This window comes from Sceloporus occidentalis, unplaced genomic scaffold, assembly GCF_023333645.1.
Source record: "Sceloporus occidentalis isolate IW3139 unplaced genomic scaffold, rSceOcc1.0.p SCAF_17, whole genome shotgun sequence".
Taxonomy (NCBI): domain Eukaryota; kingdom Metazoa; phylum Chordata; class Lepidosauria; order Squamata; family Phrynosomatidae; genus Sceloporus; species Sceloporus occidentalis.
The window spans coordinates 5,143,953-5,264,723 of record NW_028316997.1 but is presented as its reverse complement, the minus strand read 5'-3'; the positions used below and the strand labels follow the sequence as shown (position 1 = coordinate 5,264,723).

Genomic DNA, 120,771 nt, shown 5'->3' with positions numbered 1-120,771 from the left:
GGAAATTGAAATTTGTTTACATTGCCCAGACAGTATGAACAGAAAGCCCCTGGTGTATTATAATTATGCTCATTAGAGCAAATGAATGATGTTTTAAGAACGTGTTTACCTTTGGGCGATTCTTATGAAGCGCTGTTTCTTTGTGTACTAGAAATAAAGTCTGTTAGTTAAGTTGGATGAACCATCTTTTTGATAATATTTTAGCTACATTGGTCATTTTTGCTTTGCCCCATACTACATAATGGAATCATTTTCATGATAATTCCTTAGATTGCGTGAATGCCATGGTATACATTTTATAAAACAGATGTGAAACCTCTGTTACGATTGATAAAGCATCCTGAGGTTGGTAGTTCTATTGAGATGTATATCTCTATCTAAGGAATCATTGTCAATAAGTATGCTAAAAGGATTCGTCATCAAAGTGCTCTCATCTTTTCTCTTCCCATCCCATAGTTATGGCTGCATTAAAATTGTTTATTAAATTTGTACACTAAAAGAACACAGTGTGTCAAATGACTCTCACGGAAAACATTTTTGGGCATACGGTTTTTCCCTATGACTTTTTCACCGGGCATTAATTAGCCTTAGGCCAGATCGGCATGGATCTGTCCAGGGCTGGAAACGTTAATACACAGAATGCCATTTACATAGAGTATTAAACGATTTTTCTTGCGTTCAGCAGTGGAGCTCCAAAACTTCAATCAATCTCTCTGTCTGCTGATTGATGGTCACCAATGTAATTAGTATGGCAAAGTGCACAGTCACATAAGCACATTTGTTTAGAGGCTTAGAGTAGGTGAAATTGCATTTTCCAGGCAGTGTTGTCAGTTTCTTTCCGAGAGAGAGGGAGAGAACAAAATGCATTAGTCACATGGATGCAAAGTAAGCTGCCCGTAATTTGATGGCATTGCACCGGCACTAAAACACAGTAAGTGGGCTGCTAATACAATATTTGCTTTGTATAATAGATTTTATGGTTTAAGATACAAAGGTGTAGATCTAGAGACAGAATGCTACTGTGTGCTATCATATCTGATTATATTGCTGGACTAGAAGCCGTTCTAAAACCAAGTAGTTGTTTTTTATTCCTGTATAGGGTTATGAAATGAATGTGTTATTGATGCTCATTTAAAAAAAAGAAATGACAACCTTTATAGGATCTCCAGATGAAACAGAACATATTCCTGCAACAAGTATTAAAGTCCCATAAACGAGTGCTACAAATACACGTTCTGTGTTACAACTGCAACAATTATTTAGTATTTCAAATACACAGACAACTTTAGGTTAGGTTTCATTTCTTTCAATATATCTTCAATTATGGATAAAGCCTTGAATGAGTAAGAAACAAAAACAGCGTGTCTCTTTTGTTATTCAAACATCGTTCTGCAAAGACATGGACAAATGTGGAGTGATATTTTGGTCTGGCTCAACACAATGACTGCTAAGCAAAATAAATCCTGTTGATTTTTCCCCCCAGCTTATAGCAAGTTTTTAAACATACTGGTTATATCAAATAAGGCAAGAACCTTTATAATATCCTACTAATAATTAAAATATTTAAAACTTTAATGCCACTATTATGCCATTAAATGTATTAATTATACCATGCTTTACTGCATAATACGAAAGATAGACAATAATGTAGAACAGATTTCTCTAGCTTCCAATGTGTTGAGGGCAAGAATAATGGACAATTGCAGATAAAACATGAGTGGCGTTGCAATACATCATGATTAAAATGTGTGATGTAGTGTATTATAGGTAGTATGTCTCTACAATGCGGTTTTAAAACCCATTTTCTTTTCCGCATATACGGTATTTGTTTGTATGCTATCATAATTGTAACAATTGTAATGGTTACAAGGCTTGTTATTAATCCCTTCTGCTACGATGTCTTACAATGTGACTCTTAATTTGTATATGCGGTGTGAAACTACTGTATGTATATTAAAATCATACATTATCAGACACCCTTCTTTAAATATATCTAGTACATTTCATTCATCTACCAATTCATTACATCTACTTCTTATTATGATATGCACCCTGGGGTACAAAAGTTCCATGCTAAACTCTAAGGAGTTTTAAATATGAATTTATTATAAAGAAGACAATGTTCTGTTCTCTAGTCATTAATATAATGGAAATATTTATTTGGTGACAAAAACATTTGGAGCACAAATTGAAAAGTGATTACAAAGTCAAGCCACTGTGTATGCTGCGTATGTTTTGTTGTATTTGCAACTTTTCAGTATTGAGACCTCCGTCCCTCTAGAAGGGTCTGATTATGTGAATACAAGTATATGAATAGCATATACAGTTAAATGGAGATCTGGATAAAGCTACACATTGTAAACTTATTCCATACTAAGCAAAATACATCTGTCATCCGCAAACATTCTTTCTGTTCATTTTTTTCCTGTAGGCAGCTGTTGAAACTTTACATAAAGAAACCAACAATGCCGTAGTTTTTGCCACTCTGTACAGTATTTTGACAGATTATTGATGCGCACATAATTGTTATTACTAAGGCATCATGCTGCATCTTAAAGGAACTGAATCTGGAAATATAGTATAAACTCTTTGCTATGGTATGGCACTGTAGTTAAATATTCAGGTGATCCATCTTGCAGATGTTACATATCACGCTGTCGAATGCTACCACACACTGTGTAAGCTTACCTCCCTCTCAATGTTCGGTGTTGAAAGGGGACCAGAGATTGGTGCCCCCCCCCCCCCATCGATTTCTGTTATGATTCACTGCTATGTTTGAAGAAGTGGATATCTCTATTCACTCGTTCACGGCAGTCCCAGGTGAAATAATGAGGAATAAGAACTCAGCAGTAATGCCTCAAACGCTGCATCTAATATATACAATTCCCAGACTGTAACTATGGAAATGATAACCAGACTATGTAAATAATTGTCTATACTTATGTATAGGTTTGTGTGTGTATATACAGTACTGTGCAACCGTTTTATTCAGGTGTGGAGAAAATGCTGTAAAGTAAGAATGCTTTCAAAAATAGACATGAAAATAGTTTATTTTTTTTGTCATTCAACAAAATGCAAAGTGAAATTAATGTTTGGTGTGACCTCCTTTTGCCTTCAAAACAGCATCATTTCTTTTAGGTGCACGTGCACATAGTCAGATATTTTGCAGGCATATAGGGAGGTGTATAATTAAACAATTAGACCAACTAGGTGTTAATTTAGTAAGTAGGTTGAAACACAATTATTAACTGAAACAAATATAGCTGAAACAAGGTAAGATTGCTAAAGACAATTTAATGTCAAAAGTCATACAGCATGCCAAGCACAGCAACAAGGGACAGGTTATTTATACTGCATCAGCAAGATCTCTCCCAGGCAGACAGGTGTTACTAGATGTTCTCTCCAGGCTCTTTTGAAGACACGCAAAGAAACAGGCAAAGCTTAGGACCATAGACACAGTGGTTAGCCAAGGAAATTTACCGCGGTAGATGAAAGATACGTCATGCTTACTTCCCTTCACAATCAAACAGTGGGACCCTGGTACACCTATCTACTGTGGTCAGAAGGTGGTCTTCATGCAAGACTTGCGGCCAAAAAGCCTTACTTTCAACATGGAAACAAGGCCAAGAGACTCAACTACTAATGAAAACACAGGTGAAAAATGACCTGATGAGTCTAAACACTGAACAGTGAAGCATGGTTGAGGTTCCTTGTAGGTTTAGGGATGCATTTCTGCAAATGGAGTTGGGGGTTTGGTCAGAATTAATGGTCTCCTCAATGCTGAAATGTTCCATTATGCAATACCTTCAGGGAGGTATCTGAATTACTCAGACTTATTCTGCAGCATGACAAAGACATTTTCATTAAAACTATGTTCAGTGTAAGTAAGATAAAGGAGTACTAGACATAATGTGGGGGCTCCCACGGAGCCCTAAACTCAACGTCATCGAGACTGTCTTGGAGTACATGGAGAGAGAGAAGCAACTGAGACTGCCTAAATCCACAGAAGAACTTCAAGATGTTTGTCAAAAAAACTACCTGGCAAGTTTCTTAAAAACTGTGCAAGTGTACCTAGAAGAACTGATACTGTTTTGAAGTCAAATCACGCCAAATATTCATTTCAATTAGATTTTTATTCTGTTCACTCACTTTGCATTTGGTTAAATGATTAGAAATAAACTATTAATATGTATTTCTGAAAGCATTCTTAGTTTACAACATTTTTTTCACTTCCACCTCAAACTTTTGCACAGTACTGTATATATAAAATATGTATGGTACAGAGCTTTGAAATGTACCATTCATATGATATACCAATCAACATTACATTCAACATTAACTCATTTACAAACCTGTGAGAATACAGTTGTAGAAATCTGTCACTTTTTCAAATCCTACATTATAAAGGTCAAGCACACTAAAGATATCCATGTAATATATAATTATAATTACCTGTTGACATTTCCTCCTCCTTAAACAGGGACATCATGAATATACTATAATTGACACATCATGCTGCAGAATATTAGATTTAATGATGTAAAATGAAAGCTTCTGATTTTAATGTAATTAGTTTTATTGTGCTAAAAGTTGTCAGTTATTCATCCTCCTAAATATATTGGAAAACATTAAAATATTTGTTGAAATAGGGTTTACTATACCTTTTAACCTATCTTTCAAATTTTTAAAATTATATTACCAACTAAACCCAAAGCACTTCAGCTATAACGTTTGGTAGCTAATCCACTATAGGACTTGTGTGGTGAGCATTAGGATTTCACACCACATCTGCAGTCACTTGCTAGTTATGGGAGGACAAGGAGTATGACATCCTATGGTTACTTGGGCATCACATTATGTGACTCTTATTTACTCAGAGCACCAGGTAACGCATATTCCATAACATGGTTATGCAAAGAATATCTCAATAGCGCAGAACCTTAGTACTGTTCTCAAAGAGCTCTGTCGTTAAATGCACATTTCTCTTTGTGTTATTGCAATTTTGATTGCTTAGGATGAGAACGAGAATGTTAGACATGTGAGTTATGTGTACGTGACAAATTCACCTTAGGTTTAAGGATAACCGTCTGCGTTTTTCTCCAGTATAAATAATCAGCTTAGTTGATTTTTCTATTTCCATGTAATTGAATAATAATAATCTCTTTTGTTTCAGCTTCTAGCTTTTTGAACCTCGGTTTCGTCTTGTGACAGAATCTGTTATACCAAGAAGTAAGGCTTCTGTATCTCAGCAGGAGAAGGCTAAGGCAGCTTAAAATAATGCAGGAGAAGAAAAGCTTATTCCATGGCAGAGCTTCTTTCATTCTCTTTCTGTGCCAAGTAATTACAGCACTGGAAGTACCACTTGACCGTAAGTATCACTCTTTCTTTTACTTTGGTTCTAGCATTGGAGATCTGTTATTTCGGAACCCTGGTGGTTACATCTCTGCAGGAATCCGGATGCCTCTAGTTGTTCCATGGTTCTCCATTTGTTAGACTTTTGGCTACTGATAATCTTGTTATGACATATAGAGTAAAACATCTCTTATGTATGCATTTAAACTGCAGGGCGCTCTTAATTATTTTTATTGCATGAGACACAACAGGCAATCACCTATTTTTCTGTTAAAAGGGACATCTCACAAAAAAAAGAGTCTTAGAAATGTAGTGCGGCACTGAAGAAAAGTAGCGTTTGATTAGACGCTGTTCCAATAAATGTTTATCTGCAAATCTAGAGGCCACCAATGTTGACATTCAATATGGTAGGTCATTCCAAACTTGGCTATCACACTGAGCTGATTCTGTATGCTAATGAAGTCCATCTTATGCAACTAAAGTCCCTTTGCCCATAAACCTCAATAAGTCAGATGGTCCATCTGAGCAATTAAGCCAAATATAGAATCATGTAACCCAGGTGTAAAAATATTGAAGTACATCTGAGAAATGTCCTGCATGCCATGGGCAATAACCAAGGCAAGACTGTAGAACTTTTAAATCAGATTATTGTATTGATTTTAAGACATGTGTGACTTAGACGGTATCCAAAAAATTGGGGTGTCTCAGCAAGCACTGGAAAGGCCATGGATTTTTGAAGACATTTATAGAAATTCAAACCCTTCATAACAGTAAATGTAGCCACAGGGGGTTTTCTTTGTTGCCGATTTTATGTAAGCATTGGTTTTCTCTACTCCTTTTAGTTCCTAATATTGCACCCTTGTCTGTCTATACCGTTCTTCCTTATCACCTTCCTTGCATTCTTTGTGGTTTCTTGTCACTAACAGAAAGTTTCTTACATTTTTGTTTACCTTTTACAACTGCGGATTCTCTTGTTGGGGGAAAAAGCCAAACTCCTAGAGCAGTGTAAGTTTCTGTGCCTTGTGAGGCAGTCTGCAGCCAGTGCAACCGAAGCCGTTTGATTCATATTGCTTTTTACTACCATCTGGGCTTGTTTTGCTGTGTTTGCTGTGGTTGTTCACTTTTTTTTACATCTAATTCTTGTTTTTTTTATTGTTTTAGAAAAACACACCCTTGTGTATATTGTTTAAAGTTAATTTACTTGATTCATTTTTTAAGTGCCTTTGTGTACATTTTTTTTTTATCAAACTTCCTTTTATGGTCACATTTAAGGAGATAGTTTTATGTAAACAATAAAGTAAACTTCTATATAGTAATATTAACTTTTAATATTCAATACATCATTTTGTATATTATGTTTATAGTCAATGTAAATACATTACTACCCTTTTGGAGTCAAAAGGTTACAACGTTCATAATGGCCAACAAAATAATGATGTCTTGAACTTCCAGAATTGTCTCCTGGCAATTTGAACGGAAAACCAGGGGGTGTTTATAGAACAGAAAGTGGGTTTAGAAACTTAAGACGTGTCAAGCTCCTTAAATGTTAAAATTGGAATTTTGTTTGATATCTTGTATTGTAGTCTCCCAAGCCATATTGCAAAGTGAACTGGATCTTTTCCATGAACATAGCCTTCAGATTGTAAAACCCAAAATTTAAGTCACTATACTACCACCCCATCATCATACTTTCCACACGCTGATGTTCCTTACTGCACCTATTATTTTCTTAACTTTGATTATCCTAATTTTTTTACTATCTGTAATAGAGGCATTAAGCTGGCTTTATCGTGCTTAATGAATTTTGCCTTATCGTTGCTCACGAACATTTTAATTGTTATATGTTACACAAACTGGTAAATTCTATAATATAAATAGCCCAAATCATGTTTTTTTTATATTAATCACATTTTATTTACAAAGAAAACCAGAAATCGTTTTCTCATAACACAAGCTAATTATGGTGTGAGACATTTTTGATTTTTTCTGAGTGCTTATGTGTTTGGGTATACAGTATAATAGCAGTAGATATTGTGGATAAATGGCATTGATTTGCATCCGTGTTTCATACATTTTAATGTTTTATACTGACATTAATTATGTTTTCTATTATGTTTCTGGACATTTTATGCTGTTCGTAAATCATAATTCTCTTGAATGTATTTAAATGTATATTTCTTATGAAATGTGATGTGTCAAGCAGGCTTTTTTTTTTTCTTCTTTTGTCTTTTGCTAAGCTTCAGTCACATTATTGAATTGCTTGCCCGTTAATTTATATTGCAGGTTCTGCATTCAGTGGATCGCTTGTTTTCTGCATGCTTTATTATATATCGTATGTCAGGAGGTATTTAAATCATTAACACATTTATATTCATGAAAACTAGAATACTAATGTTTTTTTCCTTTTAATTTCTGAACCTAATTTACTACAGTACCACAGCCTCCAACTATTACCCATCAGTCACCGAAAAATTATATCGTGGATCCAAGGGAGAATATTGTGATTCAGTGTGAAGCAAAAGGGAAACCTCCCCCCACGTAAGTGTCTTATTCTTATATTCGAGTCTTTAGAAGACAGCAGATCTGTTTCCTATCGTTAGCGCCAGATACAAGTCTCTGCTTCACTCAAATTTCAATTGCCTTAATTGTTGTGAGTTTCCGGTTCAGGGATGCTGCAGTGTTGATTGAAAATATGTCAAAGTAATGATATACAGTTGACTTGATTTAATGAGAAAACATATTGATCAGGAAGCCATTTTAAAGTGTTGAGTGATTTTTGGCTTATAGCAATATGTGCAGGCCCTCCTATGGGTCTTAGCAAGAAGTAACTGTATGAATAAGTACCTGCATCAACCTCATGCTGTTATCTGACTCATACTGTTTTCCGACTTTCTGCATTGGTAGAAAGTTAGGTGGGAAGAAAAGTCACATTAATCACTCTTTGGTGAGTTTAGCTGTATAATTATGCACTTGCTATGAAGTTGTAATATGCACACACTTTTTAAAATGTCCTAAAGCAGGTAAAAATTTATATTATCTTCAATTATAGCAAACGATATAGTAGTACCTAAACATAAAATGTTCTACTTTGTAATCTGGGAATTAATTTGAAAATATTGCAAATTATAAAATCTATTGAACACTAGGTAGCTCCTTTATTCATATGAAGATATGAATATTTGTAATCATTATTTTTATTACGACAGCTTTTCTTGGACACGCAATGGAACTCATTTTGACATAGATAAGGACCCACTGGTAACAATGAAACCAAATTCAGGGACCCTGGAGATCAATATCATGAATGGTGGAAGGGCAGAGGCATATGAAGGGGAGTATCAATGCACAACTAGCAATGATCGTGGAACTGCCGTATCCAACAACATTGTCATCCGCCAGTCCAGTAAGTGCACCGTGAAATCAACAACCTTAACTGGGAACACTTTCATCACGTGAAATATTTTTTATAATTCACTTTTAAATGTTTTTAATGTTTATTTTTTGCACTAATTATAACTATGAAGAACAAAACTAAAATACACAAATTTTAATGTTTCTAGATGATCATTATTTTAAGCACTAAAATTTTCTGTTTAATTCTCTTATTTTTTGTTTCTTTTCTTTGATTAAAGACATCTATAAAATCATCCAAACCATCTTGCTAGAAGGTAACAGCAAACCATGTAATGCTCTGGCATGATATTTCTTACGTCCCTCTGAACATTCCTCATTGTTGAACCCTAACACACCCGAGCACTTGAATGTTCTGTCCAATCTCTCTGATGAGATTGTTGACCACTTTTCCTTGTAAACCTGGGTAATGCGCATCCAATATCAGCAAGGACCTCATAGCTTCACATCAGAACAGTCTAAAAGTTAAAATGAGGTCATTATGGCTCATTCAGCCTGAAATTAGGCTAATGTTAATAGGATAAAGATTAAAATGAACAGTGACAATTTCATGTGTCCTCACACAGAGCTACATGTGTTCATTGTAGATATAATGCCAGAGGTGAAAAATAACCTTCATTTTTTTTTTTTTTATATGGTCATTAGTGAAACAGCTCATTTGCTTACATTTATTTTATATGTATACTGTATATTTATATATATTTTTTTTTTTTATTAACACAACGCTTTTTCTACATTACCCAGTGTTTATTTTAAATATTATTGTCAATTGCACATTCACCCTCTTTGTCATAAGTACAGACCCTTTGTTTTCCTTTTCTCAAACCAGATTTTTCCTGAATGTGTTTTTCTGAAGAAAAAAAGTTTGGTTTTTTTATATGGTTCATAATGTAGTTCTGGATATTTGTAGCAATGTAAATTTTCTTTTTACATTTTTTTCACAGTCATTTTAACCACCGAATAGAAAGTGATATAAAATAAGAACCTGGCCTTTTATACTAAGAGATACATTTCCTCGCTTTGTGGAATTCATGTACAATATCTGTTGATTTTTTAAATTAGATGACTGATGAATGCATACCTCACAACGTGGCTGAAAAGGGATGCTCTTATTTTAGGAGGTGTAGTTAGAGCCATACCTAGGAACTTCCCAGTGTTGGCTACCTGGAGTGGTGTGTGGCCGAGATCAGGGAAAGGGCTAGTCTCAGTTAAGCGTAAAAGTGATAAGAAGAAGAGTCAAAGCAGAGAGTAGGTGGAAGCCGGATAGCATGTGGGCATTATTCCTGGCTGGAGACCAAACATATTATCCTAAACCACCGGGAAAGCAGCCCTTTACTTGGAGACTCCAAGTTCCCATGTATGGGTTAGAGACATGGCAAGGCGGTGGAACTTTAAATACAAAAAAAGCAAAACCCCACCCTAATAACCATACAAAGACACATTTTGAAAATGACCAATATATACATACAACAGTCAAGGAATCAGCGCACATCCAGTAAATACTACTTAAATGCACATTTCTGAAGCAGAAATATAAGAAGCAGAACTGTGCTAAAATTTTTAGGTAACTTTGCCACCATTGTAGATATGTGTATATATATATATATATATATATATATATATATATATATATGAAGAATACATATTTTATGTTTAAAGTTAAATGTATACATTTTCTGCTGTTCGTATACATATTATTGTGCTTTTTAAAGTGTCATACCCAACAAGTATTCTGAGTTCCTAGAAAAGAGTTAGGGGTGGAAAGAGGGACAGATGTATTTGGAAATGTCCCTTATAAGTAGTGACACTTAGCAGGTATGGAAATGCAACAGCTGTTGATTATTACCTAAACTTCATCTTCTAAAGCTAGCTTGTACATAGGAGTATTGAGGAGGCACAACATCCTGAATAAGGAATGGATGGTGATATTTTATGGCATACTTTTAACGCAGGTAGACCTTACTCCTTACTTAGTTAATTGCGTCAGCCAGTTTACCATTGTTCACCAGGAGTGGCTGGTACTGAAATAGTTATGGTAAGCCCTAGAAAGGCTTGAGCATTAGTGATTAACTTAAGTCAATCAAGTGGAGCCATGGTGAGAATTCACAGTAGGGCAGCTACTTTAGAGATGTCTATAAGTTCAAAACCATTTAGATTGTATTTTCCACACACTCCCATGACATTTAAATGGAAAATCTCAGTTTGAGCTATTTGCTTTTCTGCTGTGAGAATTGTACGCGGTACAGAAATAAGGAATTCTTTAAAGTACAAATTGTGAAGATTCCTGAGATTAGATGAAAGTTTAGGAATTGAAGTTGTCATCTTAAATTTGCATTGGTATACAAAACCATATTGTTAAAAATAAAAACTCTTGAAAACAATGGTAACCTTGTTTGCTGCTCCTGAAGAGACTCCACAAGCACCTCAATGTCAAGTCAAGATACTGATGCTTATATATTGGGCCTTGTATTTCCAGTCTCATTGCCCTTATCGGTGGATCAGTCTCATATGCTGATGGAGATTTTTCTTCTAGAATGATACAATACATTCTTGAGTGATGACTTACCATAGGGCAAGGTTCTCTGTTCTGAAGTAAGCATAGGTTCACCCTTCTCGAATAAGCTGGCCTCGGACATATTTACCGTATGCTTTATCTAAGAATTTTCTTTTAGGTATTACCATTTAAAACCAACACAAACCAACACAAAACATTTATCTTTACTTAAGATGCTATACCATGAGTTGAGCGGAAATTTATCACTGTAATTTTATCTAACTTACTGTTCTTTGTAACAGGATCTCCCCTCTGGACAAAGGAAAAGATTGAACCAATAGTAATACAGCATGGTTTACCATTGGTTCTACCATGCAGACCTCCAAAAGGATTACCTCCTCCTATTGTATTCTGGATGGATAACTGTAAGTTGTTTTTGTTCATATAATTAGAGTATGTAAAATTGCGTCTTCCGCTAAGTATTGCAAAAACCTTCCCAATCAAAAAACCTTCTCTGTTATATGTGAATGTTTGAAAGTATATGATTTTCAGAATACTGTAGTCATAAATGTTTTCAAATAAATTGAAACATTTTGAAAAGAGCATGTCGGACAAGAGGGACATTGCGCTATGGCGGCGTAGGCTGTATTACATGACATGCAGTTTTGACTGGCGTGGTGCATTAAAATAGGAATCAGAGGACACGTGACTTACAGCAGATAATGTATGTTGTGTTTTCATGCACAGAGACTTATCCCCACATACCAGAACATTGATACATTGATCAGCTATTACTATATCCCAGTATTCTTTCTGCCAAAAAAAAGCCCAAAACAGAATATGTTAACATAGTACTTTGCTACTTGATTAATAAAATTACACAATAGCTCCAAATGGTAATACAATAATCAAGGTGATATTGGCAACTTATTGTATTGTTCCCTTTTTCTGTAGCCTTCCAGCGGCTGCCTCAGAATGAGAGAGTCTCTCAAGGTTTAAATGGAGATCTTTTTTTTTCCAATGTTCAGCCAGAGGATAGCCGTGATTTCTACATCTGCTATGCAAGATTCAATCTTACTCAGACAATACATCAGAAGCAGCCAATTTCTTTAAAAGTTTTATCAAGTAAGTCACAGGCATTGCACTTCATATCCATTTATATGTTTACTCGGTATCTTTTTCTTGTAATAAATCATGCATTTTCAATGTCAGACCTTAATTCATCTTTTTAGTCTTACCAGCTTTTTAGAAACTCCATCATACACAATTTACTATGACAGCAGATTCACTTCTAAGGCTGTCTCCGCGTGGTATGTCAGTATGGCTGATACACCTGTGCACATCCCCTGCGCTTGGGTTTTTGTGGAAATATCATCTTAGCCAAACTTTGTCATAATTGGACATTTCCAGATATTGTTGAACTCATACCAATATTGTGCTTGATATGTATGCATGCTAGGAAGTACTTTTTTAGTTCCAGTAAGTATACAGTAAACAATAGAGGGAATGGCCTAATTACATAGTAAAATGCCGTGCAAGTCCAGCAATAGCTTGAAAACCCTTTAAAATATTAAGTGAATATTTTTTCTTTGACAAAGCCTGATTTCTGGCACCAATTGAGATTATACACATGTAACCTAAATATTGCACACAGCAATGATGTTTAACAAGTTATTTGGAGATTAGTTCTGAAATTTCACAGACTGCTTTAGCTTTTTTCAGCGACCGTTGGAGCAGGTAAAAAGACAGCAGGATTGTGTCACCTTCTTCACTTAGTTAAAGATCACGTTAACTTATTTGGGGAGGTTGTCTAAGTTGTCAGAGCTGCTGCTTCCACTGATACATCTGAAACCCAACTTCAGAATTGTAAGCGTTAGTATTTAAACTATAATTCAGAATAGTGAAATGGTCCTGATTTGACTCCTGCTTAAGTTGGTATAAGCATGAAAACATCTGATCGGTTTTAACCAGGTTGAAGGACTAAATATCTTCTGGAAATCCTACACCTCCTATTGTGCTCAGTAGACTTTTCAGGTGTTGGATTGAGAGATGGTGGAGCAAAGGATCTGCAATCTTACTTTGCTGTCTTCCAGTGGGACCACACAATTAACACTGCATTTTAGGCTTAGGCTTGAATGTTTAATGTCTCATTCTGTTTATTTCAGTGGATTCAATGAATGAAACTATTGCAGCTAATTTAAGTGACACTGAGTTGTATGGTGGTGAGTTTTGGGAAACAATATTCAAACAGTATTCCATTTAATACTAGAATTTAGGACTAACTTTACCTCCATGGTCACCTAACATGTACTCTCACTAATTTGTTCTTCTTAATCAAACTTCTATCTGTATTTTACAGATTATGTTCTGATATTTTCTTTACATTATTGTCAGTATCGACGCTGTTTCACATAAACAAGATCTATTTCACTAAACAAGCAAAGCATTACACACATTTCATAGCACAAAAAACTTGGATTTTCTTTTAATTATTGCATATTTGCAAAATTATGATATATGTGTAGCTTCTTAGCAATTCCATTCATTTCAGAGTAAACAGTCCATTTTTAAACAGCTGAGAGGCACATGGTACCTGAAAATGTCACTTGTAATGTTTTACACTTCTCAGCCAATGCAAATGTAAATGTAAAAGGTACGAATTACAGAAAATTCCTGTACAGAAAAACAGCTTCTTCTGAAACCTCTTCACATTAGACATACCGTGTTTGCTCGATTATAAGACAAGGTTTTTTTCGTCTTATAATCAGACCTCAACTAGGTCTGACTATGAGACTAAGATCCAGATCCCCCCGCAGAGATGCAGGGGACCTGGATCCTCCTGTCTCCCCCCTCCACCACCCCCTAACTTACCGGTGCTTCTGAGTCCCCGGTGCTTAGTTCCCCGTGATCTCTGACAGCCCGGGAAGGTCTGCACGATGGACGCAGACAACCCTCGCTGCTAACCGCACCTCTTCCCGGCTGCAGCGGAAGTTGTGTACGCGAGTCCCGTAGAGCTCTACACGCTGCCCGGACTACGCACTGGGAACTCGGAAGCTCCGGTAAGTTTGGAGGAGGGAGTGTTAAATGGGGGGCATAAGGCATTTCTGGAGGCAGAGTGCTCTATGAAATGCCTTTTAACCCCCTTAATGCCACTCTGCCTCCAGAAATGCTTTTTAACCCTCTATACGCCACTCTGCCTCCTGAAATGCCTTATACCTCCCTATATGCCACTCTGCCCCATAATATGCCTTTTAACCCATAAGGCAATTCTGGAGGCAGAGTGGCACATAGGGGGTCAAAAGGCATATCATGGGGCACAGTGGCATATAGGGGGTATAAGGCATTTCTTGGGCAGAGTGGCAAGCCAGGGGGCAGATGTGCATAACTGGGGGGGGCAGGTTGGAACAAAAAGGAAATAAAAACAAAATATTTTTCTCAATCATAGCTTTTATTTAAAAAAATAGTTCACATAGTTTACATGAATTAACATTTACTGGTAAAACTTTTTCCCTATAGGGTCGTCTTATATTCAGGCTTTTTCTTTTTTTTTCATAAATTTATATTCAGATTTTGGTGGGTCGTCTTATAATCAGGGTCGTCTTCTAAGCGAGCAAATACGGTACTTTAGTTCACATACAAGCTACACAAATAGGTAATCTGCATAGAAATGTGTAATTTATTAAACTCTGAACAACTCTGAAACACAAAATACTATAATTAAAATTATATCTACAGAGTAACCACATTACCACACCAGAAAAGCACACAAGACAGCAAGCAGGTTCCTTAATTTGAAGGAATGTATTGTCATATTTAGTACTTTGAATGAACCATTAGTTTATTAGAGTGTTGGGATACGCACATGACTTTCAAAGAGGTTGATAAACTATATAAACCATAATAAACCATGATAAACCATATCTGATTATGTGCATACAACTCACATTATCAATGAGAATTATGGGGCTATGCAGGCCAAGTTTAGCTCAAGAGTCAAATGTTATCTTCATTCTATCAGGAAACATATTTCTTCTTGGGGGAAATGTGTGAATCTTGAAAAGGCAATGCTTTTTTTTTGTATAATGTAGTCACATCCAGTTCTTATTTTCCCTTTAGGATCACAATGTAGGTGCTTTTCGCTGCTAGTGAAATTTAATAAATAGGCAGCAATTCTCTTGAAGCTTCTCTACATGTCGTGAGATCAAAAGCATTATATATTCAGAAAATGTCATTTTTGAAAACTTTAATTTTTGAACTGCTAAGATGAATTCCATGAGGGTCAATTTAAGTGTTCAAAGTTAGATGTAAAATCCCCTAGCATTTGCATAATCAAGCAAAAAAAACTATTTTCTATTCCCTTTTCAAAGATTCACAGTAAAATCGCTATAAATAAGACATAGGTATCCACAGGATATCGCTTTTAAATCATCACATGGTTTCATTTACATTCAGTAAGTTCATTAAAAGAGACAACTATTTCTGTTTTCTTCTTTTGCTTTTGAAACTTAAAATATGCAAATATCTCACATAATGAATGTCAGTAATAATGTTGCATGCCTTGAATAATAGTTGGTCTGTATACTATCCTAGAATCCATTATTCATATTTCTAATTTAAAGTCTATGTCTTTACATCCCTGTCAAATAACCATATCTCAGCTCCAAAAACAATGCACTATTTTTAGCTTAAAAGAAATCAAACTAAAAAAGCTTTAAAAGATTCTGTTTTTCTTTCCAGATAGTCCAGCCGGTGAAAGACGCCCAAGCCTTTTGGTTCCTAAAGGGGCCACAAGTAATAAAACTGTGCTCAGGGGAGATGTGCTTTTGCTGGAATGTATAGCAGAAGGACTGTAAGTAACGAGCTATCATTTTCCATGTAACTCCCTGAGTTTATTGGTTAGTCCTTAAAGGCCAGTGACTGATAAATCACTTTCTTACATCGGCCGCTTACACATTTACAGCGTGAATTGCGTGTATCCAGCAGGGGACGTACCCTAAATAAATAACTTGGAAAGAGTTGTGAGCAAGAATCACTATTGAGCACCAATGGCCAAGTGCACATCTGATCCGGCTACAAATGTTTGGTCCTAGTAGTACTTAAACCTGAACTTAAAGATGTAACCTGAAAATTTTCTTTTCTATTATAAAGGCATCTTAGTAAGAATTTTGTTTAAAGGGGTAAAATAAGCACTTAATAGGCTACGATGAATCTTTGTAATGTGACCGTGGGGGCAACTAGAAGCCATCGGCCTTTTCAAGACAGGCTTAACCTTACTTTGCAGTCGTCTTTCAAATAGTACCCATGTCACAAATAAAGAAGCAAAGAAAACCATGCCAAAAAGGCCAATATATTATATGTAGTATATTACTAGCAACTGACCTTTTTAAAGTAATAATAACTTTATAAGGTCATATCATTTAATGGGAAGATTGCAGAAATTGTAAATGAAAAGAACAGCAATTTTACATATATATATTGTGGTAAAGTGTATGGGAGAGTGGTTGATGGGATATATGTCTCACCTGGTTACCTCAGCCAGGCCTGGTAGCAAACCCAGGTGCTCTCAGGTGAGGCTTCCTAAGCTCGTTACTGGGGAGGAGGCCTTAAAAGAAAGGGCTGTTAGGTTTTCAGAGGGAGGGAGACACTGAATGAAGGAGCAGCTACAGCCAGCGCTGCAGCCCACCAGGTATGAAGCTTTACCCCATACAAAACTGGTTACTTTGCTTTGCGTCAGACCTTAGGCTGCTAGAGAGGTATCCTGCTGTTTAGTTAGAGCCGGACAGGCTTATAGTTTGTTTTGTTTACAAGGTGCTCTGTGATTACAACATCTAAATAAACACGCTTTTACGTTGGAAACCTGTGTGAAACTGTCATTGCCGCCCCATGCGTGAGCTGTCCCCTACAATATATATATCTTCTACCAGATTTTATTTTGCACTGCCTAATTTTCACATAAAATATATGAATCATTTTAATGTGTCTTTAGTGTTTATTTCGTAACTTTAAGCACCAAATGAAATAGTCTGATTTACACAGTGTATAAATGTATTTCATTCCACGGAGACAGAAGTCAATGTTTCACTCCATTGATTTAAAGCCTGTAGGTTGTGGTAGCTTGCAGATAAATCATTTTTCAGCGACACCTTAATGGGTCATTTTTACATAGCATACAATCGCTGTAGCCGTCTTTTCACAAAGCTGTAGGGATTTTCCTCCGTCCATCATTTCTCTTATATTAAATGCTGGTGCACACAATATTTAAATCAATTGTTTAATAAATATAACATAATACCTTTTTATTTTGTTGTTTAAAGTTAAATTTATTTATTGCATGGACAAGCTTCTCTTGTACAGTATTCGAGCGCATTTTTATGTTTTGGGTTAAATGCTTACAAGTCAGATTTATTAGGTGCAACTCGATGAATAGAAATCTAAATAGCGCAAACAGCAGAATCATCATATCTGCTGCTCCAAAACCAAGCATTGAGGTTTCCAAGACCTGTTTCATGTGGGATCAGTTTTCTTCTCTTAGACCAAAAATTCCCCTTTTCAAGGCATGTTCCTTGAGAGAGAAGTGTTTTGCCTATTTTGTTTCTGAAAAGCAATACAATACTCAGTTTAGTTTAGCAGAGTGCCGGTGGTTCTTTTTTGTGTGTGTCCTCTGTTTAACCATTCCTGATATTTTACAGGCCCACACCAGACATCCGCTGGAGTAAAGAGGGGGCAGAGCTGCCTAGTGACAGACTTTTCTATGAAAACTATAATAAGACGCTGAAGATAATTGATGTATCAGAAGCCGACTCTGGAAAATACAAATGCACGGCCAAAAATATCTTGGGGTCAACTCACCACATCATAACAGTCATTGTGAAAGGTATGCACATGGCCCAAGCTTAGTAAACAAAGCCAAAAAGGTTCAGTTGCTCAGTGGCTTTGGCCAACAGTCTTCCTTTATGCAGAAGTGAATGAGTTTATAGAAGTAATCCCGAATCACTGTATTCAAGATAATCAGAGGGATGCCTGTGTAGCAATCCCAACACAGAAATGCAATCGCATACGAGCCAATATCCTCCTAAATTTCCAACTTTTTTTTCATATCAATCTCTGTGCAGATTTATTAAGCTCTATAAATGGAGCATGGCTTAGAGACCCATATTTTTTTTTCAGCATTTTATTATCGTTTCTTTCCCCCCCCGAGAAGCGGAGAAGAAGCTGGTTACCATGGTGATCATCCGTAATGCTTTCTGTTCTTGTCCAAGTGATTTACGCTATATATATATATCTAAAGAAGGAGAAGCAAACAGACTCACTACAATATAGCACATGTTGGCTTGTATAGAGATAATGGATTTGCAGGGTGTGCATTGAAGCAATGGCTTAAAGAAGAAATACTGTACATACTGTACATAGAGCGTAATGAGACTTCACTTTTTATTACCGACCAACATGATCGCTGCTGCAATGCTACACCAGATCATGCATTTTAAATCATTTTTAATACAGTTAGCCGTGTTGGGAACCGTGGCTAATGAATATTATTTTGCGTGACCGTGAATGCATATACCAAAAGTGTCACAAACAATCCTTATTAATAATAATAGAATATATAATATGTATTTTATTATAAGCTACAAAGATCATGAATGTGGGATCTCGCAACAGGACTTCGCACTGTTAAAAATGCACTAAAATATGTTAGGAGAGTCGTATTGCACGAATTGCACATTTTATATATATTTAATCTGACCTCTGAAGTTCCGAACGCTTATGGAACTTTACATTTTCTCATGAGATATTTAAGCAATATAGTTATTCTTACTAGGATCCTTATACAGGGATACCATTTACAGGGCATGGGCAAGCATCTTCCCAATTTATAGCATGGATGATAAAATAAAGAGATGAAGTGACACGAAAAAGTTCTGATCCAGGGGTTAATTTATGTACAAATAGGATTTGTAGGTGGGCGTTAATATGGGTTATGGAGTACCCCCTTAAGCTTGTTCCCTGTTGTTTTATGAGAAGGCCCGTTGACATATCCCTTACAGACCTGGTGGAACATTCCTACACTAACCCTGAATGATTCCTCAGCTTCTTGTTCATATACGCTCTCAGATGACACTTCATTTGAGTATTGAGCACAGTTACATATTCACCTTGCTATCTAAAACTTACTGCATCATATTCTGCATTGATAATCATGTTCATTCCATGTGTAAATATTTTTAGCTGCACCTTATTGGATAACTGCACCTCGAAATCTGGTGCTGTCTCCAGGAGAGGATGGAACCCTGATCTGCAGAGCTAACGGAAACCCTACTCCAACAACCACATGGCTTATCAATGGAGTGCCCATTGAATGTACGTGTCATTACCTTAAACTGGCTTTATTGAACTTGAGTAAAAATCTGGAGACACTTTTGCTATGTAAATCGTATCTCCAGTACATCTTTATTTGGTTAATTTACTTTTTCTTTAATCTTAAGTGAAGAATGTAATATTAATTGTATTATTTGGTACCAAACAATTATGCAGTAATAGACAGAGCAGCTGCAAACATATTTATTATTGTTGTGTTTTTTTTTTTTTTTTTATTTTTCTTTTAAATTGACAGCGGCTCCTCCAGACCCAAGCAGAAGAGTCGATGGTGACACAGTGATATTTACTAAGGTGCCAGAAAGAGCCAGTGCTGTTTTTCAGTGCAACTCCTCTAACCAGTATGGCTACCTGCTCGCAAATGCCTTCGTCAATGTACTCGGTGAGATCAGATATATTCTTGATTCTCCTTCTAATTTTAAGCTAAATAAATGTCAGGGGCAGAATTTTCTAAACAAGACACCTATTTTCAGGGCCGGCCGAAGACTTAACGCCGCCTGGGGCGAAGTTTAAAATGCCGCCCCCTGGTACTTACCCTTAAACAGTCCTGCGGCGAGTCTCCCTGTGCTGCCACGGTGCCGGCTTGTAATGCTGAGCGCCGGAAATTCACGTCACTTCCGGCGCTCTGCATTACAAGCCGGCACAGAGACCGAACAGGGAAACTCGCCGCAGAGGAGAGAGAGAGGGGCGCCGAGCGGGTAAGCGAAAACCACTCGGTGCCCCTCTCTCTCTCCTCCGCTTCAAAAAAAACAAAAAAAAAACTGCTTGGGGCGGCAAAGTGCCACCCCTTCTGAAGTGCCGCCTGGGGCAATTGCCCCAGTCGGCTCCATTGTAGGGCCGGCCCTGCCTATTTTGTATGTAATGAGAATGTATACATTTATTGTACCACTTGTATCAAAAGACAGGTTCTCCCATTCCATTTGTGTGTATTTCTACGTCTCCCGTATTAACCATAGACACTTAAAACACTTTGTTGATGCTTTATAAGTACATAAGAATAAATAAGCCTAGTAATATTTTTTTTCTGTTTATAACAATAGAGTAATTGATATTCACTTCCCATTTATTACAAAGAGGTAAATATTTTGCGGCGTGTATGTATGAATACCATTTGAAATAACTTGGTTTCTAGAAAGTCTTATTTACTTTTAATAGTCCTATATTCTAATGCATTTGGGAATTAGTATACATTTTATGAGCTTAACTTATGCAGACGACTTCATCAAACTTGTACGTGTTGTGTGTTTTAGCGGAGCGCCCCCGAATTCTGTCTTCGAAGAAGGTTTATAAAGTTATAGCCAATAGAGCGGCTTTGTTACACTGCCCCTTTTTTGGCTCACCAATTCCTCAAATTGAATGGTAAGTGAGTATTGTTTACGGTCATTGGTTTTATTGGCCAAAAATTAGTTTTCAAGATAGATCTGCTTTTTGCCACTATATAACAACCTTTTTAACCTTTTTTTGCCAATACCCAAATCTATGGTTCTTTTGGGTGTTTTGGGTTCATTTATATTAGCTGTTGATTGGATTACTATTTTTTTAGTGTTTAAATTTGTTTGTTTCATTGCCATGAAATTTCAGAAACCACCAAAACATTACTATGGCTCAAACAGTATACAAAATGAAAACTCTTTAAGTGTGTTGCTTATTGGATGCCAGCTGTATAAATGGTTGTTGTTATTATTTTTAAGGTTTAAGGGCACGCAGGCAAGTATTTTGCGTGGGAACGGATATGTGTTTCATGATAACGGGACATTAGAAGTGCCCGTGGCACAAAAAGATAGCAGCGGAACATACACATGCGTAGCAAGAAATAAATTGGGGACAGATCAGAGGACAATTGAGCTTGAAGTCAAAGGTAAACATTAGCTGACTTATACATCCTTAAGACTTGTTTAATCTGTATTAAAGCTATCGATTAAACAATGAGTTTTTTTTATTTTAGATCCAACTATGATCATGACACCACCAGAATACAAGGTGCTTCAGAGACACGGTAATGCATCTTTTGAGTGCAAAGTGAAGCATGATCCAACGTTAGTTCCAGTGATATCATGGCTGAAAGACAGTGGGGATCTGCCTATCGATGAAAGGTATTGTATCATTAGCGTGAGCAGTTGTATAAAATATTATTTTGTAATGATATATATAGTAACTATCATTCTGGGTAAAAGAGGTACAAAGGCAAAATAACCCCTATGTAGCATCATAGTTAACAGAACTGTAACTTCCAGCTGATGCAAAATAGGGGGCAGCTTCGGACTGGTGGTGTCCCTGGCATTTTAAGGCCAGCGGCAACAATATGACATAATACTGAATCCACGCAGCCGCACATTCGTTTTTAGGCTAACTTTATACTTACATTTTATTTAATACTGTTAATACTGTTAAAAAAAAGTCCCTTTCCCTTTACCAAAGCATAATGTGTTTCACTGTTACCCATTTAGGAACCCTGTTACAATCTACTGCTTAACTTTAGGTATAGTATTGTTCTTTGATTTTCTTGGATCTTTCCTATTGCCATATTGGAAAGCAGGCTGGAGGGTTTATCTGCACGGCTGCTCTCAGAGTTTGAAAGCTTACATGCCATCAATGTATTTACACTGCAGTAACAAATGAAAAAAGTAAATGTACCTAATAAAACTAAACAAAGTGACGTCTCGTGTCGCGTCATAACCAAATGTTGCATACACAATACATATAGGAATCATACGTTTGTGTGTCTTTTCACTATGGAGTCAGATATGTGTTTGCAGGGATAGCATGTTATTTCCACCTTTACTGTGGGATCGCCAGTCTCTTCCCTGTTAGCCTGTGTTTTACCTTGCTTGGTTTATAACATATACATGATTATTTCCATACCTTTCAAAATGAGTATCACAAAATAAGCATTTCCTATACATGCAATACAATTTCACAATCTATCCTCTTTGGTTAAGAATTAATGAAATTGTAACTGATTAGAGCATCGTAATATCATAATATTGACAATATAGTAATAGAGGAACAACCTACGTAATCTATGTAAACTTAATAGAGACAGGAATCTAGCTTTCACAATTTGTCCCATATTTTTATTATTTTGCAGAGTCACCATTCACAAAGAACGACTGACTATAAGGAATGTAACAGATAAGGACGAAGGAACGTACACTTGTGTAGCCAACACCACCTTGGACAGCGTCTCAGCCAGTGCGGTTCTCACTGTTGTTGGTAAGACATGCATGGATTCTTTGTTATGGTCACATGATCTTTGCCGTATTAACACTTTCCAGTGTCAGGAGTGTGAGTGCATACATCATTGTGTGAAATGTGTATCTCAGACCACTGTATCCACAGTGTTCCTTAAACATGGCTTGCTTTGTTTATGTAGACCTATTACCAGGGCCGGCCCAAGGCAAAATGCCGCCCCCCCCCTTTTTTACCCTTCCTCTCCCTCCGTCCCTGCCGCCCCCCCCATTATCTACCCCCCCATATTATCTACCCCCCCCCCCCTTGTACTTACCTTTCAGCAGTCCTAAGGCGAATCTCCCTGTTCAGTCACGGTGCCGGCTTGTAATGCTGAGCGCCGGAAATCTTCTGGCGCTCAGCATTACAAGCCGGCACCGAGACTGAACAGGAAGACTCGCCGCAGAGGAGAGAGAGAGGGGCGCCGAGCGGGTACTGACAGCTTGGTAAGCGAAAACCACTCGGCGCCCCTTTCTCTCTCTTTCGCTTTAGAAAGAAAGAAAAAAAAAAAAGGGCTTGGGGCGGCGAAGTGCCACCCCTTCAAAAGTGCCGCCTGGAGCGGCTGCCCCACTCGGCTCCATTGTCGGGCCGGCCCTGCCTATTACATATAGGTCTTCTCAGCCTAATCTTGCTTAACCAGATAGGATGGCATTGGGCCGGCTGATATTGTCCAATCAGGAACCCTGCCGCTAGGTGTCCGTGCCCAGGAGTGTGAATAATGTCTGGCCTGGCAGTGCTGCTTGTTGGGAGGTAGACAGTAGTTACCCATAAAGAAACCTGCAGCTCATTTAATAGCCAGAAAAGGCATTTATGCTCCTGTAATATAGACTAATATTATATCTATATAACATATACAATAATTATTACACTTGAACATTCCCTCTATTTATTGAATACTTTTCTTCTTATACACCTATATTACTCTACTATCCATTAGCTTATTATTCTTCCCTTTTTCTTCATTAATGTCCCAGGCATTTTCAACCCCTTTTTCACATAACTATTTCATACCATTTTATCGGTTCACAAGAAAAGTTATATGAAAATAACTATTTGGTTTGAGCGCAAACCAATCAAGCATGTAATTATTATTTTTATTTATACAGTGCTCTACAGTTGTTCTCCTATCCTTTTCAACAGTTATCTACAGTTAAAATACTAAACGATATGAGTTATAGCTGGGTTATGTTGGTTTTCAATCTGTACTAATATTTCTGTTAATATCCCTTGCAGCAGCTCCCCCTACTCCAACTGTATACAACGGTAACAATTCAAAAGTTTAAAACACATCTCTCCTTCACCGTTTGACCAAATGCACGATTGTATTTACAATTTATTGTGTGTTTGTGTTTATTCTTTTGATCATAACATTTTTTTTTGCATTGTGCATGATCTTTATTGCTATGAATTATTTTGTTGTTTGCAAAGTTATACGGAAAGCATAGAACAAGACAAATCCTTATTTTACATTTACATACAGCATTCTATTTCAAATCCATTTGCATTGGAAACCTGCAGAAAATATAAGCCGGCCATGTGTATATCTGTCATTATGGCAAATGAAATAAGAATTCTATCTCCTATATGTAGAGCTGTATCCTACAGTAACAGTTGTGAACTATTTCAGATTTTATATTAACCAATGTTCTAGTTTTTGCAAATTGTCTAAAGCCAATAGTAAAATGTTTGGACAGTAATAAGCAGGTCATCAACAACTTTCCCACCAGGATGGAGATATTTCCTTTGTTCATCTTGTTGCATCCTATAGTTTATTTGCATTGTGTTGCTGTGGTCCTGCAAAGCATTATAGAGCTCCATTTCATGCTACGTTTCATTGCCATGTTAGATTTATCTGCAGCTTTATTTCAAACGCATGTGAAAGCCTTCTTCCCACACATGAATTTGGTGTTACGCTTCACCGACTCTTTTCTTTGCTCATCTGTCTTGGTGGCGTACGGAAGCTACATGTTTATTTTGCATAATAAAGCTTTTCAATTGCAGATCACCCAAACCCACCTTTTGATTTGGAATTGACTGATCGCCTCGATAGAAGTGTGCAGCTATCTTGGGTGCCTGGAGACGACAACAACAGCCCTATTACAAGTAGGTTCCAATGCGGGATTGACAGAATCGAGCAAATAACTGTGTCCGCACACACACACCAGAACATATCTAAACACTTTATTTCCAGAGGTTGCATTAGAGCGTCTGTTCTTACAGAAATGGAGAGCTCTAGCGCTACCTTGTGGACAAACGTAGTAAGAGCACATATGGAAAAAATACAAAAAATACTTGAAGTTTAAGAAAGTATTTTAGAATGTACTTATTTAAAAAAAAATAAAAATTGTTTCTTAGGTTTTATTGTTGAATATGAAGATGCAATGCATGAAGCAGGAGTATGGCACTTACAGACCACAGTCAGCGGTACTCAGACGACATCCACATTGGACCTGTCTCCGTATGTCGGCTATTCCTTCCGTGTAATTGCAGTGAATGAGATTGGCAGAAGCAGCCCAAGTGAATCCTCTGAGCAATATATGACAAAAGCAGCAGGTTTGTATTAGTTCCTTAAATTATTTACTTTGAGGAGGCAAGTATTATGCCTCCTGTTTGCTAGGAATGCAATGTTATCATGCACAGACAGGTTTTTGCCATAGAGGCTTCTAAAAAGTTCCCTGTGTTATGGGATTACCCCTTTGTGATTAAAGAATGATATGGCATATCTACTTAGATTTATGTGTATAAGATCCTAGAGGGTACAATAAATGTTTTATTGAAGTGGAACATCATCTTTAAAGCGCATAACAATATGCTGGATCTCTTGTCGGCATATAAAGCACAATACAACTCTGAAGCAGAGTTTGAAATACAGTCATGTTTTAGTGAGCGAGTAATGATTAATGCCAAAAAACTATTAGTATTTAGACTGAAACATTGGCTTCTGTGACAAACATTCACCTGCAGACAGGCGATGACTGTCTCACTGTGATTGACAGGCATGCGTTCAAACAGAATTTCAATGAAGTCCAATATAGCTGGAATAATAACTAATAATAACTGTTCATACTCGGTCCTTGTCAGACTTTCTTTTAATTGGAATGGTATACATAGTAGAAATATACTGTACATATTCATGCAATGTTGACAGCCTATGGTAAATTATCAGATACAATTATCCATAAAAAAAATCTAAATATATATTCTGCATCAAAAAGGGGATTATCAGGGGCTGTTATGAAATACATTCTAGCAAGGATCTGATTAGCAAAATGGATACAGAAGTTTACCTGGTTGGCTTTGTAGTTTAGAAAATGACAGATTCTCCTACGTGTGTTCACAGTATTGTGTAAAAGAGATGCTTAGTATAAGCATTTGTTAGCTAGAAGATTATTTTAAAGTAACTTGCGTTTGGTCATTGGTTTTAATAGTTCTATTTTTTTTAATGCAAAGATTATGTTAAAATGTATAAAAGTTGAATGCATGGACCAGGAATTAATTCTAAATACATGAATATGAATTAATATAATATAAAAATATAAATTTATTTTTAAATAATAACGGGATCTATACCCTTAATGTATATTAAATACAATTATAATGTATAATTCTACTGTGTAAAAGTAAAGTTGGATGTTTGTTGGTAAAAAAAAAAAATACTGCACGTCACGCTAAAGTTAATGCTGCGTTTTTGTAGGTGGATTAGGGGGAATATGCTTTTAAAGATACATGGATATGTAACAAACTGTATTATATTTCACTTTGAACGTTTTAGAGCCAGATAAAAACCCATCTGGTGTAAAGGGGATAGGAACCGAACCAGACAACTTGGTGATCACCTGGGAAGTAAGTCTGCAAATGCACGTTTCTCTTTTGAAATTAAGGTTATGTTCTACAGTTAAATAATAAATAGGGTTGAATAACTGCCTTTTAATTAATGTGTTTAGATATACACAGTAACTGAACAAATGTGTGTTTAAATATCACTAGAACCAAAACTCATTGCATCTTAAAACTGTCAAATTGTGCTGGAAATCATCAGTTATCTAATTATCATGCTGTCATTGTCCTAGACATTGAAAGGATTCTTTTGCAATGGACCTGGACTTCAGTACAAAGTCAGCTGGCGACAGAAAGACATTGATGATGAGTGGACCTCCGTAACAGTTGCAAACGTTTCTAAGTATATCGTTTCTGGAACGCCCACATTTGTGCCTTACGAAGTAAAGGTCCAAGCATTGAATGATCTTGGATATGCCCCTGAGCCAAAGGTAGTCATTGGGCATTCAGGAGAAGACTGTAAGTGTGCAAAGATTTGCATTATCTCTCAATAAAGATGTGTAATCTTAAAACCTGACAACTGTTTATTTGTTCTTCAGTACCTATGGTTGCCCCAAACAGTGTTGAAGTAGAAGTTATTAATACCACTTTGGCAAAGGTTCAGTGGGATCCAGTGCCCTTGACGACAGTACGAGGTCATCTTCAAGGATACAGAGTGAGTAACTCCAGGGATTTCAAATATGTAAATACATATTTGAAAGGGTATTAAATAAAAATGATAAAAAGTATCTCTTTTCTATCACCTTGCAATCAGTAGTATGTGCAAGGTACCGTATTGGCTCGGATATAGGCCGCCCCCATATATAGGGCGCACCGTAAAAGTTTGGTGCTTTTTTTAAAGAAAAAGTTTTTTCTTTAAAAAAGCACCAAAAAAACATGCTGTCACTCTGTCTCCCCCCCCCCCCGAGATATGCTGCCACTGCCCCCCCCCCCCCCGAGATATGCTGCCACTGTCCTCCTCCCCCCTCGAGATATGCTGCCACTGTCCTCCTCCCCCCCCCCGAGATATGCTGCCACTGTCCTCCTCCCCCCTCGAGATATGCTGCCACTCTCCCCCCCGACTTACCAGAGGAGACTCCCGGGTGTCTTGCGGGGCTGGCGGGGGACATCTACGCAATACGCGTACACAACTTCCGGTGCCGGCACTCAGCTGATGTGCCGGCACCGGAAGTTGTGTACGCGTATTGCGTAGATGTCCCCCGCCGTCCCCGCAAGACACCCGGGAGTCTCCTCTGGTAAGTCTTGGGGGCAGAGGTAAAACGCATCGTGCGGACCATCCGCACGATGCGCTTAGACAACCTCCCGTGCCGGCACCCCCCCCCCCCGTGGAAAGTGCTGGCAGGGGAGGCTGTCTGAGCGTATCGGGGAGTAGGATGCAGGTCCCCTGCACCGCTGCGGGGGATCTGTATCCTAACCCCGCTGCCTGCCCGGCGCCCGGGACTGCATGTCCTGGGCGTCGGGTGCTAGACCCCGAATATAGACCCCGAATATGCGGCCTATATTCGAGCCAATACGGTAATAACTTGGTATTAGTTATTCTACTATTCTATTACTAGTCACCATTGAGTAATACCAGTGATGGAAATGCTATCCTCTGTTTAAATGTTACTGAGCCTTACGTTTCCCAGTTCTGGTTCTCTTTCGTTTATGTTATTTTCTTTGGACCTTTATCTCCCGGTTCTGTAGGTCTATTACTGGAAGTCCCATAATCGAACAAATAGACATCGACGGCATATGGAAAAGAGGATGTTAACGTTTGCTGGAAACCGGACCCACGGCATGATCCCAGGCCTAGAACCCAATACCCACTATGTTCTAAATGTGCGAGTCGTCAATGGCAAAGGGGAAGGCCCGTCCAGCGTCAATAAATTTTTTGAAACTCCAGAAGGAGGTAAAGCATACATGGACACTTAGCCGCTTCGGTCAGCGAATTGTGACTTTACCTGCTCATTTTTGATAGTGGAATACACAGTTCATTTTCCACATTTGGCTTTACTTACAAAATGTTTTACCGCACGTCTTTTCTGTATGGAAACAGTTAACACTCTGATCCGTCACCGTACCTATCAGTGCTTTTAAAAAAAAAAAAGGGAGACATATTGTCATAGTGTCATTGCCAAGCTTAAAAACACAAATGCATACAAAATACAATTGCTTTCGCATCTAGAGAGCTATTTTGATGTCTGTTTGAATGAGAGAAAGTTTAATTTCAGAGAGGTTGTTGTCCCTTTCTGCCCCCTTGAGTTTTGCAATGCTTGGCCGTGCTCCATGTGTCTTTCACAGCACACTCACAGTATGACTTTGGGTAAACTGATATACAATGCAAGGTACAAAAAAAACTAATTTCTCTATTTTCAAAGTTCCCAGTGCTCCATCATTTTTGGATATTGTTGATCGAACTATCGACTCATTAACCCTTGCATGGCACCCACCTGCTCATCCAAATGGGATCCTGACACATTACACATTGAAATACCAATCAAGTAAGTAAGAAGGGATTATCAAAGTGGAAAGATGCAAGCGATATATATGTTTCCATATGTTTGCATACCCCTACGAAACCTGGGCATGAATTTGGAATACATGGCACATTTCTGGAGGGCTGCTGTTTTATGTATTGTCGTACATGCAAAAATTTTTAATAAACAATAATATTTTCTTAATTCCAGTTAACAACACCCATGAACTAGGACCCCCTGTTGAAATTCTAGTACCGGCAAATGAATCAAATGTTATTTTAAAGAACCTGAACCAAGGCACCCGCTATAAGTTTTATTTTTACGCCCATACTGCGGTGGGGCCTGGAAGCCAAATTACACAAGAAGCGATAACGGCTATGGATGAAGGTAAGATGGGTATGTACCAAAACATAACTTCTTCCCTTAACTGTGTGTAAATAAGAAGCCACCACCACATTTTCATGTACAGAAGAAAACCAATGTGATCTAAAAACAATACAAATTAAAAAAAATTTAAATACTGTGCTTTTTTATATTGCTTTGTCGTTTTCCTTTATCTCTGTGGGGTGTAATCAAGTATGAAAATGTGGCCTTTATATTTATCGGAGGAGATGTCATTCCTCCTGTCATCTCTTCTGTTCTATTGCGGCGCAAGCTGACTTTGGAGACAAAGAATGCATTTTTTGATCCCAGCTTTTGTATTGCAAATGTCATGAGGATTTATGCCTCTCTTCTGCTGTAATGGTAAAGTAACATACATTGCAGTGTTTCCACATATTGTTGCCCTCACATACTATGCTATATCCCTCCATAGTAGTAATCAGTCTTGTAATTCTTCTCTTTTAGGTCATCATGCCTAATACTGTTTCGATGACGCAAATGTTTTGTTACATTGTATTTGATAGTCGGAGGGCAAGGGTTCTGTAAATTTCCAGCTGTCTTTGAAATTAAAATTACATGATCCTCCTATAGCCTAAAACTCTACTTTACATCATTGGCTGGCAGTGGATGATGAGAGGTATAGGTCATCATCCCTCGGAGATTTGCAGGCTTTTCCATTTTGGATACCTATCCGGTGGCAGTCGGTTGCCATGTAGTTGGAATATTGTGTCTGCGTTGATGTTTGTGTCCCTGTGTTGTATCTCATTTATACAGTGTCGTTTTGTTTTCATTTAAAGCTGGTATTCTCCCACCTGCCGTGGGTGCAGGAAAAGGTAAAATAAATGCTTGCATGTTATTCTGAATGTGTAAAAGTAAAGTGCATCTTTTGTATGTAGCAGTAAGCAAATGCTGGATGTTTTAAGTCATTGCCCTTTTCCCCTAGACAAACACGTTTTGACCAAATATTAAATCGGCATTATTCTGTTGATCTGAATCTGTAAATCACAGAAACTACTTGAGCTCCATCTTATTTTTGGGAGAGGCTCAGCATTAGCCTGTGAAAAAGGTAACCATGGACCATATGATGTTGGCGATTTGTATTTCTGAAAGGGTGACATCACATGGAAAAAATCTTTCTCTCATTGAGCATAAAGCACAGAGCTGTATATACTGTAGTATTGTATGTTTGCATTGACAACGGTGGTTTAATTTCATTTTGGTCCAATTAACCTCCTTTATCTGCCGACCTGGATCGTGATGTTTACCAAACTAAGTTCATTCTTTATCTCAATGCTAATGAAGTCCATTCCTCTCCTAGATATACCACTGGCTTTATGATAAGGAGTCGATGTGTTTGTCTAGCAGATTGGGCTAACATAACAATTGTACTATCCAAAAAGTAGAACTGTTTAAAAATACACTTTAAGAAATCTTGTGTGGCTTTATTTTTTTAATTGGATACTGATAATTAAAAAAAAAAAAAAAAAAGCGGTAAGAGTTACCCTTTAAGCTGGCAGCAGCTCACCTATAAATGTGATTTCCCAATAGGCAGATAGCATCTCCATTTTTAACATCAGCCATTTATAACAATAAGTAGACCTGTGTGCTTGTGCTAAAAGCAACCAGTCAATGGTAGGAAACTGCTCCTATTGAGATCAGTGGAAGCACTTTCCGTACATGCGCACAGACCCCCACCCGCAGCATTTGCCGAGCTGGAGCTGACGGGAGCGAAGTATGTTACTTGTAAGGAGAGGCATTCAAACAAATCTCTTGCACTGCATTGAGCAGGGGTGAGGAAAGGGGCAAATGCATATGGGGGATTCTGCAGAAGTGCATTAGATGGCTATACTGTCCCTTTAAAATATATTTGAACGTTGAATGCCAAATTAACTCAAGGCTAATTTTGTATTGCTGATAAACCATCTGAATAGTAAACAGCTGTTTTAAGCCTTTTTTTTTATCCTCCTTTGGCCCATTTACAATATTGTACAAAACTAAGGCGCAGAATTTTAGTAGCGCAGCCAAGTCTTTTTACTTCCCAGGGCTCCTTTTGTATTCAGCTAAACAAGCGTTTGTTGTGTGGCCTGTGTTATATAGTTCTACAGAACAAGCGTGTCATGGTTTTCTTTTTTCTGGCTTATATATTTAGTGTATGTAATACTTATTATGTATATTATCAATAAACGGAAATCAGACCCTAGTCACTTTGGAAGAAATATTTCTAAAGAATCCTTTTCTTTCTCTCTTTTTTTTTTTTTTTTTTTTTTCTTTTCACAAAAAAGGCTTTCTGCAGAACAAATAAAGTCCAATTAGTAATCTAGTGGCAATGTCAGTTGATTGAATGTTAATCAAAATCAGTGCTCTTTTTCTGTATTCTAGTGAAGAAAGTCTTTTAAATGCCTCCGTTTTGCTATATTGTCAGTCAAAACAGCCTTTTTCCCCTCTCAATAAATTTATTAGCAAAACATTCTATACTTAAATTGTAAACAAATGTTATTATGGTGACCTTCAGTTACATTCATTCTTTTGTTTCGATGTAGAAAACAAATCTTGCATTGCCATTGTATCCCAAAATTACAGGGAATTAAAGGACAGCAGGCCCAAGGGGCCACAGTTCAGGTTATTGGTTATCATCAAGGAAGGCTGTTTAATCAGCAGCAACCAACTCTTCCCTGTTGGTTAAAAACAACTATTTATTTTGTGTGCACAGAGTATTACCCTGAAAACCTGGCGTGTTTTTGTGTAGCTCTGTTTAAATATAAATAACATGGTTTTATGTTTTATAAACATGATATTTATATTATATTTCAACTTTTCTGTTCTGTATTAGTTACTGACTTGCAAATATAATATTCTTCTCCACCCGGTGATGTGATTTGTTCCACAAGGTGGCATCAGTAGTGAGGTAGAACTTTAGGGTGTACTGAAAAAAAATATATGATTAAATTAATTTTGCAATTGTTAATACTAATAGTTAATACAGCATAACAGAGCATTGTGAGTTGTTGTTTTATTAAGATGAAGGTATATAACCAAATCTGTCTTTTAGTTAAACAATGATTATGTTACTATTTTGAAGGGATAGTCTAGTGTCACTTAAAGTCCCAGAAATAACGAATGCTTATATTTTCATATATATATTTGCATTAAACCTCCAAGAATTCTCGCATGAGCTAGTGGTGGAGCTGGCAGTGAATATTACCCATTTGTGCTTTGGCAGGGGGACAGTCTGCAGAATCCCTTCATGGATTTCCAAAGGGGAGAATATGAAAATTTAAGGGGGGAATTAATATAGGGATTAAAGGGCTGGAGTGTCCCTTAAAGAATGTGGTTGGTATCATGAACTAGGCTGTTTACAGTTTTTATATGGACAAAGGGTAGTATTTCACTAATGTTTACAATGATGGTACCAATGATGCATTGGTACTGGTGCTAGTTTGTTTACTAGGACATGTTGGTGCTAAGCCAGAATATAGATACGGGTCATCAAAGCTGTAACCTTCAAGAGATACAACCAGTATCACAACTGGGAAGAGATGTAGTTATGCCTAGATTTAGTGGCTATGGCATATAACCTTGTCTACCCTGTGATATGTTGTGTACTGTCACCTATGCAGGCTTAGTGCACAGTCTGCATATATATGTACAACCACATACATTGGAGTTGAAGCTTATAAGAAGATATTTAGTTTGTATTACTTTGATTTGGCATATCCAGGAAATAATGAGGAAGTATATAAGCTGTTTTAAGAGGTGGTCTACTAAATATAACTATGGCTATGCAATACAGATTTGTTCTGCTAACCTACTACGCCATAGATTGTGAAATGTTTAGTGTGTGTAACAGATTTCACCCAATAAAGTGTTTCACTAGTCCACCTTCATGTCCCGTGAGCTTTGGGAGCTTATAGGATCACAAGATAGTTTAAGAAGGTGAGTTCCGGACTATGTTGAAGTAATAAAAAAATTGCAGATGAATGTGATGGTGATTTAATTACACATTTACCATTGTCGGCATTACAAAAACACAAATTCAGACTTAGAAATCTGAGTGAGTGTAATTAGCACAGGGTGATAGTATTCTAGTGTTATATTTGTAAATATTTAGCATATGCCATAGAGAAATTCCATGTACTGCTGCAACCTTTCACATCAAATTCCTCATTAATCATGGTGTTTGCGTAAATGTATTCAGGACAGTGCCCTTAATATTATATAATTAATGTATTAATTAGTGTCATGATCTGCAGCAGACCCAGACTGGGAATGACTTAATGGCACTGGATGCCAAATAATGCGGCCGCTGGCTAGATATGTGCGGTCATATGTCACGTTTTTATATTCACGCGTCGCCAAACTCTGCATATCCAGCCACCGGCCGCATATGGCAGGACCGTCGCTAAAGTGACAGATCAAGTAAGCATGGGGTGCTATATGCCAGTGGCCCATTAGGCATTTGCCCTGTGTGTCAAAGGACCAGTCCGGGCCTGTTCCGAAGCACCATTCCATGGAATTTTAAAGTGTGTTTAATTCTTTATTATAACACTTGTCTGCTACGTATTACATTATAAAATGGTCTATTTTTATCTCTGTGATCAAATAATCAATTTCTGTGCATGATTTCAATTCAAAATAGCTAATAGTACCAACGGCGTTGGTATTGGTGTCTTGTGCACCAATTTTCAAATACTCCTCGAAAGCCATTATCATTCCAGGTGTTAGGGGTGGTACCTGGGAACTACTGGTGAAATTACAGTTTGTGAGATGGCTTGATAATGGTGCTGGAGTACATTAAGTAACTTTACAGTAGTATTTGTGTGTTTGCATGAGTACCCTTGCTAACCAGTATGCCTATATGTCTGCCGTTTCTTAACACTGCTAATATGTATGCATTTCTTTCTCTGCTTTCTTTCTTGACTTGCTCTGGCATCACGGACATTCTCCAGAAACTCCTTTTGCCACTTCCCCTGTCATGTACACCGCACATACAACGCTGTACAAGGGTATTGTCCTTTTCTTACTATTCAGAACTTCCATAAATGTACTGCTAGCTGCGCATTTCTAGCAGAGTTACTACATCATAGTATACTGTATAAATGTTGTCTATCTAGATTAAAACAATAACATAACAATAACCTAGTTCAGGAAGTTTGGACAGAATAAAATGACAGATCTACATAATTACTTGCTAAACATACTAGCGAGGACAATGATTGAAGCATTACCTTAAGCCTTGTCTTGTTTCTTGACTTGTTTCAGGTGGAACTTAAAATTATTGCATAAAATTTACATTTAGTTGGGATGTCTTGACAAAATTGTACATTTGGTGGATACTTTTTTTGAAAAGCCTTGGTTTATTCTTTGTACTTGTTTCTTTTACATGGTATTCAGTACGACCAAATCATCCCAGGATCAAGAATATAACTGCTTTCGACACGTCTGCTATTATCATTTGGGATTATGAGGGTCCTGATATGAAGTTCTGTTTTGAGTATGCAGCTTTGAGTAAGAAGCTGTTTCATTATACTTTCCCTTTAAATAGCGGTATTGGCCATATTAAGTAATATTTGTAGAATATTCACTTACTAGAATTTCTGTTATCCTTGGTAGTATATTACTATGAGACTTTGAATGTTTGGGGTGTAGCGTCTTATATTGACATAGACGTTTATATACTCTAGAGACCAGAATAGTGTTTAATGTATAAACGCATGTCTATTCAGTGGAATGTGCATATATTTCATAAAATATATATATATATAAATTATTCTCTATTTTTAATATCCTTAGAGAACGCTTGTAAAAGGATTAAAAAAACAAATTACTATAGGATAAACAAGAATAAAAGGCGGCAATGTGTGATGTTATTGGGATATCTTAGTTTCCACCCTCCGTATTCTTAATAGGTTAATTTAAGGATATTACAGAGTTAATGGACATAGTCCTTGGATTCACAAAGTTTCTTTAGAATTGCTTGGCTGGGATATACATACTATAGTGTATAATAATTATCCTATGGCCCACTGGTCTCACGTCCTTGTACAGAGCCAAAATAATTCAGTAATGTGGTTTTGCAAACTTTAGCACCCTGTCTGTATGTAATAATTTAAGCACGGGGTCCCATCAAATCCATAATCTATAAAGTCTCAACAGAAGTTCCTGCATGGAAAACCATATATATTCCACTGAATACACTAAACCTTTGTTTGTTTCTATACCTTTTACAATGGACGTACATTAAACAGGATTTGGGTAGCACTGAAGAGTGAAAACTCAGCGTCATGGAATAAATGACTGACGCTTGAGTATTCGCTCTCCGTTTTCGTATAGTATAGCGAATGCAGTAGTGCTTTTACACAGAAGAACCGCTCAATGTTTATATATGTATATGTGACTGCTGCCAATGATAAAACCAATCCATGTGTTGATGTGAGCAGCTCATAACAAGTTATTCCAATGTGTTTTCCAGAAATTGATGTAGGCAACGAAGATCGGAAAAGAGAATGTGTAAATGATACTCGGAGCTTCACTATGTTAAAGGGTTTAACTCCTGCAACACTTTATAGAGTTCAAGTTAATGACGAGCATAATCGTATAACGAGTTCAGAGGATTTTCAGACAGGTCCAGGTGAGGCGGTTATACACTGTCCTGTCTGCCTCACCCAAACAGTAGCATGCTTTGTGTCAACTTCTATATAGAAAAAGTGTTTGAAGAAAACCTTCTGTTTGGTTTACTTAAAAAAACAAAAAATGTTGTCCATGTGCTGAAAATAGTTGTTTGATTTGTGTTGTGTGATCATTGCCTGGCCAATCAGACATTTTCAAATCAGGTCTACTGCTTACACAAAATACATTCACACAACTCCAGACATCTAAAGAATGGACATCTGAGTTGGTATATAATGGAGCCTGTCTAGGTGCATGGCATGCAGTAATGATGTGTAGGAGTGTGATGTATAGAAAAGGAAACGCAGTGGAGTTAAACATTTAACTCCATCCATACCATCTGTATTTCCGAAGCTTGGCTCTCTGCTGCTACCTGATCAGCTGCCTTTGAGCGGTTGTGCAGTAAGGGCGTCTCTTATTTGTATGAATATGCAGTAAAATTTTGATGTGGCATGCGGTAACATTGGTATTTTTCATAGTGGTGCATGTTTGTATGTATTATTATTATTATTTATGGTTTTATGTAGCGCCATCAAATTACGTAGCTCTGTACAATGGGTAGACAGGACATAACAAGTAGCATGTAATATAACAAATTGACTAACAGAGACAACAGGTGAGGAGGGCCCTGCTCAAACGAGTTTACAATCTAGAGAGATTAGTAGTGACTGTGGTTGTGATCTATTGTAATGTAATTCCATGCATTTTGGCGTCTCCTTAACAATGTTTTTATGTTAAATTGTGTGTAGTATGCTACGCAGAGTAAAAGAACTACCGAACTACTATTCACATTGTGAATACACATGTAGCTTTTTACATGTTTAAGGCTAGGTTTCCACTTGGTTTTTTTTTGCTAAAAACGCCAATTCAGCCACACGGCGCTTCCCTTTTAGCTGGGTGAAAATTCCAACGTGTAAAGGCTGGAAAAACTGCCTAAGGTCAAAAAAGCTATTTCCACAGAAAGGCTAAAACGCAGTGGCAGTTTTCTTGGCGTTTTTCCTGGCGTTTTTCATCAAGAAAATAACGCAGGACAAAAACCCAAGTGGAAACCTAGCCTCAATCATACATAAAAACTGCACATTTTTTTTCTTTCTGCCATTTGCATGGTTACAACCCATGAATCCATGCCCATGATGAAAACAATGTACATGGGCTCACACGAGAGTAATACTGAAATCCTGTTATTACTGTATAACCAAACCAGTCCAGCCAGGGCTCCCAACAGCAATGTCGTATTGATGGAAACTATTAATAACAATATATGGTGCCATCACAAATTCACTTTGGAGAGCTCTTGTATGTGTATTGGGGCTTTACATATAACTGGCTTCATGAAGTTATCATTCTGATAGACAATGCTTGAATTCCATATGGCTCTTAACCTGTCACAGGGTAGAACACATTGCTTCCCTTGTGTAAGAATACACGGTATAACTGTTCTCTATCTGCATGTTTTGGGGGTGGTAGATCAATACGTTTCCTATACATCTAAATCTCCAGTACTTGACACTGGGATACACGCTTGCAGTGCTTCTTATGCAATACCATTCTTTTAACCCCTTGATGACAATTGCCGGTCCGGGCACGTCACGGAAAAACATGTCGTTAACGACAAATGACGTGCCAGGACCATCATTTGTTAAAACGGGTACAAAAAATCGATCCGTGATCGAATTTTTTTTTTTTTTTTTTTTTTTTTTTTACCCAAACAGCTTTGCTGTAATGCCTCGACCTCGGGGCATTCAGCAACGCCACGATCGGCATCAGGGGCCCCTCCCTGGGACGTCAACATCCGCCATACAATGTATGGCGGCGGACGCCCGTTTTAAAAGCGTTTAGCAGGCGATCAACGATCACCTCCTAAACTTAAATGGTGTCACTGGAATGCCTCGATCAGGAGGCATCCAGGGACACCAAACACTTACCTTAGGATGGACTGTGACCACTCCGGAGAGCGGTCACAGCCGCAGCTGCCGGTGATCTTCGCCATCAGCAAGATGGCGGCAGCCCGGGAAAAAAAAACAATAAAGACGAAAAAGTTTGCTAGAGGGTCTCCAGACCCTCTAGAGAACTCTGGCTCCACTTGCAGGTTGAATACAGGTACTGCATTCAACCATGCAAGTCAATGGAGCCCAGCTTTCTAATCAGTGTGATTAGTAAAAATAAATTAAAAAATAAAATAAAATTAATAATAATTAGAAAAAAATAGTAAAAAAAAACAGTACAATGTAAAAATTATTTCCCTCTGATGTCACTATCAGGGGAACCTTCAAGTTGAAAAAAAATGTTAAAAATGTTTTAAAAAGGGGCGTGGCCTGGCGCTTGGTGAAGATGGACGCACTGTGAGTTAGCTCGTGCTCCATCCCCGGCACCTTTAGCTTTCATAGCCATACTGTCTACACTTACCTGGCGTTTTCCAGCCGGCCGGCGGGATGTCCACACGTCGAGGCGCCAAGCCGGGTCTTACCTCTGAGGTGCCCGATTATTTCAAGAAGAAAGACGCTCCACGTGGTGAGGGCCTAGATGGAGCGGACGACGCGGGGCCCTGTACGCGGGGGGATATTGCCGATCTCAAGGCTTGTATCCTCTCAGTGAAGCAGGAACTCCAATCCGACCTCAAGTCAGGTCTCTCCGCGATCTCGGCGGATCTTTCAGCCTTGGCATCCAGAACCGTTCACCTGGAACAGGCAGTGGAAGATCTTAAGGTGGCTGATCGGGCTAGAGATGGCGACATGGCGCGGCTGGAGGCCACGTGCGCGGCTCTTCAGGATGCGGTGGAGGATCTCGATAACCGCTCCCGGCGCTCCAACTTGAGGGTCCGAGAGGTACCGGAGTCCGTGGTGGACTTACGATCTTTTTTTCACCGATATCTTCGGCAATTGCTACCGGACTTACCTGAGGCCGAACTCCATCTCGAGAGGGTCCACAGGGCCCTGCAACCGAGGCCGGGCAACGGTGCTCCCCCGCGGGATGTTATTATGAAGTGCCATTTCTTCACCACGAAGGAAGCTATCCTGCGGGTCACGCGGAATGCATCTCCCGCTATGGACGGCATTACTCCTGTCTGGTATGCCGATATCGCACCGACCACTCTCCGCAAACGACGGGCCATGAAGCCGGTGACGGATCTTCTACGCGAGAAGGGGATCTCCTATCGCTGGGGATTTCCCTTCAGGCTGCTTGTTCAGGACGGGGGCTCCCTCCTGACGCTCCACGGCTTGGATGGAGCCGTGTCATTCCTGCGGCGCCTGGGACTGCGGGCTCCACGGTCCCTGGACCTACCGTCTCGTGACACTCTTCCTCAACCGGGCCGTCGCGACAGATCTCCACTTTGCCGAGCCTCCCCTGGATCATCGCCCCGGGCGGGGGTCGACCCTGCGCCGTCTCCGGACTCAACCTGAGCGGGCTGCCTTTGGTGACTCTTGCTATCAGCAGTTTGTCTCCCGTGCTCATGGCCGCTCCCGTTACGCCGGTCTCTGTGCTCTGCTCACGGGACAGATAAGTGCCTTCTTTTCGTCCGGTTTTATTTTGGACTATTATTTTGCGCGTTTTTTCGGTCGACTTTGTTTTTGTTATTGCTTTATGTTCCTATTGCCTTCTCCGTGGCCTCGGCGCCTACTCATCCGGGTAGCGCGGCCTTATTCACATGTATTCTCCCTTTTATACGTGCATTTCTGGATTTTTGTTTTACTTTAGTGAGAAGGTACAAGACGCATGGGGACACAGATTGATTTGTTCATTTCATTTTCTCTTTTATTATTATTTTATATATATATGATGCCCACGTTTGCGGCGTTTCTTGAGGGTTCTTCCTCTGTCCGGGGGCCGTACTGAACGCTCCTTTCGGGATCTCTGGGTCCCTTCATACGCCTGCGAGTGTTACCTACTCTGCCCTTCGGGTTGTACGCCTTCTAAAGCATCCGTATTCCTTCCCGCTCCTCCCCCCTCCCCTATCTGCCCCCCTCCCCTATCTGCCCCCCTCCCCTATCCCCCCACCTTGCCCCCCCCTTCCCCTCCCCTTCCCCCCTTTCCCCCTTCCTCCCCTACCCCATTCCAGCCTCGTCTCCGGCTTCCCTCTATGGTGCGGGGGGTAATTTGTCCTTCTGTTGCACTGTGCTAACTTGTTCGCGCCTTATTATGCACACACTCGACACAGTCAGGGTTTATTTTTTTTTTTTTTTTTCCTTTTTTCTTTCTTTCTTGCGCTTCAGACGCGGCTTATGAACACACTCGCTGACATTTATACCTGTGAATTACACTCACTCGCTGACATTTATACCTGTTTTTTGTTTTCGTGCCAGTTTCCAAGGGGTATTTCTCCTGCACTGTATGTTTGCTGCCGGGGGTGGGCTTGTTCCGTCTCACCGCCCAGTAACCCCTGTGGTGTTCTATTGTGGACGTGGTGGTTCCGTCCATTATCTTTATATTTGTTTTTTGACTTCTCCTGGAGGTCTGTCCCTCCAGTGTTCTTGTCTTTTCTTTCCCTCTTCTTCTCTTCTCTTTTCCTTTCACTTCCTCCCTCTCCTCTTGTTCTCTCTTACCCTTCTGTTCTCTCCCCTCGTTTGTCTCCTACTCTGGCCCTATGGCGACTCCGGCCTCTTCCACCTTGAAGATTGTCTCCCATAATGTCAGGGGCCTGCTTTCTCCGCAGAAACGTAGGATGGCGCTTCGGCACTACCTTCGATCCAAAGCTGATATTGTCCTTCTGCAAGAGACTCATTTTCGTAAAGCAAGCATTCCCAAATTCTGGGATCCACGGTTTCCCACGCATTTCCACTCTGCCGCTCCGGACAAACACAATGGGGTGTCCATCCTGATACATAAACGTCTCCACTTCCAAGCCCTTCGCTCATCCTCGGACTCAGAGGGCCGCTTTCTCCGCCTGGACTGTTTGATTCATGACCAACCCGTCACGATCGTGAATATATACGCCCCGACCCCGCCGACTCCTCTGTTTTTTGATGAACTGGCCCGTTCGCTCCTGACGGCGCCTCCAGGGAGCATTATTGTTGGTGGGGACTGCAACTCGGTGATGGATCCGTATTTAGACCGCACCCTGTCAGTCGCTCGTACCTGTCCGAAGAATCTTTTTAAGCCTCTGCAACGTTTCACCAAGTCGATGGGACTGTTCGATGCGTGGCGCCTTCTACACCCTTCTGACAGAGACTACTCTTTTTACTCTCATCCACATGCAATGTACTCAAGACTCGATTATTTTTTTCTGAATCAACGCCTGCTCCCATCGCTTCTGAGCTCCTCCATTCATGAAATCTCCTGGTCCGACCATGCTATGATTGACATCACCCTTTCGGCTCTTCACCCACCTAACCTGCGGCCCCTTTGGCGTTTGAATGATGCCCTCCTCCTCGATCCTGAGACGCGGGGGACCATTTCACAATCTCTCTCGGATTACTTTCAAGTCAATTTGACCCCTGATGTCTCCCTGGGCACTGTTTGGGACGCTCACAAAGCAGTCCTTCGAGGACAATTTATAGCGCTTGCGTCCGCCCGGCGGAAACAGCGTCTCTCTCAGATTACGGCCCTCACGACCTCGCTGACTACCTTACAAGCAACCCATAAGCGTACCGGTGATCGCAGTCTCCTTCGCGATATTGTTGCCGTCCAGGGCCAACTGAACCTGTTGTTAACTACTGACTCCATCCGAGCGACCCTCCGAACTAGACAGAAGTTCTTTGAAAAGGCGAACAAGCCGGATACCATGTTGGCGCGTAGACTTCGGGACCTTACCTGTTCCAGGACTATAAGAGCTATTAAAACTAGGGCAGGCTTCCTGTCCTCCGACCCAGCCGTAATAGCTGATCGGTTTGCGGAATATTACTCATATCTCTATGATGGTAAGAAGACATCTGGCTCCCCATCTCTCTCGTCCGCCACTCAAACCTTTTTGGCCTCCTGTGAACTTCCCTCCCTCTCCACTGGGAAGCTTGAATCCATTAATACGCCCATCGCCATGGATGAGGTCTCGGCTGCTCTTAAGCTATTTAAAAATCCGAAAGCTCCGGGCCCTGATGGTCTCACGGCCAAATATTATAAGTCCTTTGCACCGTCACTCCTTCCTCACATGACGTCCCTGTTTAACTCCTTCCTCCTGGGCACGGGGCGACCATCCCCGGACATGCAGAGGGCCAAGATTGTGATGATCCCTAAAGAAGGGAAGGATCCTTCCCTTTGCACTAGCTATAGGCCAATTTCCCTTATTAATGTCGATTTAAAACTTTTTGCCAAAATCCTTGCCCTTCGGCTGAATGCCCTTCTCCCTAGCTTGGTTCACCCGGATCAGGTGGGCTTTGTCCCTGGTCGGGAGGCCCCTGATAATATCCGCAGGACGCTAAACCTGCTCCACTCGTGCCGTGGGTCTGGCACCCCGTTAATGCTTCTGTCCCTTGATGCCGAAAAGGCCTTCGACAGGGTGGACTGGGGATACCTGTGGTCCACTATGCAGGCCTTCGGTTTCGCTGGCGCCTTTCTGCGGGGAGTGCAAGCCCTCTACTCCCACCCTTCTGCGGTAGTTGACATCGGTACTTTTCGGTCACGGCCCTTTCAGATCCTTGGAGGCACCCGTCAAGGTTGTCCTTTATCGCCCCTTTTATTTGCTTTGGCCATCGAACCCCTGGCCCAAGCTATTCGTCTGCATCCTGACATTAGGGGGATCCCGGTAGGGGGTAAGGTTTATAAGCTTAGCTTATTTGCTGATGATGTCCTTTTGTCCCTGACGTCCCCTCTTACCTCTCTGCCCAATCTGTACCAGCTCCTGACGAGATTTGGGGACCTGTCCGGTTACAAAATTAATTCTGATAAGTGTGAGGCTTTGAATGTTACTCTGGCTGCTCCTGTGGTGAAGCTTTTATCTCTTAATTTTGATTTTAAGTGGCAACCGATTTCTCTCCGTTCCCTTGGCATATATATAACTCCCTCGCTCTCGCAGATGTATGCTGCTAACTACCCCCCTCTCCTCTTGCGCCTGAAGCGTGATCTGGTGACATGGTCGTCCTATGCCCTGTCCTTCATGGGACGTATTTACGCTGTTAAGATGACGCTTTTGCCCAGACTTCTCTATTTATTCCGTTCCATTTCACTACCTATCCGGAGAGCTGACGTCAATAGCCTTCAAAGGGCGATCGATTTATTTATCTGGCGGGGCCGTAGGAGTCGCCTCGCTAAGGCCACTGTTTACAAATCAAAATCTGCGGGTGGGCTCTCGGCTCCTCTGATCCATGAGTACTATGTTGCTGCACAGCTGGCGATGCTCCTTTCCCTCTCCGTGGTCCACTCTCCTCCCCGTTGGGTCCAACTGGAGTCGGACCTCTGCTCTGGGATTGATCTGGGCTGGCTTATGTGGCATTCATCTCTCGACACGGCATTGCTTTCCGCTAGCCCCACTCTACTGCATTCTCTTCGCCTGTGGTACCGTGTGCGGCTTAGACTGCGCCTTACGAGCCCGAGCTCTCGATTGACGCCGCTTTTTCAGAACCCGGATTTTCCCGCTGGGTGTCACCTTCACCCCTTCCGATGGTGGGTCACTAAGGGAGTCGTCACGGTGGGGGATCTGCTTATGCACAATGTACCATGCTCCTATCAACACCTCCTTACTCGCCATGGACTCCCAGCTACAGAACTTTTTCGATTCCATCAACTCTCCCATTTTGTCCGTGCCTTTCTTAGACGCCATCCAACTTGTGACCCGACGTTTTACGAACAGCTCGTCCGCCTCCCGCACAAACCTAGAGGAGTGATTTCTAGTTTGTATCGCCATATGCTGGACGTTAAATTCCCGTTACCTCCCCTGTTCACGCAGCGCTGGGAGCTGGATTTGGGGCAATCCCTTGATCCTACGGAGTGGGGCGAGATCTATGTTAATGTTTGGAAGGTGACGGCGTGTACTCTGGTTCAGTTGAACTGTTATAAAGTCCTCTCACGTTGGCACCTTACCCCTTCCAGACTTCATCGCATGTTCCCGGCACACTCGTCTCTTTGTTTTCGCGGTTGTGACGAGGAGGGGTCCTTTATGCACACCTGGTGGACCTGCCCTCTGGTCCTGTCTCTCTGGTCCCATTTCTTTGATTGCTTGAGTGCAGCCCTTGGAGTCTGTTTGGTCCCGGATCCCTGGACGGCCCTTCTCTGTAGAAATTATCAGCTGGACACTCTCTCCTCATCGGCCCAACGTTTGATTTTTCGTGTCTGTACGGCGGTTCGCTTGTCCATCGCTAAGGTTTGGAAGTCAGGTGCCCCTACTATCCCGGCTATTGACGCTAAAATCTGGGACATTATTAAGTTGGAAAAGATTACCGCATATCTGCATGGCACCTCTCACCTTTTCTACCTCACGTGGGACCCGTGGCTGGAGAAATTCGCCCCATCTACCGCCGTGGCGCCCTGGCTGTGAGAGCTGTTGTGCCTCCTCCCCTCCCCCTTCCCTCCCTCTCCCCTCCTTACCTTCTTCTACCTCTTTCTCTCTTGTCTTTCTCTTGCTTTCTTGCTTTCTTTCATCGGATATTACTGAGATTCCGTTTTCCTGCTGAGCTTGGCTCTGGTTCCAGCTGCGTCTGGTATACTCCGGGCCTTTCAGTTTATGCTCGGTTTTGCATACGCTATGATACTGTGTTTGGCATCCCATTGTCATTTGTTTGTTACAGGATTGGCTATGCCCATGTTTACTCCATGATTCTGTGCTTTGACCTGTGTGTATATGCCATGTCGATGTTTTACTTTTGGCTCTGGCTTTCATGGAAAACCTGTTATGTGTTTCTTTTTCTGTTCTCTTATATTATAAAATTCAATAAATTACTTCTTAAAAAAAAAAAAAATGTTTTAAAAAAGGCAAAAAAAATTTTAAATATATATATAAAAAATATATTTTTGTGAGCAAGTCCTAAAATTAGCACATTAGCTTAAAACAATTCTCGCATGGAAAGAGTTAAAATACTGGCATATTAAATGCCCATGGGGTGTCTACTTTTAAAAAATGTATGATTTGATGGGGTAAATTGAATTGGCCGGATTCAACAATGTCCCAATTAACACGGGGGGGAAGGATGGCCACACATCTAATTTCCAATTAGAAAAATGCACACTTACCAAATGTGGCCTTTTAGTTCCCCCAAAAAATGACAAACCCATGCATGTGGGGTATCACTGTACTCAGGAGATGTTGCTGAACACATATTGGGGTGTTGTGTGACAGCGGCATATACCAGGAGCTGTAAATTCATACATAAATTAGGTGTGTGTGGGAAAAATACACACACAAAAATACTACTGCAAACTTTGAAAAAATGCTGGTGGTAAAATGTGTGCATGCAAAGAGTTAAAATACCAGCATTTAAAATACCCTATGGTGTCTAGTTTTCAAAAATATATGGTTTTGTTGGGCACACTGAAATGGCCCGGCTCAAAGATGTACCAAATAGGGCATGGGCAGTGGATCCCCAAATGCCAAAGTTCAACATTGAAAAATGCGCATGCCCCAAATGTGGCCCTTTTGCCCCCAAACAGCCAGGCAAAATCATTCATGTGGGGTATCACTGCGCTCAGGAGATGTTGCTGAACACATATTGGGGTGTTTTGTGATAGTGACATATACGAGAACTTTTTAATTCATACCTGAAGTAAAATGTGTGTGAAAAAACAAATGCAAAAAAAATGACTACCACAAAGTTTGACAAAGACTGGTGGTAGATATGGTGCATAGAAAGAGTTAAAATACTAGCATTTGAAATACCCTGGGCTGTCTAGTTTTCAAAAATATATGGCTTTATTGGGCACACTGAAATGGCCCGGCTCAAAGATGTACCAAATAGGGCATGGGCAGTGGATCCCTAAATGCCAAAGTTCAACATTGAAAATGCGCATGCCCCAAATGTGGCCCTTTTGCCCCCAAACAGCCAGGCAATATCATTCATGTGGGGTATCGCTGTACTCGGGAGATGTTGCTAAACACATATTGGGGTGTTTTATGATAGTGACATATACCAAAACCTGTTTATTCATACCTAAAGTAAAATGTGTGTGAAAAAACAAATGCAAAAAAAATTACTACCATAAAGTTTGATAAAGGCTGATGGTAGAATTAGTGCTTGGAAAGGGTTAAAATACTAGCATTTGGAATACCCTGGGCTGTCTAGTTTTCAAAAATATATGACTTGATGGGGTAAATTGCATTGGCCGGCTTCAAAGATACCCGAAATGGCACATGGGGGGAAGAATTACCAGATTCGGAAAAAATGGCTTTGAAATAGCAAAACGCTACCTGTACTTTTTGCCCCATAATGTGTAGAAAAAAGCAAAAAAACATTGGGTATTTCTAAACTCAGGACAAATAGTAGAATCTATTTAGCAGGTTTTTTCATTACCTTTTATAGATGAGTAAAAGATTTTTCAACTAAAAGTTAGAAACAGTCATTTTTTTCTAAATTTTTCACCATATTTTATACTTTTTTTAATAGTAAATAATATGATACAATCAAAACAATGTCATCTAAAGAAAGCCCTTCTTGTCCTGAAAAAAAACAATATCTAATGTGTGTGGGTTCAGTAAACGGGGAAAGAAGAAAATTACAACTAAACACGAGCAGCGCAGAAATGTTAAAACGGCCATTGTCACGAAGGGTACAAAAAGTAAAATCAGCCTTTGTCATGAAGGGGTTAAAGAGCCACTTGCTACACATTACATTCATTAACTGTGCTGAAAAATCTTTTGTTGTATATTTATGACCAAACACATGAATGGAGAGGCAATTTATTAGGTCATGCATCTGTCAATGATGGCATGTTAGAGTTTGCATCACCCTTTTCCTATGCTGATATCCACGATTGCCTTGCTATAGGTTTATGCAGTGTTGAGAGAGATATCTATATATATATATATATATATATATATATATATATATATATATATATATACCCATAACTGCACTGGGTATTCTACCTGACTATAATACATATAGGATTTGACATACCTAATACATATGGTACAATACACTGTGCACAGTGTGATCATGTTATACGACAGAGGGTAGTATCATGTAAAGTTAAACATTTGTCATTTCTATTTATGCATGTAGATATATATATGTAGATATATATATATATATATATATATATATATATATGTATTCCAAGGTTAGTGAGAAATGCTGCATTTAGATTCGCCCTAAATGGCATTATTTTTATAGTATTAATAAATATTTATAGCTATTGTTCCACGTTTTTCTTAACCATGCCATGCAGGATAAAGGAAAATTCTTGATTTTGCCTGTGTTCAGTTTCTAAAACTAGTGATGGTTGTAAGTAGATGTGTATAAAAAAAATCTGCATTTACGTGTATTAGACATTGGTATATAAATGTACTATAGCATGGGAAAATAGCTTGACCATGTGGACAGAAAAACTACCAATCGTCTTAAGAATGCTAAAGATGTTTAATGAGTTTGTTGTCTGTCGCAATAAACTGATTAATGCTCGAGGGTGACCCATATAAAGACTTTGTATATTATTACTGTCTTAGAATAACGGTAATTTACATCTGCATGCAATAAATAATGATATTATCCAGAATATGTCACATTCTTCAACTCATATCCCATTTAATCATTATTTCCCTTTGATTTTCCAGCCATGGCAAGCCAGCAAGTGGACATTGCTACACAAGGATGGTTTATCGGCCTCATGTGTGCCGTGGCTCTCCTTATTTTAGTTTTATTGATCGTGTGCTTTATTAAAAGAAATAAAGGAGGCAAATACCCAGGTAAGATTTGCATGAATTAAAAATACCCATTAACATATTGAGTGCCAGATAGGGGTGATCGCGCTCTCCTCTTATGTACCTCATTTTTCCGGCGCAGCATCATTGATTTTACTATGCATTATGGAGAATCAACCAAGAAGGGGCACATTGACTCTAATGCATAGTTTAATCGATTTAAGGTATCTCACTGATTCCGCTACGTATTATGCAGAGCCACCTCAATCTTTTTTCCAAGAGAGGCTTGCTGTTGATAACCTTCGTGGTGCATAGTTGAATCAAGTGAAGCATTATACATCTGACAGCATACCTCTTTTGTTTTAAAAAGACAGCTTTTTCACAGTAATAATTAGCCGTTTATTAAACGTTCAGTTAGGGTACGCTACATCTTATTTATAGTGCACCGGCGGATTCCGTAACACTATTGCAATAGGAGAGAATAGGTGAACCTCTCACACAAAAGGTGGGGAAGAGGGGGTGAAATAACTTGGGGGCCCGTATTCCTGTGCTGTAGTCAAGCTAATACCAGTCGAGTGTAGTTTAAGTGTAAATATAATGTATCGTGCATTGGAACACACGCTGTCCTTTGCCTTTTTTACATGTAACATTGGTTTATTGTACAGTTCCCACCTGGTGTTGCACGAAAAATGAATCAGCAATGGTTTTGAAACAGGGAATTGTCTTTGATGGATGCGCAAATGCTTTAAATTATTATTTCCGAAAATAAACGTAACACTCCAAGACCAATCTCTAGTATTTTTGTTAGTTTCCTTTTTTCATTTACGTGTTTTTAGACTTGCATCTTTAAATCACGACCTTGCTTGAGTCTTCATTTAAATGTTAACTCCTGCTTTAAATTAATCTGTGCATATAAATGCAAATTTTATAGTATTTTTAAAAAAATGACAGACCTAGTTACCATGACAACTATGCACTTTCATTTTTACTGGCCCATTTCTTCCTGCATCTATGTCATTTAATTAACAAAAGTGATTTTTTTTTTTATTGAGCCCAGTATTGTAAATTGTATGGAGAACTTACCCCGACATTATAGGTCATTAATTGATTTAAAGAACACAGTATACATGGCAGACAAGGGGATCTTGCAACAGCCCTCGCAACATCCTATTGAAAATAGCAAGCATATAATTAAATATCAGATTGCAAAGCATTATTTTAAAATATCTTTTAATTTAAAGTCAAAGAAAAGGAAGATGCCCATGCTGATCCAGAGATCCAACCCATGAAGGAAGATGATGGAACGTTTGGTGAATACAGGTGAGCTTTGGGTTTTGACTGAAGTCATCACAGTGTTACTCGTGCTATCCACTTATATTTCAGTGTTATTCAGTAGCACATACCGTGAAAGAGGGTTATTATTCTTAAAAGAAGAGTTTAGTCTACACAATAGTTGTTTTCATTTTTTTGCACGTTGTAGTCTTTCTTGCATGGACTTGTTGGATACATTTTACTGTGTAGAAATAGGAGCAGGCAGTAGTAAATAAGACTTCTGTCTCATTTAACTCCAAGTGTTTGTATGTAAACTTCTTGTACATGCTGAGTTGTATTCCCACTGAAGTCATTGAATCAGACGCCAATCCCATGTACAGCAGCAAAACTTCGATGTTCAGATAGCATTATATGTGATTGGCAGCTGCTACTCCCATTGACTTGAATGGAAGTTCTACTTTCTACCGTGGTATGGTCCATGCTTCAAGTAGAGGCAGCTGCCAGGGGTGATAAACCAAAGAACTCTAATAACTCAAGCATGTCTGCATCGATTTGCATGCAGTAAAATTCAATATGCTTTATACCCATCAAATAAAGCACAAGTTCAAAACTGTCTTAACTAAGTCTATTTTCATTATCAGTACTTTTTTTTTTTGTTTCATGAAATTAATAGCCACACATGGAGTGTTTTTGCATCAATGTGATCTATACATAAATCGCAAGTCATTTTTTTAAGATTTCTGAAGATGCATGGAATTTAAAAGGACATTTTGGCTCATTGCTCCATATCATTTTCATCATAATTACTATAGTTTTCACTTCATAAATATAGGCCAAAGCATCTATTCTATTGTGTCAATCATATACCAGAAAGCCCCACACAAGATGTGTTATTGGGAGCATTACTCAGTTTCAGTATGCAACACGTTTATACTCTTTATCCAGGTAATCTTTATTTGTTTTCCCTGCTTTCTTTCTTTTTATGGGATTATATAGGTTCATTGAAAGGTAAGGGTGAAAGTTAGAAATCTTGGCCCACATTTGCACTTTACCTCTTTTCCTTCCACCACTAAATTATAACACATTACTGCAAATTATTTGGTATGTGTGTGTGTGTGTGTGTATATATGTATGTATGTATGTATGTATGTATATATATATATATATATATATATATATTATACACACGTATGTATACAAGGGTAGGTTTATGTAGCTGAAACCTTAAATCCTTGCATGTCTTACCTTGCCAGACCTTGCTATATTATCTATTAAGTGTATATATATAATGTGTGTGTGTGTGTGTATGTGTGTATATATATATATATATATATATATGTTTGAACCTACATCTTATTCCGTTACAGTGATGCAGAGGATCACAAGCCTCTTAAAAAAGGCAGCCGAACACCGTCAGACAGGACTGTGAAAAAGGAAGACAGTGATGACAGTTTAGTCGATTACGGAGAGGGTGTAAATGGGCAGTTTAATGAAGACGGCTCTTTCATTGGACAATATAGTGGTAAAAAAGAAAAAGAACCAGTGGAAGGTAATGAGAGCTCCGAGGCTCCGTCTCCCATCAATGCCATGAATTCTTTTGTTTAAAGCTTGTGTGAACAAAATATTTGTCGTTATGGCGAGTATCCACCTTACATCTGACGCACCCAGGTATCATGAAATGTGATCCGGAGAATCACGACGTGAAGACATATTTGTAAATTGAACAATATTTTAAAACCATACCCCCTGTTTTTGTAAGTGCTACCATATGTCAGTGGGGAAAAAGCGCACACGTACTGTTTCTGTATTGGACATAAGTGTTTGTAATATGTGCAGGAATTGAAACAAACAGTATAACTGAGAAACGTGCTCATGGATTGTTATCCCCCCTACAAAAATTGTAATGCATGAAATGGTACGCAATTCAAAGACAAAGTCGGTATATGTAAACCATAGTTAAAATCTTTGTATACAGTCCTTGGTCGGGCACATGAAGTCTGTTCGAGTATGACGTCTGTTTTCTCTGTCAGTGTTATTGTAGTATTACAGTGTATAGAGCTTCAATGTCTTTGTGGACATTGTTGGTGAAGTTGGTGAGTTTATTGTATATCTATAAGATGTCTTTTTTCAAAGACTAGAAACAAATATATATATATATATATATATGATGGCTAAATAAGTTAAGTATGGTACTTTGCATTTGCTGATGCTTCCTAGACCCAGATATATGCTCTCTGCTCCCATGATTTGATAGCCTTTTTTAAACTTATAAGGTATTACACATACAGTGTTGTATTTTGTACACCGTGTAGAAACCTGGATCTATTAGGTGATATGCTTTGCAATGCATTCTGGGATTTGTAGTTTCATGGTCACTGAAGGCGGAAGGTTGAAATTCAAGTGTCTAGTCTGAATTCCCAAACACACTGTTCAGTGCCTTTATCCGATATGCATTCCATGAAGCACTGCTCTGCTGACCGATAAACTACAGTATCATCATTGCCAAAAATGTAAATTGTGTAAATGAGAAGTTATGAAAAACAGTATGCTCAAATCTATAGATCGTCTTACTGTAAATTAAATGAACCTATTTGCTGCTATGGGTACACTGTGTTAATGATCTTTCTTGGCAGCAGTAAATAGTTGATAGCACAAACACCTACCATGCTCAAGTTAAAGCACAACATGCATTGAGAATGGTACTATATATATATATATATATATATATATATATATATATATGCAAGGTGACATAAACATATTATGTATGTGAAAGCTACTTGCAGAGATTGGTAGGGATAGAAAAAAAAAAGACATTGTGTACCTAAACTATTCCAATACTGTGGTTTAGCTTCATATGACATTATATAACAACCTATGGTTGAAGCAATGCTCAGTTTCATTTGCCAACAAAACTGCTTTTTCATAACTTGCATCAAGTTTCATTTTAAGTACGCTTTTATATGTAGATATTTTGTTCAATTTGTAAATATACTGAAAGTTTAGATGCTCTATGCTTCTAGATGTTACAGAGAAATAATAATAATACAATCATATTGTACTGTGTAAGAACTATAGCCAATGGAGTGCATGGTATTTTTAAAGCATCCACTTTAAGAAAACATATATTTTGCTGTGAAAACGACATAGTGAATTATTATACTTACTGCAGATTTTCTCAATTTGTGCCAGTATGTTACATTTTGCCATGTTCCTCCTTGAAATAAAATTCAGAAATAAAGCACAGGTTTGGCTGTTGTATATACTTGTGTTTTGTCACTTTTAAATACATTCTGCATTATATAGGTGCCATAAATTGATTAATGTTAAGAAATCACGTTTGAATGGAAACTTAGTTTAAAGGAGTAAACCAATAAATAACTGTTTTCATCAATAATTATATTCAAAAAGCTGTCAATGGGAAAGACAGGGGAACAGAGGAGTAGGTGCTCACTGGATACAAGTGTATCACCATCAGAAGACTCAGCCCGGATAATGGTCAAAAACAGTTCTCCTCTTTATTTATGGAAACACCGACCGCTTTCAGCGTGAGCAAACGCCCTTATCAAGGTAAAGCAATAATTATATAAATCACATTTCATAACACATCAAAGACTGATCTCAGAAGACACAATTAAAATCATAACATCTATATGGTGGTCTATTATCTAGGTAACTATAGCAGAATTGTTTTCACTGTCGTGCTTAGTGATGATGAAATTAAGCTAATAAGCAACCCATTTAACAAGAACACTATATGCTAGGAATCTCGAAACAGCAGGAGAACTTTTTCAGATACACTGGCCTACAAGTCGGTATAGGCCCTGGTACTTGGAACTCTTTCTCTTCCCTGTGCCCTATTGTTCTGTTTTCTCTATCACTTTAGAAATACAAATAACAAAAATTATGGTGAGTGAAGGTGATGGAAAACCCTTCCCCAGCGGGCAATTTCTTTCAAGGGTTCCATGTATAAAGTGGATGCAGAGGCAAAAGGTGATCCTTGTTGACCTTATTTGCATGCGCCTACCCAGAATCCCTTGTGGTTGTGGCAGCACCATGAGATTTCTGAGGGAAAAAACAAGCCTTCTTTAGCACATTTTGTTATCCTTATTTTTACTACTGTTTCTTGTGTGTATTGTTTTTAATATATTGGGATATATACCACCTTTAGACTCGGTCTTTGCATTATGGTACAAGAAATGGTTTATGGTTCAACTTACTTGCTCTTGTGTTAATATCCTGATAAACAAACATTGTTTATAAGGCACATCAATCACCTTTGGCTTTTATAATCCAAATAAAGATACCTGGATTCATTGTCCCCTCTGTGATTCAACCATTTAGACCTACTTGATGTTCCACAATGTTAAGGTAGAAACATATATATATATATATATATATATATATATATATAACATCATAGTTTTGAGGCATTATCTTGGGGTTTGCGGATCTCACTCCTTCTCTTCTGAACTCTATTCTCCCAGGTAAGTAGAAACACTTTTCTGGCACTTGCTCACCAGCTAATATTGTATCCATAAGTTTACCTCTTGTTCATTAGCATGTTAGAAGTTATCTTAATTTGATAATTTGATTAGGCACGATTTTACCACTTACTAGAGAGGGCAGCAACCACTGCTAATTATACGTAAAGTATATACATATAAGAAGAGAAGACCTTTCAACACATCTTGCAAAAGGCTCCCAGTAATTTGTGTTTTGCCACCGCTACTGGTGCTTGTCTTTCTGTCTGTGTCAGGTATCTTCCTCTGACAGGTAAGTAGAGATTCTACATCTCCGTCATGGTGTTTATGCGTTTCAGCTATTTCCTTCATCTACACTCCTGAGACTTTACCATTTTAGAAGCTCTACCACTAAGTGGGAGACAATTTTCAAAATCTAAAAATGTTCTTTTTAGTTTTGTGTGCCATTAACCAGTAAATTTATAAACAATTCTTATTTATTGTTTTATATAGTGCCATTATATTCTACACACAAGGAAAATATGAAGCAAAATAACTTATAAATAGATTAATTTCTTCTATGAAAATCAGTAATAAGGTAGGGCAAAATGTACAGATGACAAATGAATAAATGCAGGATATTATGAAATTCTTTCCATATTTCCTATTTCGAGAAATCTGTCAATCAGAAAAGAAAATGGCATGTGATTGTCCGACAAATCTTGCAAATGCAAGATGGTGAAGACTTTTAGGCATCCGGTGATCTGTGCATACAGTACAGTTGGCAGAACAAAATGTGTTATTTTATACATGGTGGAATTTTCATACACTGTTTTAAGTTATCCTGTGCCCAATTTTTCTAATTGTTTTACCTGTATCCCATTTACAAATTATTTGGAATATAATTCTAGTTCTAAGGAGGGTGTCCAGCATTGTTTACTAAATATATTTTTCTAAGGGTGATTTTATTGTAGACTTTTAATCTCAACTTGTAAACTTGTATATATTGTACATATAGCACTTTGATGTTAAAAAATAGCCATCTTTAAGAATCGTCAAAATGCTTCCTTCGGTCCGAGACTTAGCAGTTAACCCTTTCAGCGCTACACGAAACAAGGAGGAACAGCAATACAATGGAGCCGGAGCGTAGCTACACAGTGCTAATATTGTCCTGTAAAGGACAATAAGTTGTCATAGCAGCCCACCCCAATCATCAGACAGAACCAATGTGGAGGTAAAAAAACACAGTTTATTAGGAATAGCACAGGTATTTATACATACAAATGTAATTAAATCAAGAGTATAATCCCATCAACTACCAGACAGCCCAGCAGTGATCCCGGGTGTCGATGGATAGCTTGGGGTCCCTAGATTGTTCAGTTTAAAAAGTGTTGTGATCCATGGTCAGCACCCCGAGCAGCAGCAGTTTGAAGGTTCACTGATACAGTCCGCGGTGCACCCCGGTTGAGGCTCCATAGCCCGGTCTAGGAACCAGGGATCTTTAGGGAGCTGCCAATCACCCCTTGTTCGTACCCCACATATTTAGGGTTAAAGTCAGCAGCTGCTCCTAAAGATCTTACCCTTTAAACAATTCCAGACCAATATTGCTAAGACCTGGTCAGGCAGACAGCAAGGGAAACTGGATCCAAGAGGCTGGTGACATAGGAGTGTGATTATACTCCTGTGGAAAGGGGAAATGGGAAAAATAACTCCAAAACAAAGAAAATAGTCCTCTGCAGCCAATGTTCCATGACACCTATGTTTACATTAATTCTTAAAATTTTAGATCTGCACATGATCAAAAAAAAACCAAACATTTAGCCATTTTTTAGGTATAAACAACTCTTTCATGATGTATGTAAAAATTAATTTGAAGAGCAGATTCTTTGACAGACAAATCTTTATAACAAATTAAAAATATGTGACAAGAACAGTAAAATAGATTCTTAAACATGTAATGGGTATAATAGGGTAGATGGTAGTTTGGGTATTATTATGTCTGATGGCCAATAGGTTTAATCAAACACCAAAGGAAAACACCTAGAGAAACCAAGATGGCATCTGGTAAAAATACTCAAGCAGGAAATCTCCAGTTACGTTACATATAATAGGACTTTATTAGCGTCTAGGGATTTCAGATTGGCTGGACCTCCTTTTGAGTGATACACTTTATATCAAGGTTGTACTGCCACAGCTTTGACATTGGCTGACTGGGTATTCATTAATATATAAGTAATGTTATGTGGCCAGGCGTACACCGTGCTTGCTTCTCAGGAGTAAGATCCTCGGAGACTACCAAGAAAAAGCCTTTCATGGCAAGCCACTGTTAAACTCAAGCTGCTCAGTGCAATTGTGCTATAGGGGGTGTCTTGGCCTTCATCTCTAAGCTGCTGATTCCATTGATTTGTCCATGTCAACAGGGGTTAAATATTACTTACTTATATAAACCCTGCTCACTCTTCATTTTATGCTTAAGTGTTGCCAAGCTGTGGTGTCTGTCTCTATACAGTCACCATTCCCATTGAACCTGTTTGACCTCATTTGTCCTCCAGGCTTGACATTTGGCTTGTTACCTGAATTATACTGTCTGTCTCCTGTTCCACCACCTCAGCTTGTTAACCTATTTTGGCCCTGTGCTGCCTGCCTTGCCAATATGGACTGCCTGCTTCTGGGTGTCCACACCTCTTGCTTTAAAGCTCACAACCCAGTCCAAACAATTTTAGTTTTTCTCCTATTCTTAAATGTTATATTTCAAAATGAATATCAAGTACAAATTGTATAGATAAAATATATAACAAATTCAGAACCTTTCTAGATAAGCAAAACCAGAAACAGCAGAATGATGACCTATTAATGATGTGTATAGTAGACAGATGGTGAGCAGAGTAATTTAATGACATTCTATAAAAGAGAGTATAATCCACTCACTTTGGGAAATTAACATAACTTGAACCTTCCAGAAAATGGAACCTAATACACCGAGGAATCATTGGGAAAAAATTAACATTGTAACTTACCATAGATAAATTACGAATATTACCGTATAATTTGTTTTTACACAGTATGTGTTATACTGTATCATACACTATAAAACAATATGTAGATACAGTATGCTTAATGTTTAGAAATACTGATTACATGGCTCAATTAAGATTCCAGTGGATGATGCTAAATTGCTGAGTTTTAGGAGAACCCATCAGAATCATGTGGGCTTTAGAAACTTTGTAATTTCATATAGTGCTTTTAATGTCACACTTGCTTTTTATGAATATTGCACATTATGAATATTACACGCTATTGACTGCATTTGAGATGTAGTTTGTGCTGCAATGATGCTCCCCAAAGATTAAGTTCATAAATATCCAATTCCACTCTGAAGAAATCATTTCAAGTTACGGTACACCTTATATCTGAACCACATAAGCATCCTAACAAACATCTCCTTTCCTGTCTAATTTTGCTGATGCTCCTCATTGAGTTTTAGCAATGTATAGAATGCTAATTTGGATTTTATTAATCTCTAAACCCAGATTTTCCTTTGAGTGAGCAAGTCATCTGCCTTCAGTGTGAAGTTTAGAAGACCCTTGTTTCTAGCTTGAAGTGCCACCACTTTGCCCTTGGTTCTATGGGAATGGGAATATAGTAGTATAGGCAGCCAAAGTGCCAAAAAGCTTTATTCCTTTGGCTTTTATTAATGCTAATGTTAGTTAGCCATTAAAATAAAATGTGTTTTTGCTGCTGCTTAGAATATTCAATGTGGTGTCCCCAAAAATACCAAATACAGGTTTGGTAGGAAACACCAGTGTTAAAGGGCAAGTCTGGTTTGTCCCCCAAAATTACAGCAGCATTTGAAATCTATAAAAGGTTTTTAGACAATATTTTATTGGCACAAGGTTTGGGGGCACTAGTGTTATAGTCATGTATTTGTTCCCAATGCATGCTTTAAAGACACATTGTTATTTCAGTATTTTTTTTACATTTATAGGGTAATATATGGTATTCTAGGTTAATAATAGTTTAATAAAATGTCTAAGCTTTTTTTATTTATTTTACCAAGCATAAGATGTAAAAGGTGATGTATTTAGTTTTGAGGGTAGGGATCTAGGGGGCAAAACTATGAGCAGCTTTGTAGGTGATCTGATGACAAGAGTCTGATGAGCTGAAAGGGGTCTGTCTGAATTAAAAAGAGTAATTGTATCAGCATTTAATGTATCCCTCTAAACATTTTGTATTTTGATTTAATATGATAACATGTATTTATAGTGGATTTCATTTTATTATTACTTAGCCATATGTGCATTTTTGTTAAACACTTCTGTATGATTTACCCAAGTTAATGCTATATTTGCTTAATAGTTAAATAAAATATATATTTTTAAAATTTACATTGCTGTGGCTGGTTAAATAGCAAAGAAAGACACAATGAAATAAGAAACTTCAGAGAAATATTTATTGGATTAGAAGAACATGCATGAATTGGAATATAGCAAATGTGATGCCCTTTTGTGGATGGATAGGCATATGTCTTTTCTGATTAACTGACTAGACAGGAAATGATCTCTGTATAGACTGTAGACTGAAGTTCAGTACTCAAGCAAGCCGGATAAAGGATGAGACAATCAGCATTAACCAAAAATATATTACTGTCTGACTAGCTAAGGAATAAATTGAAAAGGACCAAAAAGAACTAATAACTGATCTGCCAGAAAATGCTAAATTTAAACATAAATTATTTCTGGAAATGATCAGAATATCTTCCCAGGAGCTCAGACTGAATCATTATTGGAAATTAGATGACTTATTTCAAGAGGTGTTCTGCTCAAAATAAACTCTGAAAAGAAAAGACATATTATTTGATATTGAAACATTTATTAATATACAAGACATTTTTGTTTTAGCAAGGGCTAAAGGATATTATGTACTATGGGCTACTCTAAGTATAGTAAAAATTGTGTAACTGAAAAAAATCCCTGAACAATTAAAGGACACTTCCAAAACCTCAGTTTAAATTTCTATAAAATAATGTGATTATTAATTGATATATTAAATGAAGAGAACGAAGAACAAGGAATGGGAATGGTTACCTTAATTGGATGTGTTTCAACTATCATTGTGTCATATACAAAGTTACCCATAGTCGTGCACCTACATTCCTACACACAGTACTATAAAAATGTAATAGGAGACATCCACATCTAATAGATTGTATACTCATACAAGCAGGTCCCTCTTCTCCTTATGTATAAGTGTGTGTTAATGTTATTGCCAATTTTGCATATTGTCAATGTTATTCAAGGGAAGATCCAGAGCCTGACCTTGGGAGTACACTAACACACACCCAAACACCCACACAAACATACCCAGATACTCAAACTACCACAACCAGTGACACATATAAATACCCAGCATCAGAGAGACACTAACATACAGGCACAACATTGCATGACCCTGTCTCCTCCTAGAAATTAGGGGCATAAATTAGGGATTTAGCGGTAAATCCTGGTGTTGGAACTAAAATAGAATAAAATAATGTCCTATGGCTCGGCTCTGAGACCATCCTTATCACTTTTACCATGCATAGTTAGTATCCTTTAAAATAATGTAGGTATGCATATGGCTAGCAGACTATGGGCTATATTCTACAACAAGCATCTCCGGTGTTACATTCATGGTCTGCACCTTGAAGAGTCCATGTTTTCTGACATGTTTGGGGGGTTTTGTTGACTTTGAAGTCCATGCTTCTGTTCAATATGTCATACAATGAAAATCTATATTTTAAACTTCATAGAACTCTTTCTATATTTAACAGTCATAATGTGGCTTACTGTGTTCTCTACTCACTATTCTTTTTCTTTCAATGTTTCCCGCATCATTACTTTACATACGAGGCCACTGAACTTCCATCACTTTGCAAAGAAACATATTCATCGGATACTGTTTATCTAAATGCTAATGCCCTGTCAGTGTCTTGTCTTTTAAACTGTCATTTTTCTTGGCAGTCAGACCTTGTAATATAATGTTACAAGGTTTAGTCTTGAAGGGCTCCATCCCTTACTGACGTAATCACACTGCATTTACTAAAATCTGTGCCTTATCTATAAATCACATGTGAATCTATCTATATGCAATCACATTAAACAATAAACATCAAACATGTCTGTTAAATGGATTCTTTCATCTGAGGTTTTCATTCTCATATAAATGTAAAATGCACACCTACATTGTCACAATTATGTTTTTGTTGGGAATAGGTGTAATTTTGCAAGGATTTTTTAATGTTTAATATCTGGGAGATGTCTTAATTTCTATTCTTACTTTTCTTGATGCATGGTCATTTTTCTAAACTGTACCCTCTCTTAAAAGTGTAGGGAGTAACCAGTGACCTTTATACCATCTACTCATGCATCCCAACCCAATGTGTGCACTGTAGGTGCCAAACTAAGATAGTGGCTTTTATAATATGCACCCAGACAACAACCTAGATGAACACAAGTGAACTTATCCCACTTTAGTACTTGTTGCATTTACAAATTACTTTAAGTGCAATCTTCACTGATCTGTTCATTGGCTGAAAGGTTTTCTGTTATGCAGACCACGAAGGCTCGAAAACATGTCCTCTGCAGTCAACAGTGGTTTTAAGTGCATTTTAAATACTTAATAGTCTAAGAAAAATCCTAACATTGGCACTGGCCACAGACAGCGTTCCAAAAAGGAATCACTCCTATATACCTAAGGATCTATCATGCTGCAATCAAGCCAGAGACTATTATGAGACTATCAGTGCATTATCTATTAAGCATTGTTCCAGATCCTACAGACCAAAAGTGTTAAAAGAAGGATTAGTCACATACCTGTGTCTGTTTTCTATATTAAAAATAAGCCCTATTATTGCTCAATATCATAAAGTGATTCTTAATATTAGTCCAGATAACAAAAAAGGGCATTTTAAGAGAAAAGAGATTGGACTGATAAGAGGGACTGTAGTTTTATTGGCTGATTAAATTATTTGCTCATACAGTATAGATGAAAGTATGGGCTTTCCTAGTGATCAATATGCAAGTGTTTCTGTGGTTGGTTATTGTTTTTATATTCTGCTTGCTCAGATCTACAGGATGTTTCTCAGTTGATTCCAGTATGAGAGCTTATTAAAAAATAATGTGAAGGAAACAATTTGAGCTGACACAGCACATTACTATGATCAGTGCCGCAGAGAGGATTCCATCAGTCTCTTGTTCCCGGGGCCAAGAAGAGAGCCAGCCATGTAGATGTTGCTGTCTTTGTTAATCAGCAGCCCAAAGAGAATGCCTGCATAAAATTGGCACTGCTGTATTGGTGTGTCTTTCATACATATGCAGTTCACAACAAAAAATATCATTTTCATTGTTATTTTCAATCCTGATATAATACAGGTTTCAATATACACGTTTTTGGGGTTCTGTGAGGTTTGCGCCACACTTTACTCTCACCTTAACCTTTAGCAGAGAATCCTATATTCATTGGAATTTTGAAAAATGGGAATAATATAATAATATTTATATTGCCAATGACTATTTAAAGTGTTGTTCAATCAGTCATTTGGTTTCGACAATTTACGCTCTTCAAACACAATACTCTTTCATTTATTTCCAGCAATCTCATATAATTGGAATTCAAAATAAAATGAAACAAAGAAGCCATTAAAGACACAAACTTGGGATGATGTTAAAAACGAATGATTATCTGCATTATTATAAATCTAATTTTAATTACTTATTTTTATTGTTTCATAATTGAATTACCGGTAGTTATGTTAGCTCTTTTTGTTGGTGGATGGTATATCTGTGACGTGTCTCTAGACTATATGATGCTGACTTTCTAAGCTGTAAGATTCCTCATAGACCTACGATTGAAAATGACAGTAAGGTGCTTTACATCTGGCTCTGTTTAATACATCTTGGATAAATGTTCTTATTATTGGAGATGAAAAATTTAAGTCATTAGTTAGAATGAATGAAATGGAAATAAGCTTGGTACTTTATTGGCCCTTTCATTTGATTAAAAGCTCAGCTGTCTTAGGTATGCTTGTCTTAATCAGCTCTGAAGGCATCTCTAAGCAATATTATAAAAGGTACAATAAAGTGATCGAAGATCAAAATCTAGACCACTGAGGTATGTGCAGTGATGCTCTGAGGTAGTAGTTAGCCCTGTGTGAAAACAGGGTTACTATTATGTTAATGTACAATCCTTGGCACTAAGAGTATCTTTTTTTCTGTTATCTGTAGGTATGCTATATGCTCTCTAACTGGCTTTAGCAAGCAGTACACCAGGAAGCCCATCACCCAACAGGGAGGATCTGTCCCTCGGAATATAGCAGAGTAGCTGCAATCCTGGGCCTAGACTGGAATTCAGCACTGGTTTTGCTACAGATATGAGTGGTATTGAAAAATTAAATATATGGTATGAAGTCTTACTATGATGAGAATACTGTATGCAGATCTGACCTTTAAACAAACTGTCAGGGTCCCTTGCTAGACCCCAGTGAGTCTCACTGACACAGAGGTTTTCTGGATATTGTGCAAACTGCAATAAGTTTGCAACTACTCGGACTCTCAGTTCTTACCACTAGTGGATTATCTGAAACCTGTAGGAAGATTAAACTAATTATAACATCGCCAAATGCTTTACAATGAGGATCTAGAGTGTTTCCCTCTCTGAACTCAACTATACTGAGGGGAAATAGTTATTGATACTATTAATAAGTTGATATTGAATGATTCAAGTTGTATTGCTGATAGATCCTCTTTGCAAAAGAGTATAATACATTGCATGCAGGTGTCATGGTCACCCTTTAGGTGGTGCACGCGCGCGTGCAGAATTCTGCTTGTGCGGGGGTTACCGAGGGCACCCATTAACCCCTCCGATGTGGGTGGTCGGGAGACCGCCGGCATCGAGGTCGGAAGTCGGGAGCTGGGAGTCTTTCTACCAACGAACATCATATTGCATCATATTGCAATAACTCGCTCGGTCCGGCAGCATTCCTCCTGGTAGTAGTGAAGGGGGTGTGGCCGGTCTCCTTCAGAGGCGGGGTTCTGGGAGATCTTCCAGAGCTACTGTGACACAGGCTGGGGGGGCGGAGCCTGTGATCTAGCGCTGGATTTAAAAACCCCGGAAATGCTTTGTCTGATACCCTGTTGTGGTCTTTGTTGCTGTTTGTATCCTGTCGTCTAGTTCTCTGAGTTTCTCCGGATTTTTGACCCTTTGCCTGCCTGACCATCCTTAGCCTTGCGATTTTGTACCGTGTCCTGTGTCTCCTGGTTTCCAGTTTTAGCTCGTCTTATTATGCGCTCCGTTACTGACCCGGCTTGTAGGACTACCCGCTTTCGTGTTTTGACCCGGCTTTCCTGACAATCCTGTCCGTTGTTTCTCTGGCATTGCTGTACTGGTTCCTGAGTTTGCTGTTCCTGCTCCTTGCATCCAACTCATTCCTATATCTATCCCCTTGCACCTGGCCTCCTCACTGTTGGGATCTTCTAAGTCCCAGCTCCCTGCCACTAAGGGTTTCCTTTGGTGGTTGTCTTCTGGGCAGAAGAACTTTTGCGGTGTTCGCCTTAGTGTAAGCGGTCATGACAGCAGGTTAACTTGCATGCATAACATAGATTATACACAACAATGATGCTACATTTACCTAATTCAGTGTTTAATGTGTAAAATATTTCACAATCTTAACCAGTGCATAATTCTAGTTCCATTTTTTTGGAAAAACAAAACTGATTTCATTTTGCATGCATGTAATTTACTCTTTGTTACTTTAGGTTACTATGTGGGAAGAACAGACAGTCATTTTTCAGTACACAGTATCCAACTGTATGACGGCTGGCACTGGAAGCTTCAAAGACATAGCCTTCAGCAAAATATCCATGTGGCAATCTTGTGATTTATTCATTGTTCCACGAAGTCCTATAATAGCTTAACATTTCTGTTTCTAAATTTTGATTCACATGCTTTTAAAATGGTTGCATACTTGAGAGTTAAAATGGATTATGCATTCTGACTTAATGAAGGGAAAGTAAAAGAGCACAATGATATTTTTAATCAGTGATTTTTTTTGTAAGATATGGAATAAATAAAAAATAATTTATTTTATCAATAAAATTTAACGTTCATTAAAAAGACACACATGGCATGCTAAGTATGATCTTTCCAGACTCTTCGTGTTCGTCTTCCTGTTCATCTTCGTGGGGAAAAAAATCTTTCTATTCCACGGATATTCGCCCGTTCCTGTGTTCGGTTTAGGCAAATATTCATGTATGTTCTTCGTGTTTGTTTTTTTCTTCGTTTTTTGTAGAAGGGGTTAATACGGGGTTAACGCTGTACGCACTATGCAGCAGCTTTGGCGCCAGGAAGAGCAACTCTATTGGTCACCGGCAGGGGCCTCCTCTGCCATCTACCAATGAAATGCACCTGCACTAGGCAACATTGCAGGGGTTAATGGGAGCGGAAATCCGTAGGTTCAACGTCAGGAGATAAATGTCCATAAGAGACATTTGGTTGATGCCAAAGGAATCCCCTGCAAGGAGACCAAAAGAGTCCCTCGCACGCCCCTTTAACTCCTGACAGCGAACCTACGGATTTCCTCTCCCCCGTTAACCCCTGTGATGCTGCATAGCTAAGGTAGACTAGATGGGTAAGGGACCCGTTAGTAAACGAAGATTCTTCGTATTGTGTGTCTTCGTATACGTTTTGCTGCCGCTATGTTCGTTTCTTCGGTATTCGGGCTGAACAACGAAAACACAGCCTTCGTGTTCGTTTTCATGTTCGCTCAAATATGAATGCACAAGTCTAATAAATGCCATTGTGTTTGTCAAACCATTCCTGAACTATTTCTGCTTTGTTGGGTGTGACAGGGTGCAGGCAGGGTGCATAATCCTATCAGGTTGCCTTCTTCTCATGGTGCATCCAGGTGCCATGTGTTCTCCAGGTAAGCAACGCACATGCATCCAGCCATCCATATGATGTAAAAAGAAAACATTATTCATCAGACAGGCTACCTTCTTCCATTGCTCCGTGGTCCAGTTCGTATGCTCACATGCCCATTGTAGGCACTTTCGGCAGTGGACAGGGGTCAGCATGGGCACCCTGACTGGTTTGCAGCTATGCAGGCCCATACGCAACAAACTGTGATGCACTGTGTGTTTTGACACCTTTTTTATCAGATCAGCATCAACTTTTTCAGCAATTTGTTGGATTTGGCCAGTTTTTGCCCCCCCCCCCATTTGCATCAATGAGCCTTGGCCGCCCATGACCCTGTTGCCGGTTCACAGCTTTTCCTTCCTTGGACCACTTTTGATAAGTACTGGCCACTGCAGGAACACCCCACAAGAGTTGCAGTTTTGGAGATGCTCTGACCCAGTCATCTAGCCATCACAATTAGGCCCTTGTCAAAGTTGCTCAGATCTAGAGCAACTTTGACAAGTCTTGCTCCAGTGTATCTTCTCTTGTTCCGCCCAGGAACCCAGCAGAGTCACGTGACATGACGTAAATTCACGTGACTCTGCTGGGTTCCTGGGCGGAACAAGAGAAAAAACGCTGTGTGGGAGCAAAGGGAAGGCAGCCTTCCGGGAGTGCGCGGCATTACTGGGACCCGCAGGTACATCGTCTGCTCACGCCCGCAACACCCAAAAAAACGCCCGCGCCTGCAAGTTTTTCGCATCCCGATGCAGTCCTCTACTCAGATCCTTACGCTTGTCCATTTATACTGCTTCTAACACATCAACTTTGAGGACAAAATGTTCACTTGCTACCTAATATATCCCACTCACTGACAGGTACCATGATAATCAAGACAAAATGATTATCAGTGTTATTCACTTCACCTGTAAGGAAGGTCATATGGCAGCAGAAGTAGCAGGACACTAAATATTTTGTGGTTGTCTACAAATTAGAGGTTTGGCTAGTAGTGTAAATGGGCAACTATCTTAATGAACCATATTTAATAAACAACTAAAACACACTGCGTGCAAGCAGAGTCAAATGCCTAATTTTGTCACACATATTTTTTCCCTGTTAACCAAAAACTAGAGGTTTTGCCCTAAAATTAATTGGGAAAAATATCTGCTGTTGTCCCTGTAAGTGGCATCTATAAATTACATACATACATACACTACAGTAGTACACTATAGTTTCTCCAATCCACCCCATTGATTTGTACCCTCCTATACTTGGCGCTCATCAACGAGCGCCAAGGCGGCAGCTACATGTGGCACCGCATGGACGAACCCTAACAACATTTCTGCACTTTTGCATCTTCAGCAGTTTCATTGGGGATCACTCTCGTTATTGTAGATTGATACAAACACAAAAAACAAGTCTGCATGAATCTAGATAAAATGTAGATAAAAAGAAACACAAAAACAGTTTTTGTTAACAGAATGTGGATTTGAGGCACATAGTTCATTATTGGAACACCTACAACCTTTTTCTTTATTAAAATCAAGAGCTATAATTTCATTTTTTGGAGCTACGAGAGACTTTAGATAATCACTTCTTATTTTTTTTACTACAGTAAAATTAATTACGGTACTATTATCATTTAGTCAACTGTATATAATTAGGAAGATTCCAGATTTTCAGTAACCAAGCAAAATAATGACTTTTTTGAATAATGTTTTTACATTCTTACTAAGTTAATAGTTTGAAGGAACATAGAAATCACAATGTTGAAAGTGTGTAATTGTTTCTCGAAGTGAAAAGGGCATTTCACATGGAACATAACACATACTACGATTTAAAGGGCATGCCTTCATTGCCTTGTGTGCCATTATTGCTTCGACACTTCAGATAATGACCTTAGGAATTCTAACTTAAAGAATATAAGGATTTTAAAGAACATGCAGACCCTGACTGGCCATCTGGCACACTGGGCAAATGCCAGGTAGACTACTGGCCGATAGCGCTCCATACACACCCACTCTACTATTTTAACACACAGGTTAAAGACTGCATATTAAAACACTTACACACTACTTTAATATGAATTTTTTATTGGTGAAGACGCATGGAACAGTAAACTTACAGTAACCAAAGAACTTGCCATAGACTTACAGTGACCAAATAACTTGTCATAGATAAAATGCACTACATTTGGAATCAATAAAGCTGCTAATGCCATATTGCTCTTTTAATAATAGTTATCCATTACACAACTTTGTATTCTTCTTTAATTAAAAAATGCACTGGTAAATTTCTAGTTTTTATGAAATTGCTGGGATTTAGGCAAATTATTAGCAATTACAAAATACCGTTTAAGATAATGAATAGTTGGTTTCAGCTGGGTTATAATAAGAAAAAAGACTGGAACGTGGCAAAAATGAAAAGAAGTACAGAGAATTTCAAAGACAATCAGGACCATCAATCCAAAATGTAGAAAAACAATTAGAAGTGGAAACATTATTGAACAATATACTGCCACTAGTTGCTTTTCACTTACATACTGTTTAAAAGTCCAGCAACCGATGGTCGAAAGTGAGAGAATTGGTCTTCACAGTGAACTGCGACTGACCATTTTTAGGGTGAACATTGCCCAGTTAACACTAGAGAAGACAGAGGGGTGAGACCAAGAAAATACACTTAAACATTCTGGAATCTAATGAGTTTACAGTCCCCAGATTCTCAACCTTAACCATTAGATTTTTTGGGTTAGACTACACAACTTGGTGAAACCTTTTGAGATGGTTCATGATATGTTGACCCAGCTGTTGTTGGAAGATTCCATGCTGCTGAAGACGGAGGATACCTAAATTCATTAATTAAAGGTAGCTACAGCTTGCAGTGTAACCGTTTTACCCACCCTTAAAAAGGCTGTCAGAACCAACAGCAATTAGCAAATCGACAACAGGGCAGACAACAGGGCTGACATAGAATAATAGGATGAATAATTATGCAAATAGTGAAATAGTGAGAAAATGTTGGGATACATTTCCCCATACTATAAATATATATAAAATATATATAATATAATAAATATATATTAATAATTTAAACCTTTAAATACAGCTACATAGGCTTAATTACTACATAGAACTGAAAGGTATAGTATTTATAGTAGCACATTTGATTTAATTAAGATAGGCAAACTACTATGAAAGTAAATCTGATTTATGACATCACTGTAAAAGTGTCCCGTTAAGAACCTTATTGTCATTTATTGCATAGTACATCACCCAAGAAACTTTAACCAGACGTTATTTTTTAAAGAACGTTTAGGGTGCCAAGTAGTTGGGGAACTTGTTTTGGGCCGCAAGGAATTTGATGCAGAAGGGTGGCATGTCCTAAAACCACATATAAGCTAGAGCATTGTGAACTCTGTCTGCATGCAAAATCTGCATACAGAAACCTTCTACCAAAAAAATGGTTATCTGCAGTCAGAGGGGTAACAAAGTCCACAAGCCCATGCCTGTTTTGGATCTAAATTGGACATGTAACATGTGCTTTCTTATTTGTCTACTTATGTTAAATAACAACCTGTATATGCTCGTATTAAGGGAAATTATAGTTGCCTATCCCTTTGGGGATATATCCCTATCCCCTTTTTTTGCTTAATTTTTTCATCTCCATGTTTTCACTTTGATATTGAAGCAAAAAATACTCTAATGCTACTGAGCATGTGCAAGAAGTGTACATAGGAATGCTTCTTGATTTTGTTAGAGGCAGTTGGGGGAGGAGTTAAAAGAAACAGGTCTCATTTCCTAACTACAACAATTAAACAACTGCACCAGTTTTCTTGGAGTAAAATATGTTTGAGTCCAAGCTAAATGTTTATTTTACATAAAAAGAAAAGTCTGAAGTTAAATTAATGTCATATACAGATATATCTCATAGGAGGACTGAAAAACAAGGAAGCTCAAAGCTCATGGAGCCCTGAGTAAGAACCCATCAGATATTAGTCCTGTGTCTATAGCTGGGTGGCTTGTTAGGAGGAGAAGAATGTCAGCCAGTGCCAAGCTGGTTAAAATGCCTTCTGTCTTCCTCGGACATGAGGGGTGGAAAATGATGTTATACCTGTATAGAACATGTCTCGGGAACAATGCCTATACTAAATGTCCTGATTGGTTGTTGGTTGTAGCAGCAACCTGGGAATCTGAATGTATATGCATTTTAAGGAGCCACACCAGCCACATAATGTGCCTCATTAATGGTGTCCAGAGAAGGCTTTTAACTTGAGTCTCCTTTTAGTTCCTCTGATTCAGCTCCTTGGTAAGCAATAGCCATGAAAAATTAGACAGGACTCTCAAAGCTTGGAGTACTTTGACGTAGTGGTGGTCTAAGCAAAATGCGTCCATATAGTGTGACAGAATCCCCAATAGTTCTGTTAAGGGAGGTATGCCCACCTCACATTCGGAGGCATCATACACATAATGCCCCTACATGCATTTATTACTGAGGACCACCTTGAAAGTAGGTGACCAGCTCATTAGCACCATGCTAGTGGATAAAATGTGAAGTCTCTTTTGACTGAGTAAGCTACACATGGGATCTCCTTAAAATAGAGCCCCGGTAACTGAATGAATTACTATTCCTAATTAGAGACCCCCAGCACCCGCTAAGACCTTGCTTGCCAATCCTCTTTCCATGAAGCTTGTGTTCTCAGTTCCCCGCTGGAGGACCCCAATATGCTGGTGCCATGCAGCGCGTCCTAAGGGGGCTCCCGGCTCACCAGCCCCTGACTGCGGACACACTGCAGCTGCCAGGACTCCCTGCACAGGAGCATCGCTCCTCAGGCCGGCTGGGAATGACATCACTCTCAGCCAATCACACATCGCCGCCTCTACCCCAAGCCCTTTTCTGCGCCGTAGCCCACGATGAAACCAGCAAGGGGAGGGCACTCGGCTGCAGAGAGGGCTGTCTGGGCTGGGACTGCGGGCAAACCGAGGCAGAGCAGGGGGAGGGGGCTTTCCCAGGTGTTTGGAGCTGAAGTGAACCCTTTTGGTGGCCGTCCAGTGGTGGAGCTTGAAGGTAGGACCCCTTTATTTTCACGAGCTTCCGCTGATTTTCATCTCAAATGGTTCTTATTATATCTAAAACACTGGCATTGGTATAGAGTATGCAGCTCACAGCCTCGGGCATCGTGTCTTCAAGGGCAGAGTGTGGCATCAGGACCAAGAACGTGCCCTGCAAGCCATGGCTCATAAAGCAGACCATTGAAGGGCTCGTGTAATGGGTGCCGGAGACTGAGCTTTCCGCTGAAGCTCCGGGTACCAGGCAGTGAGCAGCACGCAGTGAGCAGCATTTTAATGCTTATGCTACGACCATGTAAGTGAGATTGTGCCGTGATATAACAGCATCAATGCATTTAAAAGAAGCCCATTGCAGCATCTTCTGTCTGCTGTGTGTCCACCCCATGAAGGGTATCATTAACCCTTAAAAGTGTTTGACATTACATGCATCTTTACACTTGTCACAGTGTCCATAGTAACCGACCCCCCCCCACACACACTGTATTGCCACCGGCATCGTCAAGCTTAACTCTTTTGGTGCCATATATTCAAAGGATCGGTTTAAAACTGAATGGGTCAATCCGCATCGGTGCATAACACATATTGTTAGTAATACACACAGCTATCTGATATTTTTCCAGTGTTGGCGGGTGGGCATGGCTGCGGTGCCAGGATGGGTAAGTACATGTTAGGTCTGTAATCTGCAACCTCCATCTATAGTGTATAAGACATCTTCCATTGCAAGGACCGCTTTCTGGGGCCCCTACCCATTACTAGAATTACGAGTCACGATTTCTATAGACACCCATTGTACAGGCTAAGAAGATTAATTTTAGCTCGGAGTCTAAGCTAGCGGCAAGGGTCTTCTATTCACTGGGATGCCTTTTCATTTTTTTGATGGGGATGCATTGATACATTTTTGATGAGGATGCATATATATATATATATATATATATATATGTACATGTGTGTGTATGTATGGATGTATGTATATGTATATATATATATATATATATATATGTGTGTATTTAGTCACATTGCGTTATGCGCATTCTCTGTCCCCTGTAGTATCTCCCTTTGCCCTCCAGAAGACATCTTGGTGTAATAAGGCGATGTTCTATGTTGTTATATTGCGTTGTCAGTTCCTTTTAATGATGAGGGATTCTCTGAGACTGCAGTAACACCTGCTGGTGTGAGAAAAGAGGAATTCTATGGAGAATCAGTTGTTACTACTGAAGAATTAACCAGATATCCCCACATTGACTCCTTCCCTGCTGGATACACCATCCATGTAGTACAGTGAGTTGTTATCAAGGCCATATGTGATCCAACTAGTCTTTATAAATATGACTAAGAAACTGTACCTGGGCTCCTATTCATTTGTATATAAACTATTGTTCTGAATTACTGAAACATTGTCATGTTAATTCAATATTTTTTTTATTTTCCTCCATCCTCCAGATGTGCTAAAATGGAGTGTTTATGTATATGTGTTGTTGTAACAAAAAAATCAGTTGTCTATCATATTCACTCCTATATAAAATTGTCAATATTTCATTCCTTTGTGCTATTCACCAATATCTACAAAAGGGGAAATAAGATAAGGGAATGTAGGGCTGACATTATGATTGGTGTATCTTTTACCCTGGTAATAGTAATTGATTTAGCACAGTACTGATTGTCATTCATGCCTTTTGTAGCAGATCCTGGATCCCACCATTGTTTCCTTGATCCATTGAGACAGATCATCATCTCATGTCCAGTCCATGCCATGACATTATGTCCACCATGCTAGTGGAAAGACATGCTCTAGGGAATATAATGAGCTGCTAGCAACATCAAAGGAGCATAATTTCCATGTATTTTTTATAACCAACATGAGATGTGTCTCTCTTGAGAACCTACTGTATCATGTAGCTAAATCTATGACAAATCCTGTCTTCTTTGTCTTAAGACCACCCTTCAAAATATACACCCACGTTTATAATTTTTTAATAATAAGGATGAGGAATATTTTTCTGCTTCTGTGTGGGGCAAGGTGCGTATCCAGAATTTACTACTCGGATTATTCTGCTTTTCACCCCACCCTGAAGAGCTGTGTGGTTCAAGATATAGAGTGGATTTTATTCTGCAGCCCCTCCCCTGTGCAAATGTCACTGAATCATCTTCTTGTCTTGTTTGAAAAGCTGTGTTCAAAACACAATTTAAATAACGCTTGCTTTCATAGAGATATGTTTTGTATCAGACCCTCATTTAATGTGCCATTGGCAAAGTGAAATCAGCAGGTTGAGTCTTTGAGTTAAAGCATCCTGAACATTAACCTGTCCTTCAAATAGGTTATACCGTATCGTAGTCCATCAAAGTGTTCAACTCAATTGGGCCGGTCCAGATATGTTTCAGCCTAACGTACGCTCATAAATCTCACTGCATTCACACAACTCACAGTCAGATACTCAAACATCTTGCTTTGCTGAGACACTCACACAACTCCCAACAATCACAGATGTACATACAACTGCACAACCCAATAAAAAGAAATTGGGCCCTTATACAAGAACACAATGCAGCGCAGCATTTAAAGACATGCACTCACACAACTCACAGCACTAACACAAGAACACAACTGACATTCTTCACAGACACATCTCTCATGGAGAATCCCACAACTTACATCACTCACAGGCACTCACACAAGAACCCAACTCACATCACTGACAGACATAACTCACAGTACTCAGGTACACCCGCTAACAAACTAACCACCAGCCTTTGTTCTGAAAGAAGTCTTTGTCAATCAAATAGATTAGCAACACATCTTACTACCAACAATGGATACATTAGTTACAAAGCTGTTGATAAAGAAATGAATCCTTATGTACTTATTTTCATCTGATCTACCAAGAGTAATAATGAAAAGGTATCCTACCCCTTGGGGGGTGTATGTAACTGACCCATTGCTCTGAAGGGACTTCCCTGACAAAGCTAAGAGATCATTGGTGAAATATGCGTTAAATCATTCCAACAAGCATGTTTTTTTTTTACCCCACTCTAACTAATTTGGTCATTTTTCAATTTTTAACTCATGTCCCTCTCTACCTATGAACTCTGAAACACTGTCACTCTATTGGATTACAAATTCAATCAGATACCTGTATTTTTGAAACATTTTTCTATTCACCATTTCTATTCAACCTTTTTTTTCTTTGATTTTCTTCCTCCACCCAATGTTTCTTAGGAAAATTTAATTGTTTCCATTTCCAGAGTTTCCTGTTATACTGATTTCTCAGATACCCAGACAACTAACAACAACTCACAGCACACACACAAGAACACAACTCGCAACACACACACAGCCAGCAACACAATTCACAGGCACTCACAAAAATATAACTGAACACACACAAGAACTGCTAGTGTTCAGAGACAGACAGTCACATGGCACACATCACTTACAGACAACGCATAGACACTCACACAGTCATTCTCCACTCTCCAGGCTTCATTTGCCTCTCCCAGCTTTTTTATAGCAGGTGGAACATCAAAGGTCCTGAAGCTGCTTGTCAATCCTGCCTGTCAGTACAGATGTCCATGTTTAATCCAGACACACAGTGCAGGAGCTTCACTGAGCAGAAACTAAAAATTCACCTGCAGCTACTAAAGCCAGCTATGTGCAGCCGTCATGCCGACTGTCTATCAGCATGACACACAGACCTCCTTCTCCAGACAGGCATCCATTGAGATGAAGGGGTTAGCCGACATGTAACTGACTATGTTTTTATGTGCATTTCCCTTTATGGAAACATGGGAGGAACATGGGAGGTAGGAACACACAGATGAGATTTAGGACATTGCTCTTTCTACCAGGAACAACAGCTCTAGTTGTTTGTGGTGCAAGAAGCATATTATTACCTGCCTCTCAAACTATAATCAGCTCAGACCGCACTGGCTGCCCATCCAGGGGTTGACCAGCCTTGCTCCTAAAACAGAAGCTGATAAGGTGAGTGCCTATGGACCAGCTTGAGTGCAGTGATGTCTCTAGATACTTCAATCACCTGGTGAAACCCATGTTGGTATGGTCAAGCCTTAAGGGTACATACAGTTAGTGTAGCCTTGCCTTACAGTTGTATTTAGTCACCAGTGCTGCCTTCCAGCCATGCCTCTTGGATTACTCACCTTTCTGTTTAAATGCCTATTGCCGAATCTTAGCTGCTTGCCCCGACCACTGGACTCTTTTGAAGTATTGACTTCACCTGATGCCTCTTTTCTGCTATGACCTTGGATTCTATACCCTATACCACCATTCTGCACCCTGCTCCTGGGCTCCAGACCAACTTTCGAGGATTCTCTCCACCTTTACATATAGGGGTTCATTCTAAGATTGATGAATTTTCAACTTATATTAATTATCTAATATAAAGCGCCAACTCTATTCATCCTGCTGAAATTACCTATTGGGGTTGTTCCTTCGTTATAGACACTAAATGGGAGATTTTTAAAAATATCTTAAATTCTCACTGTGAAAGGTACATACCGTATGGGAATAAAAGAGTCAGGAACAAGAGAAAACCAATGTGGATAAATAAAAATGTAAAGGGGGCAATAAATGACAAAAAAAAGCATTTAAGCTACTATAACAGAAAGGCAGTGAGGAAGCACTAAAAAGCTATCGGGAAAAAAATAAAATATGTAAAAATCAGATAAAAGCAGCAAAAGTGGAGACAGAAAGACTCATTGCCAAAGAGAGTAAAACAAACCCCAAAATGTTCTTTAACTATATAAATAGTAAAAAGGTTAAAAATGAAAGCATTGGCCCCTTAAAAAGTAATGAGGGAGAAGTTATAGACGGGGATCAGGAAAAAGCTAATCTATTAAATATATTCTTCTCTGCTGTATTCACAGAGGAAAATGAAATGCCAGGTAATATACAGCAGGATGAGATAACTGCCCCAGTACATGTCGCCTGTCTAACCCAGGAAGAAGTGCAGTGCCGCCTAAAAAAAATCAAAATAGACAAATCACCAGGTCCAGATGGCATTCACCCCCGCGTTCTAAGGGAGTTAAGTAATGTAATAGACAGACCCCTATTTCTAATATTCAAGGACTCTATAGTGACAGGGTCTGTTCCCCAGGACTGGCGCATAGCAAATGTTGTGCCAATATTCAAAAAGGGGACAAAAAGTGACCCGGGGAATTATAGGCCTGTTAGTTTAACCTCTGTTGTATGTAAACTGTTTGAGGGTTTCCTAAGAGATGCTATTTTGGAGTATCTCAATGAAAATAAATGTATGACTCCATATCAGCATGGGTTTACAAGGGATCGGTCCTGTCAAACTAACCTGATCAGCTTTTATGAGGAGGTGAGCTCAAGACTGGATCGGGGTGAATCGCTGGATGTCGTATATCTTGATTTTTCCAAAGCATTTGATATGGTGCCACATAAAAGGCTGGTACATAAAATGAGAATGCTTGGGCTGGGGGAGAATGTGTGTATGTGGGTAAGTAATAGACTTGCGCATTCGTCTTCGGGCGAACATGAAAACGAGCACGAAGAGGCCGTTTTTTTGTTCGTTCCGAAGACACGCCGAAGAGAATACAGTGCCGGCAAAACGTAGGAGAAGACGAAGACTCACAACCACGAAGAATCGAAGATTCTTCGTGATCGTCTTCGTTTTTGCCGCGCAGCCGCCAAAATTTCAAACAGGAGTGAGCTGATCTCGTCTGTCCAATCAGCTCTCTCTTGTGACGTCACGCTAAGGGTCTCGTCCAATGCCTGTGCTGCTGTTTTTTGAATTCTGAAGGCGCCTTTATAAGACCAGAGCTTGCCTGAGAGATCCATTAATTTTTCGCTGTGACTGCTTTGGCAACACTGCTGTGCTGCATCCGAGCGTTACAGAGAGATTGTTCTGTTCTGTGTGAGACTGGTAAGCCTTAGCCTGCCATTTCTCACAGTGTACTTCATCCTCACTTCAGTGCTACTTAATATAATTAATAATAATAATTTGATTAATTTAATTTTTTTTTTATTTAATTTGTCATCAACTGTAGTGTAAGTGCTGTTGAGTTGACAGTGCACCCAGTGTCTCAGTGGCACTGGGGTGCCCTTGCCCTGGGCTGGCACTAGTGCCTACTGCCTGTCCTGCTTAAATAAATTAAATAGAATTTATAAATAATAATTTAATAGTCTATAATTTAATAGTTCATTATAATATTATATATATATATATATATATTTGTCAGTCATATATATATATACTATAGTATACTAGTGTAGAGTGTACTGTAGACATTCATCTACTAGCGTCTAATTTAAAATCAGTAATATTAATTAATATAATTAATAATTGAATTCATTATAAAATTATATATATATTTGTCAGTTATAGTTAGTAATAGTATACTAGTGTAGAGTGTACTGTAGACATTCAAGACATCTACTAGTGTCTAATCTAAAATCAGTAATATCAATAATTCTATAATTCTTTCTTATCTTAATAGTTAATTAAATTAGCTATAAATAAAAGTAATAATATTAATTAATTACTACTAGCGTATAGTTCAGCTAATCTTATTAGTACTGGTGCTGCAGCTCTATAGTTTGTGCTTTGTTTTAGCAACAGCAAGAGACCAAGTCAATTTTTCTTAATAATCTTTCATTTTATTTCATTTGTTTTGCTCACCTCAGTCCATCAGTGAAGTGAACTTGTTGGGCTAGTGAGTGCAGCCGCATAAGTGCTGTGTTTTTTTTGATCAGCAAGCAGTGACGTTAACTGTTTTGCAAAGATTTTCTCATTTATTTTACATTTTATTTCAATTTTATTAAAAGTACCCTTAGTGTTTTGCTCACCTCAGTCCATCAGTGAAGTGAACTTGTTGGGCTAGTGAGTGCAGCCGCATAAGTGCTGTGTGTTTTTGTTCAGCAAGCAGTGAAGCTAACTGTTTTGCTGTGACATTTTATTTTATTTCTAATTCTTTTCAAGAAAAATTGACTGTGACGAGCTGTACTAAGCAAAGCTTCAAGCTACTAGCTGTAGTACTAAAATAATTCTAATCTTCTTTAATCTTAATCTATAATATATTATAAATAATATATAACAATATAAATTCTAATTCATAATCTATAATATAAGTAATTCTAATTCTAAATTCTAATTCATAATCTATATTCTTCTATCTATAATACATAATATATAAGTAAATTATTTCTAATCTATTAATATTATATAACTTAATATTAATTAATAAATCATACTGAATCTGATTTAACCTCACTTTAGCTTAGTGGGTTTGAGAGCGTCTGCCTAGAGGTAGACTTATAGTAAGGAAATATAGCTTTAGGCTAGCATAGTAGTAGGCTAAGCTCTTAGGCCCGTGTAAATTCAAATTAAAAATAAAATACTGCTAGTTATTAAATAGTTAATAATTTAAATAACTTTAGCACTTTGCCAGATTGCACACAACAGCACAGTGCAGTAGTGCATAGTTTTACTTTTTAAGCAGTAGCACTGAAGAGAACTTCCTCTAATTTTTTTGTCTTTAATTCATTTTTCCTTTTTTTTATTATTTTTTTATTTTTTATTTTTTTATAGTTTTTTAAACAGTACACTACACTACACACACAACACAAAATTTGAAATGGATCCTCCTTTTGGGACTAAGGAGGGACAAGCTCCATCTACCACCACCACCACCACCACCAGCACCACCACCAGTTCTAAGATGCAGCCTTTGCGTCAGTCTAGTCGGCCAAGTAGGCCAAGCTCTCGCTTATCATTTGGGGAAGCATTGCTTGAAGGATCATCAAGTAAAGGAAAGGCACCAAAAGCAGGCAGTAGTAGTGCGGCTAGGCCCACAAGCTCTATGGTTTTTTACGGAAAGCCTAAAGCACCAGAAGCACGTTCAAAGTTAAAGGGTAGCACAAGTAGTACCAGCCCAGTGACTAAAAAGAAGTGCCTTTTGCCCCAAGCAGCATCTTCCCCATCCACAAGCAGCATGCAAGGTACCAAGCAGAGCCACATTAGCAGCAAGACTCAGAGGGGTCCCAAACAAAAGCGATCTCATTCCTTTGTCGGGAAAACCACCACCACCACCACCACCACCCCCACCGCCTCTACCACCACTAGTGCTGCGCCTACTGTTCCCACTGGTACCCGCCACGCCATGTCCTCCTAGTACCTCTAGCAAGCCACCAAGTCCTTACAAAATTTTTGTAAAGATAGTTAGAGAGAGGGCTACACATAGTGGGACTCCACCTAGCAAGGTAGCAGAGGAGCCTGAGACTGAGAGGCCAAGTGCAGAGTCTATTCTTCCTGCTCGCACTACTACTAGTCACGAGTCTCACAACGATATCAGTCTTAGCTCCAGCCTAGCAGGAATTCCATTCGATCTGGCTAATGAAGAGCTAGACTATGAGCCAGAGGAAGTAGAGGAGATGAGTGGTCAGGAATCAGATTCCTCAGGGAGCAGTGTCCAAATGACTAGTGCACAATTTTCCCCTGAGCCTCCACCTTCTCCGCTACGATCATCACCATCACCACCACCACCAGCAGCAGCAGCAGCAGCAAAACCTAGCAAATCTAAAGCATTTAGCAGTCCCACTATGGCCAGTACTGTTACCACCAGTCCCACCACCACTAGTTCTGCCTCTGTTCATCCACCCCGAGCAGTAGGAGCAGCACCCAAGGCACACTCCAAGGCTATGCGCGCCCCAATTTGGGAGCACTTTGAAAATGTTGAAGAAGGGCGCTATGGAAAGTGCAAACATTGTGGGAAGCTAATAAGCAGAGGGAAAGTGTCTGGCCATTTTACCAGTGCTAGCATGAAGCATCACCTCAGCACTCAACACAACGCTGTGCTATTGGGGAAAGATGCAGAAGTAAAACTTAGTGCAGGCAGCATAGCTGGTGGCCGTGGAAAAACCCCAACAGCTTCTTCTTCTGAGTCAATAGCAGCAGCAGCAGCAGCAGCAGCTAGTGCTGGCAGCCAGAGACCAAGGCAGGTTGGAGCACTGCATGTCCAGCCCACCCTGGAACAATTTGTGGCATTCCAATCCAAAAGGTCAATGCCCAAACAGCAGGCCAATAAAGTAACGCGACTGATTGGTCAGTTCATTGCTGTTGGAGGGGCATCCTTCTCTATGATCGAAGGGGAGCCTTTCAAACAATTGATGGCGGCTGTGGCTCCACAATATACAGTTCCGTCACGTTCCACTTTCAGCAGGAACATTGTCCCCTCATTGTATCGGTCCTGTGTTGCAGCAGTGAAAGAGGAGCTTTCCAAGGCTGCTGGTCAGTGTGTTCATTTCACTACAGATTTGTGGAGTGCACCTAGCGGCCAGCATGCCTTTCTTTCTTTGACAGCACACTGGTGGCAGCCCGGTGTGTCTAAGGAAGCTGCTGCAGCAGGCTACCGATCATTCCTTCTCCATGCAGAAGTGATGGATGAAAAGCACACTTCCCAAAATATTCTGCATGCAATGAGGAAAATGTTTAGCCTTTGGGTGGGAGCAGAGGCGGGCACCAATGTTGAAGTTGGTTTTGTGGTAACTGACGGAGGTGCCAATATGGTGAAAGCGCTGCGAGATGGTCATATTGTTGGTGTGCGCTGTGCAGCCCACATCATCCATCTTGTAGTGAAGGCAGCAATGTCAGAAGGAACTAATGTGGCAGCAGTAGTTCTGTCCCGCTGCAGAAAGATCGCTGGGCACTTTCACCATAGTGTTAAGGCTAGCCAACTTTTGAGGGAAGAGCAAGAGAGGTCAGGTCTTCCCATACACTGCCTACGCCAGGATGTCAGTACACGGTGGAACTCCACGTTAGACATGCTGGAGAGGATTTTGGAGCAGCAGAGGGCAATCCATAATCTTGCCTCAGAGCACAATATTGGGATTACCTCTCCATTGAATAGGGAGGATTGGACAGTGATCGCCCAGCTAGTGGCAGTCCTTAAACCATTCAGGGATGCCACAGAAAATTTAAGCTCAAACACTGCCAGTCTGGCCCAGGTAATCCCAGTGTTCTCCCATCTAGGCAGCAAGATGGATGTGTTCCTTGGAAACCGTGAGGCTGTTCAAGGTGGCACTCTACATCCTGACGTAGCAGCCATAGCCAGGAAGCTGAAGGATCTGCTAAAAGTACACCTTCGCAAACGAATGGAAGAGAGTCCCGAAATGATGCTAGCGTGCCTTTGCGATCCAAGAATTAAGGGAAAGCTAGCTTTGAAATTTAATGTTCTCAGTAGCTACCGGGAGCAATTGGTCAACAAGGTGCGTGACTGGCAACGTAAAATGGGAATGCTGTCCGAGGAGGGAGAGGTGCAGGAGGAGGAAGAGATGATGTGGTCTGCTACTCCTAGCAGCAGCATCAGCAGCAGTGCCACAAGCAGCACAACACAGCTGAGTGGAGCAGCTGCGTTTTGGGAAGAGGCACTTGGGAGTATAGTTGGACCATCTGACAGAGCTAGCAGCAGAAAGGAGAGTAGTGCTGCTGAAATGGTCAAACTTTACCTCTGTGAAGTTCCTTCTGCGCCTAATGTTGATCCTCTTAGCTACTGGGATGAAAAGAAGAGTGTGTGGCCTGCACTCTCATGGGTTGCGCAGCAGCTACTATCATGTCCGCCAACCACTGTTCAAAGTGAGCGCGTGTTTTCTATGACTGGAAACATACTGAGTCCACAGCGCTCACGCATGGCACCTCACCTGATGGAGCAGATTGCCTTTCTTAAATTCAATCTGCCCAAGTTGGGTTACCCAGCTCTTAGCTTGGAAAGTTAATTTTTTTTCTCTGTAATGTTTAAGGTAGTTTCTCCCCCTGGTTGCACGTGTTTGTGGTGTGGCAACGTCTGCTACCTCCGCCGGTGTAGCCAATTTACGCTAGGGCCTAGTGTCTGAGTTCTGGAAGTCCGCTCCCAAACGCCATGGACTGACAGACTTTCATGCTTTGCCCTGGGGTGAAACAGGTGAGCGGGTCGTCAATTGCCCACTCATTCACCTTTTTCCGTTTCCAACGCTGCTGCTGGTGGTGGTGCCAGTATCTTTTGCCAGTTCGCTTCCTGGCTGAAATCATGCCTCAAATGTCCCTAATGGAGAGGGTAGTTTCTCCCCCTGGTTGCACTTGCTGCGGTGTGGCAATGCCTGCTACCTCCGCCAGTGTAGCCAATTTACGCTAGGGCCTAGTGTCTGAGTTCTGGAAGTCCGCTCCTAAACGCCAAGGACTGACAGTCTTTGGATGCTTTGCCCTGGGGTGAAACAGGTGAGCGGGTCGCCAATTGCTCACTCATTTCCCTTTCCCAATGCTGCTACTGCTGCTGGTGGTGGTGGTGCCAGCGTCTCTTCTCTGCCAGTTCGCTTCCTGGCTAGTGTCATGCCTTAAATGTCCCTAATGGAGAGGGTAGTTTCTCCCCCCTGGCTGCGTCTGTTTGCGGTGTGGCAACGCCTGCTACCTCCGCCGGTGTAGCCAGCTTACGCTAGGGCCTTGTGTCTGAGTTCTGGAAGTCCGCTCCCAAACGCCAAGGACTGACAGTGTTTGGATGCTTTGCCCTGGGGTGAAACAGGTGAGTGGGTCGCCAATTGCCCACTCATTCGCCTTTCCCAATTCTGCTGCTGCTGCTGGTGGTGCCAGCGTCTCTTCAATGCCAGTTCGCTTCCTGGCTGGTGTCATGCCCAAAATGTCCCTAATGGTAAGGGCAGTTTCTCCCCCCTGGCTGCGTCTGTTTGCGGTGTGGCAACGCCTGCTACCTCCGCCGGAGTGGCCAGCTTACGCTAGGGCCTAGTGTCTGAGCTCTGGAAGTCTGCTGCCAAACGTCTAAGACTGACAGTGTTTGGGTGCTTTGCCCTGGGGTGAAACAGGTGAGTGGGTCGCCAATTGCCCACTCATTCGCCTTTCCCAATGCTGCTGCTGCTGGTGGTGGTGGTGCCAGCGTCTCTTCTCTGCCAGTTCGCTTCCTGGCTAGTGTCATGCCCAAAATGTCCCTAACAGTAAGGGCAGTTTCTCCCCCCTGGCTGCCTCTGTCTGCGGTGTGGCAACGCCTGCTACCTCTGCCGGAGTGGCCAGCTTACGCTAGGGCCTAGTGTCTGAGCTCTGGAAGTCTGCTGCCAAACGTCTAAGACTGACAGTGTTTGGGTGCTTTGCCCTGGGGTGAAACAGGTGAGTGGGTCGCCAATTGCCCACTCATTCGCCTTTCCCATTTTTCAATGCTGCTGCTGCTGGTGGTGGTTGTGGTGGTGCCAGCATCTCTTCTGTGCCAGTTCGCTTCCTGGCTAGAGTCATGCCCAAAATGTCCCTAATGGTAAGGGCAGTTTCTCCCCCCTGGCTGCGTCTGTTTGCGGTGTGGCAACGCCTGCTACCTCCGCCGGAGTGGCCAGCTTACGCTAGGGCCTTGTGTCTGAGCTCTGGAAGTCCGCTGCCAAACGTCTAGGACTGACAGTGTTTGGATGCTTTGCTCTGGGGGTGAAACAGGTGAGTGGGTCGCCAATTGCCCACTCATTCGCCTTTTCCATTTCCTTTTCCATTTCCATTTCATTATTTTCCTTCTGATACACAACCAACCAACCAAACATAACACACACAATAACACAAATAACACAGTGACATAATACATAACACATATAACACACAGTGACAACACACATAACACACATAACACATACACGTACAATGCACAAATCACAAGGACCTTTCCTCTTGTTATTTGTCCTGGCCTTCACTTCTACACTCACTAGCATTAACGCTATAACTCACACTTCATACTATAACATTTTTCCATCCACATACCTGCCAACAGACCCAACTTTTTCAGGGACAGTCCTGCTTTTTTCCAGTCCTGTCCCATCTAATTTAGCTATCTAGGTATGCAAATACACGTTGGTAGTTATAGCTCGGTAGGTAGCACTAGTATAAACATTAAATAAATATAATAAAGTACTAAATAATAAATCTAACTTTAAAATACATTTAAATAAACCCCTTCATTTTTTTAAACTCATTAAAATTAAATTATTATTTAGACATAATACATCTTTAACCAAACCAGTGCACTGCTACTAATCTTAAACATAACCGTACATTAACCCTAAGCTATTTTTTAGTTCTTGTCCAACATTTTTCCATCCGCATACCTGCCAACATCCCCAAGATTTTGGTGGACAGTCCTGCTTTTTTCCAGTCCTGTCCAGTAAAAGTTGGGTTGTTGCAAAGTATGCCATTGTGAATAGGTAGCAAATGTTAGGCATGTATTACAAGTGGTCCAAAATCAATTTAAAAATGTAAAATAATCCCTATTCTTTTATTAAACATCTATGGATGTGTGACTGTGTATGATAAACGGAGGCCAAGTTCCTTGGAGCATTTGTCTCTAGGTCATTTTGTGTACAGTACACCTCAGTACGTGTGTGCAACTCTATTGGTCGTTTCGGCAGGGGGCTGGCCTGCCATCAACGAATGAAGTGCGTTCTGCAATTCACTTGTTGATGCCAGACCAGCCCCCTGCCGAAACGACCAATAGAGTTGCACACACGTTCCTTCACGGCAGCTGCTGCTGCTCCGATGTGTTGTTAACCCCGTATTAACCCCTGCTAGGCAACCGGGAAGGAAACGAAGATCAAACGAGCACGAAGAATGTCCGCGAATATTCGCCCGAAGAGAAGACAGGAACGGGCGAATATTCGCAGAATACGAAGGTTTTTTTCCCCCCGAAGACGAGCACGAAGACGAACACGAAGAGCCCCCTGGTGCCCAAGTCTAGTAAGTAACTGGCTCAGTGATAGGAAACAGAGGGTGGTTATTAATGGTACATACTCTGAGTGGGTGACTGTTGCTAGTGCGGTACCACAGGGGTTAGTTTTGGGTCCTATTTTTTTTAATATATTTGTTAATGACCTTGTAGAGGGATTGTATAGTAAAGTATCAATCTTTGCAGGCGATACTAAGCTCTGTAACGTGGTTAACACAATAGAGGACAGCGCACGATTACAAATGGATCTGCATAGGTTGGAGGCTTGGGCTGGGATGTGGCAGATGAGGTTCAACACAGATAAATGTAAGGTTATGCACATGGGGAAGAAAAATCCAGGCTGGGAATATGTATTAAATGGGAAAACAATGGGGACGACTGACATGGAAAAGGACTTAGGAGTTTTAGTTAACAGTAAATTTACCTGTAGCGACCAGTGTCAGGCAGCTGCTGCTAAGGCAAATAAAATCATGGGGTGCATCAAAAGGGGCATAGATGCCCACAACAAGGAAATAATTCTACCACTGTACAAGTCACTAGTCAGACCACACATGGAATACTGTGTACAGTACTGGGCACCAGTGTACAAGAAAGATATAGTGGAGCTGGAGAGGGTTCAAAGACGGGCAACCAGAGTAATAAGGGGAATGGGAGGACTACAGTACCCAGAAAGATTATCAGAATTAGGGTTATTTAGTTTGGAAAAAAGACGGTTTAGGGGGGACTTAATAACTATGTATAAGTATATAAGGGGGCAGTACAGAGATCACTCCCAGGACCTATTTATACCCAGGACTGTATCTATAACAAGGGGACATCCTCTACGGCTGGAGGAAGGAAGGTTTCTACACCAGCACAGACGGGGGTTCTTTACAGTAAGAGCGGTGAGATTATGGAACTCTCTGCCAGAGGAAGTGGTAATGGTAAACTCAATAAAAGAGTTCAAAAGGAGCCTGGACGTGTTTCTTGAAAGCAATAATATTACAAGTTATGGATATTAGATTAATAGGGACAGAACGTTGATCCAGGGATTTATTCTGATTGCCATATTTGGAGTCGGGAAGGAATTTTCCCCCTGGTATGGGGCAATTGGCATCTGCTTCATAAGGGTTTTTTGCCTTCCTATGGATCAACACAGTAGGGACACAATAGGTATATAGGTTGAACTTGATGGACTTTGGTCTTTTTTCAATCTTATGAACTATGTTACTATGCATAGTTAACTTGACAAAAATCTCCTTGTTAAAGTGGTAGAGAAAATATAAAACACCTTTTCGAATATGTCACAGTTGAACCTCTCTTTGGGCTAAAATATTAATTGCACAAAGTGTTTTGGCGCACTGATGACTGTTTTTCCTTTGATAAGAAATTAATTTTCTGCCTAGTCAACCTTCACAGTCACAATTACTTTATTTCACATTGTAACTCTGCTCTTGGCAAATACAAAGATTAAACAACTTTCAGCTAATCAGAAAATCATTTGCTTGCAGTTAATTTGGAAGATGATAACAATGTACTCCATAGCATATAGAGAAGTATTTGTGTAGAGTTAGAGCATACATGAATACAAGCTTAATTCATTTTAATTAAAATAAATCTTATGAAATGCTTGGATATTTATCATTGTTCACTTTGTAAAAGAAATCAGCTCTGATATTTGTCTTTTAATAAAACGCCTTTGATGCATATATATATATATATATATATTTTTTTTATATATATATATATATATACAGAATATGTGATTTGCATTAAAACCAAGAGAATAATCCAATAAACAGGAATATTCCTTCTGGGAGAATGGGTGGGGCTAGCCAAGAATGGGGCAGGGCTAGCTGTACATAAGGGTAGGGCTAGTCCCAGGCAGTCTTAAGTGAGCAGTGAATGGGCTGCCAGTGGGCAATGCCAAATTCCTCTATTCCATACCCGAGAGCAAAAAAAATCTCCCCCATTTACCGTAAATTAAAGGGGAAGCCTCATGCAAAACAATATTTTTTAACTTTATATATAAAATACAATGCTGCATACAGTAATTTAGGTTTGTATTGACTGTCGTAAGTTATGTGATATGCTGAGTGATGTTTCCTGCACAGTTACCATACTGAGCTGATTCTTTATGGCAATGCAATGAAGTCCTTTCCTACCTAGTATCTGACTAGATGAACCATTCTGTGGTTTAACGCAGGCACTATGCCAAGTCAAGGTGTTTGCCTAGTAGATTGGGCTAAGATGTCAGAGTTAGAACACAAATAGATAGCTGCCTGAAAGCGTTATATTTTGCAAAAACTAGAACAGAAAAAAAGAGAATGGTGCAATATTTTGAAAATGTATTTTTAATATGATACTAGTAATAAAGAAATAATGTGTGACTTCTCCTTTAACTTTGCAGTGTCCCAGACTTCCAGCCTTTTTATATGTCATTATAATCTATTCAGATATATTCATATTGACCATATACATATTAAATGAAGCATGTGAATTATTTTCGCTGGCCGGCACCTACAATTTACATGCTATAGGCCAGTGTTTGACAAGTGCTGCCTGGCAGCATTCAATTTTTCTTTTATGAATTTCCTAAATGGCTAGGCAGATTTTTCTGTAGTGTGTAAAATGTATATGGGTCAGCTATGAAACTGCAATGCATACTCATATAAAGAATTCTAATAGGTATAGCACTTTCACACCTGTAATCTCCATCATTATGTGTCAGACATTGTATGTACAAAGGAAAAAAAAGCTGCAATGCATAAAACACTGCCTCATTTTATTTAACTAACTTACAATACATGCACAATATATATAACCACTTTGTATTTATGACCACTATGTATATCTGTTTTTTTACATATAATTTCCCTTGAGGGTGGGATATCTGGATTGCCTTTTTAAGTTCTTATTAACAATACAGTTATGGTCAACATAATTTTTTGTACATCATGTGAAAGCCTTGGTCTACATACACTCATATGTTTGATAAAGAACAGCACAGGAAACATTGAAAATGGGAACATTGTCATGACATTGGCATCTTCTTGAAGAAAAGAAGAACTAGAATGTAATTGATGTGAAATTAGATTCATCTTCGATACATTTTCAACGCCCCCATGGCTTAAATTAATCTGTACCATAACTGCACACTAAACCAAGAATGACTTTATGAACAAAGACCAAGGAAGACCCCATTGCTGAAAGCAAAACACAAAAAGACTTGAGTGATCTTTGCCAAAACCTACCTAGCAAAAACAGCAATCACTCTGGCAAAAGTAGAGCCCTTCAACAATGCAGAAAAGCGGTATGTTTATAGGCGACAAAAAACGCTGATCAGGAACAGAACACCTTACCTATAGTTAGATATGGTGGTGGATCTTTCATTTTGTGGAGCTGCTTCACTGTCTCTGGTAATTGGAAGCATTGAAAGTATTAAGGGAATCTTTAAATAAGATGATTACCAAGGAATTTCACAGTAACATGTGCTATCCAGTGTCAGAAAATTAGGTATCAAAGTAACTTTTGGTAATATCCAGACACAACAGGTTGGAAAGAAAAATGGACTGTTTTAGATTGGCCATCAATGAGTCCTGATCTCAATGTGATTGAAAAGCTTTGGAAACAGCTGAACTTTGGGAAAAAGATTGCTGCAAACATTTCAAGAGCTTGAACAAATTACAATTTGAAGAGTGGAAGAAACTGCCAGCAGACAATGTTTGCAGGCTGTTATTGTTGCCAAGGTTTTTGCAACCATATATTAAGGAACTGCTGCCCAACTCATATTTTATGTTTCTTCTATTAAATCTCTACATGGCAGCTGAAAAAGCAACTTTTCTTAAATACCCATTAAAATATGTCAATAATACTGGGTAGGAACATTTCTAATTATTTCTGAAGATATTGTACTTAATGTACAAAATATTCAAGGGTACCCTAACTGTTAATATTTATGGTCTACAGTCATGTCATTTGTTTCCACTACACTATTTGCTGCTTTTATCATCCTTGCTAATTTTTTCTTTGAGAAACATCAGCCATTGTGCTAGACAATGGTGGGACTACCTTATAAACAAAATTTGAAGCTACTTAGGGTCCCCGTTGCCAGTGAGTTTATGCAACTCACATAAGATTAATACCATTTCCCAAGCTGTTTCCTGGACACTGTTTGACATGTGTCTAGGGAGTAATGAGCGTGGGTTATCTGTGATACATAAAATTATTGGTTTAGGAGAATAGAGAGAAAAGAAAGAAAGAAAGAATGCAGAGGAGAAATAATGAGAACACAAAAAAGAGACAAGAGGGAACCATAAGGAGAGAAAGGAAGGAAAGAAAGGGGATGACAAAAGGGACAGAGAAAAGTAGAGGTCAGAAAAGAAGGAAAGAAGAAAAAAAGGAGAGAAGGGGCAAGAGAGTTGGGGGAGCCCCTTTAACTATTACATTTTTAAAAAGAAGCAAACTCCATCACAATATTATTGCTCCAGGCAGTGACAATAATGTGGGTTATCTCTATAATTTAAATCTCCAACACATGCACACCTCAATACTGTGGCTCAGCCTACTGCCATGTGCTCAAATCCCATCAACTCTCGCCACCACCCATCTAGAGACCCCTTGCAGAATTTGACAACGGCCCAGCATTTCCTGACTCAGTAAGGTAAATCCAGAACCAAGGACACTAAAACATTTGAAAGTGCAGTCTCGTTCAATAATTTCCTAGACTGGAGTGTTTTAATAAATTATGTACCCATTCTGGGCTGTTTATGTTTCCTGGATCCTAGTAATTTTTAGAATTCATTTACAAAGCACTTATTTCAGAAATGCTCAAGTCGTTCATTCAATATTTGTAGAATTAAACATTTTAACCATAGACCATGGGTTTCTTTTTCTGCAAGTCTGGTTATTTCATATAAATAATAAATGTTTTCTCCCTGTAAGTTAGGAAAGAGTCATTGAGTCAACTCAATTCAATTGATGAGTAAATGGAAATAAATGGATCTGTACACCTGGATGACCTGGATGTCAATGCTTGCCAAGATTACAATTAAAAAATAATTAAAAATGAAATGAGATTTAAAAATCAAAACAAAAAAAAATATATTGGCATGGGCATAACTAAAAAACAGGGCCAACTTCACAAAGCAACATGTCCCACAGTGCCACCTTTCTCCAAACAGCTTGATTGTGAGTGCCTTTACCAGAAGCAGCTTATCAGTGCCATCTTAACCCCCCAAAGAGGCTGTCTGTGCCACCTTTGGCCCCAGCTTGTCAGTGCCCCCAAACAGCTTGTCAGTGCCCCCAAAATAGCTGGTCTGTGCCATAATTTCCCTCAAACAGCTTGGCTGTGCCATCATTACCCTCAGAGAGCTTGTCTGTGCCTTCTTTGCCTCTTGCCCCCATTCCAACACATTCGTACACTCACACACAATTACACATCCATGCCCACAATTATACATAGACATCCATACTCACACATCCAATTACACATTCATAATCACACACTTATACACAGACATCCATGCTCACATACACTTATGCATGCACATTCATGCTCACAAACATACATACATACATACATACATATATACAGGACATATATGCAAACAAACATACACACATACCTCCCACACTTACCTCTCACCACTCCTGCAAAAGAAACTTGGGATGTGCATAAAGTTATTTTAACAAATAAATCAGTACTAGGGGCTTTTTGCCATTATTGTTTGAATGTTTATTTTTGCTTGGTAGCTACATTTCAACATCGGCCATGTAAGCTTACCAGATGAGCATGCTTTTGTTAGAAAGTTGTCAAATAATTATGAATCAGAAACTAGGTCATGGTGTGCCTTTCTTTTTCCACTAACAAAGCTTCATATGCTAATAAGGGGACAGATAATTCATTATATATTTTTTTAAATATTGTTCTATGTTGAAGGGCCTGCATGTAAATGAGATAAGCCTGACATGGGTCTAATAGCAACCTGTATTTGAAAACCAAATGTAATTACCCCACTTTAACCACTTTGCAACACAGGATGTTTTAGTACATCTTAGCAGAGCAATTGCTTAGCATCAGAGGGCATACCGTCTATTCCGGAGTATAAGACGACTTTTGAACCCGAGAAAATCTCAAAAGTCGGGGGTCGTCTTATACGCCGGGTATACTTACTTACCTAGCCGGACTGGAGAATCACGAATCTCTAGGGGAGGGTTGAGCGGAGAAGCTGCCTCCCCTAGGCCGGTCTTCAGGGCCGCGCCGAGGTAGGTGCAAGATCGTGATCTCCCCAACTAGTCCTGATCAGTGGGCGCCCGATGAGCAGGGCTGGTTGGGGAGATCACGACCTCCTTCTAACTAGCCCAACAGGGAGCTCGAGGTCTGGCAGGGTTAGGATACAGATCCCCCGCACCGGTGCAGGGGACCTGCATCCTACTCTGCGATACACTCAGACAGCCTCCCCTGCCGGCACTTTCCACGGGGGCCGGCACGGGAGGTTGTCTAAGCGCATCGCGCAGACGTTCACCGGCAACGGTGCTGCGCGTAAACCCCCGCTGCCAGCACGTCTGCTCGGTGTGCTTTAACAATCTCCCTTGCCGGGAATTCCCACGGGGGGAGTCCCGGCAAGGGAGATAGTTAAAGCACATCGTGCAGACATGCTGGCCGCGAAGGGTGCCTACGCTCGCCGGTGAACACCTGCGCGGTAAGCTTTAACAATCCTCCTTACCAGTGCAGAACAGCATACAACTTCCGGTGCCAGAAGGAGTCAGCATTGCTTTACTTGAAAGGGATTTGTTTGAGCCAGCATAACTTTTATGGTGAATTGAATGCTTGCAGAGTGAGAGACTCAGGAGTGAGTCTGATCATCCTTCTGCAGCTAATCACATGTAGTATGGTGAGGAAAGCATCATGGATTTGCTGCTGATTGCGCCTTTTTGTGTGTGTGGGGGTGCCACATACAGGATCTGTCCCAGGTGCCAGATACTTTAGATACACCCCTGGCCTCATGGTCAAAAAAGTAAAAATGTTATCTTGCCCTTTCCCCCTGTTGGTGCTAAACCTGATTACAGTACCTTTCTATAACATTACAATGAGGGAATGCACTTAAACAGCAATTATACAGTACTCTGAAGTGGGTATATTGACAAGTAGACTTTCATTTGTGGACTTATGGAAGGTGTAATTTGGGCCTCTGTTAGGTGATGAGAGAACCTAGAAACATAATAGTTGCCAGGGTGCATATTTTACTTGGAAACACCCACTTCTTATTGGTGATGGAGTTCCACAAGAGAACAATGTGTGCTTTTCTGGAATCCATAAAGAAACATCATATGAGAGCAATCAAAGATTTTCACAAGACATCTGGATTGTGTGACTAATTTTGTCCAACATAATTCGTCATACATTTGTTATGAAGTCTGTAAAGTATTTGGTAAAATACTGTTATAGGAGTAAATGTGTGAGTGGTTAGGAGTTTGACATTCTCTGTTTGATAGGGGCCCCCAAAAAATCCAAAACTACTCTGACATATGTATATAAATATATATATATATATATTTTTTGCGGAGTAACTAAAACAAGAAACTGTTAAATGTTCAAGAGTTACTTGATTAGGGAACATTGGTTGAAAGTAGAGGCATCGAATAGATGTATGTCTTCAGCTGATTCCAAGGACAAATCAATGGCTAAAGGGCTTGTAGTAACAGAACCTTAAATGCCTCATTAGTCTGTCCTTGGCTGACACAAGGCAAAACAAAAATGAATATAGCAGCATGCATCAACCTTTACTTATAGATGAAGGAAAGCACAATCTCATACTAAAATATGTATACCTATAAACTAAAGTTATCTTTTTATCTGTATATCAAAAATGGTAGCGATTAGATATACCTTTCTGTGGTGAGTCTCCATGAGCATTAAATATAGTGCTCTAAATGTGGACAATCTAATGTCCCTGACACTCCTACTATAGATGTATATTAAAATACTCTGTGGGTACATTAACCCCTCGAGAACCGTTTTTTTAAGATTTGTACATGGCTGTTTCCAATATGTTTGTGCTTAGCATTTCTTTCTTATTTAGTGTACCCATATAAATGATATATTGGGTTTTTTTCCAGGACAAGAAGGGCTTTCTTTAGATACCATTATTTTGGTCATATCATAACATAGAAACATAAAATTTGAAGGCCCATCTAATCTGCTAATTTTTCCTGATATAAGGCAGTTAAGCTACAATTTATTTATACCTTTTCTATGAGGCACTGTGTTGAATGCCTAACTGAAATCTAGATAGGGTATATCACACATCAACACAGTAGGGACACAATATGTACATAGGTTGAACTTGATGGACTTTGGTCTTTTTTCAACCTTATGAACTATGTTACTATGTTACTATGTTACCAGCTCCTCCCTGGTCTATTATCTTAGTTACCCAGTCAAATAAACTAAGTTAGTTTGACAGGACCTTCCTGTAGTAAACTAGAAGTAGTGCTGTTTCTGATCATGCAAACCATTTACTTCCAGATATTTAACAATCCTATCCTGTAGCATGATTTCCATTCATTTGCCAACTACTGATGTAAGGCTTGCTGGTCTGTAGTTGGCCAAGTCTTCCCTCCTACCTTTTTTTGTAGTGGTTGTACTACAGTTGCCAACTTCCAGTTCTCTTATCTACTTCGGCAATTAGTTGCTTCTTAAATATTTGTGGTAGCATTAGTGACTTCTTAAATATTTGTGGTAGTGGATTTGCCAGGAAACTTCGGAGCTCCTTTATTAATTTGGATTTATCCTATCAGGTCAGATAGTTTTGTCTGTTTTTACTTTCGAGAGTTCAAGCAGAACCTCTTCCTCTGTAAATGTTACCCTATTTCTCTTGGCGAATGAGGGCCCCTCACCTTCATCTTCCTCTGTAAATACAGAACTGAAGTGATTATTTAGGCAGTTGGCTAGATCTTTATCCTTATTTATATAATTCCCCTCATTTGTCTTTAGTTTAATTATCCCTGGTTTATGTTTTCTTTTTTCACTCTTGTGTGAAAAAGAAAGTACATTTTTTTTTTTAATTCTATGGTTTTACAATCAAGATATAATAATAATTTTTCCTTAGCACGTTTAAAAATTAGGCAAATACAACTTTAGATGAGCAACACATGCACCGTGTTATGATTTATTCAACAAAAATAAAGCCGACATGGAGAAGCCATGTGTGAAAAACTACATCCTATGATTCAATAGCTTGTAAAACTACCTTTAGCAGCAAAAACTTGAAGTAATCATTTTCTGTATAACTTTATCAATCTTTCACATCATTATGGAGGCATTTTGGCCCAGTCATTCTTTACAATATTGCTTCAGTTTATTGAGGTTAGTGGGCATTTGTTTATGCAAAGCTCTCTTAATGTCCCATCATAGCATTTCTATAGGAACACCTTAATTGTTTTCTTTTTCAGCAATTCTGTTGTAGATTTGCTGGTCTGCTTGGGATCATTGTCCTGTTGCATGACCACATTTCTGCCAAGTTTTAGATGTTGGACAGATGGCCTCACATTTGACTCTAGAATACTTTGGTTTACAGAGGAGCTCATAGTCAACTCAATGACTGCAGGTTACCAGGTCATATGGCTGCAAAACAAGCCCAACTCATCACCCTTCCACCACTGTGCTTTATAGTTGGTAATGAGGTGTTTGTGCTGATATTTTTTGCCAAACGTGGCGCTGAGCATTATGGCCAGACATCTCCACTTTGGTCAAAGGACATTGTTCCAGAAGTCTTATAGTTTGTTCAAATGCAATTTTGCAAACCTAAGTAGTGCTGCTATGTTCTTTTTAGAGAGGAGAGGCTTTCTTCTGGCAACCCTTCCAAAGAAACCATACTTGTTCAGTGTCATGAACTTTAACATTTAACATGCTAACTGAGGCCTATAGAGGCTGAGATGTAACTTGTTTTTTCTTTTTGCAATTTCTGTAAGCATTGCACGGTGTGAGCTTGGGGTAAATTTGGTGGGACGTCCACTCCTGGGAAGATTGGCAACTGTCTTTAATGTTTTCCACTTTTGAATAATCTTTCTCACTGTAAAATGATGGACCTTAAATTGTTTGAATATTGACTTATAACACGGAACTTCCTCTTTAATAAATTGTTCCTATTGCCTTATAACCTAGATTGACGGCCTTCTCTAATACATCATTGTGGATGTATTTCCTCCTTGGCATTGAGTTAACACAAATACCTGAATGTGCCAGACCAGCAACTTTCTTAACCCCTTGATGACAATTGCCGGTCCGGGCACGTCACGGAAAAACATGTCGTTAACGACAAATGACGTGCCAGGACCGTCATTTGTTAAAACGGGTGAAAAAAACCGATCCGTGATCGATTTTTTTCACCCAAACGGCGTTGCTGTAATGCCTCGACCTCGAGGCATTCAGCAACGCCACGATCGGCACCCTCTGATGTCACTATCAGGGGAACCTTCAAGTTGAAAAAAAATGTTAAAAATGTTTTAAAAAAGGCAAAAAAATTAAAATATATATATAAAAATTCTCGCATGGAAAGAGTTAAAATACTGGCATATTAAATGCCCACGGGGTGTCTACTTTAAAAAAAATTATGATTTGATGGGGTAAATTGAATTGGCCGGATTCAACAATGTCCCAATTAACACGGGGGGAAGGATGGCCACACATCTAATTTCCAATTATAAAAATGCACACGTACCAAATGTGGCCTTTTAGTTCCCCCCAAAAATTACAAACCCATGCATGTGGGATATCACTGTACTCAGGAGATGTTGCTGAACACATATTGGGGTGTCGTGTGACAGCGGCATATACCAGGAGCTGTAAATTCATACATAACATAGGTGTGTGGGGGAAAAATACACACAAAAGAATACTACTGCAAACTTTGAAAAAATTCTGGTGGTAAAATGTGTGCATGCAAAGAGTTAAAATACCGGCATTTAAAATACCCTGGGGTGTCTAGTTTTCAAAAATATATGGTTTTGTTGGGCACACTGAAATGGCCCAGCTCAAAGATGTACCAAATAGGGCATGGGCAGTGGATCCCCATATGCCAAAGGTCAACGTTGAAAAATGCACATGCCCCAAATGTGGCCCTTTTGCCCCCAAACAGCCAGGCAAAATCATTCATGTGAGGTATCGCTGTACTCGGGAGATGTTGCTGAACACATATTGGGGTGTTTTGTGATAGTGACATATACGAGAACCTTTTAATTCATACCTGAAGTAAAATGTGTGTGAAAAAACAAACGCAAAAAAAATTACTACCACAAAGACTGGTGGTAGATATGGTGCATAGAAAGAGTTAAAATACTAGCATTTGAAATACCCTGGGGTGTCTAGTTTTCAAAAATATATGGCTTTATTGGGCATACTGAAATGGCCCGGCTCAAAGATGTACCAAATAGGGCATGGGCAGTGGATCCCCAAATGCCAAAGTTCAACATTGAAAATGCGCATGCCCCAAATGTGGCCCTTTTGCCCCCAAACAGCCAGGCAAAATCATTCATGTGAGGTATCGCTGTACTCAGGAGATGTTGCTAAACACATATTGGGGTATTTTATGATAGTGAGATATACCAGAACCTGTTTATTCATACCGAAAGTAAAATGTGTGTGAAAAAACAAAAGCCAAAAAAATTACTACCATAAAGTTTGACAAAGGCTGATGGTAGAATTAGTGCTTGGAAAGGGTTAAAATACTAGCATTTGGAATACCCTGGGCTGTCTAGTTTTCAAAAATATATGACTTGATGGGGTAAATTGCATTGGCCGGCTTCAAAGATACCCGAAATGGCACATGGGGGGAAGAATTACCAGATTTGGAAAAAATGGCTTTGAAATAGCAAAACGCTACCTGTACTTATTGCCCCATAATAAAGCAAAAAAACATAAAAACATTGGGTATTTCTAAACTCAGGACAAATAGTAGAATCTATTTAGCAGGTTTTTTCATTACCTTTTCTAGATGAGTAAAAGATTTTTCAACTAAAAGTTAGAAACAGTCATTTTTTTCTAAATTTTTCACCATATTTTATACTTTTTTAAATAGTGAATAATATGATACAATCAAAACAATGTCATCTAAAGAAAGCCCTTCTTGTCCTGAAAAAAACAATATCTAATGTGTGTGGGTTCAGTAAACGGGAAAGAAGAAAATTACAGCTAAACACGAGCAGCGCAGAAATGTTAAAATGGCCATCGTCACGAAGGGTACAAAAAGTAAAATCAGCCTTTGTCACGAAGGGGTTAAACTTCACCTTTTATATAGGTGGTCACACTTGCTGATGATCAATTAATCAAGGGCATTTGATTAGTAGCACCTGTCTGCTACTTAGCATCTTAATTCCTATTGAAGCAGTGATGCTGTACTTAGATGTTCCACACATGGCTTCTCCATTTTGGCTTTATTTTTGTTGAATAATTCATGACATGGTGTAATATGTCATTTGTCGTTCATCTGAGGTTGTATTTACCTAATTTTTAGACCTGCTAAGGAACAAATGGTTATTATTATGTTCTGTGTTAAACCATATAATTCAAAGAGGGTGCACTTTCTTTTTCACACAACTGTATATATCTAAAGAGGTTTTATCACCTTTTTTGTTAACATGACAATTTTCTCCTCAGTGTGTGCTTTGGCTCATCGAATAATGCGCTTTGCCCCCTTAAGCTTAGCTTTAAATTTGCTCTCATATTCCTCATTTTGAATCTGTTAAAAGCTAGCTTCCTCTCCTTAAGTATATTTGCCAAATTTCCTTTTTCTTTTAGTCTTGCAGTTTAATGCAATGATTTGCTGCCTTTAGCAGGATATCTTTTAAATAGTTTCTAGACTCCATCTAAAGATGTCCAGACCATCAATGACTCACCTACAAATCTCTCTATGAAAGAAAAATCACGTTTCTAAAATCAAAAACCTTGGTGTAAGTGTGGTTCAATGTAACCTCTAAACTTATCATAAACCACACTGATTGATGATCATTGGAGTCCAAATATTTTCCTACAGTGACATCGGACAGTGACATCTCGATTTGTAAATACCAAATCCTGCATAGCTTTTTTCCATGTTGACTCCTTTTCCAACTTCTTCAGACTTGTTATCAATGCAGTAAGTAGAGGGATCTTATTCCCTAAGCTACAGGCATTTGCACACATCACCACCAAGCTATTTTTAACCTATATGTCACAACATGTGGTTTAGCTTTTTCTAAATCTATACCGATCCCACCATTTCTTTTCCAACTTCCTAAAGCTAAGCCCTGCCCTGAACTTACCCTTTTAATGCAACTTCACCCTCCTTCTACATTTAAGTTAAAAATCTCTTCCAATCCACTAAACATCTTCTCCCCCAGTACCGCAGCCCCCCATTGAGGTGCAGCTCTTCCCTGTGATAGAGTCTGCAAAATCTAACCAGTTCTCTAAAAACCCAAATACCTCCTTCCTATACTGCCTTCACTGCCACACATTTATCTCCCTAAACTCCCACTTTCTCCCTAGTGCAGAATGTGGTACAGATTATATTCCTTTTCCTGAATATGTCACCTAGTGCTATAAAATCTTTTAATAATTTACTATTAAAAAACTAAATATGGTAAAAAATTAAAACAAAATCACTTTCTGATTTTTATTTAGAAACTCTTTAACCATCTCGAAAAGCTAATGAAAAAAACAAGTTATAGGGCAATAAGTACAAGTAGCGCATTGCTTTTTCAAAAAAATATTTTTCAAATATGGTCATCCTGCGCCCATGTCCAATTTGGGACAGCGTTGAAGCCAGTCAATTCAATTTATTCCAATCAATCTATATATGTTTGAAAACTAGTCTCCCAAGGGTATTTCAAATGGTGGTGTCTTAACACTTTCTACTCACTAATTCTGCAAACAAACATTTGTGAAAATTTGTGGTAGTAATTATTTGTACTTCAGGTATGAATTTATAGCTGTTCGCATATGTCACTGACAAACAACACCCTGATATGTTTTCAACAATATCTTCTGAGTTCAGTGATACCACCCATTGATAGGTTTGTCTGGTAATTTGGGGGCTAAAATGCCACATTTGTGAGGTGTGCATTTTCCAGTTTGGAATTTTGACATCTCGTCATCCTGGGAAATTTGAATTGTCCAGCTTCAAAACTGTCCCAAATAGGACTTCTATTTGGGACAGTTTTGAAGCTGGACAATTCAAATTTCCCCATCAAACCACATATATTTTTTGAAAACTAGATACCCCAGGGTATTTCAAATGGTGGTATTTCTACAAACTCTTTCCATGCAATGATTTTTTGGGAAGATACAGTGCTAATTTTAGGACTTCAGGAATAAAGATTTTATTTTTAATTTTTCTTGGACATTTATTTTTTATATTTTCTTGAAACTTGATAATCCCCCTTATGGTGTCATGGTGAAATCACAGGGGTCTTTTTTCTGTTTATTTTATAATATTTTTTTATTTCATTTTCACATTTTCTGAGAGGCAACTCTCACTGTGGAGTGACTTTTTTGTGTTGCTGAATGCGTGATATCGCAGCATTGTAGCAACACCAACTGAGCTTAGGAGACGATCGTTAGTCGCTTTTATTAAGCAGCTGGCCACCACCATATTGAATATGGTGAATGTGATGACACAAATCCCTTGCAACTTTTTTGGTGTTGCTAAATGCCTGAATTTTGAGGAATTGCAGCAATATCGTGAAGAAAGCAATTGTTGTTAAAGGGTTAATATGCATTCTTCCAAAATGAATATAAAATAAAAATAAAGCACTTACCTGAGAAAAAAGTTGCACTTCTTCCTACAGGATCTGACTGTTCTTGTCAATGATTGGTTGCTTCAAACTGTGGCAGTGACTGGAGAGTGTTCCCAATTAAGCCAATGGGAGGACTTTCCACACACTGTGGTCTGAATAGACCCCTCCCAAGCAGCATTCAATCGAGCTAGTGCCAAAGCTGACTGGACATGAGTGTGTCACATATACAGTGAGATATGTTTGGTGGGACTCATGTTCTGCAGGGCATTTAGCTGGGCATGGTTAAAGGGACAAATGCATTTGAAGAATTTGAAGGGCCCACTGAGTTATTGTATACATTTAAGTGAATGGGCTGGTTTGAGTGCCTCTTTGAAGGACACCTCCTACAGCTGCACAAGTAGAAATGCCTGTTTGCTGACAATGCATAACTTTACAAAAAAATAGGGGAGACCTTGCAGGTACCTTCTGGCAGGTAAGGCCAAGTGACCTTCCCCTCGCTGGCCCTTTGCATCCCCTCATAACATGCACTCATTCTCACACTAACATGCACTGACTCTAACACACACACATACATACTCACTTCAACATCACACCCCCCATCACTTTGTCACACCTCACACCCGTTCCTTGCCTGGAGATTTTCCCTATAGCTACTGCTACACTGGGCAAGCAGCTGATCTTTCACCATGGATAATGGGGGGTAGGGTGTTTGAAATAGCAAAATGCTACTTGTAATTATTGTCCTGAGAAAAAACAATATATAACTTGTGTGGGTTCAGTAAATGGGAAAGAAGAAAATTAGAGCTAAATACAAGAACTGCAGAAATTTTAAAACAGCCATTCTCACGAAGGGTACAAAAATAAAATCAACCATTGACACGAAGAGGTTAATCTTACATTATTATTTATTGATGTATATAGCGCAATCATATTCCACAGCCCTTGACAATGTGTAAACAAGACATTACAGGTAGTGCATAACATAAACATAACCAGTAGGCCAAAGAGAAAGCATGGTGCAGAAAGTGAGCATCAAAGGTAAGTTGCTTAATTTTTCAAAAATGTAATTTTTTAAGACAACAGCTGTACAAAGCTTTTAAATTCAGTACAATTTGCCTAATTATCTTCTTATTGTATTAAATTTATCTCTAAAAATTCTGTCCTGCTGGTTGCTCTGGGCAGTTTAGTAGATTTATTACAAAAGGACTTTTGTTAATACAGCTAAATGATAGATTGTTGCAGATTATTAGTACCAGTAAGTGCAAGGGCTTTCTCGCTTTGTCCTATTGAATGCAATGTCTTTATTGTCTTGTTACCCACAATTCTGTATTTATGGATTACATTATGGCTGCTTTTTAGAAAACAAGTAATATATGTTTAAACTAATCCAAATACATGCGTATGTGCTTTCATAAAGGGACATGAGATAAAATATCAGTCTCTCCTATATAAAAGGCCATTTTACTATATTTATGTTATTTTCTTCGTGTTGACAAACCTATTAGAAAACAGTATTGCAGCTCATATTAGTAGGATGAAGGGAGCCTCCACGTCTATGATCTGTCTATGATTAGCCCATAAGAACAAATGCAACTTTCTAGCTGTGTCATCTCAAGTCCTGGCAATGTACTTTCAGATATGTACTGATACACATTGGAAAAGTCTACTTAATGTAATTACCTTAATATGTAGAATATATGAAATGTAGGATGCAGTGTATTTTGTTTTGCCTTTTTTGTATAAAATGACACAGATGACAGTAGATTTACGTCTGACCATAGGGTGAGTTCGTTTCAGTTTTTTTAGTTACAAAATGTACCTTTTCCCTGGTTTAAAGATCACATATTTATGCACATTTTTGGAGCATGGAGAAATGCTGCTCAATTACCAAGTTAGATACCAATTTTCCTGCCAGCATCTTAAATAATAATGTTCAAAGCCATTACAACACGTGAATTGCAAGTAATATTTGTGACAAGTACTGGATGTTTCAAATAAACCCATATTACAATCATTGTTATTAATGTTGTTTTGAGGAGCGTAATGTCATTTATAATTCTTCTATACTGTATATACCTCTCAAGTGTCGAACAGACCTACTGTCTCGCTTTTCCACCCCCCCCAAGCCTCCCCCAGCCCCTGCTAAGCCCTTCCCCTTTCCAGTGGTACAACGTAGAACGGATGGGTTGAACCCTAAACCCAGCTTCAAGATACTGTATAATTACATCGAGAGCCTATGTATATGGTGCTGGTGAATGACAAATTGGCAGTTGCAAGGAAAATTTACCGTATTGGCTCGATTATAGGCCTCACCCTTAAAGTTTGGTGCTATTTTAAAGTAAAATTAATTTTTTAAGAAAAAATACACATGAGTGGAATAGTAAAAAGTATTTTATCTAATGAACCGGAATACATGTATTTGAACATTTTTGGTATCTATTATGCAGTTAGTAAGCATATGTTATATACAAACTTGAAATTTGGAAAACCAATAGCCATTTTAAGGTCCCTCCCCTTAATGCATAATGCACCTCAGATATGCCACTCTTCTCCCCAGTTATATGCTTTATGCCCCCCAGAGATATGCCACTCTGCCCCCTAGATATGCCACTCTCCCCCTAGATATGCCACTCTGCCCCCAGATATTCCACTCAGCTCCCCTGATATGCTTTATGTCCCCTGATATGTCCCCAGATATGCCACTCTGCTCCCTAGATATGCCACTCTGCCCCCTCCCCCGACTTACCAATACATTCCCAAACTCCTTCATGTCTAGTGGGGGCAGCCGGTGCACATCTGCTCGATGCGTGTAGACAACCTCTGCTGCTGCTCGCCACTTCCGCTGGGGCTCCTATGCAGGCGCTCCATCATAGAAGCCCCGGAGGAAGTAACGGCAGCAGCAGCGCTGCCTGGCAGCTGGTGAACATCTGCACGATGCCCTCAGACAACCTCCGCTGCTGCCGGCAGCGCTGCAGGGCTTCTATGGTGGAGCACCAGAAGGTCATGTAACGCTGGCGCTCCTTCATCGAAGCCCTGGCGGAAGTGCCTGCAGGTTGTCTGCATCGCGCAGATTTCCACCCGCTGCCAGAGAGGAGGATCCCCTGCAGCGCAGCAGAGCTAAATGAAAAGGAAAAAACACCTGCCCGGCGCCCGGAACTGCATGTCCCAGGCATCAGGCGATACAAATTGCGCACCCCTGCACTACACCCCGATTATAGTCCGCACCCCCACTTTAAGTCTTTACTCGGGCAAATACAGTAATTTCTTAATAGAGGATTTCCACAATAATCAATATTTTGGTTTTTTTTCCCCCAAATGCATTTGATATATTTCTATGGTGATATGCAACAACCATCTGACCACTCTCATATGTTGTCTAAAACTTTCTGAAGGGAGATGACATCCAATTGTAATTTAATTACCTTGCATAATTTTGTGTCTTCTACAAATATTGAGACATTGCATTAAATCACTTTCAATCATTAACTTCTCTACTACATAAGGAAAGTCACAATATGAGCAAAATATTCAGGTGTTGTGTTGAATCAAACATGATATGCCTGAACATGAAGTGTCTGAATTTCATACCAATCTGACTGGCGGGAAAGTGCCCACTATTGATATCTATGGGTACCATTTCTGTGCTTGCGTACTGCTTCAGCCAAAAGTCTAGATGTATTTACACTCACAAAAAGTTAATTTAAACGTAATACTCAGATGTCATTAAAATGCATACAAAGTAGATTTGAGCATTCAGATTTGTACTAATTTAAATTTTAACGAAAATTGCTAATTTTGTTAATTCCTACAAATGTCTGAAAGTGTGGAGGGATTCCCAATGAAACAAAAAAAAGTAAAGCAGAGAGCTCAGAATTGTTGTTTGCATTTTGTTGCTTTCGTTACTCTCATACTCTCTCACTCTGTATTACACTCTGATTCACTCTCACACTCTTTCTCACACTCTCTGTCAATGTCTCCCTACCTTCTCCGCCGATAACTTCTGTGCCCTCATTTTCTTTTCCACAGCTCCACTTTCTCTTGCCCCTACTTGTTCTGTCTTCTTTCTATGTTGGCTTCTCTTAAGCATCAGCCCCCTTATCTAGGCCTCCCTGATGGCTTCCATAAAGGGGCAGAGCCTCTGCGAACACCCTATTCCCCGATGTAAGTAATGGGGAGAGGCTGACCCCGTAGTGTGAACTGTGGCTCCGCCCTTTATGCGGAAGTACTCCACAAGGCCAGAATATTGCAGACGGATTTGTGGAGAAAGAGAAGCATTTTTGTGGAGACAGACGATCAAGAAGAGGCAAGAGAAGAAACTGAGATGTGGAAAAGGAGACAAGGACATGGGTGCAGAAGGTAGGGAGAGATTGAGAGAGAGCATTAAGAGAGAGTGAATGAGAGTGGGAGATAAGGTAAATAAGACTGTGACGAAGCATTAGAGAGTGTGAGAGAGCATGAGTGAGGGTGAGCGACAACAAATTTTGTTTCCAAATGGAAAAAGCCCATTGAATTTCTTCCAAACTGAAAGGGCAGGAAATAAAAAATTTGTCTGAATTATTTTTGGTCCATTTGCACAGGTGTCTCCCTTTAAGATACAGCCATAAGGTATGGTTCCCCATGCTTGTGGAGAACTTTTGCTTCATTTATTTTCGAAACTAATTAACACCTCTAGTAATCTGGAAATGTCATTAGGAAAAAGTACCAGAAGTGTTAATATTGCTGTACTATTCTTCGAGTATTTTGCCGCATTGAAGATTTAGCTGAACAGCTTGAAGGCCAATCACAAACTTGTCAGAATCTTATCCTGCATGACAAATGAGAAGGGACACCCTTTTTTTATGACCCACCACATATAAAGATTAGTGTCCTTGGGCCCTGACACTTTTTTCCTAATTTATTTGTTTTTATTATAATTATTATTTCAATATACATACTGTTTATTAATTATGACCTAGCCTGTCAAGAGCTAATAATTTGATTTGATGTCCTCTGTTATGGTGGCATGGAGCCCACAGCATTTTAATGAATAATGAAGCTAATTGAGCTCCATCACGTTTAGTACACATCATATGCAATTCATTGAATACTTGACTTGCAAAAGCATACTGGATGAATTGAACTGCACCAGTCCCAGGCAAAACACGCCAGCAACAGTATTTATATACCCTTTCTACCAATTAAAATCAAAGCCTGAGTGTCTGAGACTTGTGCAGTTTAAGCATTGTAGGCCTTTTGCTATTAGTCATCTTTAACATTCACAATATGTATTGAGGGCTGGATCACACCCCATATTGAGTACTTTGTTGCTGTTCCCTTTTTTAAAGAAAAGTACTTGACGCTTAAAATTACTTTACAGGTTGAACACAATTTACTTCACAGCGGTATTTTTTTCATTTCACGACAACCTTCTGTTAAGTGCTAGAAATGTATGATGTCATATTATTTTATAACATGCAATATTTCTTTATAATACCAAGATCTTTCCTTCATTTACACACCAAAGCACGCTAAATATACAATTGTCGCTACAAGATATTTCTATAGCGCCTTGAGGTATTAATTGTTGGTTAAGCCAATTTCTCTATATGTATTCCAATGTAATATAGACATTTCTAACTATTTTTTAATACATTTCCTCAGAACAATTTTAACAAACACATAATACCGTAGATAATGTGTGTTTGAATATGCTAAGATGAGAATGGAGCTGTTTCAAGTCCACACATGATATTTCATGTCCAGACTGAAATACAATTTGTGGGTCAGTGTGCCAAAAATTAACCTGACGCATAGAATCTACATTTGTTACATTTACAGATTTATGAATTCAGTACATACAAAATGCATAACAAGAGGTAACAGACAGTTTGATATATGGAGGGTGTTTTCAGACCTGTAATATCTGTCCCTACTGTATCTGCATTTTAAATGGGTCATTTATTACACTAATTGAAGCTGAGAGGTACATTTTACGTCACCACCTTGTTTTACTACTACATGGTTTCTGCCCACGGTTAAGTCAGCTGCAACACTTAAGTACTAATATAAGAATTTCCTCATGTCATAAGTATCAAATCAAGAAGGTTGTAAGCATGGTTACTAATGTAAACGCAAATAAAGAAAGCCCTGAAGCTATAAGCACAAGGCCAGCATGACTCGGGATCCGAGCAACCTGTAGATAGGCCATATAGGAAGTTGTAACAGTACATATAAAAAAAAGAGAGCTCAGGGTTAAAAATGATGAGCGGTGTAGATGGATCTGCGGGGGGAAATTACATCCAAGGAAAGGTGACAATTCAGAGTTCCCAACCAGAGCGTATTGTAATAAGGCAGAAAGGATTTCACTTGTCATGAACTATGTTTTTTTGTTTAACAGGGTGTATGCTTCTTTAGAGGAAATCATTTTACAAAATGAGTAAAAACACAATATGTGAACCACTTTACGTGTTTTATTAAAGAATGACTAAGAGTGCATGAAATAGAATTTGTGAAATTGAGTGACATAAAGAGTGGTGAAAACATCCCTTTTGTTATGCGGGACCAAGGACAACACGGATGATGCACCCACTATGCAGTAGCGTAGAACAGCACAAATGGTTTAGGCAAATAGGTGGTACAGGGTCAGCGGCAGAGAGAACGCAATCAGGAAATTCCACGGTCGGGACAGGCAACACAGAATCGAAGTCAGGTAACAAACCCAAGGTCGGGTACACGTAAATCAATCAGGAGTAGGAACGAACAAATGAGCTATAACCTAGAGCTACACGCAAGTGACTCTTTGAACGGGCACTGCACTTATGGCACAGGAGGTTTAAATAAGAATAAGGGCGGGAAAACAAGCAATAAACCTGTAGTAATGTGTATGACGTCATCGTGACCGGCGCACACGAATGGCGTCGACGCTATATACCAAAAATGGCATCTGAGTGTGCTACACCCGTGAGCGCTGCGGGTGTGCCACACGGGCAGATGCTGGGGCAGCAGATCTGCGAGTGCCGCCGACTCGTCACAACGGCTCACTCATTCTTATTGCCACATCGTGGGCGTGCCACGGCGGATCGCATGTCTTCCGCACGTTACACTGAGAGGACGGGTGCGCGTCACCCACCAGAGGCAGACCGGCGAGGGACCGTGGCGGACACGGTAGGTATCACACCTTTAGCTATAGGCAGGCAGAGAGAAAAAAATAAAATACCAGCACTCAGTAGTTTATTGTCATCTTTAGCGGGAAGAAGATATGCTCAGGAAACTCACTTCCCCTTTTTTACTGGTATTTTTCCTCTTGCTAGGAAAACAAAACCAATTACCTATCCCCAATTGCTTGTGTAATCAATAATCCATTACTGGACAAAACTATGACTGCAGGAAGTGCTGTGAGATTTTAATGTGTTCAATTATGCATGGCTTTCATTCTGTAGTCTGCGAGAGGCGTGATATGGGCCGGATGGAATGACTGGAGGAGTTTACTGCATCAAATGACTGCAGTAAAATGTTTCCTACTTCCACAAGCACAGGCAATGTTGTTGGATCAAAAGGCTTAAGCAGATAAATCCTTGACTTAAAGCACAGAATGCCTAATGTGAAAGCAGTTCCACCATGTATGGAGTGCGCTTTAATTCTGGTTATCACCCAATCTGTGCAAAATTGGATGTAGGATACGCAATCGCATGACTGCCATTTCTGAGGTCATATTGTGAAATCTGTTTATTTCTTCCCTGCTTCAGGATTTACTATGTGGATTATTTTGACTGGACCACCTTCTGTTTCACTTTCACATTCCTAATAGTCAAAGTGCGCCAATTCATCACTCGAGGTAGGACACGTAAAGCTTCAATAAGTGGATGGGGTCTTCATAAATTGAGGTAGAAACGTTCTTGCGATAATTCAGCTACTTGCAGTTCTGATTTTGAATGCAGAGTCAGGATTAGCTGTTAACTCTTACCGGTTGTTTTGCTCCAGTGATCTTCATAAAGGAGCTTAGAGTCATTGTTTTGAGAAGATTTGCACTGTTGTTTAATGTATGTAAACATACATTAACATGTAAACGTGCACTCATCATATGTACAAACATGTAATGTGTGGTGTACTTATTGCAAATTAGTTGTTTGGACTCATGAGATGTTTAATCATAATTTTGTAATGTAGCCTGGAATTTTCTGGCATTTTTAAAAGTATTATTACGATGAAATTCTGGCATTTTTCCACTGTATTTTCCATTACGTGCTAAACAAGCTGAAGACCTAGCCTGAGTATTCTGTATAAATTCATTAACTCTGTAATATATATAGCTGACATAAAACATTGCTATTCAGTTATGTGATTATCAATTTGCTGGAGATTCAAAGCAATCAGCATCCCAAAGGGACTATAAAAATTCCATAATTTGATATGGTGATGACCAAGAAAAAAGGTCTTTGTAAAAACAATGAAAAAAGACTTCTTAGTTGTTAAAAATGAAAGCGTATAATGAGATTTGTCCTCCGTGTCTCAAAAGACACTTTCAACATGTTACTGTTTTATTTTTCAGTTTTTAGTGTGCAACATTAGTATACAAATTCCAAAGCACATTCTTGTTGCTATAGCAATCACCGGTCTATACTTGGAACCTTAAATTGATTTGTTGATTGTCATTGTTATGTTAATGATACATAGCATGTTGATAGCATTGACGTCACAAAATGTAGCAGGCATAGCTGTTAGCAGAGGCCTGTACATCGAGCAAAGATCCATAGGAGAATATTAACTAGTCTGAAGGGTCTAAAAAAAATGTACCTCCCGGGGGTTCGGTTTCCAAACAAGGATATGCCTTACCACATACTTTATGTTTTGGCGTGTTTGATGTTTCAAGATCATCTAAGTTTTGAATGTTCTTGAATGTTTTTGGGGCTGTTGACCTCCGGAAGGTATCGATATGGAGAGCTCACATCTTGACCCACCCACCACCACATATACTGTAGGTAAATGTTGAATTCCCAAGCAAACAATCATGTTCATTATTTTGCTCTTATTTACAATCCATGTCTCATTTTTGTAACTTTTCCCCAGAATCCTATATATTCCATATTTAACCTTATGTATGATCATGTAGAATATTTAAGATTTCTTATCATTTTTCTATTTGACCCTATTTCATCAGAAAAAAACACCAAAACACCCAGACTTACATAAGCCTGAAAATGTCCAAATTTTAGGAGTCATTTTAAAAAAAAAAGTTTCTTTCATGTCTTGTCTGCTATGATAATGCTGTTTCCCTTTATTGTTTACTGAAAACTACAGATGAAGTAACGGTTACAAAACAGCTATAGCCTGTGCGTTTTTGTTTATGAATCAGTATAATTTGGAGACATACCAATTTTACCTCATAAAACAGAGACCTGTGGCAAAATATGACAAAACTAGTCATCTCCTTTTCTCCTCATCCCACACTTACAAATGATGCCGAAAACAGCAGGGACTTAAGAAAAGGGGAAAGATAATCTAAAAGGGGGGATAATAATGCAGATCCTGAGGACAGAAATGTAATTACTCCCCCATGGTATACACTTATGGTGCGTTTATAATACATATATGTCTTGTTTCAGTCAGTTGGACTTGAACATTACAATATTAAAGATGCTTAGCAAGATACTTAAACATATTTATTAGCAAGATCTAAACAAGTCTGCAGTCTTTCATTTATCATATGGTACAAATTCTGCATCACCTTACTGTGTGACTTCTAATTTACCTTATACAATGCCAACCACATATCCCATACAAGGTTGCACTCTCCCTCCTCTTGCAGTTGCACCATGTGTGGCACTTTCTCCCTTCGTCTTGCGATTACAAAACACCTTCTGTAATGTAGAACAGAATATAAGCTTTTATTTTATTTTTTCCTTTGTTAATATCCTGTGAATATTTATATAGAAGCATCCCACCTCACAGTATCCGTGAGTGTGTTTTTGACTTGCTTCTAAATATTCCGGGATTGCATGGTTTATACTGCTGAGTCGGGTTCCATTTTTTTCTGAATGCAGTTTTTCTAGTACGTGGATTATACAGCCATGAAATTCTGTTCAAATTGTGATGTTATCTATCTTGCAATATTTCTTTGGTAAATGTGTTAGATGTATCAGGGGATCAAATGAAAATGTGAGAAGCATTAGTACAGCGCCTGGTTTAAATCAAAAGCAAAGAAACAAACAAAAAACAATTATGGCAACACTGGTTTCTGCATTCATGTCCAACATTGCAGCGCACATGAATAAATTACCATTGTGTGAAGAAAATAGCTAGCGCATCTGCCTCTTCTCTGTCTTGTCATATGCAATTTGTGGAAGGATGCGCTCCTTATTAAGTGTTAATTAAGCAACTGAGATAGCTCCTGCAGAACATGAAGCAGCTCATTATGTAATTGGCCTGTCTCAAGTGTGAGATGAGTGTTCAAAAATCGATATTGGCTTAAATAACATAAATAGGAGTGTACAATCATCATGACGCTCTTAAAAATACTCATGTGGGATGGAAGTTCAGTGGCAGATTTATTAATGAAATTATGTTGTTTGGCATGAGATATAACATTGTAGGAATATACAAAATAGAGCTGTCAGGAAGGACAAAGCCTTCATTTAATCAGCTCAATTCATATCAGTTGCAATATCGTTGCTTACTGCTTATTAATTACAGTAGGTACTGGAATACATTTGGAAATATGATGTTTATATGATACAGAACAGTGGGGAACAGTGTTTGGTCATGCCCACTCTGCCTGTTCTTCTCTACCCAGTGTGTACTACTAGCTCCATGCCCTGAATTTAGCCACACCGCCAGCAGATGGGGCATGCAATGTAGGTTACATAATCTAGGGATGAAATACACATTTCCACAAAGTGATAGCCCGTTTACTGTGCTGGTGCTCCTGCTTTTGTGGACTACAACTTAAAAGTAATTATATTTATATACATATGTGTGTTTTTAATTACTGTTATTTTTTTACTTCTGAGAGGGGGCTTTGACGGATGTGTGGAAGTATTTGTAATGTCATACTGTCTGATCGCTGAAGGTTATCAGTAATTGATGTAATATCATCACTGACTGTTGCCATAATTTTATCTGCATGTTGGCAAGCTGCCCTATCTGACAGCAGATCAGTTGCCAACATGTAAGAGCTGTTTCTTTTTCACTGTTGCTATGGTGACCAGGCAGGAACATTTTTTTAATGTGAGAGAATCTGCCAGTCAGTGACTGACCTTCTCCTTTCCTCGACCAGAGTATCCTCAGTTAAATTGTAACATAAAGCCTCAGTCTATACTCAAAGCCTTGCAAGTACGTTTAAACATGCAGGGGTTAGACTGGAGTTAAAGGAGATGGATGCTGATTGGTTTAGAAGTTGAGTAGTAGACAAACTGTACTACAGAGGTGGTATATGTTCAACCCATATAAATACTGCTGTAGTAATAGTTCCTATAGTTTCTTACATCCCAATTTGGATGGTTGCTAGGAATCAAGTAGAGCATCTTAAACAATTGATCCCAAAAAAGAAGTCATAGAAACAAATATAGGTAAATTAATTAATAATTTTAATCCACATGCAATTTCATATAAGAATAGCATCAGTGTCAATCCTCATGAAAAACTTGATTGGAAACAACTAATTTCATCAATAAATATACCCACTTTCAATAAATGTAATGGATTTAGGGATATTAAATTGTGAAATTAGCAAACACAACATGCCATTGGAACACAGGAGCGATGGTTGCTGATAAAGGGCCTCTTATGAAGATATTCTATTAAAAATTAGCCGTTACCATTCTACAATACTGATTTTCAACGTTAACAACTCCTACACTGTATTTCTAAGCTATTTCATTTTATGGACAAAATGTGCTTTTCTTTAAAAAACAAAAGGTAGTGTGTATATGTATATATATATATATATATATATATATATAATCATCCTGAATAAATGTAATCACTACTCAAAACATGGAGCGCTATGATCTTGATGCAGATATACCCCTGTGTCGTTGGTGCTGGTTTCCGTTTAATCATTATAATAAATTCTGCTGGAGCCTTTGTCTGCTGTGGCACCATGCTGTGCTGATACACTTATTACCTTTCCCATCTGTGTATCAAGGTGTCCTTTCTTATGTTTACCGTTATAAAAGCACACTTCAAACTTACTTTGTTTTTTTATTTTATTTTTCTATCTAAAATGTAAACTTAGGTAAAGAAACCATCTAAATCAAGATGTTTGTGGTAGGGTAACTAAAATGCATTAGTAATTAAATATTTGAAAAATATATATTTGATGTATTATAGTGTTAATTGGCAGCTCAAGAGCCTTAGTCATCTAAACAGATGCAACTTCATACTTTGCAAACCACAGCCCAACTGTTATCAGAGCAGCACAGAGTTTTAGGGCACTGCACCCTGTCATTGGGACTGGTGCAAACTTGGGAATTCGCAGAGGCTGTCCTTCAGCAATTCTTCCTCTACTACTGCTTAGAGAAGACAGAAAGGGGGGTTTGAGTCAGGGGGCATGGTCAGCTGTGCATAGGTCATGCTAACTTAAAAATGGCTCCAAAAGGGCAGTGGGTGGGTGTAACCGAAGCAGGTAGGAAACCATAGGCTGTTCCCTGTTTGGAGATTAAACATCTGGACCCTGGGGCTTGCTAAGTAGCTCTGAATTAGCGTGTATGAACCAGAGCTGGACACTTTAAAAGAACACTCTAGCCCTGTTTTCATGTTAACCACATATTGGAGTTTATTTTGCGTGGATCCAATGCAATTTAATGCATGCAAACTGGTGCAGGTGTTCTTTAGTTATTGAAGTACTGTCTTATTTAAGCAAAGACACATAGAATCTACAATTTGTATTGTCCGCAAAAAGACATACCTTACCATTAAGATTTTGTAATATCACTAATGAAAGTATGAGTCCGAATACAGATCCTTCAGTTACCTCACTAGTAACAAGACATTCCTCTGAATATATAGTATTAATTATATCTATAGTCTCTTGTCACTCAATCATTGTCATTGTCATTCAACTATTAGAACATCCAAACCCAAAGACTGCGGTTTATATATGTCTTCTATGAGGGACAATGTCAAACACCTTCCAGAAATTCAGATAGGTCATATTTACTCCTTCTCCCTGGTCTATTATTTTAGTTACACAGTCAAACAAGCATATGAAATTAGTTTGACAAGATCTCCATGCAGTAAAACCATGCTGTTTCTGATCTTGTAATCCATTTACATACAGATATTTAACAATATTTTTCTTTAGCAGCTGCCTCCACTTGATCAGCACATGATCAGTAGAACACCAATTTAATTAAATAAATCAGTTGGGGTGGTAGCAGCCAGTCACATGCATGCTGTGTGGACACTGATGTCTTGTTATAATACTTGTGATTCGCTGCTGCTTGCAATCTTGTGAAAAAGTATTTGCCCCTTCCCCTTTCTTCTATTTTTGCTTATTTGTCACATTTAAAAGTTCCAGTTCATCCAACTAATTTTAATATAAGACAAAAACCACATGAGTAAACACAAATTGCAGCTTATTGAAAGTAAAGAGTTAATCAAAACCTCTATTGCCCACGTGAAAAACAACTTGCCCCTAAACATAATAACTGGTTGTGCCTCCCTTGGCAGCATCTACTGCAATCAAACATTTGTGATAACTTGCAATTAGTCTTTTATATCGCTGTTGAAGAATTTTGGCCCACTCTTCTTGGCAGAGTTGTTTTAATTCAGCCACACTGGAGGGTTTTTGAGCATGAACTGCCTTTTTAAGGTCATGTCACAGCATCTCAATTGGATTCAAGTCAGGACTTTGACTAGGCCACTCCAAAACCTTGTTGCATGAATATTTATGCGTGAGCGTGGTGTATGCGCAAGAGTGTGTGAGCATGAATGTGTGTGTGTGAAAGGGAGTATATGTTAACATGAGTGTGTAGGGTGTGAGTATGTGCATGTATGTTGGCATGAGCGTGTAAGTCTGTGCAAATGTAAAAAGTATGTGTAAAAATGTGTACCAGTGTATATGTGAGTTACTGGGGATATGTAAAAAAAATAGGATCCTGGAGGCCAGAGAACACAGGGGGATGTGGACAAAGAAAGAAGACAGAAGAACATGATAAGGCAAGAGAAGAAGAGCCGTGGGAAAGGAGACAGAGGCACAGAGGCAGTCAGCAGAGAAGGTACCAACATATTGTGAGCTTGAGTGATAGTGTGAGAGAGCATGAGGAAGCATGATTGAGTTGATTTATTAATCACGATATAACCTAATGAATGTGGTCATTGGTAAAATTCAGCACTATAGCCAAAAAATGCTCCGTTTTTTTTCCTTGATAAATATTCTATTTGCCACTTACTTAAATGGTGATGTAGTAATAGTGAATTGATGTGTTCTTGTATATTAGCATCAGCACAACCCAAAGTGATCAGACTCCTCATAGCCTCTGGGCCTATCAGATTCATGTAGCCTGAGATGCATAGCTCATTAGGCTGTTGGGTTGCTGTGGGAGATGTAGACTGTTTGTTAAATAGGATTTGTGTGTAACCATTGGTCACAGGCAGAAAAACCTACCTTGCTGTTTAACTGTTGACTTGTTTTTTATTTTTACTAAATAAAGATTATGGTACATAATTATCCATGTATCTTGATGCACAATAATTATGACATTCCATTTATTTCTTCATCTAGTTCACTGAATCCGTCATCAAGGAATGAAGAAGGCCCTTTCCTTGTTTTGTGCTGCTGTGCTGCTAATGGGTAGCTCTGAGATATATTTTGCGACAGACAAGCAGTGTCTCTAGAGAAATGCTGTTTAGATAATTTCCCTTGGAGAATACTTGTCTGGCTGGTGAATACATACACTTTTCTGTAACACATGGGTCACCAGCAAGAATAACATTTGGTTTGACATAGCCCTTAATCCAGGTAACAGCCAATGCACAGTTTAGCTCAACTTTCCGTTTGCACTCAATCGGGATGTTTTTTCACATTAATTTCCTAATTCAGTTATGTGTTTAACATCAAAATAGGGTTAGAGTGCTCTTCAAATATATTAATTGAAAGAAGGTTCCTTCCAGGTGCTGTTTGAACCTGGATGTCTTATGTTATCATCAGTCATCCATGAATTGTATATATATATATATATATATATATATATATATACAGATACATAATAGGCTCAAAATGATGGATCAAGTCAATGTTTCAACCAAACAGGCAGACCATTCTCATGTCTTAGAAGGGACCAATTAAAATGTGTTCATATATCTCAAATCAATAGATAGAGCTTCTTACCCAACATTTCATATCTATTTTTAATTCCTTTCAGTAATTAAACAACTATACCTCGAAATCCAATTTAAAGAGATTTAAGTAAGTCTCTAATCTGTAAGCACTTTATTATGCACCCCCCCCCCCAAAAAAAATAAAGCACTTACCTTACACTGAAGTTGTAGCCATGCTGCAAAAATGTTCTTCTTCCTCCATAATCCAACATTTCTTCCCACTGATTGGCTGGTTAAAGTGTCAATTAGTGGTAGGAAATGCACCTGTTAGTTTCAGTAGGTGCATTTTACTGACACTGATTGGTTGGTCAATCAGTGCTCCCATTAAAATCAGTTGGAGGACTTTAAACATGTTGGGCATGTGGGGCCATGCAGCTATCATCTTATTGATGGTGGAAAACAATTTAGAATATAATATGTTTAAAGGTGAAGTTCTTTCAATAAAAGTTAACTTTTAAATTGTGAACGTGGGACATTCATCTGTTCATTACTTGTTTTCCGTTGTCTCAGTATTAATGTAGTTACTAGGGTTCTTACCTTGTACAATATGAGGTTATTTCCATTGTCTGATTTAAGGACATATTTAACACTATGTTAGGGAGAATTAGTTTCTTCACAAAGACTGGACCAACCAAAAATGTGTGTCATATTGAATACAGTATTATACAGAGGAAAATGCTGATGTTTGAAGTAAGAAATACTTCATTTAGAAAATCATAAAATAAATGTATGTTTTTGTCATTTTGCTCCAATTTTTATGACTTGTGGAATGCAACACAATTTTAATCATTTGACACATGGTCCAAGGTTCAGGTAAGTGTACTAGGCAAAGTGGTGCACTGTAAAATGCATTCACCTATTTGGCTCAAATATAGTCAAAAGGAGCCTATAGACACAACAGAAACCAGAAAAACTGAATACCAGTATATATAGTCAATAAACAATGTAATCCTCTAGCATAAAGAACATTTTCTGTTGTTCTTTGTTACACAATGTTTTCTACTTGCTGGCAACAGATTTCTTATATTTGTTTTTATGTTGAAAGCCTTACTTAGTCATTTGGCTCTAGCAGCACAGATTGGACAGTAAATGTTCCTCCAGATGTTACATTTAGAAGTCTGTGTACAATATTGGACAGTATTATCATCCCAAAATTTATCATGGGGGATGGGGATAATAAAACATATTTTCAAATGATTTTATGTGTGTGTGTATAAACCCCAGCGCCACTTTGTTTCCCAGGCAGTGGCGACTCTAGAAACAATATATAAGGGGGCACACAAGATACCACAGTCAAACTGGGGGGGCATTAATAATTTCCACCATTAAATCATACCACTGAAAAAACAACACAATACCTTAACTTTTGCACTAAATGATTTCAGGACCTAATATTAGATCCTGCTGCTGATATATATATATTAGCCCCTGCTGCCCATATATATTACTATTAGTCCCTGCTGCCGATATATATATATAAATATATATATATATATATATATATATATATATATATATATATTATATCCTGCTGCTGATAGGAGGTATAGATCAACACATTAACACACAAACCCAGCTTTGCATGTATAGATCAATTGAAATTCACTTGTGATCTCAGCACTGAAGGTATATATCAAATAAACAGAATCAGACATACAAATTCTGTATTTGCAGGTATACAATAATAATATATGAAATGTAGCATTGCAGGTATAGATCAAATAAATACATGGAAACAGCATTGCAGGTATTAATCAACTGAACAAGACATACAAGCCCTGTATTTGCAGGTATACATAAATAATGTATGGAAACATAGCATAGCAGATATGGATCTACAGAATAACACAGAAACTCAGCTTTGCAGGTATAGATCATTTGCAATTCACATAAAAACACAGTATTAAAGGTATATTTTAAACCCCCTAAATCTTAGGCATAGATCACAGGTTGCACACCCCAAAGTCAGCCCTGGCGTCCACACTGCCCACATAGAACCTGGCCAGCACCCAGATAACACACATACGATTTGCCATCTTTGCCCCATATACACCCTGCCTGTGCCAAACATCCTGCTAGTGCCATCTGTGCCCTTCCACAATTATACATCTATGATACACACAAACACATTAACTCATGCTCTCCCTCATTTAGACAATTCATCCACATATTAACTCATGCTCTCCCTCATTCAGACAGTTCATCCACATATTAACTCATGCTCTCCCTCATTCAGACAATTGATCCACACATTAACTCATGCTCTCCCTCATTCGGACAATTCATCCATTTTAAGAAACTACGCCCCATGGAGCTTCAAATGAGGGGCTACATGTATTTCTAGGACAAAAGTTGACTGCACAAATAATGATGGAATATGTCGCTTTGGCTAGAAAATATGTTTTTTCTAACCATAGCGACATGTTCATTTGTGTCTTGCGCACTCCTGGTTTGTACTAGAAACACATACAGCCCCTCATTTGATGCGCCAAGGGGTGTAGTTCTTGCAAATGTGTACTTTTTGTACCATAATTTAACTTCCTACGTGAGCAGTAATACCACGTCAAGGCTTCAACCCTAATTACGGATCATTCACACGCCTTTCATATCTCCATTCACTCGCAGAAGCACACACCATACTTTCCATACATTCACTCACAGAAGCACACACCATTCTTTCCCCCTTACAATCCCAAAGAAATGATGGTAAAGGGAGAAAAAAATCACTTTTACAGCAAAAATAAGTTTTGAAGTAAAAATGCAAGGCGCTCCAGGGATAAGATGGTTACTCACGTACCGCACAGGCTAAATGGCTGAGTTTAATAATATTTGCAGTTCATCAGGATTTCAAAAATTGCCTCCCTCTACCGTTGGCTAAATTTAACCCCATGATCAAAGGGATCATGGGATTAAAAATTAGTATCGGCCATTTTTAAAAAGGGAATGTGACTTTTTATAGCTATATGATCACTGTGGTAACATTGGCTACCACAGTGGATCATTTAGCTAGAATACCTAAACTTTTTTTTCATCAGTTTTTACATTCTTCCACTAAGAACGTTTTCTTGAATGAAATATTTCTGCCATCACCAAGGCTAGGTTGAACATGTCCTGGAGGTATGCTTACCCACAGGTATATACAGCTATATACAGCAATACAGCATAGATTCTTGTAAGGTCAATAAAAAAAATTTTAATGTGAGGGGAAAAAAACCCTTTTCTTAAATTAACCAAAACCATGAACTAATTAGGGTGTCTTGGTTTTTTTCATACAAAACCCCTAGAAGCTAGTTTTTATTTTATTTTTTTCGTTTTCATTCTAAGGATAAAGTGGCTGTTTTTAAGAATCCTTGACAGATGCAAGGGTGATGTAAAACCCTTCAGTTCAAAAAAGAGTTGCTAGGAAACACTGAGTTCGTACATAAAATTCCCTACTGAGCCAGCCTTTCTAAATGCGGAAAAACACTTCCCATAGCTGGTGTGTGGCTACAGACCTTCTCTACCAGGAATGCTATAAATTAATTTAAAAAACCATACAGAGATTATGTAGAAACACAAATATATTCTACTTGCTAGTAATTAAAATTTAAAAAAAGGTTTTTATACCCTCCCACAGCAGATGGTCTATAATAAGAAAATTGCTTCTTGTCAATAAGGAAAAATATAATTAAAAAAGTTACAGAAAATACAATCTTAAAGAGACACTCCAGCCATCGTATGCACTTTATTGCATTTGATGGCTGTGTGGTCCCCTTAAATTCCTGTGGTGTTGGCCGTCCAAAAGCATGTGGGACATTCTGCAGAATCATATTATATTGAATAAAACCATATCTGGGTAGGGTACTTGAAGGGCTCCTAACTCCAGACAGCCGTTAGTGGAAGGAAACAGCATGAGGAGAATGGGCAAAGTGGGTGAGGAGTATGTAGAATGTAGGCAAAGGGTTGACGCGCTCAGAAAAAAAAGAAACAAGGTAATAGGAGTTGGGTACAAAGTTTTTGTGGTCCACTGTATAATATTCAAATATAATATATAAAGACAAGCTACGCCAAGTAATTAGCACTCCCTTTCTCCTGGTCATTGCGGTGATTGCACCACTATTACCAATTTGAAACAATCAGTGGAAGCTCATCTCCCTTATGACAATTGTGGGATGCAGGGAATGCGGTTCATGTATTTGCAAGGAGGATACCATAAAAAAATTTAATGGAGCTTTCATATTTATTAAGTGCATTTGATGGCTAAGATGACACTTTAGAAAGGTAAAGGTAAGTGGTTTTTCTGTAGCTAGTCTTTTCTATGCATGTAACATTTGGTGTGCATTCAGCTGACATGACCAATATAGCATAGTAATTGAAGCTGAAATGAAACTTTTTAAATCTTTTTTCATGTGGAATAATTGTTTGTTGTTGACTGAAAAATGACATTTGATTTATTCCTGCATCAGCATTGTACCTGTTACCATTAGAACCTTGTAGATACTGATTTTTGGGTTGTTAGAAATCATTGGGAAAAGTTTGCAAGATACCTGTCACTGGACTATTCAGCAGCAGTACAGACTTCTAGGGTACAGTGAATGTTTAATTCCTGGACAGTTGGAACTTAAGTGAGCAAAATAGAGTTAACTGTAAGTTCCATCATTATTAATTTCAACTGGACACTGGCAAGAAAAAAAAGAAAACCTTTCATCAGTTTTGATGTTCTTCTACTAAGGACATTTTCTTAAATGAAATATTTCTGTCATCACCAAGGCTAGGTTGAACATGTCCGGGTGGTATGCCACAATAAAGACCTAAATGCACTACAGAGGTCGGAGCTTCGCTGTAAAGAACAAACAATTGGGTGAAAGGGGCTGATGTCCTTTAAGGGCCGCAATACACACCAGATCCCCCAATCTTTACTTCCCGAAGGAATCTGTGACTCTTCCTCCCCTACTTAGCCGAAATGTCTGCAGGAGGTTTGGATCCCAATGATAGATTAAAAAGAAAAGTGCCTGTGTACACCAGTTCTTGTGTAACCTGTACATTACACTGTGCTCAGAACCTAGTATATGGTCCACCTTCAGGTATCCAAATATCTTTTGGAAATACATTTACATTTCACTATTAAACCATATGTTACCTGTTTGTGTCCTTTTGTCACCAAATACTGTCAGTGGCAGAGGAGGGCTGGCCCCTTCTTGGCCAGGGGGCAGGTAAAGCCCCTTGCCCCCGCCTAGTAACTCACAATCACACTGGCACACATATTTACACACACTCTCACATTTACACAAACTTACACACATTTACTAACACACACACATTAATATAGACACAAGCTTACACATACACATTCATGCTCACACACAAACACTTATACATACACACACACTCACTTATACATACACTCTCGCCCTAACATAAATATGTACATACTGCCTTCCTTACCCTCTCACTCAAACCATTAACTCACCTGCAGATTTCTCCACGGGGTCAAGCAACTTTGTGTTACGTGACTCTGCAGCACTCCTGCCTCTCTAGGCAAATCCAAAATTGCCCACAAAGGGTCTAGAGGTCATAATATACAACTAGATAGAAGTTGCAGAGGTGGGGTTTCCCCAGGCAGCCTTTAGCTGGTGAAGAAGTGGGTAGGGAGTGGTCAGAAAGTGGATGGAGAGTGGGCATGAATAAACCCCTCTCCCCTGTCCAGATTAAGAAGAAACTGCCACTGAAACTTGGGGAAGCAGGATTGTATATGTCATTGGCCATTTTTGGGTTTCTATGCTTCTCTTTTATTTTTTCCTCCCGTTAAGCTTACATGACTTTACATCTCTCGTACTCTCTTGTTCTCTCTACTATATACTGTATAAAAAATACTGAAACCTAATCCCTTCCACAACTTTCAATTTCATGAATAATTGAATTAGTGAGCATTCATCTAAAAACACAAAGGCACTGTTACCTCTTGAGACAGAAGTGATTTGTCTTGGTGAAAGCACATTATAAAAGAAGGCTTACAGAAAGCCACATGGTAATTAAAGCCAAATTAGCCACCAAAGTAAACAAGAAACGGAATAAATCTGCATGTTTCTAAACTAGAATACATGAATATTTCCCAGCTATTACACGGCAGGACTTGAATTGCTCATTTAATTCCCATCACCCTCAGCTAGGTAAGAGGAAGTTGTTTCCACAAATAACTGGATTAGTGTTGTTGCATAGCTCAACACTTGACCGCTTCAGTTCACCAACTTGGTATTCTATTAATGCAGTAGACTATGAGACATGTGTTTTATGTTTTCACCAACAGTTTTGTTCTCTAGTATAAAGGCCCGGCCCTTAAATTACACCAATAAGAGCAAAAATATAATTCGTAGTCTTATGAAAAATGTATTTCTATATATGTGACAAACATAGAGTGTATAATTATGTTTTTAATCTAAGTCTGATAGACTGAACATTTTAAAAAGTTATATATTTCTGTGCCTCCACTGACAATTCCATTGTATTCTTGCAATCTTTAGGAAGTTTATTCAGTCAACAACGAAAATGATATTTATCTGAATTGTTTAAACATGCACAGTTCAATAAGATTCTAATAAATAAAATGAATACATGGTAATAGCACTGAGAATGATATTGGTTATATACTGCACAGAAATTGCCATGAATGCTAGGTCTTTTATCAAACATGCCCAGCCTTGAATGAGATATGAGTTGTTGCCAAGGTAACGCAATGGAGGATCACAAGAACCCAGTGTGATACATTGAAAGAGAAAGTTAAAGAAGAGAGGTTAAGAGAATGCTTGATTACATATAAATAAAACATAGCAAAAAGGTTTGGTGGAAGAAGGCAATATGGAAGGCTTTTCCATTTATCTCACCAACTTTTGTTCTCCTGAATCTTCGTCTGCGTAAAAAAGGGCTAGAACCCCAAAAACATGACCTTGAGAACCAAGTAGCTTAACATATCAGTGGAATGTGCCTTTGAGATCCAACTGCATTTTGAACTCTGTGTCAAGTATGAGACACAACCTATGGAAGGTATAGTCAATAAATGCTTTCTGCTCAACAGTAACATCATTATTCTTTGAGTTAATCAAGCAGAAAGTCCCTCATTCTGACCCCTTCTGGACAAAGGGATGCCCAGACATGCTGCCATGTGTGATGCAACAGTTTTAAGTTATGATTATTGCACTACCCAAAAATCTCTTTTTCACACAGAATAAAAGAATGCATAGAAATGATCTAAAAAGTATCTATACATGGCCTAACTAATTGTAATTGTAAATGACTATATATATATATATTATACATACCTTGAGCCGACCAGTTAGCAATTACTCCCCATTTAGCCAGTTAACCATTACTGCAGTGAAAAATATGGTAA

The 120,771-nt window shown here is 39.0% G+C and overlaps 1 protein-coding gene across 11 annotated transcripts; it reads left to right on the top strand.

Moving 5' to 3' along the window:
* Positions 1-5,271: 5,271 nt before the first annotated feature.
* Positions 5,272-50,800, top strand: LOC149302775 (neuronal cell adhesion molecule-like). Of its 11 annotated transcripts, XM_089482108.1 has the most exons (31): positions 5,278-5,368; positions 6,340-6,357; positions 7,785-7,890; positions 8,559-8,755; positions 11,560-11,682; positions 12,212-12,382; positions 13,423-13,483; positions 15,999-16,106; positions 17,947-18,131; positions 19,487-19,618; positions 19,872-20,015; positions 20,884-20,992; positions 21,325-21,491; positions 21,579-21,726; positions 22,722-22,846; positions 24,098-24,124; positions 24,863-24,964; positions 25,217-25,414; positions 26,634-26,704; positions 26,932-27,157; positions 27,238-27,353; positions 28,385-28,589; positions 29,059-29,181; positions 29,368-29,557; positions 30,174-30,175; positions 34,485-34,541; positions 34,930-35,043; positions 36,020-36,166; positions 47,837-47,968; positions 49,165-49,243; positions 50,563-50,800. In XM_089482108.1, exons 1-31 carry the CDS (start codon positions 5,278-5,280, stop codon positions 50,798-50,800), a joined length of 3,912 nt encoding a protein of 1,303 aa, XP_089338234.1. The 11 variants fall into 11 exon arrangements, with proteins under 11 accessions (XP_089338245.1, XP_089338237.1, XP_089338238.1 ...); XM_089482109.1 differs by lacking the exons at positions 30,174-30,175; positions 34,485-34,541 and adding an exon at positions 30,336-30,371 and having other exon boundaries at positions 29,368-29,553; XM_089482119.1 differs by lacking the exons at positions 13,423-13,483; positions 30,174-30,175; positions 34,485-34,541 and having other exon boundaries at positions 5,272-5,368; positions 12,212-12,386; positions 24,095-24,124; positions 29,368-29,544.
* Positions 50,801-120,771: the final 69,971 nt, after the last annotated feature.

What these genes read in the sequence shown, in the direction of transcription:
- LOC149302775 (XM_089482108.1), top strand. Translation starts at nt 5,278, where the DNA reads ATGCAGGAGAAGAAAAGCTTATTCCATGGCAGAGCTTCTTTCATTCTC. An exon ending in TGTATTCTGGATGGATAACT is followed by an intron (nt 11,683 to 12,211) that starts GTAAGTTGTTTT and finishes CTTTTTCTGTAG; the next exon opens with CCTTCCAGCGGCTGCCTCAG. An exon ending in TAAAGGAGGCAAATACCCAG is followed by an intron (nt 47,969 to 49,164) that starts GTAAGATTTGCA and finishes TTTAATTTAAAG; the next exon opens with TCAAAGAAAAGGAAGATGCC.